At 37.2% G+C, this 140,000-nt stretch overlaps 1 long non-coding RNA gene across 2 annotated transcripts; it reads left to right on the top strand.

Moving 5' to 3' along the window:
- The first annotated feature begins 18,581 nt into the window (after positions 1-18,581).
- LOC148001288 (uncharacterized) lies at positions 18,582-133,897 on the top strand. 2 transcript variants are annotated; one of them, XR_015637707.1, is made up of 4 exons: positions 18,603-18,694; positions 23,698-23,799; positions 27,659-27,834; positions 133,774-133,897. It is a non-coding gene; the product is annotated as an uncharacterized LOC148001288 (long non-coding RNA). The 2 variants fall into 2 exon arrangements; XR_015637706.1 differs by lacking the exon at positions 133,774-133,897 and having other exon boundaries at positions 18,582-18,694; positions 27,659-29,318.
- The last annotated feature ends 6,103 nt before the right edge of the window (positions 133,898-140,000 follow it).

Genomic DNA, 140,000 nt, shown 5'->3' with positions numbered 1-140,000 from the left:
AGAAGAAAATATTTCTAGAATGTAACAACCTTCCCTTCATTACAATTACCTGCCAGTTAATACTGTAGCCATGCCAACAGAGTCCTTGTCCTTCTGCTTCCTAGAGAATATATATCCTCTTAATTTCTGACACATGATCAATGGTTTATACATTTAGATGCAAATGCTCTTATTGCTTTGTTTCATAACAGCATGCTTGTTCTTACAAAAGGCTAAAATGCCAAGGTAAGAGCTCCACCTAGTTTCCAGTCTCTACGCCAAAAGTCACAATTCATAAATCGTTTTCTCCTCTAAATCTTTCATCAACGGTGAGTATTCATCACTATTTATTGACTTTCTACCCCCCACTTCTGGAACAGTGAGGCAAAACAAATTTTATATCGGCTGTGAAGCTTATTACCTGGTTTGATGAGCAATAAACTGTTCAAATAACCACACTTTAGAATAAGCAACTTCAGAATGAAAACTGCAGCGGAAGAAAACCTTGTTTATGAGATAAATTAGCATAGAAACTTTGATCAACTCCCCTACAGAAGAAGTTCTTTCTATTATGACAAAGGAAACAGGCATTTTTAAAATATTGAAACAAATCAGATTTTCAACCAGGAAATACTTTGAGCATTCAAAGAAGTCCGACAAAGCCAAAATAAAATTAAGTAAATTAAAATATTTTGGTATGAATAGAAAGGTTTGTTGGTATTAGGTAATGTTCTCTTTATTTTTCATTTGTTTTGATAGGACATTCTGACCAAAAACTAAAAGGAGGAGGAGAGAGTTAACTTCATCTTAGAATTTGAGCCAAAGTTCATCATTTGGTAATTCTGATCAGAAACTCTTGCAGGAACTTGAAGCAGAAACTGTGCAGAATGCTACTTGCTGCCTCCTTCACAGTTTCTTCAACTGCTAAGTGACAGTGCCTTCCATGGTAGACCAAACTAATGAAGATTAAATAATAATTATGATAATTCTCAGTAGATATGTTGACTGGTTAATCAGATACAAGCTTTCCTCAATCAAGGCTTTCTTGATGACTCTAGGTTGTGCCACAATGACAAGTAAACATTACTAGGACTGAAAGACAGATCTAAACTATTTCCCAGGTTATCATTATCATATTTCATTGTTTAGGAAGATTAGTCCTGAATATATAAAAGATGACTAAGAGCAATTATGTGATTTCCATTGTCTTAGACTCAATATAGAAACATCAATTGGTTTATCTGTCATCTCGGTATTCGTTCTCCAATCACAACAACTTCATTCAGATGATTATCCCTATGTCAGATACCGGTGCTACTACTTCAAGTTAATTATATATCTAGAAACAAATGTCAACTCTTCATACAACACTCTCTTTCAGATTCTAAACTATTATCTTGCTTTGAAGTACTATATTGTAGAAGCTCATTATAATTTATATATAAGGATGCTAATGATTTTAGGATTATTCCTGCTATTTAGAACAATGCATCTTAACTGAAGTACACATGAGGAAATGGATTGGACTGTATTCAATATGACAATATGCAATGAACTATATGGTGGACAAAATATGCTGTTTTAATTTGGAAACCATGAAATGCAAGAGCTTATTTTGGAAGCTAATGCAATCTAGGTTGAGCACGTAAATAATAGTAATCAGTTGTCCAACAAAAATGGCGTAAAAAATGTTTTAACACTAGAAATAAAACTTAGAAATCTCCTAAGATTATGAATCACATTTTAAAATATACTTATAGAAAAATATCCTTTGGTGGTTGTGAGGAGCTGTCCGAGGAGCTGTCCTCACAGAGATGTGAGGAGCTGTCCGAGGAGCTGTCCTCACATATGTGAGGAGCTGTCCTCACAAACTCCATTACAAGATGGCACCGGCATCCGGCAGAACGCACCTAGTAAAAAGGGCAATACGCAGGCGCCTGGTAACGTCCCTACTCAAAGGGACACGTACGTTTTGGTACGTCATCTGGCATAATTGGCGGCGACCAGTCAGAGAGTGACACGTCCTAGGCGAGGATAGTTTCCTATATAAGGGACGGTTATTCCTCACTCTCAGTCTCCGCATTGTAAGCTTATGCTCTCCCTCTCAAGACGCATTAAAGCTTTTCTGTAGTAGGATCCTGTGTGTGCCGCGTAGTTCCTGCTGGCGAGACGTAGCGTGGGACATCTGGTGCCGAAAACCCGGGAAAGACCTCGCCATCGTCAGCACCTTCGGAGATCCCTTGGCGACAAGGAGGATTCAGAACTGCAGGTAGATACGTTCGGAGAGGCAGCCCTCTCTTGGACTTTGGTCTGGGGTTGTCACCGCCTTGGGAAGGATTTGTTGAGGCTATAGTATTTGTCCTGGGAGCCACCCTACTCTTTATGTTCTGTTTTCACCGTTTTCGCTGTTAGGAGGACGATCACAGCAGCTGAAGGCGCGTCTCAGTCTCTCGTATATAAGTGAGCTTCGCGCAGCTCCCTTTTACCTTCGATTTTGACTGTTGAGGAACAAGGACGCGATAAGGCCGACGTAGATAAGCGGCACCGTCCGGGGAGGCGCGTGTAAGACTCCCGTACATAAGAGAGCAGCGTGTCCGTCTCTACCCTTTCACCTCACGCCTTGTCAGACGGACGTAGATAAGCCGCCGGCGTTCCTGGCCCATCATGGGATCCTCACAGTCTGTGGTCACGGCCTTGGAAACAGTGTTAAAGCAGAGGAACATCAAAATTGGAGGAGGAACACTTAAAAACTTTGTGAAGGAGGTGGAGAGGGTGGCGCCTTGGTTTGCCTGTTCAGGCTCCTTTACGATTGCCTCATGGAATAAACTTGGAAAAGACCTTGACAGAAAATTGGCGGAAGAGGATCTGCGCCTAGGGACCAAAGCTATATGGAAGCTGGTTAAGAATTGTTTAAAGGATGAATCGTGTAAGGCAGCAGTAGTAGAAGGACAGGCCACTCTCGAGGTAGTCCGGGAAAGTCTGTCAGAAACCGAACGTAGTGAGAGGTTGGGCGCGCGCAAGAAAAAAGACGTCCTAAGAAAGAAAAAGTGCCCTCCCGGTAAGTCCGCAGACAAGGGAGCGTTGAAATTTTCAGATTCCAGCACTTCCTCCTATACACATAAACCAGGAGGGGGAGCCAGCCTATACCCTGTGAAAGAGCTAGAAGCACTGAACCTCGACAGTTCTGAAAGCTCTGAAAATAAAACCTTAGACTCAGAGGAGGAGGCCGAGCTAGTGCTGTTAGTATTCTTGAAACCGCCGGTATAATTAAAACCACTAGTAAGGTGGCAGATATTTTCCGAAAAATCCAAATTATCCTATTAAATAGAAGATTCCCTGTATACATTACTCATATACGGGCCCATTCTGGACTCCCTGGCCCAATGAGTTCACAGAATGATTTGGCTGACAAAGCCACAAAAATGATAGCTGTGGCCCTGGCCTCTCCTCTAGAGGCCACTAAAACTTTTCATGGCAATTTCCATGTTACCTCGGAAACTTTACACTGCTTCTCTATAACTAGAAAAGAGGCACGTGATATAGTCACCAAATGCCAACAGTGCTGCCAGTTCCTCCCAGTTCCTCACATCGGGGTCAACCCGAGAGGAATACAGCCATTGCAAATCTGGCAAATGGATGTTACTCATAATTCTACTTTTGGAAAATTACAGTATGTGCATGTATCTATAGACACATGTTCTGGCATTCTACATGCCACCCCACTTACAGGAGAAAAAACAACACATGTCATTCAGCACTGCCTTGAAGCATGGAGTGCTTGGGGAAAGCCAAAATGTGTAAAAACTGACAATGGCCCTGCCTATACATCTCAAAAATTCCGTCAGTTTTGTGCTCAGATGCAGGTTACCCATCTGACGGGCCTGCCCTACAACCCTCAAGGACAGGGAATCATAGAGCGTGCTCATCGGACGCTCAAATCATATTTAATAAAACAAAGAAGGGGAATTATGATAGAACTCCCCCCAACACCCCGAGTGGCCACTGCTCTGGCCCTTTTTACCTTAAATTTTTTTAAATCTTGATGAAGCTGGACAAACAGCGGCTGAGCGACATTGCTCAGAGCCCAAGAGGACAAAAGAATTAGTCAAATGGAAGGATGTATTAACAAATGAATGGAAAGGCCCGGATCCTGTTTTAATAAGATCCAGGGGAGCTGTCTGTGTTTTTCCACAGGACAATGAAAATCCCATATGGATCCCAGGACGACTTACTGGGAGCATCACAGCAAGTGATCAAGAAGGGACTGGGACTCCTGCACCTCCTCACTCTTCTTCCATGGATGCCAGCAACGGTGCAGGGCGAGCTACGATGGGGAATAATGTCAACCTTTCCACTCCTGATGCCGGTGATGTACCACTAACAGGGATTTAGGGTTGGCCTATTTACCTAAGGATCCACAGGTTGAACGACTAAAAGAAAATAGGACTATTCCCCTTAAGGGCAGCCTTTGTTTTGGCATATTCAACAAAACATCTTTTGATCTCCCTTGCATTATGTTATGTAATCAATCTTCTGCTTGGTTAAGGGAGGCCACTTGGGGAACTGGTGAGGAGGACATTGTGGCTAACGCCACAGTTCTCTATGGTGGTGGCCTTACATTGCGTTAATGGTAGGTGCACTGATCTTACGCCCATGGCGATGCTACTTGGAGGAAAGGGCGAAAAGGGACGGTTGTCATTTTCCTGGATGGGGAACATCAAACCTGCTGCCTCTGTCTGGACAGCTACTCATATAAAATATCACAGTAGTTACCCGCATGCCTCGCTTTATCCCGATCCCTGTTGATGCCCCGGGGACCATGACCTTATTTAGAGGAAAAAGAGATTTTGGTACTTCTGCAAATATTGCTGGCATTATTGCTACGACAGCAGTCGCTGCCTCGGTTACTGCCTCGGCATTGGCCTTGTCAAATTCAGTACAGACAACCCAAACTATCAATGATTTATCGGCCACCATCTCTGTGGCTCGGGACAGACAGGCCTCAGCCAATACTCAGATATAGGGAGGCCTTATGCTTGTCAACCAACGTATAGATCTGGTCCGAGAGCAATTAGACATTCTATGGCAACTGTCCCAGCTTGGCTGTGAGCAAAAACTCCCAGGCCTTTGTGTCACCTCCATATAATATGACAAATTTACCTGAGCTGCTAATCTGTCTAAGAGTCTTTCACAGCATCTGTTACAGAATTGGACCTCGGAGTTTGAACAGACACTTCAGGAGCTGAGAGCGACCATCATTCAAGTAAATTCTACCCGACTGGACCTGTCTTGACGGAGGGATTGTCGTCCTGGATCACCTCAGCAGTCTCTTATTTCAAGGAATGGGTGGGAGTGGGACCTTTTGGAGTGATCCTCTGCTGTGGATTAGTGTTACTCCTCTGGTTGCTTTGCAAATTGAGATCTCAAACAAGAAAGGACAAAGTAGTGATCGCCCAGGCGCTTGTAGCCCTTGAACAAGGAGCGTCAGCCGATAACTGGTTGACCATGCTCAAGCAACAGGTCACCGGCTGGACAGCTCTTGCACTCCTAGAACCTCGGTTCATTGCACAGGATTAGAGTGTCCGGCTTGAGCAGCCCATGAGGGGTGACGAGCTTAGCATCGCACAGGGAAGTTCTACCTAATACGCTCCCTGGAAGGCATGTCATATTACATGAGGGTTTCTGCCCCAGTTTTCCCTCCCTCGAAAAATGGCAGTGCGACGGGTCGGGAGTGCCCTGGGTCCCAACAACAGCCTAAGGGTATCTCTCTTGTACAGGTTCGCCAACTTTGTACGAGGATATGACCTCTGTCTTCACCCTCCTATATCTGGGTGTCCTGTTTGCTTAAAAAAAAAAAAACAGAAAAGGGGGAGATGTGAGGAGCTGTCCGAGGAGCTGTCCTCACAGAGATGTGAGGAGCTGTCCAAGGAGCTGTCCTCACATATGTGAGGAGCTGTCCTCACAAACTCCATTACAAGATGGCACCGGCATCCGGCAGAACGCACCTAGTAAAAAGGGCAATACGCAGGCGCCTGGTAACGTCCCTACTCAAAGGGACACGTACGTTTTGGTACGTCATCTGGCATAATTGGCGGCGACCAGTCAGAGAGTGACACGTCCTAGGCGAGGATAGTTTCCTATATAAGGGACAGTTATTCCTCACTCTCAGTCTCCGCATTGTAAGCTTATGCTCTCCCTCTCAAGACGCATTAAAGCTTTTCTGTAGTAGGATCCTGTGTGTGCCGCGTCGTTCCTGCTGGCGAGACGTAGCACGGGACAGGTGGTGACAGAAGTGATTAATTGTTACAAAATTGAAATACAAGATGATAACAGAAGACCCTCATAAGGGTCTCTTTTCCCCTGATATAACAAAAAGATTTTTCATTAAAACATTTTAGAAGTGATACTCTAAAGCCTATGTATCTTTGAGGGAAAGGCACTCTACAATTATAGATTCTGTTGTATTTCCAGCCTCCCCTATTTGTAAAGAGAATCTGTTAAAAGGTCATGTCAAAATCATAGCAATTGCCAATAGTAGAAGAGAGTTTGAACAAGCATTATATGTGTGGACATATAGACAGAGAAGCAATGTGTACTACAGTAGTGGCCTGCATATGGCTGCATTACAAGAGAGAAACAGCAAAGATAGTTTCAGGATTTATATAACTGAATAGAAAGAGCTTTATTTCAACACACACACACACACACACACACACACACACACACACACACACAGACACACACATGCACACCTGAAAATCATTTGTCAAGAGAAATTGAGAGCCAAGAATCGCAAATCATGTTTTTGAGGCTTTCTTGAGGAATCTTTACAAAGATATCAAATAAGTCTTGTGTAATAGTGACACATACCTTTAATTCCAGCCCTGGAAAGGCAGAAAGAAGGATGTGGATCTCTGTTAGTATAAGGCCAGCCTAATCCACATAGTTTCTGGTCATCCAGGGCTATAAAGTGAGGCCTTGTCCCTTAGTAAATAAATAGCTCTCAAGTGAATACCTGGAAAATGAGCACAGATGTCTAAAAGAGGCATGACCTGTGCATCAACCTTTTACAAATATTAAAATGGTATGCAATCCAGGATCATAACAGCCTACAGCCTAATCTTACTCAGAATTCCTTACCTAGCACTGCTTGCCTGTTTAATAGTCATTACAATTACTGGCATCTAAGCTCACAGCTGGGCTTCCTCTGCGATTGGCATCTATTGTCACACTGTGAATTAAAGCATTGGTGCAGTGCAACAAGACAATTTGCCAAGACCCTCTCCCCTCCCATCCTTTCAATAACACCAGAGGTAAACTTCAGTTGAAACAACCCTTCTGCCTAGGTCTTCCACAATTTCCTGGAACGATCCCCAACTCTTTCAGATTCAAAGACACATTGTCCATACATGTATCCATCTTAATAAAAGTCACAAGTAAGTGGCAAAAATAGCAAAAGGTCCCTTCGTTTCTCCTCTTACAGAAGCACCCACACTTCAAACTTCATGCTCACTTAATCATCTCCTGGAGAAATTTTTGGCTTGGTGAGATGAGGGATATTCCCAATGCCCTTCTTAGTAGGATTTTTGTTTTGTTTTTTTGTTTGTTCGTTTGTTTGCTTTTTGAGCAATCTCCATCCTCTGTAAATGAGAGTGATAGTCACTGTTTTGCTACATTAAACATTAAAATTACATAGGATATGAGAAGATAAACACATTATTTTGTTAAAATGATTGCTTCATATGTGTGGAGGTGATTATATTTAAGCTTTAAATGTATGAATGGCACAGGGAGTCTACGTCTCAATTTCTAAGTTAGACTAATATCTGTGCATCTTTACAGAGTAAGTAAAAGCAAATCTTTTCCTTGCACTGTTTCTCATGAAAGTAATATACGTTAAAAAACAAAACAAAACAAAAACACGTGTGTGACAAGAGGGAGATACCCATAATCCAAGGTCTCAGGAGTCCATAGCAGAACGACAAAAAGCTCAGTGTCATCATGGGCTTCATAACAGGTTTCAAGATAGACAATAAAATGAATAAAGAAAATAATCAAATGAAACAGATACAATTATGGTTATGAGGTAAGAATTAGTAAATTCCTTATTATTATCATTATTATTATATGTTATCACTTTAAATTTGGGATTTTAGAAGGATAATTTTTAAGATGGTACTTATTTCTGAAAAGCTTTATCAGAAAAAGGCTGTGTAGAAATAGGAGGTGACAACACGCGAGAAAGGCCACAAGTTTTATTTAAGAGCTGTTGCTCTTCCTCTCTCACTCTTCTTCCTCACTCTCATTCTTCCTTCCCATCTTCCACTCACTCTCTCTCTCTCTCTCTCTCTCTCTCTCTCTCTCTCTCTCTCTCTCTTCCTCTCTTCCTCTCTTCCTCTCTTCCTCTCTTCCTCTCCTGGCTTGACACGATAAAAAAAAAAAAAAAAAGAGCTGTTGCTCTTAATGGAGGGAAAGGGAAAAACTTTTTGTACAAAGTTTAAGCGGCAAAATGAGAAGATTATAATTCAGATTCCCATGTTGAACAGATCAGCTTCAGGTACAGTTCTCCCACCAGGCTTACCATTCACTGTGGCTTTCTCCTAATTGCTACAGTGGCCATCTATCAACTCGAGTATCCAGTGTAGAGAAAAGAACAAAGACACTGTTTTGTTGCCAGCAAAGGAGAACTGCAGTAGCATCAGCAACATGATGGATGGACAGACCTTCAGGGAGCCGACGAGGACAAGCAAAAGCAGCATGCTTTTCCCACAAGCTCCTTTATATCCGGACAATCACTGTAGGGTGAGGTCCACTCTGGACTGTGTCATCGCACTTTGGTTGTTTTTTTCATGAAATGTCTTCACAGGCCCACTCAAGGGCAACAAAACAACCACACAAAAGCATTATAAATGTTATAGTACCACCGTTTTACCAGTAATTATTGTGAGTAGACAGATGAAAGATATTTTAACTCTAACATCTGTATCAGAAACAGAAGTAAGATGAAAAGTTTATTCACTTAATAATTTTATTGTACAGCTATAGACAATTTAAAAGATAGGCACATTTTTAAACTATTCAGTTAAACAAATTGGATGACACTTTTATGAAAAGTTGTAGCTGTATATAAATGATTATTCATTATGAATTTTATCTGTTATATATTTTATTGTTGAATATGGAATGCGTATGAAGAAGTTTACAAAACATTGATGCAAATGTAATTGAATTTACTTTTGTAGCCATTAACCAAATCAGAAAAAGACAGTTCCTAGGACTCAAGATAAAACCGCATATACTATTTAATGTCCACTTTACCCTCCTTCCTCTGATTGGCCAGTCTTCATGGTCGCCAGCTCTTCCTGTTCATCTATACTTAAATATATTTCATATATTTTTAGAAAAAGAGTTTAACAAGAATTAAGAATTATAAATTATCTTCTGTCTGATGTCTCCATTCTCTACATGTGTGTACATACATATGTATATTCCATTCATCATCATTTCATACAGCTATAGTTCATTGCTATATATAGTGATTTGTGTGATATACAGAAAAATAATTGCCTCTGTTTTTCTAGTTTTCGTAGTTATAATTAGCAATACTTTAAACAGGTTTATTGACAGAAATAAGCCAATGAGTTGGTTCCAAAAGGTCCATATTTCCACTGAAAATGAATATTTTCCAAATGAGTATTTGGTACACCTTTCTATGAAAATCCTCTGCTAACATCATGGCCCGCGGTAAAATGATCCAGCAACAGGCAAGAAGGAAAAGTCAATTCAGCCCAACTTTTAAAGCCAGGGTAGATCAAACTTCTGGAGTCTGATGCCAGGTAGTTTATTGCATGCATATTTAAACACAGCTCAATTCTGAAGAAACAAACAAACAAACAAACAAATCTTTTCTGGTGTAATTCAATTCCTAGTGCACATGATTACATCAAAACTCTACTCAAACTGCAATGTCATTTCTTCCTAGAAGATAGGTTTTAGGGATACGCTACCTGAATTAGTTAAAGGGTCTGAGGAAGAAGGTGACATGGTTTCCAAGGTCATTTGGTCTATTAGCCATCTCCAATCCGGATTGGGAGAGCCTGGGAGAGACTCTGGCTATACAGAGAATGTAAGGGTCATTTGGACTATTTGGTATCTCTTGTTCTGTTTTGGGGAATCTGATATGCCTGACCTTTCAGATAACACAGATCACTAGGCTATTAATAATCTCCAATTCCCATAGTTCTTGGTGGACTAACAGGCTGTACATCATGTGCATTAAGAACACAGTCCCGTGTGCTTACATGCTTGTTTTCCGTGGTGATATGTGGACACCAAAGCTTTGTGTTCCCAACCCATGTGCATAACTGTAGGACATTTTGTTCTGCAAATACTCAGCTATTACTTGCTGACTGGTTATATTGTTCTTTCTCTTAAAATATTGGGAATCATCTTATATACTGTTTAAAATATTGATTTGAATGTTAGAACCAGTTTTATATTGCTCTTTTCTCCATGGCTGATTTTTGAATTCCATAGGTACTAGGTACCATGTGACTTGTGTGCTTACTTCAATAGTAGTATCCTGTGGTCATCAGCAGCTTTAATATTTTTTTTGGAAATTCTTTTTTAGCTATATTGATGAATGTTATGTTGAATGCTATTTTTGATACAATATCCCATTATATAACCCTGGCAGGCCTGAAAATTGCTATGTTGAAAATGTTGGGTTCTAACTCAAATCAAAACCTGCTCTGGCTCTTGAGAGCTGAGATTAAAGGTGTGCATCACCACATATGGCTCTATTATCATATCAAATATTTTATTCCTCTTGAATAAGCAATAGTGTGCCTGTACTGTTTTCTTAAAGAGTTTTGAAATCCTGTGACAAAATATTTTGTGATAAACGAAGTATAAGGGAAGTGAATTTTTAGGTTGTCATTTTGGAAACCGAAAAACCAAAGCTTTAGAAATATAGATCACAAAGGCTGCCTTATGTACACGTGGCAGCACTAGTCAGGAAAACATCACCATGGCCAGCTTCAGAAGACTTCAGAATACAGCAATGTGGCAAGAGAGTACATTCAGAAGAGATCAAACTCAACCATGACTTAACTTGTGGTCTGCTTCCCGGTTCTGTAAGATCTAACCGACTGGAACACAGGAGGATATATAAAATGCTTCACACTAAGTTCTCTTCAGTGACCTAAATAATTCCCATTGTGCTCCAAACTTTTTCGTTTTTCTTTTTTTTTAATTAATCACTCTATCCGTTTAAATTTCAAATGATATCCCACTTCCTGGTTACCCCTCCACAAACACCCATCACTCATTTATCCTCTTCCCCCTCCCCTTTGCCTCTATAAGAGTGCTTCCCTGCCCACCCTTCCTCTCCTGCCCCAGTACTCCTTCCTACTCTGGGGTATCAAACCTCCAGAGGACCAAGGGTCTCCCCTCACACTGCTGTCAGGCAAGGCCATGCTCTGCTACATATGTGTCTGGAGCCATGAATCCCTCCCTGTGTACTCTTTTATCACTGAAATTCTGGCACTTATGAGAAGTTACCCATTTGCAGAAAAATGGGATGCACTTAATTTATGTAACTGTCACTTTTTTTTCCTTCAAATGACATGATAAGAGCCATGGTTTAGGCTGAGCCTAGAGTTTTTAATCTGTTCTAACAAACCCTAGGTTTAGGTCTGGAAGTTTCTCCCCACTGTACAATCTAATCTTCCAAGCTGACAGTTTCAAGTTGGCTTTTCTTGGCTTCTGCCTGAATTGCTCTGCTTGGCTTCATACTAACTTTCTCAATATGTTCTACACTCCTGGTTCCTTACATTCTCTGGGTATCTGTCTTCACTGTGTCTACCTTTTTTCTCTCTGCAATTAGCCTATGTAAGACTGTTCTGGTAAAATTTCCATTCACACATACACCAACCACCGTCTACCACACCACCCTTTTTTCTCTTTAAAGTATCCTCTTTTCTGATGCTGTTCTCATGTGAGTTCATTGCATCCTCTCTCTGTCTCATTCTGTTGCATCTTTCTGGTTCATCACTTTATCTACACCTCAATTAGAAGTCACCTTCAACATTTCTTATTCCTTCTACAAACTAACCTTTACCTTTACTGTTTAGGATTAAAAGTGTGTATTAAGGATGTGTCTGTATTCCAGCCATATTGTAGTATAATCCTGGACATGTCTGCATTCCATCTGGATTATATTTTGAATGTTATCCATTGCTAGAGCACCCACAGTGCTGGATTAAAAAAATCCTCTACATTTTATCAGGAAGCAATGAGAGGAGAATTATAAGTTTAAGGCCAGCTTCAGTCCAACTGCTATATTTTCCATGCTATCCCAAGCATAATTTATATTACTTTGTAATTGTGTGTTTGGGTGTATATGATTTTATATATGCAAATGCTTTTTTGTGCATTTGTGTATAGATTAGCATTTCACAAACAAAATAATTGTAGCAACCATATTCTATATTTATATATATAGGAACTGAATTTTAACCTTAAGTATATTTATACAATTATTGTAATTACCTGAAATTGTGAGATTTTTAACTTTCTAACTAAGGCACATCACTAATTATTTACTATTATGTGTGCCTGTGTGTGTGTGCATGTGTGTGTGTGTGTTTGTGCCTATATGTGTGGGTGTGTGTATGAATTCTGTGATATGGTGTATGTGCAAATGCCAAGAAATAATTTTAGCAATAGGTTTTCCTCATCCACTGTGTGAGAAGCTGAGATAAAACTCAGGTTCCAAGGCATTGTGGGTAGATTCTTTGCCTGCTGAGCCACCAGAATGGCCCCAAAGTAATTATTTTTGTTGATAGCATATCCTGCATTGATTATTTTTGGATTCGCATCGACTAGGAACTTAGCTCACACTTTCACTTCCGGCTAGTTTGAGTTCTTCACTCTGAAAAAGCCCCACATACATAGTCACTCCAAGTACCGTTTGATGAACACTCTAAAGCTACAAAGCAGTATTTACAAGCATTGAGAAATTTCCTGCAAATAAAAAGTTCATACACATTTGGCTTTGCCTACCTGAAGATATCCCCATGTTGATTCAGTGCATAACACAAGAAAAATAGACATGAATTTGGGAAAGAAGTTCATGGTGGAGAGTGCATATGTCATGACTGGGGAAAAAGGATGAATATTTAGGATGCATTTGTGAAAGTGTCTAAAACAAAACTAATTATTAAAAGATTGTAAATGTTATAAATATATAATGGGAAGGCATTAAAAAAGCACACTTCTAACTAATGATATTGGTGAGTTATCAAAGTTTGCCTAATTTTCCTTCCTGCTGAATATTCTTAGGGAATGCATCCATAAAGATGCAAAATCACTTGGCATCTTCAAAGTTTGTTTTATCTTTGTTTACGTGGTGCTATTTAATTGAATGCGACATTTAATTTTGAGTAGATTTGAAATTCTATTATGTTGTATATTAGTTCATTTGTCATAGTGTATGTTTTCCTCAGTGCATTACGCCTTGCAATCCAAGGGTATAGAGAGCTGATTTAATTTACTGAACCTGATGCACGGTGTGTGTTTAAGCAATTGGATTTGAAAGTGCCTGTGGTTGTTTATATGAGAATTTAAGTTATCAGTGTGCAGAAAACAAAATGGAATGCACACTTAATATATCAGGAAGCAAATAAGAACAAATATTTTATCACATATTTACTTCTTTATAATTTCCCCATTACATTTAATAAATATTTGTGTGCAAGCACCACTAATTGTCTATAAACGCAATTATACTAATTTTGAATTAAGGTAAAGACACTAATTACATATAAATAGTTTTGAGTAAAATATTATGATATTAAGTTACAAAATTCTTTTTCACTCCTTGCTCAAACATGTTCTGTGCTCTCTAGAGTTTACTGAAAGATAGTACAAGTGATGCTTATATAGTTTATTACATATTGACCAGATCTTATCTTCAAAGAGCCTTCGATATGCACATAAATGAATACAAATTGGTTGTGCATCATAAATATATGCAGTTGTACTCATCGATTTACATTACTTTTCAAATTAAACATCAATGAACCTGAAAGATAAGACAATGAACTGTCACATTAGATAAACGCACACTTATTTCTGTATTTTATTCAGAACTAAAATCAAATAATATTTTACTCTTAATTTGTAAGATTTTAATTACAGCACTTCCCCTTTCTCTTCCATTCCGCCAATACGTCCTATGAATTCCTCCTTTCTCTTTCAAATTCACAGCCTTTTTTTCATTAATTGTTATACAAACACACATACATGCATAATTTATGTATATACATATATATCTCTAAATATATAAATACAAAATGCTCAGCATGTATAATGTTACTTGCATACATATTTCTTTCAAGGCTGGCAATTTGGAATTGGATTGCCGGTTTGTGCACTCTTCCCTTGAGAAACATTTTTTCCTACTGTCAGCAGTGATTAGCTACCTGTAGACCTTGGTGTCTGATTAAGGCCTCCTGGGCCCGCCCCCAAATCCACATTAGCATGTCTATATTTGTCATTTTTCATTTTAGTCACCACTTTACTAAACCCGAATAATCCGTAACTACTCTTTACTTATGTGACCTTACACCCAGAAACAAGTGCAGTGAAATTATATTAATCACCAATTGTATTCTGATGGTTCAGTCTCTTGTGCACTTGGCCTCCTTCTGGATCCCAATGTTTCAGAGCGTTTAGCTATACAGTCTTCTTGCTCATTCTCGAACAGTCGATGTTAAATCCTTTAAGCTTGCAATTGCTTTTTGCCTAAATTTTCTTTTTACTTGTTATTTCAAACAGCAAAATTATTTTAAACAAACTCTCTTTCAAAAAATATCAGAATCCTCCCCACTCTCTCTAGGCACAAGGATGCCTGTCTTCCAGGTAGCTGAGGCAAAAGTATCAGGAGGATGATACCATGATCCTTGCCCAAAATACCTTCAATATGAACATAAATGAATACAAATTTGTTATACATCCTAAATATATGCAATATTACTCATCAATTTAAACTTTCTTGTCAAATTAAACTCGATAAACCTGGGAAAATTAGACAATGAACTGTCATGTTATGTGATCTCTTTCAGAACTCACATTTATGTCTTCATTTATTCAGAACTAAAGTCAAGTGTGTGTGTGTGTGTGTGCCTATACACATTTTTTACAATAATTACACCATTTTCCAGTCTTTTCCATTTGAAAATATGTCTTATCTATCTCTTTTTTCCTGTTCAAAATCACAGCTGATATGGCACACACACACACACACACACACACACAAACACACACACACACTAACACACATACACACACATACACACACTCATGCACATACATACACACACACACACACACACACACACACACACACACACACACACACACACCAAAACAATTAGGTTACTATAGAAAACCAAATATTGATGGAAAAGAAGAAAGAAGGAAACATGCTGATGAAAGGTAAAAGTTAATCCAAACATAATAACCAGATCCTATTAAAATTCCAAGTACTTTCTACTGCCACAGTAGCCACCTACCTATATCAGATCATTTCTATTTCCTTCAGCACTTAAAGAGTCCTCATGTACTTAAAGTTTGCTTTCAACATTATAATAACTCCCACAAGCCTTTCTTTATAAACACACTTATATGCCTTCTTCAAGTATGGGAATATTCAAAAATGAAGCCACAGAAGGGAGAGGCCAGTGTGTAGCTCTATAGTTAATGTGGAGGTGAATTAGGAAACGGTGAGTGTGCACCAACCCATCAAAGAATTCTTCCTGACCAGGAGGGAGTGATGTTTGCTTCAAAGCACATATGACACTGAATTCTGCAGTTACTACATTACAGATGTTTGTTATGTCCCGTATTTTTTATCTTACTGAAACTTTCTTTTCCTTGCAAATATCTTGTACTAGGCTCAGTTATTTTTTTTTATTAACTTGAGTGTTTCTTATTTACATTTTGAGTGTTATTCCCTTTCCCAGTTTCCAGGCAAACATCCCCCTAATCCATAGGCTCAGTTATTAACACTATATATTTCACTGCTAAAAACTCACTATAAATTATTAGATCTGAATCTATGCTTCTGCACTTAGAATTTAAAAAAATCTCAGCGTCACGTTAAGCACTATTGCAAAAGTAAGGAACCTGTAGATTTTCTATAGATCTTTCTCCACAGATTTATGTGTTCTTGCCTTAAAGCAACAGGGTTCTAGTTTTTCCATCTCAGAAGCAACTGCACTTTCAATGAGTAAAAGAGGGTTGACTAAATCTTGATTACTCGAGTGGTAGGTTATGTCATTAATTTAAAATTTAACTATTTCCATCTGAAAAGTGAGCTGATATTTTCTCATTGGATTTAAAAAGTGAATATGCTTACATAGGTCAAAGAGATATGAGCTGAATTGATGTATATCACTGCTGGGTAAAAGTTTAAAATACAATTACTAATATGTCTTCCCTTTCATTTGGTGATCACTGAAGCAGATATTAAAGTAATTCCATATTAAAGTGATGAACAGTGCGGCTGTGCCTCTTTGAATGTGCAACTAGGGCTAGTGATTAAATTCGTGTTGCCTTAAGCCACTGGCATTTGAAGGATGCTTTTGAACATTAATTAATATTGGTAGCTATTCCTGTCCTTGCTAATAAAATCTTGTATTTTTCACTATTTTGTCTCCAAGTCAAAATATCTACTTTACCAGGTACTAGAATTTTGTTCATAGGTCTGCATTAGGTTTACAGTATGAAAACACTTGACTATTATATATTCAATACATAGCTGCTAAATTTATGAATGAATAAATAAATCATTAGAAATTTTCTTCATCAAAATAGAAACAATGACAAAATAGAGAGTACTAAATTTCAGGGCCGCTCAGGGACTTAGGGAGATTATATATAATTCCTACTGGTCTCTCAATAAAGTAAAAATACATACCTATGGAACGAGAAAGTGAAAGAAAACTTGATTATTGTATTATGACAGAAATAAAAATGTACTCATTTCTTTATCATAATAAAATATCCACAGGATAATCATATACATATATATATTCCAAAATAATTTGATAATGATAAGACATATAAAAGTCAATGTAAATATATAGTTTATTCTGATTGAAATCATTTTTACCTTTTATTTTGCTTTAAAATATTATTTTATCTTTTTTTACAGACCAGATATAAAAGTCAATATAAATATATTCTTTTTATTTGAATCATTCGATGCCACTTTAGACATAATCTCTGAAAACTGAATACATTGAAGTTTGTATTTGTTAGAGTTCGCACTCAAAATATTAACGTATTGCATGTCTTTAGTAGCAATTCAGTCACTAGAGGCATTTACCTAAGCCATCATTAGAAACATCATTCATTCTCTCTGAAGGGAGAGAGTAGTTTCCTTAATAGAACAACATCTGTTCTTTCAGAAGAAAATGATTTCCCGGAGGGACAATTAATAAAAAATATTGCCACTAAACACAGCTGGTAAATTGTCAATAAAAATTCAACAAATGAAAGAGAAAATAACAGTGGACTTATAAATAATGAAGAGAATACAGAATGTAAACAAATTATTTTATTCCAAAAGTTACCTAACCTGGAATTTTCAATTCTTAACATACAGGTAAGTTATCTTTTGCTAACAGCACTTTGGTGACTGGAAATAAAACTTTGCTGCATAGTTCTGTAATTATAAGTTATAAATTGTTTAGTTCAATGGACTTTATAAAGACAATTGGAAAACACTGTGACGTGTGGTGTAAGCACAAAATTAAAACCACTATCTGTTTGCTTCTTTGTTATCTGCCAAGATGAGTACCATAAAAACCAGAGCAGAAAATAAACTTGACTAGATCCCATTTTAAATACTCACTCCTGGGCTAAATTCTTAGAACTAATTTAAGCCTGTAACTGTCACTGAAGATGGACTAATAATGTAGAAGTGGAAAATAATGGAAGAAAAATTTGCAGCACTCTGGTAGGACCTAAACAGAATAGGAAGAACAGCCAGGGAAGTGAGGTTAACTTTTTAAAGTTGAAATCTGACCTTTTCGATGTAATTAAATTAGCTATGGAACAGTGGTTCTTCTCCTTTTCTTCTTTGTGTATGTTACCACAGGTATACAGAGACTCCTGCTTGCTGGTGAATGGAGAAGAGGTCATATTGGAAACCCTCTTGTATTACTTACTGTACAGAATTTATCTACTTATTTATTTATCTATGTATTTATTTATTTGTCCATTTATTTATTTATTTATTTAAACACAGTTTAGTCACTGAACATACAGTTTACCAGGGTTGGTCAAAAAACTCAAAGGATCTACATAGGATCCATACAGGAATCCTTTTACCGGTCCAATGTTGTGAATTTACAAACTCAACATTTTATGTGGATGCTGGGAATCCCAACCCCAGTCTGCTGGCTTGTGTGGCTGGGAAGATAACAACCAAGCCATCTCATCATGCCCATAACAACGAACCCTTACTTCTGCTCTTTTCACACGGTAACCAAAGATTCCAAAGCGAGAATGTAGAGTACTCTTATGTTCTCTGAAGGTTTGGGCAGAAGCGGTCATGAAAGATGCCTCCTGGTTTGAACCTCTGTATTAAAACGGAGAATCGAACTTCAAACTTCCCGCTATCAGTGGCATCTTCTCATAGACGGTACAATACCTTTCAGCCCGTGTTTGTCATTTCAAGTGACTCTTAACTATCGCTGGTCTTTACAATCCTTATTACATCTCAGTTTCTTTTCTTAGATTCCCCTATGTCAGACTGCTTCCTACAGAACTTTACCTATCTAAATAACACTTTTATTAACTATTTTATTACATTCATCTGCTTCATAATATAAATATATTAATACTTATAATAGTGGTAGCAAATGTGAATTTGTGATTTGAATAATTACAGAAATTCAGGATAAGAAAGTTAGCATTTATCATTTCGATTTATCACAAAACTCCTTAATAATTGCTTATTCTGTCAGAGACTATCCAGAGACTATTGATAGTTTTATTTTTTATTTTTTAATTCATTCTTTTGTTCTGACTGTCCATGCGTGGTTTTCTAGACAATGGACAGGGTAATTTCTCTATTTGTATTCTCAAGACATAGTGTGATATGTAGTCCATTTTCTTTTAAAAATATTCCAATTTTTCTTGTGCATACATGTGTGCGTGAGAGCCTTGTAAGTCCCAGAGACTGCAGAAGTCAGAAAAGTCCTTAGATTCTCAGATTCACTGGAACTGAAGTTACAGATCGCTTAGAGTGGAATGTGGATGTTAGCAACCACTCCCATGACCTCTGCAAGAGCAGTAAACACTAATGCATCTCTGTAGACCTCTTCATCTGGTTATCATGATTCACTGAGGTTAAAGAAAAAGTAAAGTTTTTCTAAGTGTTCACAAAATGTTTCCATTTTTTTTCTTGATCTCCAATGATAGTTCTGTCATTCAGGGAATGGTTATTTCCTTGTCTCATTGTCAGGTGATTGTAGATAGATCCTGGTGAGAATTCTTGCCTCTGATCCCTCCTTGCTACTCCTTAATCCGAGCGTCAGAGGCATTTATGCTTCCAGCTATTTCTTAGGCTTCCACCGACGTTTGAATAACGCTCTGTGAGTTAATATGTACTCATTTTCTAGAATCTAAGATGAACATATGTTATGCTACAGTTTATGCACATGTACAGTTTTGTCTCTAATTTGTCTGTGTATTCATTTATGTCTAACAAAACTTCAGCCTGAGCTTCCACGATGTCTTGAAACACTACATCTTCTAGGTGATATTTCCTTTCCTCCCCTAAAACATCGCTGTCTAGCACAAGCTTCCCTCAATTGTTTTTCCAGGCTGGCTGAATCTGGTTTCATGTTATTTTTTTCTAAAGAGTTGATACGCTCATTTAATTTGTTAGCCATTGTTCTTTTATTAGAATTTTAGAGAGGGAAGTGTGTTTTCTTTACTTTTTTACTTTACCTTCTCTTTCTGACACTGTTCAGCCATATTTGATTGGGAAATTAATAATGTTTGCTGAATGCAATTAACAACTGTAAACATACCATGTGCTGTACAATGTACTAAGGTTTTTCATTCTTGTTTATTTAACAAGTTAATGTTTTAAAAAAATTTTTCCTCCCCAAAAGTATAAAGTGGTAATGGGCAAAACCAAAGCATAAAATTACAGGTAGTTTCCATTTTGTTTTTAATAAATGATAGCAATTCTGAAGGAAACCTAAGTATTTTTCATGTTACCTACACCTTTTTTTTTTTAAAAAAATAGAACTTTATTATTTGAAAACTTCATGTTCATATTACATACAATGTATTTTTAGTGTTTGCCTTAGATCCTGGACAGAGATTTTCAAAATATAATTATTTTTATTTGTGTGTGTGTGTGTGTGTGCACGCACGTGTGTGTGCTTCTTCTGCCCAGCTTTCCGTGCCATGACTTCATTCCTGTTAAGTACTGTGATTGCTTACTCTGTATTTATATTGAAAGTATGAAAATTGTCATTTTTCTTTTTTTAATTTCAATTTATTCTTTTTATTGGTTATTTTATTCATTTACATTTCAAATGTTATCTCCCTTCCCAGGTTCCCCTCCACAAACCCACTCACCTACTTCCCCCCACCTCCATGCCCTGCTATTCACCTACACTGGGGCATCAAGCCTTCACATGACCAAGGGCCTTTCCTCCCATTAAAGCTCAACATGGCCATCCTCTGCTACATATGTGGCTTGAGCCATGGGTTTCTCCATGTGTACTCTTTGGTTGGTAGTTTAGTTCCTGGGAGCTCTAGGGGTTTTATTTTTATAACAGATTCAAGTAAGAGATTCCCTTGAGATTCTGAACTATGGGCGTGAACTTTTGATCAGTGCAAGGGATTTCAGAGACACGAGGACCCCTGGAAGTGGATTGAATACATTATGACATAACAGACTTTGCAGATCAAAGAGAATGTTAGGACTTAAATATGAAGGGTTCCCAACAACATCATGAGTTGAGTGCTTGGTTATCAGCTGATGCAAGTTGTTGAAAATTCTTTAAACTTTGGGGAGTAGAAATGAGTTAGGGAATGCCTGAGAGAATAACGTTGACACTTCCTGCCTCACTTTCTGTTTTCAGTACAGAGAAGAATGAGCAATATTTGCCATACATTCTTTTGTCATTGGATTCTTCCCAAGAATATAAAACCAAGAAACCATGGATTGAAAGCTGAAAGCTATGAGCAGAGGAAGTGCTTTCTCACCTATATAGGTTCTGTTAGATATCCAGTTACAGCAATGAAGAAATTGAATAATATACAAAGCAAACATCATGAATTTTATATACAAATATGTTCTAAAAATACTTATATAGAAGTAATTGAATTATTATTACACTATAAAATAATTAAAATATAAAAATTAAAATATTGTATTTAAGAAAATTACATTATTCATTTATTATGTAATACTTATTTTGATTAAAACTTTGGCAGTAGCTTATGGAGAAGTAAAACATTTAAATATTTAAGACAATAGTAAATAAAGCTAGGTGTCCCAACATGAATCCATAACTATATTTCTTTTAAAGGTAAGGCATGGAACTTTTGGGACTAGTCTTTCAGTATCCTGAGATTCTATTTTAAGAGAAAACGATAAAGGGGAGGGAAATGGAGAAGAAGAAAGGAGAGAAAGAAAGAAATGAGAGAGAGAGAGAGAATTTCCTTCTGAGATTGAATGAGTGTGGTAATTTCTGCATAAATTAGTTGTAAAATAGAGTCCCCTAAAAAGAGAGTCTCAGAGGGAAAATATTCAGAGTGTATTGGCCTGTGGACATGTCTGTAGGAGATAGCTGATAGCTTTAGCTGATATGGGTATCCTCAGCTAGAAGGTAAGCTGCCTTATTTCCTGGACTGTGTGAGAGGTGAGAAAGCTCACTAGCCTTAAACTTGCATGCATTTTCTCTGTCTTCTTTACTGTAGACATGAATAGATCCTTATAATTCATGTCTTGGTTTTCCCACAATGATGGACTTTAACATGGGGTTGTGAGCTAAATTAAACTCTTTCTTACCTAAGTTTCTTTTGAATAGGATAGTTTATAAAAGAAAAGAGAGTAGACTAGAATAATGACTAAGTATGTTGCTACCCCATTGCTTTCCACACCAGTGTACGAATACCAGCTAAACGCAATTTATGCTGAGCAGATTGATAGAGAATTAAAAGTTGTAAATACCTTTTAAGTGAGAATAGAAAGCTGATATAAAGAAGAAAATATGTTACACTTTTAAAAAATCTGAACAAAGGTTATAATATAACGAGAAGTATGTGGTCAGAGTCCTCTCAAATTGTCCTACTTAGTTTTGATGTTTAAAACATTCAGGGAACCTAAGGGTACTAAAGATATCCTTTGAAATGTACTGGGCCCTTGCCACTTTAAATATACTTTTGTAGAATTTGGTAAATATGCATATGTTTGGAAAATGGCAGTATAGCAAGGCGGGCATCCCAGGGATAATTTTTATAAGTTGCAACTTAAGCAACATACGTGAGTTACAAGAAGACTAGGTATAAACCTCCATATCAAAGGTGGACAATGCCACTCAGGAGGAACAGGGTCCGAGGAGCAGGCAAAGAGACAGAGACACTAGAACCAGAAGTCATGGAGAGAGGAGAAACCTCAGTTGAGATGTAATGTATGAGAGAAGAATAAACTATACAGATACAGATGATACAGATATAGGTATAGATATAGATGTGGATGTAAATGTGCATATAGATGATGATGCAGGTAGATGATATATATAGGTGTAGATGTAGAGGTAGGTCTATGGGTATAGCAAAATGCCATTAGTCACTTTGTTACTATGTTCATTTATCTTCGTTAGATGATGATGCAGATGATGATGCAGATAGATGACATAGAGATAGACATTAGTAAATGTATATGAGATGCTTTGAGAAAAGAAGAAATAGTCAACTACCTCTTGCTAGCTTTAGTCTATGCGAGGCTTCTGCCTGATTGTTATTTCATCTGGTTCATCCTACATCAAGCTAAACTTATTAAACAAAGATCCTCTCAAATTTCAATAAAGCAAGACCCCCCACGCATTTATGGTATTCTTTTATTTTTTTCATTGAATTTTATGTGTGATTGTATTTTGCCTGCATATTTCTCTATCACCACATGTGTGCAGTGCCTACAGAGGATAAAAGGGGTTGTCAGATCCCGGCAGGTATTATAAATAGTTGTGAGCCATCCTGTGAGTGCTGGGAATCAAACCCAGGACTTCTAGAAGGCAGAGAAGCCAGTGCTCTTAAATATTAAGTAAGCTGTACAGGCATTTCTGGGATTCTTTAGACTCTAAGAGGCAAGAATAGAATTTAAGATCAAGTTGGAATCCATGAGATATCCCATCATTGCCTTCTTGTGTCATTATAAATTATTCCTATATAGGTAATGCTTCCTGATTCCCATAATATTCATATACTCAAATATAATTTAAATATTATTATGATATTCTGTCACATGATATCCAGTATTTATTATCATTTTAAATGGGGCAGTCATAGATTCTAAGGTTTAAAACTTACAGTTAATGTTACTTGCAATCATTATGTTTAGTAATTATACAGGTAAAGAAATGAGAAGAAAACTTTTTTTTCTTTTCTTTTTTTCAGAGCTGGGGACCGAACCCAGGGCCTTGTGCTTGCTAGGCAAGCGCTCTCCCACTGAGCTAAATCCCCAAGCGAGAAGAAAACTTTTTAAATTTGCTGTGACAGGTAGTTCTTACCTTTTCTCTTCTTGATTCGAAGACTTCTAGAGAAAGATCTCTAATACTCCAGATAAACTCTGTGTGTGTGTGTGTGTGTGTGTGTGTGTGTGTATGTGAAGAGTTAGGAATTAACATGATAAATGATCGGTATCTGGACAGTCCTAAAAATGCTTACACAAACCCTGCCAAAGCAAGAGTCACACAGCAGAAGCAAGAGATACTCTACCCCAGTCTAAGAAGCTGGATGCTTGCTATGTCACACCTTTAAAATGAAGGACTATGGCTTCTAATGAGGTCAGTATGGTTCAGACTGTTGAAGTCCACAGAGCTTGGGGTTCAATACTTATGAATGTAAGTGGCAATCATAATATTTCAAAATTTGAATCTATGCTCAAGTTAGCTTTTTATTTTTATCTGGCTCCAGCCTATAAGATTATGCTAAAGAAACTGAGAATCTCATGACTGAGTTCTCTTTAGAACAGATTTATCAATGCACCAAAGTCTGTATTTTCTCAACCCTAAGCACTTCATATTCAGTAAACTTGATAACAAGTACCAAAAAAAAAATAAAAGCCACCAAAATAACTAAAACAAAACCAAAAACCAAACAAACAACAAAGCAAAAAGTGATCCATTAATCTACTAAACATTTGGAAATAATTTTCTTTCAAATCGAATCAAAAGAGTAGTCTCTACTCAGAAGTAAATATATTCAATTGAGTTCCGTAGGCACATCTTGAGCTTCATTAAAATGTTGATATCTCCTGACCTGGGAATCCTGTAAGCCAGAAAACCCCAATTTAGAGTATGAGGGGAGTCAACATTTTTATAATTCTAGTTGAGTCAGTCTCCAGAAAATCTCTTTTTCTTTCTTGAAGTGACTTTCCTACTTACTAGATGTCATCAGATTTGTACAATATGACGAGCAGAGAAAACAAGAAAAAGGTAAAAATTATTTCTCTGATAGCACAGTCCTTAAGTTCCATTTTGTCCTGTAAATCTTTAATAGATAGCAGTGTAATTTATTTTTTTATTAATGATCTCTTTCAAACTATACTCCTCTTGCATATTATCATAATGGATAAAATTAATATAATAAAATGCATTTTGTAAGCTATAAATAGATATACAATTATAAGTTATAAATCTGCAAGTGATAACTATGTTTATTATTTCATATATAAATAAATAAAGGTTAGAAAAGAATGCCACTGTATACAAAATACTGGATAGATATCCATTGGTATGGTGATATAAGTTGAACTAATATGTATTTATGCTGTGTTCTGAGGAACAGTAAAATGTAATTTCACTAATTTTAACATTGATTCATAACCCTTTGAACATACGGATGCAATTTCCTTCTTTTTTTTTATTACAGTTTTGTTTTAATAGGTCAACCTCAAATTAACACCAAGCAATTCTGCATTCCGTTTCCATGGATACAGACAGTCTATGTTGAATAGTTAATGTTTATTTCAAGGTCTTGTGAAATCAGAGTAAAGGTGTTTGTTGGAACTTCATTATGGATAAGTGTAGTCTTTCCAATACACCTTCCACTTTGATCCCTGAGATTTGAGTGGAGGGGTTTGGTAAAGATGTTTGATTGAAGGCTGAAGGATTAAAAAGCTTTCCTTGCTCCTCACTGCATAGTTGGTGCCTGTGTTAATCATCATCTATTTCTAGAAGAAGCTTTGCTGATGAGAGCTGAGTGAGGTACTGGTCTTGCACTGATCTATGGGTATAGAAAAATGCCATCAGTTGCTTTGTTACTATGTTCATTTAACATAGTAATAACAGTAGGTTTCCCCTGAGGTTCCGTGACCTATCTACTCTCAAGTTCTTGGCCAATTTAGCAGTGTCAGGTGGGGTTCTTTCTCATAGAATGGAATAGAATCCAATTTTTTAAAAGTGATAGGTTATTGCAAGAACATTTGTGCCAACATTACACCAATATACCTTGCAAATGAGTTACTATTGTAGGTCACAGGTCTCGACCTGGGTGATATTGATGATGTCTTTTCTCCTCCTGTATGATGGTATACAAAATATCATTCAGTTCCAAGTAAGCTGCACAGTAGGAGTGACTGTATGTGTAGTGACATAAGTGGTGTCTTTGCTTATAGTCAGATATGAAGTAACCAATAACATTGGAAATAGCCAATAGTGTTGGAAATAGTGTTGATGGGGGAAGGGTCTACCTATGGTATCTTCTTAATCACGGAAGATTCTTCAGCATCAGCAGAAAAGCACCCCAATTTATGGATAAATCTGAGGGAATCAGACGGATCTCAAATTTCCCTCTGAAACTACACAAGCCAAGCCAGCATTTGTAGCACTCTTAGCATGATCCTCTCTGCTCTCTCATTAATAGTCAGATATCTGAATGCTCAATGGCTTTTTCATCCCTATGTTTAAATGCTACCACAGGTTTCCCAAAAATTACAGTCATGTCTGTCACAGAAATACTTTATTCCTGACATTAATTTCTACCAGAGTATTGGTTCTTCTTCTTCCCCCTCCTCCTCTTCCTCCTCCTCTCCTCTTCCTCCTCTTCCTCCTCCTCTTCCAACTCCTCCTCATCCTCCTCGTCCTCCTTGTCCTCCTCGTCCTCCTCCTTCTCCTCTTCTTCTTCCTCCTTCTCCTCCACTTCCTCCTCCTCCCCCTCCTCCCTCTCCTCCTCCCTCTCCTCCTCCTCCTCCTCCTTCTCCTCTTCCTCCTCCTCCTCCTCCTCCTCCTCCTCCTCCTCCTCCTCCTCCTCCTCCTCCTCCTCCTCCTCCTCCTCCTCCTTCTTCTTCTTCTTCTTCTTCTTCTTCTTCTTCTTCTTCTAAATCATTGTTAACATTCTATCACTGAGTTTATTCATTGAAGCAACTTGTTCTGGCTGGTTGCATGTATCAACTTGACACAAGCTGTAGATATCACATTGAAAGAGCCTCCCCTGCACAAATGCCTCCATGAGATCCAGATGTAAGGCATTTTTTTCAATTAATTCAATTAATGAGTAGGCCTCATTGTGAGAGGTGCCATCCCTGGACCAGTGGTCCTGGGTTCTATAAGAAGGCATGTTGAGCAATGCAGAGCAAGAATCCAGTGAGCAGCATTCTGCTATGGCCTCTGCATCTGCCCCTGCCTCCAGGTTTGTACCCTATGTGAGTTCCAGTTCTGACTTCCTTTGGTGATGAACAATGCAGAAGTGTAAGTTGAATAAACCCTTTGCTCCCAACTTACTTCTTAGTTATGATGTTGTACGGCAATACAAACCCTAAGACAGTAGGACAATAACCTAAAGGCAGGAATCAAAGCAGAAGTCACTGAAGACAACTGCCTAGCCTGTGTGATCTCCATGACTTTTTCACCTGTCTTCCTATGCAGGACCACCAGCCTGGGCTGTTTTCCTCCACAGAGTTCTTTTTATTTATATTAATCATTAATCATAAAATGCTTGCAATCAATCTGGCTGGACAATTTTTCTTAATTGAAATTGTTCTTCCCAGATATGTCTAAGTTGTTTTAGAGTTGACAAAAAAAATAACTATCCCATTGTATCAAAAAAAAATAAGCTTTAAAAATCATTCAAGGGTTAGGGGGATGTTGGCATGGAAACTGGGAAAGGGAATAACATTTGAAATGTAAATAAGAAAGACCCAATTTAATAAAGATGGAAAAAAAATCATTCAAAGTCCCTAATTCTTAAATACTCAGATGGAGGGCATTTATCATTGCAGTAAAATATAAAGGCCCCTGAAGAGTTTTCAAAACGTCTACCAAATTGTGCATTTATCTATTCTCTACAGGACTATGGGCCTTTTCCCTTTCTTATTGGATTACCTCCATCCCTAAAACTGTGCTATCATTTCTCACAGGCCAAAGTACTTCTTTCACTGTGAAGTGTTTCCTGACAACATCCTCATTCAATTCATCTTGGCTGCCTATAGGGGAGAATCCTTCACACGTGCACACTTTGCCCTGATTCTTTGCATTTCTCAAGCTCAAATAATGGATATGGTTAATCTTGAAGTGAAAGCCCTGAAGGAGTGAGGTAAACATAAATCTTTCTCATTTCAAATGGTTTCCTCTGTCTATTTTTCAAGCTGACAAAAATCTGATGACTTCAATTATATACCCAATATTTGATTAATTTTAGTTAGAATGTGTCTGAATATTTCTAGGAAAAATTAAGCTTTGAAGCAGAGACTGGTGTCGACACTTGCAGATTGTTTAACTTAAAGCCAGAGTTAATGAAGGACTGATTTGGTGCTCCTAGAGAAGCTCAGAAGAAGATGACCCCTGAACGGCAGTGTCAATTTGGTGAACTCAGAAATGGAAACACTGCATTATAGCTCTGATCTAAAGTAAGGCTCTGATTTCAGTCCCATGATTGTGCATAATATGATGTAATATTTGTTCTTGCAGTACTTGGCTTCTCATGCACATTTGGGGTACTAACAAGAAAGATGGACGCATACACAATCCATGGGAATTTATTTATATCTTTGCCCATTTTTAGATGATTATTGAACATCTCATTTTTCCTTGTAATTGCCATTTCACATTAAAGTCGGCATCATCACACAAATCTTTAAACGAATAAATAAGTTTAAGAAAAGATCCAAGCAATTTAAAAAATGAAATTAACCAGAAAATTATGCAGTGAGCTTCTCTTAGGGTGAAGTTTATTCTTCATGCTGTGGCAGAAGTTCATAATTTGAGATTTATGCCACTAATTCTGGAAGTAGGTGCTGAATATAAAAAAATATTATGCAGCGAAAGTGCTGAATGAATAAATTTGAAATAAATAACAATTTTAAGCTAAATAATAGTGTAGTAGGTAATTTCAAATGTAAAAGTTTCAAAGTCTTAGTAATAAGTGACAATTACACTTTAGAATGATTTCAGTATAAGAGAAAATTACATTATCTTTTAAATATTTATGTAAAGCTATATGAATATTTACAGATAATAAAGTCTATCACACCCAAGTAGTTGAAGGTTTATATTTAATATCTGGTTCATATTTTGTTATACTGACCTGATAATTTTGTCATATTTAAGTATATAGTAGAGAAATGTCTTTTTATATGAAATTAAATGTTTTACTGTTTAAAGTATTTACAGTAGCATTGTACTAAAATATTTCAACTATTTTATGTTTTTTGTATGTAAAGCTTGCATAACACTGGAAGATTCTCTATTTTAAAAGATGCCTAAATTAACATTTGTTTCATCAATTTCATCACGCTCCCAAAGGGATTATCTTACCCACAGTAATTGCTAAACCTTCCTATATTGACTCACTTTATTACACCTTAGAATTTCAAAATATTTTGTCCTACCTCCTGGTAAGTAAAATTTTAAGAAAAAATGACATACACTTAAGTTTCAAAAGTTTTAACTGGAAAATTTTATTTCTATAATTTGTACATAAATTTTTTATTTTGTACTGACTTACATAAATGTTTTGTGAAAGAATCATGTTTCAAATCTGTGTGAAAATGTTCTTCAATAAACATTACTTGAACTAGCTTTAATTAGAACTGTCTTGTCTTTTCACACATTTCAGTATTTTTAACTGGATAACATCTATAACTCTATATATCTCATGGAAAACAAAAGGTTCATGCTGGTCTTGAACTTTAAGAGAAAACTGATGTTTATTATAATAGTAAAAGGTTTGTGTCTTGAAAGGCAAATAAGTATTATATTTCATCTGTACGGGAATGTGTTCAGGAGCTACAACTGATTACTAAGAGTGATGAGACAAATCCTTGCACATATTGTAGTTTACTAACATATGCATATATGATAAATGATTATCCTATAAAGACATCAAGGAGAACTAATGACAAAACAACTCTAAAAACCATATTTCAAACTTGTAATTTGTTTATGGGATTTTTGTACTTTACCACTTTTGAATAGTAACTGACCATGAGTGTTGACAAAAAAAAAAAAAAATGACACGTTAGCCTGTGACATCTGCTATTGGACCTTCTACAATTCTTCACACAAATATTACATTGTTTTTTGTGTCAATATATAAAAGCAAAGAGATAAAGAAGGAGCCATCTTGAGTTGAATGAATAAAGCCATTGACAGAATTTTAACATTTTACTTGGCACTCTTGGTCTTTATTTCCTGTTATATTTGATTTTTTTTCAGGCTTAAGCACATTTGTTATGAATTGCTCTTGTGTCCCAAAACAATTCAGCAGTAATGTCAATTAGTTTTTACAAAACTTGTTTTAATGTTATATCTACCCTTTATTCCTCTTTAAGATGTTTACAAATCTCTAACCTTACCTCATTCAAAATCATCCTGAGGTTCCTCATCTCAAAGATCCTTCATTTTGTGAATTGCAAATTAAGTCAAGGTAGTTCAATACGACGAATAACATTTCAACATTATAAAATAGAATACCAAACCGTTGACAAATACAACAGCCCTGATCATGAGGGCACAGTGGATAAAAACCAAAAGCTTATATAAAGCTACGAAGTATATGGGGACATTTTTTTTAAAGCAATAGAACATTAGAAACATGAACTGTCTTAGCATTTCTCTGGTGACTAAGGACTTTGAACGTTTATTTAAGTGCTTCTTAGTCATTCAAGATTTCTCAGTTGAGAATTCCTATTTAGCTTTGCACGCAATTTTTTAAATGGGGTTATTTGGTTCCCTGGAGTCTAATGTCTTGAGTTACTTGTATAATTTGGATATTAGTCCTCTATGGGATTTAGGGTTGGTAAAGATCTTTTCCCAATCTGTTGGTTGCTGTTTTGTCCTAATGACAGTGTCCTTTGCTTTACAAAAGCTTTACAATTTTATGAGGTCACATTTGCTAATACTTCATCTTGACCTTAGCGCATAAGCCATTTGTATTCTATTCAGGCTATATTCATCTGTGTCAATGTATTTGAGGTTCTTTCCCAATTTCTCTTTAATTAGATTCATCGCATCTGGTTTTATGTGGAGGTTCTTGATCCACTTGGATTTAAGCTTTGTATAAGGAGATAAGAATGGGTCAACTTGCATTGCACCACCAGTTGAACCAGCACCATTTGTTGAAAATGCTGTCTTTTTTCCCACTGGATGGTTTTGGCTCCTTTATCAAAGATCAAGGGACCAAAGGTGTGTGGGTTCATTTCTGGGTCTTAAATTCTCTTCCTTTGATCAACCTGTCTGTCACTGAACCAATAGCATGGTTTATCACTATGGCTCTGTAGTAAAGTCTGAGGTCAATGATGGTGATTTCCCCAGAAGTTCATATATTGTTGAGTATGGTTTTGATATCCTGGGTTTTTGTTATTCCAGATAAATTCAAGAATTGCTTTTTTATATCTCTGTGAAGAATTTGGTTGGAATTTTGAGTGGAATTGCATTAAATCTATAGAGTCTTTTAGGTCAAATGGCCTTTTTTACTATGTCAATCCTGCTGATCCATGAGTATGGGAGATCTCTCCATCTTCTGAGGTCTTCTTCAATTTATGAGATTTTACCTTACGCCAGCCAGAATGACTAAGATCAACAACTTAGGTAACAAGAGATGCTGGCAAGGATGTGGAGAAAGGGGAACACTCCTCCATTGTTGGTGGGATTGCAAGTTGGAACCACTCTGGAAATCAGTCTGGAGGTTCCTCAGAAAATTGGATATAGGTATACCTGAAGATGCAGCTATATCTCTCCTGGGTATATGTCCAAAAGATGCTCCAACATACAACAAGGACATATGCTCCACTATGGTCATAGCAGCCTTATTTATAATAGCCAGAAGCTGGAAAAAACTCAGATGCCCTTCAACAGAGGAATGGATACAGAAAATGTAGTACATTTACACAATGGAGTACTACTAAGCTACTAAAAAAATGACTACATGAAATTCTCAGACAAATTAATGAAACTAGAAAATATCATCCTGAGTGAGGTAACCAAATCACAGAAGAACAAACATAGTATGTCCCCACTATTGGATATTAGCCAAAGAGAAGCTTGAATTATCTATCATACAACTCACAGACCATATGAAACCCAAGAAGAGAGAAGATCACACCAAAATGTGGATACTACAGTCCTACTCAGAAGAAGGAAGAAAAGAATCTCTGGGAAGAGAGGGAGAGAGGAAGGGGAGGGAAAAGAGGAGCCAGTTCAGATATTGTAGGAGATGGGGGAGAATTACAAAGTGTCAGGAATGTGAAAGTAGGTGTGTAAGAGTGGGGGAGGGAGAACTGGGGGTAGTCACTAGAAAGTCCCAGAAGCCAGGGACCCAAGAGTTTCCTTCGACCACACATGGAGGACATTAGCCAAAATACCCAACAAATGGGAAAGAGAAGGCGTAGAGACCATATCCAGTGGATAGGCATGGCTCCTGGTTGAGGGATGGGACCACCCACACACCTCAACAATATTAACCCAGAATTCCTCCTGTCAAAAGGAAATGCAGGAACAAAAAGTGAAGCAGAGATTGCGGGAAAGGCCATCTAGAGACTGCCCCACCTCGGGGGACCCATGGCCTTAGCTGGATAACGAGCAGACGATTGCTTTAGAGGGCATCACTAGGAGAAGCTCCTTGGTCCTGTGGAGGCTTGATGACCCAAGATATGGGAAAGCTAGGGTGCTGATGCAGGTATGGGTGTGTAGGTAGGGGTGCACCCTCATAGAGGCAGGGGGAAAGGAGGGGAAAGGGGAGACTAGAAAGGGGGATAACATTTGAAATGTTAATGAAAAAAACTAATAATAATAAAAAACTGTCTTAGGATTTCCGTTGTGACAAAGAGACGCCATGACTAAAGGAGCTATTATTAAGAGCAACATTTAATTGATGCTGGCTTACAGTTTCAGAGGTTTAGGTGATTGTCATCATAGTAGTAAGCATGGCAGGATGCAGGTACTCATGCTGCTGGAGGAGCTGAGTTCTATATCTTGATTCAAAGTCAAAAGCCAGCTGGAGACTAGCTTCCTTAAGCAGGCTGCAAACAGGTGAGTCTCTCCACAAAGGTCTGAGCTTGAGTACTAGGAGCTATCAAAGCTCACCTACCCAGTGACACACTTCCTCCAACAAGGTAACCTATTTAAACAAGGCCACACCTAATAGTTCCTTGTCCCATGGGCCAAGCATTTTCAAACCACTATAGAAAGCAAATTAGGGAGCACACGTGTGTAAGAACAAAATGAATATGGCTGTCAGAAGAATAGAACCTTAAAGAACTACATCCTTGCACAATAGTTGCTTCTTCTACTAATGCATTTCCATAACTCTTGATTCTGACAAAGTTTATAAGAGCTAAATTTGAAAAATATTTTTCATTTATGATGAATTATAGCATAATTGCATCCAAAAATATCTTGGATTGTAAGAAAATTTAAAATTTATTTGTAATTAAATAGCATTTATGAACAGATATACTTAAAGCTTGTGATGGATTCAAATATTAAAACTGAACTAAATTAATAATTTAAAAATGAAGTTAAAATTCATGCTATGCTTTTGCTTGTGTTTCAAGGTATGATGAAATAGGTGGTTTTCCCTTTTGAGTGACTTATATGTTAAATTTACCATGCTCTTGATTCATTACTGGCATGCAAATAGTGTCTCTCATAGACAGAAACTACACAGAAATTGATCTTAATGGATCAATTTAATGCATCATCAATCTAATATTCTCTTATAAATATACATTGAAACAGTTCACAAGTAAGCCCTTAAATCAAAGGTAACTGTATTCTTGTTGAATGTTAAAGGCATTTGATAAATATTAAAACCTATTTACAATTAAGAAAACTTAAGATGAAAACTAGAAATGCTTTTAAGAATTAAATGGAGGAAAACATGATATTGCAGTTTAATTGAGGCCTGCTATATCAAAAAGTATTCTGTCCTTTTTGTAGATCTAAGAGAATATATTAGTCAGGGGTTCTCCAGAGTCACAGAACTTATGGATACTCTCTATATAGTAAGGGAATTTGTTATGATGCCATACAGTTTGTAGTCCAACTCCCAACAATGGTCAGCTGTGAATGGGACTGCCAAGGATCTAGTAGTTGCTCTGTCCCACAAGGCTAGAAGATTTCAACAGATATGTTGGAAAGTAAATACAAGCAGGTCTTCATTAGAATAGACTTTTCCTTCTTTCAATGATCTTACGTAGGTCTCCAGTAGAAGGTGTGGCCTAGATTAAAGGTGTGGACCACAACCGAATCAAACATGTTTTGTCCCAGGCTAACCTTGAACTCAGAGATCTTCTTGCCTTAGTCTCCTGGGATTCATAGCCACTATGTGTTGTAAAAATATAAAAAATAAAAACAGTAAGGTTGTCTTTTATCCCCCTAGGTCTGGCACTGCAGTGCCCCAAGATGTCTGCAGGACATCTTACCAGAAGCACACATTCCAATTCCATGGTGGTCCAGACCAGCCGCCCCACACTACATTATACTTAAATCTACTCATAAAAGAACACACAACACAATAACTTTAGATCCAGTTGATAAGATATAATTACCCACGTAAACATACAAAGCCCAGTACCATTCATCCCTTAAAAATATTAATAACCTGTAAATACACAGAGCAGAATCTTAATGTCACCTGCCATGGCTTCTTGTCCTCTCCTCCTGTCTCTTCCTCCTTTCTGTTCCAGTCTCCTCCTCCTCCTTCAAACTTCTCTCCTGCCCATCCTTCCTTCTCCTCCAATGACAGGCCTCCTTCTATCCTGTACCTGCCCCCTCACCTGTATTTTACAAATTCAATGGGGAGAAGGTTCTGCTGAAGTCACCTGAGTCCTGAGTATGGGACTAGGCCCCTGTCCTTGGGGTAGTGGAATTAGCATTAAAATACAGATAACTCTAAGGCAAACTACAACAACTATGCCTCAAGATCTCCATGCCAAGATGCCAGACAGAAACTGGTATCTCCCAGCCTCAAGATCTGGATCACAGTGTGCACTCCAATTCTGGATTGTAGCTCCATCCAGATATAGTAAAGTTGATAACCAGAAATTCAGCAAGGTGGCAAGATACAAAACACACACAATACCATTAAAAGTGATCAACAACTTGAATTATCAAGGAAATGCAGATCAAAACTACTGTAGAATTCTATCTTACCCAAGTCAGAATATAAATGTTGCCATTGACATAGTAAATGGGGAACTCTCAAACACTATGGTGGTTGTGTAAACAAGTACAGCCACTTTGAAAAGCACTCTGAAGTTTTCTCAAAAAAGTAGAAAATAGAAACATATAACCTAGATGTATCCCTCTGTGACATTTACACCCCAGATTTTATATTTGGGGATAAAGATGCTTACACATCCATGCTCACTGAATCTCTTTTCACAAAGGCTAGGAAATGGATTTAGCCTTGATGTCCATCATCAGACAAATAGATAGGAGACTGAAGGTCTTACTGAGTACTGGAATTTTATGCAGTTGGAAAAGAAGATTAAATCATGAAATGTACAAGGAAATGAATCGAAATGAGTCTCTCTCTCTCTCTCTCTCTCTCTCTCTCTTTCTCTCACTCTGTGTGTGTGTGTGTGTGTGTGTACGAATTCAGACCCTCAAAAATTTTTCATGCTTTTTTCTAATATGAGTGTATTAGCTTCAAACATTTTGTTTCTGTTGTTAATTGTAAGTATAACTAGAACCCTTGAAATTATAAAGGGGTCATTATGGAAGGGAATATTAAAAGAGAAGACAGAGTAGATTTTAGGTAAATTTAAAATAAAGAAGTGGAATGCTGTGGGTACAAAGGCTTAAGCAGTAAGGGTATAGGAATGTGGTGGAAATCAGTGGGACAGGGTTAAGACTAATCTAAAGGACAGGTATATAAAAGAAGCCATATGGGCATCTATTACCTTGCAGTACAACTAAAACTATAATCGGAGGTTTAATAGAATACTTGTCCTTCTTCCTCCACTTCATCTTCCTTTTCTTTCTCTTCCTCCTCTCCCTCCTCCCTCTTCTTCCTCTTCTATTAATTTGTTTTAAATGTTGCCCTCATTCATGATCATCATTCAATTAACTGTTTCATTTTATATCTCAAAGAGACAAACTTTTAAAATGATAACATTTTTTTCAACACCAGATATTTCAATCACTTTAGAACTCAGCAGCTTAATTCCACAGTGGCATTCTAGAAGGTAATTTTTAGCCATACTACGATTATTCTGAAAACATGAGTCTTTTGATGAAATGATAAAAAGAAATACGCAGCAACTCAAGCTGATAAATGAGTTCAGGTTTATTTTCAGATAGCTGTACCATGCTGTGATTTACTACAGATTGGCTCCAAGGCACAGTATAGTTTTATATAATATGCTTATTCAAATGCAGGTATTATAGGAATTAAAAATAGATGGCCATTGCTATAGCCTATGTGTCTGTTCTCTTGTAATCCATTTCGAAATTAACTTCCTGAGAAGATTAATAACTCATATAATCCCCTTATTTGATATTTATGAGTCATGATATGAGTCTTATAGGAGTTTTAACAATGATGTTAAAAGTAGGCTTATGTGATGCAATGTGAGCATTACATGCGGTCAATAGAGGTTAAGCCAGTTTTGTATGTCTCTGCCTCTGTCTGTCTGTCTGTCTGTCTGTCTGTCATTCTGCCTATCTCTATTCTGTATTCTTCAATGGCCTTCTCTCCTGCTAATTTACCACTTGTTTCTCAATTTTTCAGTTAGCTGCATCATACAGTGATTTATTATGGATTAGTATCAAGACACTATACTTTTATATTTGGTGCTTATTCAAAGGGAGTATCATAGGAATTAAAAATAGATGGCCATAATTTTAGCCTACACATCTCTTCTCTGAATCCATTTTAAAATTAACTTCCTGAAAAGATTTATAACTCTTTGTGGATCCCTCCTTTAGCTTATAGGGCTTTATTTGATGGCTTCTGAGGGGTATGGAAGGCCTATATAATTGTACACTCATGGTCTGTCACTGAGTTCAAACATTGACATGAAGACACCATGCTTAGAAGCATTGTCTCTATCTCTTTAGTTTAGATGTTCTTTCTTGGCTGCTTTGGTTTGATCTAAAAATAATAAAATAAAATAATAAGCTATCTTTACTTTTAAAATTTTAAATGTCATAATTGGTACAAAACGCTTATAAATTGAAAAATAATTTTATTATCTAATAAATGAAAATGTTAAGAACCAAGCCATTTTTGTTATTAGCTTAAAACTTTATGGCTAATAAGTCATGTAGTATCTCGCATAAAACAGCAAAAGTGATATGGCAAGCCTTATGTGAGTTTGGAGAGTTTTATTTTATGTCTGCCTTTGCAGTGAAATAGAAATATCTCTTTGGTAAAATGATCTTCAAGTTTCAATTTCTTTGAAGCAATTATAACAAAGGAGAATCTGGTGTTGCTTGATATAATGTATGGAGGTCAAGCTCTCCTAAGTTTGAAAGAATGAGTTTTAAAATGTAATAGGTTATGTTGAACCTTACACTAAATTAAAACTTGTCATATCAATGAAGAAAAGGAACACGGTGACAATGATGAAAATCGTCCTTACAGGTTGTGTCACTCTTCTGTACAAATATTTAACCATTTTAGAGAAGTGTATGCAATCTCCTCGTATGTCATTTATTGCAATTAAAAATGTGATATGTAAAACTCTATTATGGACACACTGACCCATAATGTGCATCTATCTACTGATGTCACTGTAGGTCTAGTTAGATGTGGAATGAACAGAATTCTTCCATCAGAAATCACCCTGAACATGAGTGCGCAGAAGCTGCTGAGGATCATGGTAAGGTGATAAAACATGGGTTTTCCAGAAAAGTAAAGAGAAGACAAGGGAAACAAATATCAAAAGAGTGGTTCAGAAGATGCTATAGAACAATATACTTAGATATTCAAAAAGGTCTTGAGGGTCACAGAGTGTAGGTGGGCACAGGTAACAGATAATATTCATCCACAAGAAAACTCATACTCTTTCTGTTTCTCTTTCTCTCTCTCTCTGATTCTTTGACATACAAACATATATGTGTACATTCATACACATGTACACACCATTGTATATCTGAGTATACATTCCCTCCTACATTTTCACTAATAAATAACTTAGTAAAATAGAATAATATTAAAATTTAAACCTATCTCCTTGGAGAGGGTTTGCAGAAGATATTAAGCAATGCACAACAGAATTTATCAGATTTTAAAAGAAAATGAGTGGGTTTTTATCAAAAATATGATAATATATAACTTGCTCTTGTTTTTATTCAAAATAAAAATCTCAGCCTTGGAAACACTGAGTAATTGGCTAAAAATAACTGAAAAAGATAATATTTGATTAAATGTAGGTAATTCTTAGGGAAATTCACCAACTACTTTTAATACACGATTTCCATAGCCTCAGTTGTGTATTCACTACTGTAAACGGTGTTGAAATTTAATAATACACATTGAGGAATATGGTAATTACAATATTTTATAGTCTTCTGGAAGACATCTAAAATAAATGGAAGTTTGTATAGTATATATTAAGGTAATATAAGATGAAAACCTAAGATCCAGGAGCTATTATTAATCACAACACAATCAATAAAGACTTGATTGAAACCTGTACCTAAACCAATTCTGGCTTCAGGAATAAAATGATGATCATTATAAATCATTGCTTTAGTACTTTAGTGGGAAAATCATATTGCGATTTTTTGTGCTGAAAAAAAAAAACCCACAAAGTCTACTGTATAAAGTTAAATACTTTTAACAAAAGAAATACATAAAGTATTATAAATAAAAATTAAAATTTACCATATTAGAAAACTTTTGCCATGTAAAAGTACACAATAATTAATATCCATAGTATTATAACTAACACTGCATAGGTTATATTTAACATACATGCATAAAAGTATTCATAATGTTTGCAATAACTTAAAAATTAGTAAAAAAAAATAGAGATGCCATAAATTTGAAGGTAAATTGGGAGGGCAAGAATATGAGAGTGTTTAAAGGGAGGATAGGGAGATATATTTTAATCAAATTATAATCTCAAATATTAAAAATATATTTAAAATAAGACTATATATAATACATAAAATAGCAGTGCAGCATCCATAGTAGAGAAATGGTAATCGTTTCTTGAATATATAGAAATATTCTCGAAGTTATTATTAATTAAATTAGCTGGAGAATGATTAATGTGAGAAAGCAGCAACATCTGGTCAGAAGCGTTAGCAAGCTCAGCTTTAATAAAGACAACTGATTTATAGATTCCCTAAACCACATTCATTCGAAGCTGCCTCTAAATGGCTACAAAAGGGAATTTTCTCTAGGACTGACACTCTTCTGAAGTTGTTCTAATGTAACCATGGGCAAGTCCCTTGTCCCATGTCAGAGCTTCTGTACTCAATAGCTTCATCCCAACAGGGACATTCTGAGTCTGGATTCTAGGATCTGTTGTGGGATATATGTAGACAACCTGAAGGACATATAGTCTGTCCTTTTAACCTGCAGTGGTTTAAAAATGTCTGCACTTATACGTTCCTGTATGGGAATGCTTAGTCACGAGGGTATACCACCGTCTATAGGATTAGGAAGAACGCTCTTAGAGTAGGCTATGCTTTGTTGGTGGAAGAATGCCACAGGATATGGGCTTTGAGGTTTCAAAAACCAATTGCCAGGTCCTAGCTCTCTATCTGCTTGTGGATCAGAATGTAGCTCCCAGCTCCAGTTCCTTCCAGTGCCTGGTTGCATCCATCCATGTTACCCTCAATGATGATATGGACTAAACCTGTGAAAGTGTAAGACCCCATTCGAAGCTTTTCTTTCATAAGAGTTCCCTTCATCATGGTTCCCTTCACAGCAATAGAACAGTGATTAAGACATTACCCTTTCATTGTTTTCATTTTAATTCACTGTTCAACTGAACTTTTTGTTTCATATCTCAGAGCCAATACTGACACCAACCTCTTTGATACTTCTTTTCTTGAAATTCTTTAGGTATTTGTTTTGCTAAATAAAAGAGAAGAAATTTATCAAAATTCTTTGACTATTTTGACATTCCAATTGTAAATTTTAATTTTTGGCATCAAAGTTGTTATATAGACATAAACCACTAAAAATCTTACATTGTGTAAGAACACGATATAAGTAAAGAACAGTAAAGAAAAATTATAATATATTCCATAAAATAGCTACAAACTCATATCAATCACCTATGTTTCCTAACAAAGATTTCACTTTGGTTTGGTTTTGATTGTTCTTCATCTATGAGCAAGTTTATTCAAATTTGGAGTTCATCTTGAGTTGTATTCTCTTGAGAAGATCAGTTCTTCCTCAGGTGATGTCAAAACTTCTTTGAACATTTGTTTAGTTGGTATGTAATAGTTAGTGAACTAAGAGGAATACCTACTTTTATGTGCTATCCACTACTTTTGATTTTCTTGATTTTTTTTTACTTGTCTAATCCAGGCATCTACCACAGATATTGTTTTTACTTATTGTTGTGGTTTGACCTGAAGTTTTCTGTATTTTGATGCTAATTCCACTGCCCCAAGGACAGCTGCCTAGTCAAGTACTCAGAACTCAGGTGATTTCACCAGAACCACCCCCCCCCCCATTAAATTTGTAAAGTACAGGTGAGGGGCAGGTACAGGATAGAAGGAGGCCTGTCATTGGACGAGAAGGAAGGATGGGCGGGAGGGAAGTTTGAAGGAAGATGAGGAGACTGGAACGGAAAGGAGGAAGAGACAAGAGGAGAGGGTGAGAAGCCATAGCAGGTGATGTTAAGATTCTGCTCTATGTATTTACAGGTTGTTATTAATGTTCCTAAGGGATGGATGGTACCGGACTTTGTATGTTTAAGTGGGCAATTATATCTTATCAATTGGATCTAAGACTATTGTGTTGTGTGTTCTTTTAAGTGACGGTTTGAGCGTAGGAAATTGTGCGGTGGCAGGAGACTCTGGGCCGCCGAGGAGTTGGGATGTGTTTCAGCCAAGATATCTAGCAGATATCTTGGGGCACTGTGTTGCTGGACCTAGCAAGGTAAAAGACAACAATACGTATATTATTTTTATATTTTTACAACAACTTATTTATATATGATGTCTGTAAGTTACAGAGCCTATTCATTTTTATAACATTTTCTAGCATTTCCTGAGTTGTTTGTTTTGTGGTTGTTTTAATTGTTTTTAAATGAACTTGACAGAATTGGGAGACACTGGCCAAACATTCTGTAGAATGTCCTTATATTGAGATTGTCTCCTTTCAGCTGGATGTATGGATTTCAAAAGCTTGCTGGAAAACTGCCAGACCACAGCCTTCACAGTAGGTTAAGATCTCTACTTAACTCTGAACTCTCATTGTGCTTCTTTGATTCAGAACTAGGATTAGTCTTTCGTTTAATATTGCCATTTGTGTCCTGCCTAAAATTCTACTGTCAGATTTATAAGTTACTATAATTTTCCAATCGTTTCAACAGACTAACTTCATTTATTTAATTTCTGTTTGTAATTTTAGGGCTGTCTACTTCTGCCATTAGATACTTTAACATGGAAATAGTACTTAGAAATGGAATGTTTTCACTTTAGTTTTATAAGGTTATAGTTAGTTACACTGTTGAGTAACAGAGGTATTAATTCTATGTATGTGCACATAAATATTCCTTTTGCTGCACATCATATTGTTTTATAAGTTCGATTTCAGCTTTAGTACATTGAAATATGTTCAAGGGCTGGAGAGATGGCTCAGTGGTTAAGAGCACCTGACTGCTCTTCCAGAGGTGCTGAGTTCAACTCCCAGCAACCACATGTTGCCTCACAACCATCTGTAAAGAGTTCTGATGCCCTCTTCTGGTGTATCTGAAGACAGCTACAGTGTACTTATATATAATAAATAAATAAATCTTTAAAAAAAAGAAATATGTTCAAATGTCTCCTATATATGTTTGGAACTACTACTTATTTCATTTAGAAGTCAGTTGCATTTTTCCACATATTTAGGAAATGTCCAATTTCCTTTCTTTGAAGTATAAAACATGTTTTGCATAATTTTCATTTTAAACAATATCTCTATGTCTCTATAGATATATAAGATGATATAAATATAAATATAGATACAGATATAGATATGGCTGTTTAGTTTGAATGTGTCCATTCCTCATGTGTGTACAGTTGCCAAGGACTCCAGTAGAGCATAGAAGATTATCTGGATAATCTTAACTGTGCTCTGTAGAACCAAACATGGATGCTCTGAAAAACCAACAAGTTCTTTTAAACACAGAGCCTTCCCTCTGGCCTTCAATTTCCTTTCTAAACTTCACAATGTGCATGCTAGTGTTGGGGAATATATTCTAAAGTTATATTTGGTATATGTGGGAACCATGCACATTTTCCATTTTAAAAGAATGTTCTATGTGTGTTAACTTATTGAAAATATTTATTAAATAAACTATATCTTCCTATATATTCTACCAGTTTAACTTACTGCCATCAATGGCTGAAGACTTTGTTGAATTTCACCGATACATCTGTAAATTTATATATGTCTAATTTCCTTTTAAGATTGTGACACATGCATTTCAATGCTGTGCTGTGATCTATAAGGATGTTAATTCTGAATTTTTTTAATTCTCTATGACAATTGTTTTCATGTTGTTCTTGGCATATTTCCCTTCTTCATCCATGTTAACTTTTCTTGCTTCGACTTCTACATTTTCTGAAAATAACTCTGATTTTCAAATTTCTTTTGGTACCTGTTGGTATAGTGTAGATTATAGTGTTGCCCACTTTTATCTTAGCTATGTCTTCAAACATAAAATGTATCTCATCTAAATCAAATATGAGAGAATTGTGTATTACACCTGCTACTTTGTTAATGCTATTTTACTTTTCCTCTGAGAATTTTATAAATGTTCTTTGATCACAATTAGCCTACTCTACTACTTCAAGATCCAACCCATGCCCATCCTACTCAACTCTAATAATCATATAATTTGTGGATTCCATGTAACGAATCAAGACTTAAGTCACAGGGATTGGTCACTTCTATAATGTCTGTATCCCTATTGCATTAGTGGGAATAGCTTTCCAGGACACTCATTATTATTTTAATTAATTAATTTTTTAAATTATTTTTTGAATTTGTTTATTTACTTTTCAAATGTTATTCCCTTTCCCAGTTTCTTGTCCATAAGCCCCCTATTCCATCCCTCCTCCCCCTTCTTCTATTCCTCCTCCCCAACAACCACCCCTTTCTGCCCTGACATTCCCCTACATTGGGGGGTCCACCCTTGGCAGGACTAAGGGCTTCTCCTCCCATTGGTGCCCAACAAGGCCATCCTCTGCTACATATGTAGCTGGAGCCATGTGTCTATCCATGTATACTCTTTGGGTAGTGGTTTAATCCATGGAAGCTCTGGTTGGTTGGTATTCTTGTTCTTATGAGGTTGCAAGCCCCTTCAGCTCCTCATATCCTACTAACTGCCCTACTCCCATTCATCCTCTCCCACAATCCTTCCCCAATTCCCCCTCCACTTCAACTCTGAGCAAGTGGGGCTTTCTCGGAGTATACCTCCTCTCCATCCTGGCAGTTCACATCTTTGCAAGGCTAGCTTCTTCTTCTCCCACTGAGGCCAGACAAAGCAGCCCAGCTAGGAGAATATATCATGCACAAGCAACAGATTTTGGGATAACCCTTGTTCCAGTTGTTTGGAACTCACATGAAGACCTAGCTGCACATCTGCTACATATGTGTGGAGAGTCCATATATGTTCCTTGGTTGTGGGTTCAGTCTCTGAGAGCCCCAAGGCAGGACATGCATTATTGTAGTTCATAATCTTACAAAGCTGTGTGTGAGTTAGATAGAAAAATCTCTTTTAATTTATGAATTGAGAGTATTCATATAAAAGTTATTTATCAGGAATTTAGCTGGACTCATAATTACTAACTTGAGAAATATTTTCACTTTTGCTACATCAGCTCCTAATTAAGTACTTTATGTGGTATCCATCTCACTGTCATGTAAATGACACCCTTCTTAATTATTTCTAGTCTTTCTAATGTTTGAAGTATGCATGTGGGACTGGAGGGAAGGCTAAACAATTAGAGTTCTTAATGATCCTTTGAAGAATCAGGTTCTAATTCCCAACACCCACATTAAACAGCTGAAAAATGCTCACAAACGCTCACAAATGGTGACCATGTGAGAGAGGCCTGGGAGTCAGAATGGAAATTGGCTGGTGGGAGGAGCAACCCTGGTGACAACCGGGAGGCCTGGGGTGAGATAGGATATGGAGTGTCTATGTGGGTGACCTTAGATTCCTACCAGAGGGGAATATGGAGACTGAAATGGCCACCTCCTGAAATCAGGCAGAACTTTCAGATGAGGACAGGGGTACACCAATCAACTCATAAAATCTTCAACCCAAAATTTGTCCTGCCTACAAGATATGGAGGGATAAAGACAGAGCAGATACTGAGGGAATGACCAACCAATGACTGCCGCAACTTTAGACCCATCCCATGTTAGGGAGCCAACACCTGTCACTATTAATGATACTCTGCTATGCTTGCAGACAGGGATCTAACATAACTGTGTCCTCAGAGACTTCATCCAGCAGCTGATGGATGCAGATGCAGAGACCCACAGTCAAATATCAGATGGACCCCTGAGAGTCTTGTGAAAGAGTGGAGGATACAAGTGAGCAAGTCAGAGGGGTCAAGGACATCACAATAAGACTCACAGTGTCAACTAACTTGGAACCATGAGAGCTCACTGAGCCTGGGACACCAACCTGTGTGCATGCAGGAGTTAAACCTTGATGCCCTACATATCTATAGTATATATGCACCTTGGTCGTCGTGTGAGCCCCCTAGCAAGTTAATTATGGGGTCCTTTCAAGTCTGTTCCCCACCATTAGAACCCTTTCTCTCATATTTGGACTACCTGGATGGTACTCAGTTGAAAGGATATGCCTAGACCCGATGGAACTAGATGCCCAGGGCGGGGTGGTACCCAAGGGAGGTTCCACTTCTCTGAGGAGAAGAAACGAGGGCAATCAGAGGAGGGATTTGTAAGGGTGGGTCAGGAAAGAGAGGAAGGGTGGGCCAGGAATCCGTATGTAAAGTGAATTTTTTTAAAAAAAGGAAAAAATATTGCTATACAAAAACCAGAGGAAATCAAATTAAAAAGAACTCATTATAAAAAAGTTCTGTCTGTCCTACTGTCCTATAAGTCCTTGCAAGTTAAGGTTTCTGCTTGTAGTTAGCCAAAAAGTTTCTGTTTTTACTGAGTTAAATCCTAATTAAGGAATAACCCTGTATGTCCTTGCAAGTTGTTTTCTATTTGTGATTAAGAAGAAGTTTCTGTTTCTTAGCTTTGATATAAATTGTTTATGACTCCATTCATATGAAGTATAACCTCACCCATTTCTTTTTCATCGTGTCTTTCTAACACTGTATAATAGACAATACTCTCACCTCTGTGGACACTTTATCCCTTGTATAAAAGGGACTTCAGGAGGACAGCAGGGGCTAATATGTAAAATCCCAATTGAGAGTAAAAAGACCAGCTGGCCAGTTCCAGGTGTACTGCAAAATACAGCTTGCTTTAATTGGCAATCGTGATTTTATCCTCATGATTCTCAGGTTTAACAATCATCGCCGTGCTGTTCTATCTCACACTGCTATATTTGAAAGCATGAAGCAAAATAACTAACATATCCAAAATTAGAGGACATAAGAAAGGAGATTAAAAAAAAAAAGACACTACAAAGTAAAGATGAACATACATTGCTGTGGAGTAAATTCATGTGTTAGCCACAACTCACCTTTTTATAGGACTGACCCCTAGTGTGCCATGTTCATACCAAGTGAATAAGTCATACTAAATCATTACCACAGAACAATGGACATCAGAGATTTAGCTTTCTGTCTCCCTCATCTGATTCCTACAAGCTTGGTGGTGAGCTCTTACCAGAAATCAAACCCGCTAGAACTTTGACCATTCCAGACTTCAGAACAATGGGGGGAAACCTGAAGCACTGATTGTACGATCTAGCCAATGATGCTTTGTTGTTGCTGCCCAAACCAAGACAGGTATATGTAACAATTCCATTTGAATATTATTCAGGAGAGAAAATAAGGTGATATGACAAAACGTACAAATAAAAACTGATGCATGGCACCTCATCTCAGCTAATATCTCTGCTTCTGTAACTTCAGGAAGGAACTTGTGGTGGTTGGTTTCTAAGGACTTGTCATGACTGTTTACTTCCTAGAACTTGGGTACGCTCCTTCTCCCTCTAGAAATGTTTCCCGGAGAAGGAAGACTATAGCATTTCAGACAGGGTGTGTTTAAGATTCTAGAAGTCTAATTTTATGTAGTGAGGACTTTATTAGAGAAGCTTAGAGGAATATTATGGAGAGGTTACTTACCAGAAAAGGGATAACTCAAAAACAGCTATAATACCACAAAGGTCATTCCAGCCTGAGCATGATTCAGACAGATTATATCTTCTCAACTCTCTACATTACATATGGGCGACTTGGTCACCAGGCTTCTTCTCTCTGCTGCCTCTGCTTCTGTAACCTTGGGGGAAGGCTCTGTGAAGGTCAGTTTCTTAGGACCTGTAAGGATTGTTTAATTCCTTAGACTTGTGAGCTTTCGTTCTCCCTCTAAGAGGAAATGTTTCCATTTAGAGGAAATTGCTATATAATAGATAAACATGGTATTAATGTATTTTCTGATTTTCTATAAGTATATATGATTAAGTATCATATCCACAAACCTATAAACTATTAAATTATTTAAAGTATTAATTTTGCTGTATATTTCCAAATACCCTAACATAGCAGTATACAAGATTATCACTCCAAATCACAAACATTAAATTCAGCCACCTGTCTTCATAACTATAGAGAACATTTTAATTGACTGAAGGAAAAAAGTAAGATATTTTGAGCCTTATTTAAGGGGATCAGTAAGGACGATTTCATAATTAGCTTTAGTTATCATTGACACACCTGCCAAGAACAAAACTCAATTGCGAATTTTCTTTAGGAAATTAGCCTGGGGGCTGTCTGTGGAATGTTTTCTTAATTGCCAATTGATGTAGAATAGAATAGAATAGGTTCCTTTCTCAAGTAGTTCATCTTTGGGCAAATGGTCATGGGGTATACAGGAAAGTAAGCTAAGTGTATCACGAGGAGCAAGCCTGTTCTGTAAGCAGGCTCTTTCTTGAGCTCTTGTCCTGACTCCCCTGTATAATGTGAACCATAAGCTGAAATAAACTCTTCCCTTCTAAGATGTTCTTGATCATAGTGTTAATCACAGTTGTACAAGCCAAAGTAAAAAAGGTATATTCAGACAAAAAAAATCAAAAAATTAAAGTACCCTGAAAGCCACAGTGGAGATTTGAACTTTTCTTCTACAGCACATGTGTTATCTGGGTTAACAGGGAGGGGATGGAGGGGCACTGCTGAGGGATGCCAGGAGACAGTGATGACAGCAACTAGGTATTCTCTGTCACCAAGGAAAGGAAAAGAAAAAGACCATCCTGCACACACTTAAGCATCCTCCCTCTCCCCACCAAGAGAATCATTAGAATTTACATCACACAATCTAAGGAAAGTCACATGACAATATGATTTGCAGAAACTGAGGGAAGAGTAAATCTTGTCATATGACAAACAACAACAACAACAACAACAACAACAGTGACAACAACAAAAATAATAATAGCAGCCAACAGCCAAGCATATCTAGCCCTGCGAATGTTGTCTGCTGGACACTGCATACATTTAGATTGAGCTTTGAACAACTTTAAAATGCTAAGTCCTGTACTTTCTCCTTTAAATTATACTTGAAAAGATGTATTAAGACATTTCACTAAGCAAACAGATATTGACTGGTAAGAAATTACATGTGTATTATTCTTTTAAAAACCCATCTTATTTTAATCTGCCACTGTTAATAGCACAAAACAATTATTTGACAAAAGTTATAATATAGCAATTTCTCATCCTGTTTAAAATTCATGAAGCCATATCCACCTAGAAAAATACTTATTAATTTCCAAATTGCTTTATTGACTAATGATAAAACAGAGGCTGTGCAGGGTGCAACACAATTATGATTAAAATGAATTTTGTACTGCTTATTTAGTTGGATAGATAATTCTGAATAGTTTTACACCTTCTAGATTTGTCTAATATTTCTTTGGATTATAGGATAATATTTTTCCCAAACGACTTTTTAATTCAAAATTCTTTCAGTTGATTAAAATACCATAATACGTCAGATATAAGGGCAACTTTACAGAGACTAGAAGTTGATAATCAGACTAACTTGAAAAATAAAAGAGTAGACTAGCACATTCACTCTGAATTTTAACTTTGTTCTGAATAAATATGTTTTGCTAGGCGACTTTCACCTCTTTAACGTTTATCTGGTATGTAGCTGTGATTATGGGGTCATTTAAATGGCACACAGATGCAACTGTGCTACTTTACAACCTGAGAAGCTCATGAAGCACATTGGTCCATTTCAGTCTTTTTGATGTAAACTTGTTTATACTAACCATAAAGCAGGGGAAAAACAGGGAGAAAAGCAGGGAAAAAAGCAGGAATCATTCATATGAGTAAACTGTTTCAAACTGGTGGGAAAATGGATACTATCCAAACAAGAGGCATTTTGTTTTTGTTTGTTTACATAATACATTTTAAATTATTAGAAAATTTCATATAATGTGCCCTGACCACTTTCACTCCCCTGTCCTCCCATGTCCATCCCCACCTTGTGATCTCCCACAAATCAAAAGAATAAGAAAAAATTGGGGGTGGGAGAAGGTGAGTATAGGACAAATGAGAGTCCTCACACGACTGCAGTTCCAAGGGGAAGTTTATAAATTTCAGTATTCTGAGAATTCAAAGAAAAACATGCAACCTTTTATTCATAGTGTATTGTTTTATAAAAGTACTACTCATCTAGTGATTTTAGATGCTTTTTAACTCTTCCTTCAATTTACCTATTGGACTACATATCTCTACAGTATATTAACACAGCACTGAAATTATTGCATTCCATATATTTTCAATCATTACAGCACAGTTATAATTCATTGAAACAATATGTATAATTAGCAGATAACATTATCAATAGGATTATTATTAGTTTATATTTATATATATTTTCATTACTCTTACATATTAATGTTTATACAGCTTTTGTTATTTTACTTTGTTTATGACTTTCCTTATATCATAATTTATTCTTTAAGCTGTGTGACATATTTTTGATGTGTTAAGAAAATTTATAAAAGATGACAGTTATAAAAAGTCAAAATAGATATGTTCAAACACATAAACAGTGATTTTAATTCAGTTGACAGTTATATACGGAAATAGTTTTTGAAATACTTGAGTGGGGAACACCCTCATAGAGGCAGGGGGAGAGTGAGAAGATAGGGGGATGTGGATGGGAAGCTGGGAAGGGGGATAACATTTGAAATATAAATAAATAAAATAAGCAATAGAAAATGAAAAAAGAAATACTCAAATTAAGAATTTACTCTCCTGGATAAATTTTCAAATAGAACTGGTTTTTTTATGCTTTCTTTTTTTTTTTTTTTTTTTTTCCGGAGCTGGGGACCGAACCCAGGGCCTTGTGCTTCCTAGGCAAGCGCTCTACCACTGAGCTAAGTCCCCAGCCCCTTTTTATGCTTTCTATTGCTGTGAAGAGACATAATGAACAGATCTACTATTATAAAAGAAAACAGTTTCTTTCTTTTTTTTTTTTTTTTTTGGAGCTGGCTTTCAGTTCAGAGGTTTAACCATTGTCATTATGGTGGTAAGAATGACATGAAGTCACACATGGTGGTATCACATAGTTCAGGTTAGCTGACTGCAGAGAGTGTCTCCCTGGGCACTGGACTTGGCTTGAGCATCTGAGACCTCAAAGCAAATCATCAGTGACATACTTTTTCCAAGTAATGGAACACCTACTCCAACAATGCTATACCTCGTAATAGCCCCAGTTCCTTTCAGTCTACGGAGGTGTTTTTCTTTAAAACCACCTCAAGGACTAAGAGGAAAATGGATAAATATGTCATTTCCCTCCTTTCTTACTGTACCAGTCTATGAATATTGATTATGCTGCTGAAAGCATACTGTATTTTCTCTTTCCCTCAGCATTAAAATTTAGAGTCCAGTGAATTCCTTGTCTTTCTTGGCTTATGACCATGTTGTAACATCAAAGAATTCATTTCAACTTTATAAGACCCCATGATCTTTCAATTCTAATATTGTAAACATTCAAAATATTTTAACAGTAAAGTCCTATAAAATAGTAAAATTAGAAAAGTTGCATACTTCTGACACACAATAGCACAGAAAAAGGAAAGAATGGGTCATAGAAAACAATGATCAGATCAAACTGGAACCAAAATCCAACATAGAAAACACAAAAGCCAAATTCTTCAGTTCCATGTCTAGCATCTAGAACTCAAAATGAGTTATCTTAGCTCTGCAGCATGTGGGTCTCTACACAGATTCCCTACATGGTAGGTACCATTTCATATCCACATTACCTTACCACATGTCTAACGGTTCTTGTACTTATATCTTGGGCTCTCACGGCAACCAAGAATTCATCTTAATAGCTTCACCCAGTAATATTTTTTGTATTTTTTTTTTTGCCTTTTTGTAGGCATACTAACACATTGTCTGGCTTGAGCTGCTCTCTGAAATCTTGAGGCAAGAGTCCATAATCTTCAATCTTGTATATTCCAAGCCTATAAATTATCACCACATGAATACCAGTGTAAATTTCTTCTGCCTACTAGTCTTGGAGCCACTGATGACTGGGGTTTTGCCCTAAACACACCTTTGCTATGCTTCTAGTGTAGTACAGAATATTTGTCTTCAGTGATGCTGATAAATTTCAATTTTAGATGCATTCTTAGCATCAGCCTACATAGATGCTTTCTCAGCACCAGCTCAGTGCTTTTTTCTTTTACTTTTAAATGTTCGTTTTTTTCCCAAAGGATATATTATGATCACACTTTTCTTCTTTCCTGTCTTCTCCCAGATCTTTTTTATCTCGATAACGAAAACAAAAACAGAAAACAAGGATCACACACACACACAGACACACACAGAGATACACAGACACACAGACACACACACACACACACAAAGAGACAGACAGAGAGAGAGAGAGAGAGAGAGAGAGAGAGAGAGAGAGCAGAAAAACATAGAATTGGAAACTAATCTTTGAAAGCAAAAGCTGGTACAGCTACTCTGGAAATCAGTCTGGTGTTTCCTCACAATATTGGATATAGTACTACCTGAGGACCCAGCTATACCATTCCATGGCATATACCTAAATGACGCTCCAACACATAAAAATGACCCACGCTCCATGTAGCTGTCTTATTTATAGTAGCCAGAAGTTGGAAGGAATCCAGATGTCCTTCAACAGAGGAATGGATACAGAAAACGTGGCACATTTACACAGAAGAATACTACTCAGCTACTAAAAACAATGACATTGGGAAATTCTTAGGCAACAGGATGGAAATAGAAAATATCATACTGAGTTAGGTAACCAAATCACAAAAAACATACATGGTATGCATTTACTGATTGTAGTGTGCAGTGCGGTGAAGTAAAGATGGCGCTGTCAGCCAGCCCCGTTCGAATGTGAATAACTTAACGCGCATGCGCAGACTTGTCCCCTCGTCAGGGCAGCTGTATGATAATGAGGTGATCCGGCGCCCTCCTGTGGTGAACAACAGTACTGTGCATGCGCAGGGTTTTACACCTGACCTCAGTCTGGCTGGGGCGGTACTATGCTAATAGAGGTTCATGCCGCACCAATCTCTGGAGGACAAGTAGCTGGGATGACAGTGGGGTGACTCGTGCCCCGCCAATCCCTGAGAGAATATTAGCATACTGTTGTGTATATAAGGCGAGCGCTTTTGCTGCTTTCGTCTCCGTGTCAACAATGAAGGTGTCCTGCAGTAAAGGCTGTTGAGAAGAATCCAACCATGTTGCGTCTTCCTTGCCAGCCGTGGTGGGCGTGACAACTGATAAGTGCTTATTAGCCCAAAAGCTCAAGAATACCCAAGTTACAATTAACATATGACATGAAGCTCAAGAAGAAGGAAGAACAAAGTGTGGATGCTTCAGTCTTTCTTAAAATGGGGAACAAAAATATTCATAGGAGGAGATATGGAAACAAAGTTTTAGCAGAGACTGAAGTAATGGCCATTCAGATCCTGCCCAACCTGGGGATCCAGCCCATATACATACAGCCACCAAACATTGCTGATGCCAAGAAGTGAATGCTGACAGGAGCCTGATATAGCTGTTTCCCGAGAGGTTCTGACATAGCCTGACAAATACAGAAGGGGATTCTCACAGTTAACCATTGAACTGAGAATGGGGTTCCCAATGACGGAGTTAGAGAAAGGACTGAGGGAGCTGAAGGGTTTTGCAACCCCATAAGAAGATCAGCAACATCAACCAACTAGACCCCTAGAACTCACAGGGACTAAACTACCATCCAAAGAGTACACAGGGATGGACCTATGGCTCCAGCATATGTAGCAGAATATGGTCTTGTTTGGCATCAATGAGAGGAGAGGCCTTTGGTCCTGTGAAGGCTGGATACCTCATTGTAGGGGATTGTCAGGGTGGGGAGGTAGGAGGGAGTGGGTAAGTTGATGGGGGAGCACCCTTATGGGAAAAGGGCCTTCTGGAGGGAAAACCAGGAAAGGGGATAACATTTGAAATGTAAATAAAAACAATATCCAATAAAAGAAAAAAGGAGGGAAAAAAGGCAGTATATGCTTTGAATCAGCATGTGATATATGCTACAGATATATCCCATAGCCAGGATCCATGAGTTCAGGAAACAAGGGGTGGAAAAGGGAAGAGTTCCACTCACTACCGTGCCTAGTGACCCTCTAGGAAATTTGTTGCTGCTTGTCCTCACAGCTCTAGGTTCTGCTGTCCTAAAAAAATTGGTTCCAGAGGGAGGAGTGCTTCTACCAGGAACCACAACAAACACATTGAACTGGAAGCTCAGCCTACCCCCTGGTCACTTGGGCTCCTAATGCCCTTATACCAACAGGCTAAGAAATGAGTAACAGTGATAGGAGGGGTGATAGATCAGATTACCATGGAAAAATTGAATAGCCTCTCCATAATGGAGGTAGGAAGGATTATGTCTGGAGTCTAGGAAATCTGTTAGGGCATCTCTTAGTACTACCATGTCCTATGATTAAAGTCAATGGGAAACTACAACAGCCTAATCCAAGTAGGATGACAAAGGACACAGATTGATCAGGAATGATGGTATGGGTCACTCCTCCAGGAAAAGAGCCAAGACTTGCTGAGGTGCTTGGAGAAGGTGGAGGAAATATAGAATGCATAGTAGAGGAAGGTAGTTATAAATACCAGTTAAGGCCACATAACCAACCAGTTGCAGAAATGAGGATTATAAAGAAATATGAATGCTTCTGTTTTATTTTGTTAAGAACACATTTGTCTTTCCTCCAATTTCATTAAGATCAATTGGTATTTAAGTTGAGATACTAAAAGAATGTTCCTGAGGGACATTGCTCCATTGTAAATTAACAAATGTGTTTGAGATTGTACTAGGAATAGTTATATCATGTTAGGTGTATTCATGATCGATTGTTTCATGTGGGCATGAAATTTTATTTGTGTCAAGTTGACAAGGAGTAGATTTTAGTGGCTGTTCCTGGTTGTCAACTTGACTACATCTGTAATGAACTACAATCCAGAATTGGAAGGCTCACCTGTGATCCTAATCTTGAGGCTGGGAGATATAAGTTTCTGACTTGGATCTTGGCATGGAGATCTTGAGGCATAGTGGTTATGAATCTCAGGAGAGTAAGGCAAGGAGATCTCTGAGTTCAAGATCATGTGGGACAAAGCAAGTCCCAGATCCAGGCCTGGTGGTCCACACCTTTAGTCTGGGCCACACCTTCTGCTGGAAACACTGGGAGAGGGGAGACTCTCGCTTTATCTGCTTGCCTTGTGAGACCAAGCAACTGCTAGATCCTTGACTTCCAATCACAGCTGCTGCTGACCATTTTGGGGAAGTTGGACTGCAGACTGTAAGTCACCAACAAATTCCCTTACTATATAATAACTATCCATAAGTTCTGTGACTCTAGACAACCCTAACTAATACAATCCCCATGGCATAAGTATTTTGGAGAGTTTGGGTTTGTTTGCAGAGATGGGTCATATTTACAGGTCTCTTTTGATCAGTTACTAGGAGGTCACTTGACATTTTGAGAATTTGAAAGAGAGTGAGTGGAATTTGAGAGATATTGCAGGTAGGGGAGGATGGAAGAGAAATTATGCAAATGCAGTTTTAATGTAAAACATTATAGAGCTGGACCCTCAGAACTCTTAAGAGCAGATACTCCTGAGAAAAAAGAGGAGATAAATATTTTCTGCCCACATTTCTGACCCAAGAGGAAATTGGCTAGTGCCATCTGTGCCCCCTGGACACAGGGACCTAAGGACAGTCAGGGACAGGACCCTTCAGTTTCTGCCTGTACCTAGAGTTGAAAACCAGCCACCAGGAGCTCCTACAGACCTGAGAACAGAGGTAAGACCAACTGTTCTGCACCAATCAACCTGTCTGGTGTACTCAGAACACATAAAGGCTGAAGACTGTGTGACAGGACACTTCCAGTTTCTGGCTGCATACAGAACTGAACTGAAACTGTACCCAACAGCTCCCTGCACCGAAATCCCATGGGGGAGAGAGTTGGACCCTCAGTAGTATGGACATTCCAGAGAACTCAGAGGAGACAACTACTTTCTGCCCACATTCCTGACCTAAGAAGGATCTCTTAGCGCCATCTGTGCCCTCTGAGAACAGGAATCTAGGAGCAGTCAGTGGAAGGACCCTTCATGTTTCTGCCTGCAACTAGAGTTGAAAGTCAGTCTCCAGAAGTGCCTACACACCGGAGAGCAGAGCTGTCTGTTCCAAGATCCAGCTGAAATAAAATGGGTAAACAGGAGTTCTGACACACAGACCTACAGTAGGGCCAAGCCACTATCAGAGACAGCAAAACAAGCTAACAGCAGAGACAACCTAATGGCAAGAGGCAAGCGCAGGAACCTAAGCAACAGAAACCAAGACTACTTGGCATCTTGGAGCCCAGTTTTCCCACCAAAGCAAATACTGGATATCCAAACACGCCAGAGAAGCAAGATTTGAATTTAAAAATCACATTGTATGATAATGATGGAGGACATATATAACATATATGTAACATATAAAAGGACATATATAACTCTCTTAAATAAACACTAGGCAACACAAGTAAACAAACAGAAGCCTTTAAGGAGGAAACACAAAAATCCCTTAGAAAATTACTTAAGGAATTATAGGAAAACACAACCAAACAGGTGAATGAACTGGACAAAACCATCCAGGATTTAAAAATGGAAATTAAAACAATAAACAATAAAGAAAGCACAAAGGGAGTCAACCCAGGAGATAGAAAACCTAGGGAAGAAGAGATCAGGAGTCATAGATCACCAACAGAATAAAAGAGATAGAAGAGAGAATCTCATGGGCAGAAGATACCATAGAAAACATTGACACAACCATCAAAGATAATGTAAAATAAAAAGGTCCTAGTACAAAACATTCAGGAAATTGAGGACAGAATTAGAAGATCAAAACTAAGGATAATATTTATAGAAGAGAGTGAAGACTCCCAACTAAAAGGGTCAGTAAATACTTTCAGCAGAAATAAAGAAGAAAACTTCACTAACCTAAAGAAAGAGATATCCATAAATATACTAGAAGCCTAAAGAATTCCAAATAGATTGGACCAGAAAAGAAGTTCCTCTCATCACATACTAGTCAAAACACCAAATGCAAAAAACAAAGAAAGAATTTTAATAGTAAGGGGAAAAGGTCAAGTAACATATAAAGGCAGACCTATAAGAATTACGCCAGACTTCTCACCAGAGACTATGAAAGCCGGAAAATCCTGGGCAGATGTCAAGCAGACCCTAAGAAAACACAAATGCCAGCCAAGGCTACTATCTCCAGCAAAACTCTCAATTAACATAGACGGAGAAACCAAGATATTCCATGACCAAACCAAATTTACACAGTATCTGTCTACAAGTCCAGCCCTAAAAAGGATAACAGAAGGAAAATTACAACATGAGGAGGGAAACTACACCCTAGAAAAAGCACAAAAGTAATCTTCTTGAAAGGACAACAAAAGAAGACAGACACACAAACATAATTCCACCTCTAACAACAAAAATAACAGGAAGCAACAATCACTATCCCATAATATCTCTCAACATCAATGAACTCAATTCCCCATAAAAAGACATAGACTAACAGACTGGATATGTAAAGAGGACCCAGCATTTTGCTGCATACAGGAAACACACCCCAGAGACAAAGAACAACACTACCTCAGAGAAAAAGGCTGGAAAACAACTTTCCAAGCAAATGGTCCATTTCCAAACAAACTGGAGTAGCCATTCTAATATCAAATAAAATCAACTTTCAAACAAAAGTTATCAAAAAATATAAGGAAGGACACTTCATAGTCATCAAAGGAAAATCCACCAAGATGCAAATATCTGTGCTCCAAATACAAGAGCAACTACATACGTAAAAGAAACCTTACTAAAGTTCAAAGCACACATTGTACCTCACACATTAATATTAGGAGCTTCCAACACCCACTCTCATCAATGGACAGATCATGGTAAAAGAAATTAAACAGAGACATAGAGAGACTAACAGAAGTTATGAAGCAAATGGACTTAACAGGTATTTATAGAACATTTCATCCTAAAACAAAAGAATATACCTTCTCTGCACCTTAGGATACCTTTTCCAAAATTGAGCATATAGCACATACAAGAAGATTGAAATAATCCGATGCATCCTATCAGATCACCCTGAACTAAGGCTGGTCTTCAATAACAACAAAAATGACAGAAAGCCCACATATACATGGAAGTTGTAAAAAGCTCTACTCAATGATAACTTAGTCAAGGAACAAATAAAGAAGAAATTAAAGACTTTTTAGTATTTAACGAAAATGAATACCCAAACATAGGGAATACAATGAAAGCAGTGCTAAGAGCTAATAATCATAGCTCTGAGTGCCTCCAAAATGAAACAGGAAACAGCATACATGAGCAGCTTGAGAGTACACCTAAAAGCTCTAGAACAAAAAGAAGCAAATATACCCAAGAAGAGTAGAAGGCAAGAAATAATCAAATTCAGGGCTGAAATCGACCAAGTAGAAACAAAAAGGACTATACAAAGAATCAACAAAACTAGGAACTGGCTCTTTGAGAAAATCAACAAGATAGGTAAACCCTTAGCCAGACACCAGAGGGCACAGAGACAGTATTCAAATTAACAATATCAGAAATGAAAAGGAAGCATAATACTGAATAAATCATCAAATCCTACTACAATAGCCTATATTCAACAAAACTGGAAAACCAGGAGGAAATGGACCATTTTCTAGACAAATACCAGGTGCCAAAGTTAATCAGGATCATATAAACCATCTAAACAATCGACAACTCCTAAAGAAATAGAAGCAGTTATTAAAAGTCTCCCAACCAAAAAGAGTCCAGGACCAGAGGAGTTTAGTGCAGAATTCTATCAGACCTTCATAGAATACTTCGTACCAAAACTGTCTAAAGTATTACACAAAATCGAAACAGACAGAGAACTACCCAATTCTCTCTATGAATCCACAATTATGCTATATCTACACCACACAAAGACCCAACAAAAAAAAAGAACTTCAGACCAATTTCCCTTATGAATATCATTGCAAAAATATTTTAAAAAATTCTGGCAAACCGAATTCAAGAGCACATCACAACAATCATCCATCATGATCAAGTAGGCTTCATCCCAGGGATGCAGAGATGGTTTAATATCTGGAAATCCATCAATGTCACCCACTATATAAAAAATACTTTTAAAGAAACAGAAACAAAAAAACAAAAAAAAAAACACATGATCATTTAATTGGATGCTGAGAATACAATTGACAAAATTCAACAATTTCTGGAAAATCAGGAATTCAAAGCCCATACCGAAGCATACTAAAAGAAATATACAGCAAACCGGTAGCTAACATTAAACTATATGGAGAGAATCTTTAAGCAATTCCACTAAAATCAGGGACTAGACAAGGCTGCCAACTCTCTCCCTACCTATATACTTCTCAAAGATCTAGCCAGAGTAATCAGATGATCAAAGGAGGTACAAATTGGAAAGGAGGAAGGAAAAATATCACTATTTGCAGATGGTGTGATAGAATACTTAAGTAACCGCAAAAGTTCCACTAGAGAACTAGTAAGACTGATAGACAACTTCAGCAAATTGGCTGGGTATAACATTAACTCAAAAAAAAAAATCAGTAGACTTCGTCTACTCAAAGGATAAACAAGCTGAGAAAGAAATTAGGGAAATGACACACTTCACAATATTCCCAAATAATATAAAGTATCTTGGTGTGACTTTAACCAAGCAAGTGAAAGATCTGTATGACGAGAACTTCAAGTCTCTGAAGACAGAAATTGAGGAAGATCTCAGAAAATTGGAAGATCTTCAATGCTCGTGGATTGTCAAGATTAATATAGTAAAGATGGCCATTTTGTCAAAGCAATCTACAGATTAAGTGCAATCCCCATCAAAATTCCTACTCAATTCGTTACAGAGAAAGAAAAAGCAATTTGCAAATTCTTTTGGAATAACAAAAAACCCAGGATAATGAAAACTATACTCAACCATAAAAGAACTTCTGGGGGAATCATCATCCCTGACTTCAAGCAGTATTACAGAGCAATAGGTATAAAAACTGCATGGTTTTGGTACAGAGACAGGCAGATAGATCAGTGGAACAGAATTGAAGACCCATAAATGGACCCACACATTTATGGTCACTTGATCTTTGACAAAGGAGTTAAAAAGATCCAATGGAAGAAAGATAGCATTTTCAACAAATGGTGCTGGTTTAACTGGAGGTCAGCATGTAGAAGAATGCAAATCTATCTGTTCTTATCACCATTTACAAAGCTTAATTACAAGTGGATCGAGGACCTCCACATCAAACTAATATATACTCAAACTAATATAAGAAAAAGTGGGGAAGAGTCTCGAACACATGGGCACTGGAGAAAATTTCCTGAACAAAACACCAATAGCTTATGCTCTAAGATCAAGAATTGACACATGATACCTCATTAATTTATGAAGCTCCTGAAAGGCAAAGGACACTGTTATTAGGAAAAAATGAGTAACAAACAGATTGGGAAAAGATCTTTAGTTACTGATAAGTACCTAAAGATATCCTCAACATCCTTAGTCATCAGGGAAATGCAAATCAAAACAACCCTGGGATACCACCTCACATGAGTCACAATGGCTAAAAACTCAGGTGACAACAGATGCTGGCTAGGATGTGGAGAAAGAGGAACACTCCATTGTTGGTAGGATTGCAAACTGGTCCAACCACTCTGGAAATCAGTCTGGTGGTTCCTCAGAAAATTGGACATTGCACTACCTGAGGACTGAGCTATACCTCTCCTGGGCATATACCCAAAAGATGCTCTAACATACAACAAGGACACATGTTCCACTATGTTCATAGCAGCCTTATTTATAATAGCCAGTAGCTGGAAAGAACCTGGATTCCCTTCAACAGAGGAATGGATACAGAAAATTTGGTACATCTACATAGTGGTGTATTACTCAGGTATCAAAAACAATGACTTTATGAAATTCATAGAGGATAATGGATTGAACTAGAAAATATCATCCTGAGTGAGGTAACTCTATTGCAGAAAAATACAAATGATATACTCTTGCTGATAATTGGATATTAGCTCAAAATCTTAAGTTACCCAAGATACAATTCACAGACAACATGGATCTCAAGAAGGATGATGGAAATGCAGATGCTTCACTCCTTCCTAAAAGGGGGGAACAAAAAATATTCATAGGAGGGGATATGGAGGCAAAATTTGTAGCTGAGGCTGAAGGTACTGCCATTCAGAGCCTGCCTCATATGTGGCCCATATAGATACAGTCACCAAAACTAGATAAGACTGATGAAACTAAGAAGTGCATGCTGACAGAAACCAGATAGAGATATCTCCTGAGAGACACAGCCAGAGCATGACATACAGAGGCGAATGCTAGCAGAAAACCATTGAACTTAGAACGGGACCCCTGTTGGTATAATTAGAGAAAGGATTGAAGGAGCTGAGGGGACTTACAATCCCATAAGAACAACAATTCCAACAACCAGAACTCCCAGGGTCTAAACCACTACCCAAGTCTATACTTAGACTGACTCATGGCTCCAGCTGCATATGTAGTAGAGGATGGCCTTGTTGGACACCAAAGGAAGAAGAAGAACTTGGTCCTGCCAAAGTTGGATCCCCGGTGTAAGGGAATTTTGGGGGTGGTAAGAGGAGGTGGATGGGGAGAGAAACACCCTTACAGAGGAAGGGGTGTGGGTAAGGGGGTTTATGTTTGGGAAACCTGGAAAGGAAATAACGTTTGAAATGTAAACAAAAATATCAAAAAAAACTTAAAAAATTAAATAAAATGAAAAAAATTAATTATAGGTAAACTATTTATAGTTGCATGTGAGCAATCTCATCTAAATCTTCTCCAAAAATAAATGAAAATAAATGGACATAAGACAGAAAAAAGATGTCAGAGGTGAACTCTTCCTAAAGTTTGGTCAAAGGAGTTGCATTTCAATATTCTTTAACATAGGCTGAGTCTTGTGTGCCTCCAGCATCTTGAGCATTATATGACACTTCACATTCAGATGGCAATGCTATATTTTATGAAAATCAGCTTGGCATTGTGACAGTGTTCATGAAAGAAAAGAGCACAAGAATTTGATTAGCATCCCTGGAGCCCTGTGGTTCTATTAATATACTATTAAAAATGTTCCATTGCATTCTTACTAGGCATCATTAAGGATTATTTTGTTTCTTTTATTGTTTCAGTAAGAAAAATAGTGAAACCTCTTTCTTCCTCCACAGGACCAACCTCATCACAATCCTAATTGACTAAGTAACTTACTTTTGGTAACTTTCTTATCATATCAATTTCCTTAGGGATTATTATCTGTTTCTGTACATATTTCAAAATAAGGAATATGTACCTTAATTTCTAATCACAATATACTTTCAGGAAAATGAAGACTTATTTTATGGTTTTTTTGAAAATATTCAAAGAAATAAACATTTAAGACAATGTACCTGGATTGAATCACTTTCCCACAGGGTGATAAGAATATGTTCTCCTTGTAAGTGGATGGTTTTATTGCTGACATGTGCTTGCAGAACAGTCATTAAAATATCTACTTCTTAAAAGTTGGATGGAATTCAAGAGGAAAACATAGTGCTGGCATAAGCTAACTTTTTTACATTTAAAAATAGCAGAAATGATAGATAATGTGTTGTGAAGGTTGAAAGTTTTTAAAATGTCATTGATAAATTCAAGGAAAAAAAATGGACCAAGTCAATTAGAAACAAACTCAACAAATTCTGTGAAATCTGGTTTTATGAAAACCAAAATTTTCCCATGAGAGGATTTAAAGACACTTATATTTTACCCACTGAGATTCTCATATGGGGGATGATTTTCAGAATGTATCTGAAGGAAAAGTATAAAGAATTTTCTAATAGGTTTTCACTAAAGTCTCAGTTCTGCTATAACCTGTTAAACTGTGACTCCTAGTAGAGGAAGAACATGTTGGGTGTTTGAGAGTATTGACTGTAACACTCTTATATTAGTATAGAGGACTCTGAATATTTCTGTAAGGTGCCAGTTTCTTAACTGATAGATATGTCAGATAGTGATAGTTGCACTGGGCAAAATCTGCCCTCACACTTCTAAATTGATCTGGATTCAACACGAGAATCAAATTTCATCATTTCTACCAGATAATCTGGAAGGAAAGGACTAGCAACTTGAAAAACCTTAAAACCCAGAATGATAGAGTAACTTAAGGGATATGTATGAATAACTGGGCATAAACGTTGGATGAAAAGAATGCAGGTATGACACATATATAAATGAAGTAAGATGAATTATGTGCATCAGAGTTTTGTGAATAAAATTTAATATCCTTAATACCTTAAAAGGTGTTCGTTAGTTGTCTCCTAAAATCTCAATTGTAGTGAGAAACAGAATAAATGAATAAGCAAACAAAATTGGGTCCCAACAGGAATGGATTGAAAAATATGTCATGTCACGCTAATAGAATTTATTACATATGCTATGAGAGTTTCAGATTTACTTTTCTTCATTTGAGTGACCAAATGATATTTTTACACAGCAATTAACAGAGAAGAGCTACTAGTAACCTTTAAAGAAGGTATGACTATTTTTTGCATAACAAAATTGCTGATAGGAAGATTCAGAACTGAATGGCAAAGGATGGATATAGGCAGTACTATCCTGTAACATAGTATTCACAGATGATGACAATAGAAGAGTTGTATCTTCCCTCTCTCTATGCCTCCTTCACTCCCTCCTACTTTTCTTCCCGCCTCCCTTCTTTGTCTGGATCTATTCTCTATAGCCAGTCATCCAAATATACTTATGACAACCAGAATCATTTTTGGACAGATAGAGAAAGCAGGAAAACATAAATAATACCAACTTCAGCTTAATTGAGGACATACAGAAGCCAGATGGTAAATAGGCTGACCCAAATCCGTCTCTTAGTACCTAGATCATGGCTCCACAGTGCAGTCCTTCAGTAGGATGAGGCTGGGAGCATGATGGGGCAGTTAGCAGTAGAAGAGACATTACCATAGGTGCATTTACTACAGAATTCTCTCAGTTCTTGTCCATTTAATGGAAACATTTTCTTTTAAACCTTGTAATCATATTTTTACTTATTAAAGAAAATAAAAGCAAACACACAAGTCAGGTTTTAAAGTGAGCCCACCCTACCTCCAGCCCAAACAGAGTAGAAGCATAGTACAGTATAGCTAGTAGATTTTAAATATTTTTATGAATATTTATAAGGTAGGTGAAATATTTAAGGAATAATGTAATGACCCTTTACTCCCAATCATGGCATACAGAATCTCTTTTAGAGCTATCATCATTTTAAAGATTGTCTTTATTTTTGATTCATGTGTATAACCATTTTGCCTGGAGTAAACACAAAAGTTTGTAGTGCCTTGGGGAGCTAGAAGGGGATGTTGGATCTTTTGGAACTAGAGTTACAGATGGTGGTTTAAAGTCATTGTTTTGATGCTGTGAGCTGAAACCACATCCTTTCTGAAGAGCAGTGAATGATTTTCATGGCTGAGTCCTATATCTAGACCCATTTGGACACTATTTTCCTATCTTCCTCTAGAGTAGTACACAAAGCAGAGATCAAAATCACAGTGCAAATGGCATTGTTATACAGCCAGGATCATTTGAAGATGCAGACTATTTGCTAATGCGTAAGTATGGGAAAATGGCCGTGTGCCTTAACAGCTGATGTAAGAGGGAAAGCAGATCTGTTTACAGCAAGAAGGAAATTAAATCACAAATGGACATTCTGACAGTCAGAAGTCACAGTGACCAGAATAGAGCTGCTGTTTTCCTGCTTACCACATATGCAACTCAGTTTTCAAGCTCTTGTGATTTATGTCTTGAATATACTTGAGTTAAATATTTTATTGAAAATTTGAAAAAGCCAACTTATATATAAAGTAAAAAAGAAGCCTGTGTCTGGGAGAAATAAATCATAAACCTGTAAGGATGGGGTATTGGGGCTGAACAGAGATAAGACAAGTGAGGGAAAACTGTGATCAGAATTTAATATATGGAAGCAACTTTATTTTCAATAAAAAATAGATTTTTTAATTTAATTTTTACTTTGAAAGTTGGTGTCAGGGATATGCAATAACCTGTCAGGTTTAACATATGGAATTCAGCTTGAGATGTCTTTCATGAGTCCCTTCTTTCACTGGACAAATTATGTATGTTACACAGCCTAATACATTGGCAAGAGGAAAAGAACAAAGATGGCAGGGAACATCCAATGTAAGTTGTCATAACGTCCACACTCTTGATTTAGATAGGGAATTTGAAAGAGTAATGTATGTTAGGTGAAATGATTAAGGTGATGGCCACTCTTAAATAACAGAGCCTTGACATCTGGTGCAGCCAAGACTATCTAAAAATAGCAAGAGCCATGAAGACAGCACAGCTCTCTGATGCAGTTCAGCAAACCTCAGTCAGATGCTGTTTTCACAGTTGTGCTCACTTTCTTCTTGGGTTTCCAAGTTCTAAGTGTTACATTTGTGGGAGACTTTATATCATGATTCATTTATGTCTTTTCCCAGAAAATTATTTCTGTTCTCAAAGACAGAATCTTATCTACCCCTATTCAGGAGTCTCTTCCGTGGGTGCCACCCTACCCTGGAGGATCTAGTCCCAGCGAGTCTAGGCATATCCTCTCCCACTCTGGCAGTCCAAGTAGAGATGAAGGGGATCCAATGACAGGGAGCAGAGACCAAGACAACTTCTGTTCAACTTATTAGGGCACCCATATGAAAACCAAGATGGACATTTGCTACAAACATATAAGTACTCTAGGTTCAGCTCCTGTATGCGCCCAGGCTTTTCATGCTCCCATTATCCCAGTTGACTCTGGGATAATGACTCTTGTGGTGTGCTTGACCCATCTGACTTGCTCACTTTTACCCTTTACTCTTCTGCAAGACTACTAGAATTCTGCCTAATATTTGGCTGTAGGTCCCTACTGCCTCCTCTGTGTGTTGCTGGATGAAACCCCTCAGGAGACAGTTATGCTAGGTTCATGTCTGAAAACATAGCAACATATCATTAGTAGTGTCAGGGATTGACTCTCACATGGGATGTATGGTGGTTTGAATGTGCTTGACTCAAGGAATGGGTCTATTAAGAGGTGTGGCCTTGTTGGAGGAAGTGTCACTGTGTGGAGGGCCTTTGAGACCATCTCCTCGCTGCCCTTGAGACATTTTCTCCATGCTGTAGTCAGATTACAACATAGAATGCTGAGCTCCCTCCACAGTTATCCTTCCTGCCATAATAATAGTAGACTGGATCTTTAAACTGTAAGCCAGTCCCAATTAAATGTTGTTCCTTAAAAGATTTGCCTTGGTCATTGTGTCTGTTCACTAGAGTAAAACCCTAAGACAGGATGGGTCTCAGGTTGGGATAGCCATTTGTTGGCTTTTCCATCAGTTAGCATCATCATTATCCCTGTACATCTTGTAGGCAAGACAAATTTTGGGTTGAAAGTTTTGTGGGTGGAATTGAGATATCCATCTCTTTGACTGCTCTCACCTTACAACAATCTTAGGCTGATACTCTATTTCAAGACTATTCTGACATTACCTAAGTGTGATAAAAAATTATGATTATTTGTGGCAAGACTAAAATGCAGTGTTGTGTAAAATATCTCTGTGTTTAAGTAATTTAGGAGGGGAAAAATGCACATGTCACTAGGTATATACCTGTAATAAATAGCCTGTATACAGCCTGCTCCCAGGAGAAACAGGATTGACCTTGGGCTGTTAAAGCAATCGTGGGGTTCAAGAATGCAACTATTTATGCTTACTACTTTACTAAAATATATATCTCACGAAGTATCATGATATATCACACAAAGTATTATGATGGAATTCGTAAGGTGAAACGTGCATCAGAAGCAGAAATTCCTATTGTGTCTATACATACCCATCTCTAGGAAGTCCCACATTTGGAACTCTAAAATCTCTCAACTCAAACTTTGGTGGTTTGAGTACACAAGAAATTATATTGCTAGGTTTGATTGATTAAGCCATTAGTGATCACATTAATACTGACTGTTCTTCCTTCCCTGGAGTTTGGACAATTCCATGGAGCAGCCCCATATGTAATAATCTATGTCCCACCAGCCACCAATCTACTCAATAGTATGCAAGAGGACACATCACTAATGATTTAAAGAATGTTTTTCCAGTTGTTGGAGAAAAATAAATGGGAAGAAAAATATACTTACATTTATAATATTGCAAGGTCATATTTAATATTTTAAGGAACCTAATTAGCTAGAGATAACATGGTAATTGATTTTTGTTTGCATTTGCGAAGCAGTTTTACATGTATTTTATTTCAAAACTATACAGGATATTTCTGTGCAAAATACTTGGATACAACCTGTTCTCATTTCTAGATTGTTCAATATAAATAACTATGTTTCCCAGAAGAGCCCAGGCATATAAATGGACTAATAAATTTCTCTGACGCCAAAAACTAATAATTTCCCAACATATGTCTGGAATCTTGTTTGAATATAGTCTCCCTTGAAGGTCCATGGAAAATATAAATAGTTACTAGTAAAATATACCACTCTTAAATATTTAGAGAACTAATTAGATATCAACCTCTTGAATGAATTATTGAACAAAATTTCAATGACTGTGTTAGTATTTTCAAAAATCATTAAAATAATTCTTACTTTTAAAAATAAGTACATCAGATTGCTATATTTTGATCATTTTATTTCAGAATCTTGATGCTAAAGGAATATAGAATATTTATCTAGTTACAGGAGTTATTCCCTTTCTATTTTGATAGCAATTTTATGTCTTATACTCCTCACATTTCTGAGTTCATTACTCCAAAGGCAGGGCAAATAACAATATATTTCAGAGAAATAAATAGCATATGATAAGTAGAGTGCCAGCGCCATACTACATATTATGATTTTAGTAAATCTTTGTTGCAGCACTATTCTCCTTCTTGAAAGCAAGTTGACGTTATTTTAGCCCAATATGTACTTTTGAGTATTTAGTTAAAATTTAAAGATTTGGAGTATGGGTTGTACAATTGATTTATTATAATGAGTAAAATAATCCTAATTTTTCATATAGGGACCATGAGAATTACAGTTCAAATTTATATCTATTCTTAACAAATATCAAAAGAATTGTATTATCTGTTTTAGAATGAATATATTTGCATGCTTTATTTATTATTTATCTATTAATAATGCCTGAAAAATAATGTCTGTAAGAAATCATTTACCACTGCATAGTATTTTCTTGAAAAATGGATTATAGTTATTTTACTGTTTACATTTTTAAAACTCATTAAAATCTCATGTTGATTTCACCTGATGGATTGCTTAATAAATATAGTTTCCAGAATATGAGTTATTGAGGACCCTGGTGCTGCATTCAAACTATCCAGATAAATCAATAGAATCTCTATACATTAATCTCTTCATCACAGTTATTAATACACTTTAACATGTTAAATATCCCATCCACCAGTTCAGAAGAAGAGTAAATAAAGGAGTTTAAGAATATTGAGAGGCTGTTTTTGTCAACAACCATCATTCCTATTCATAAAACCTTCCTTTTCCATTTTAGCTCTGACAGTTACTGTAAAGTCTCCACCTGGTAGAATCTAGAGACTCCTAGAAGATGGGCCTCCAGGAATACCTATGCAAATACTTATGTTAATTGAGGTGGAAGATGGATCTTAATTGTAGGTGGTACCATTTCCTAGAGAAATTGAAGGAAGTATTAATATTCAAGCCCTTCCTCATTTCAATTGTAGATCCGATGTGACTAGTTGCTTCAACCTTCTGCTCTCTCAGCTTTCCAAATTAAATCTTACAGATAAAATAAGCCTCTTCTCCTTCAAGTTGTTTTGGTCAGGGTGTTTTATTGCAGCCGCAGAAAGAGAAACGGATACAAAATATGGGCCTGAAAAACAGGGATCTTGCTTAATTGTTCTTTTTTCATTGGAGGTGTTGTTTTAGTTAAAAGCAAAATAATTGGATACTTTGGGCTAGAGAAGCCTGAGGATAGTTGCATTAAAGCTTAGTGAGAGACATGTTGGTGGGAGCTTAGATGACAAGAACCCTTTGAGGGATGTGGAGAGTGGAGGCCTGATTTGTTACATTTCAAACTGAAATTAGGACTATGTCAAGAGATGGGCTAGGAGCCATTTATATGATATTTGCCCCCAAATTAACATCCCCCTATTCATGTTCTAAGAACTTGAATGAGATTAAATTAAAGGACGTGGGACTAACTAGCTTAACAGAGAAATATGTTCCTACCCCTAACCAAGAGGCTGTCTGCAATATGTACACACTTACAAAGAAAAAAAAAGTTTTCTCCAATGGAATCTTCCTAAACTATTAACCACACAGTTCAGAGAAAGCCCCAGGCACAGATATACATGAACAACATAAAACAACCCAGTGGTATTTTTGAAGATGCTTACTTCATAATGCTTTGTTTGGGAATTTCTCTAGCTTACTATTGACCTGTTGCTTTTCTCCAGAAATATGATACTGTTTTCTTTGGCAGAGGCAACTCTAAAGGCTTCCAACCATAATAGCTCTCACTCCACAGGTCAGGGAACCAATGTGAGAATTCTGCCAATTTTCCAAGTATATCTATCCTAATTATACACTTTAGAACTGGGGATATGACCACAGGATGTGTTTGGGAACCTACTAGATCTATTGTGGCACGTACATCAGTCAAATCTGCATTAATCACCTGTCTTTCATAAGCCCCTTTTTTAACTGGAGGGCCACAGTGTTTCTTGGGATCCCCTGGGATCAGCATCAATTCAGAACCAATATCTAATAGACCCTGGAAAGTCTAGTTATTTACTTTTCCCTAGTGTACAGTTAACCTTGTAAAAGGCCATAGAGTAGGTTCCTCTAGAGGAAGAACTGGAGAAAGGCTAACAGAAAACCCTGCTCCTGGTACCAACATCAGTCTTAGTTAGGGTTTTACTGCTGTGACCAGACACCATGACAAGGCAATTCTTATAAAGGGCAACATTTAACTGGGGGTAGCTTACAGGTTCACAGGTTCAATCCAGTGTCATCAAGGCTGTGGGAGCATGGCAGCATCCAGGCAGGCATAGTACAAGAGGAGCTGAGAGTTCTACATCTTCATCTGAAGGCTGCTAGTGGAAGAATGACTTGCAGACAGCTAGGGTGAGGGTCTTAAGCCCACACCCACAGTGACACACCTACACCAACAAGGCCACGCCTCCAAATAGTGCAACTTTCTGGGCCAAGCATATTCAAATCATGACAGGGACCAAGTGTTCAAACATAGGAACCTTTGAAGAATATCTTACTCAAGAACTCAACAATTAATTTTCCCTGGTACAAAGAGTTGCTTCTATTCTGAGATCACAGAAATAAGTGAGGTATTTATTGGGAGTCCTACACACACCTTTAAGAGCCACATTTTCTGGTACTCTCACAATCACTGTAACAAAGATGACCACACAGTAGATATCCAAGAGTATTTATGAAGAAGAAAATGCTACGGTAACATGTGTATTTCTCAAAATATTTTAGATAAAACTCTGCCACATATTATTTAATGCATGAGTATGAAGTAAATATATTTACTGAACAACGTTTTAATAAAATATTTTATTAATTCTTTGAAAATTTAATACATCTGTACATAATAGTTTGATAATATTTTCAATATTTCAGTCATGCAGTTATATATTTGGGAAATGATTGACATATTCTATATCCTTAGATATGACTCATATCTTGATAACTTTCAAATAATACATTGAAAAGTCAATACTCTAGATTGTATGCTGCTTTTATTTACTATTTTTATTTAGATATCAAATAAAAAAATAAACCTCTGATTTGACTCTGTGACTTTGCATTTCTGAAAATTAAAGACACCTAGTGTTAGAAGTATATACCTATTGTTTCTGAGTTTTTTTTAAAGATTTATTCATTTATTATATATAAGTACACTCTCACTGTCTTCAGACACACCAGAAGAGGGCAGCAGATCTCATTACAGATGGTTGTGAGCCACCATGTGGTTGCTGGAAATTGAACTCAGGACCTTTGGAAGAGCAGTCGGGGCTCTTAACCACTGAGCCATCTCTCCAGCCCTGTTTCTGAGTTTTAAGACTATGCATGTTTTACATAAATGTTGCATGTACCTTCTTAATATATCATATTAGGTAGGATACCTTTATGTTAAACCCCCTGATCATGATGTTGACATTGAGTATTTAATTGAATTTAGACTGTTAGGTTTGTTTATATTTTCAAATTCATTTTTGGATCATAATTTAATTACATCATTTATCCCCCTCCAACCCTCCCTATATACTCCTTTGCTTATCTACAAATTCATGACCTCCTTTTTCACAAATTATGATTACATTCACACACACACACATGCACACACACACATACACACACACATACACACACGCACACATACACACACACATGCTTCTTAGTCTGTATAATGTTACTTATATGTATGTTTTCATGGAAGATTGTTTGTCCTCAGACAATAATTTGGTTTATCATCCTTAAGGAGGGCCGTGTCTCCCACTCCTCGGGTGTCTATAGTCCTTTGTGTAAGACTGAGGACTCCTAGATTTTTCCCAGTCCCAGTTCTGGATGTCCACTACTGTCATCTGTGTTCAGTTCACTTTCACTTTTTTTTGCCACAAGAATAAGAACAACAACAACAAACACTATAGTAAACCATAACCAACCAAAATGCAGTTTTGACCCTAGTAAATGGATACTAATAGAAACTACTCCTGTAAGTAAGCTTCAATAAACACTGCTAGTTTTCTTTATTACGAAATTGCTCCTTTTCCCACCTCTATTTTAGACAACTCTGAAACTATGTATCAATGTCCTAAATTGCTTTCTATTTCTGTAATAAACACTATGATCAAAAGTAACTTGGGCAGGAAAGGGCCTATTTGATTTAAATGTTCTTATCATGGTTACCATAGAGTGAAGTCACAGCAGCATCTTGAGACTAGAATAGAGATAGGAACCATTGAGAAATCTATATATTGAATATATAACTACATATATAATATACAGTTATTGCATATATATTGAGAATAACCATAAATATATTGAATATATTAATATATAAGCATATATCTTGAATTATAATTATTATAATTCAAATGAGTTGAATTATATTAAATATATAGAAAATGTAACCATTATGTATATTGAACATATAAACAAGTGTATTAATATATAACCATTGAAAAGTATATTTTGCATATATATTTGAAATACAATCTATTCAATATACACATCTCTTCAATGTATATCTGTCTACTTATCATTCTCATTTAATTTTGAAATCATTTACTACTTTGAGTTAATATCTGTATATTCTCAGTTTTGGTCAACTTGATGCAAACATAAGGATTTCCTCTATCAGACTGGCTTAAGAGGAACTTATGGGAGAATTGTCTTAATTGACAGTTATTGTTAGAGTGCACAGCCTACTGTTGGTGGTACCACGCTTTGGCTGGTGGTACTGAAATGTTTAAGAAAGCAGACTTGGTTATCCATGAGGAACAAGACAGTAAGTAGCATCCCTACATGGCCTCTGTTTCAGTTCCTGTCAATAGGTTTTGTTTGCTGCTGACTTCACTTAGTAATTAATGGACTATACTGTGTTATAGGAAATTACCCCTTTCCTCCAAAAGTTGGGTTTTGCTCAGTGTAATTCCACAGCAATAGATACTTAATTAGAACACAATCCTGATAACAAAATAATATCTAAAATTAATATAATACTCTTGACTATGAATTATAAATTATATTGTTGTATTTGTTTCTTATTGTTTGCATTTCTTGTTCTAGTAGCCTGCCACAGTAAATGGTGGTTTAACTTTCACCATGATTTTATGATCATATTTTTTTATTAAAATGTTTATTTCTAATTCTGAGGGTAAAATAATATTCAAAATCTATTATTTAAGGAGACTAATTTAGTGGAAATTTTAACCTACCAACTCATTCTGAAAAATGATTTTTAATATGTGATATAACATATATTTTTTTTATTAACTTGAGTATTTCTTATATACATTTCGAGTGTTATTCCCTTTCCCGGTTTCCGGGCAAACATCCCCCTCCACCCTCCCCTTCCTTATGGGTGTTCCCCTCCCAACCCTCCCCCCATTGCCGCCCTCCCCCCATAGACTAGTTCACTGGGGGTTCAGTCTTAGCAGGACCCAGGGCTTCCCCTTCCACTGGTGCTCTTACTAGGATATTCATTGCTACCTATGGGGTCAGAGTCCAGTGTCAGTCCATGTATAGTCTTTAGGTAGTGGCTTAGTCCCTGGAAGCTCTGGTTGCTTGGCATTGTTGTACTTTTGGGGTCTCGAGCCCCTTCAAGCTCTTCCAGTTCTTTCTCTGATTCCTTCAATAGGGGACCTATTCTCAGTTCAGTGGTTTGCTGCTGGCATTCGCCTCTGTATTTGCTGTATTCTGGCTGTGTCTCTCAGGAGCGATCTACATCCAGCTCCTGTCGGTCTGCACTTCTTTGCTTCATCCATCTTGTCTAATTGGGTGGCTGTATATGTATGGGCCAAATGTGGGGCAGGCTCTGAATGGGTGTTCCTTCAGTCTCTGTTTTAATCTTTGCCTCTCCCTTCCCTGCCAAGGGTATTCTTTTTCCTCATTTAAAGAAGGAGCGAAGCATTCACATTTTGATCATCTGTCTTGAGTTTCGTTTGTTCTAGGGATCTAGGGTAATTCAAGCATTTGGGCTAATAGCCACTTATCAATGAGTGCATACCATGTATGTCTTTCTGTGATTGGGTTAGCTCACTCAGGATGATATTTTCCAGTTCCAACCATTTGCCTACGAATTTCATAAACTCGTTGTTTTTGATAGCTGAGTAATATTCCATTGTGTAGATGTACCACATTTTCTGTATCCATTCCTCTGTTGAAGGGCATCTGGGTTCTTTCCAGTTTCTGGCTATTATAAATAAGGCTGCGATGAACATAGTGGAGCACGTGTCTCTTTTATATGTTGAGGCATCTTTTGGGTATATGCCCAAGAGAGGTATAGCTGGATCCTCAGGCAGTTCAATGTCCAATTTTCTGAGGAACCTCCAGACTGATTTCCAGAATGGTTTTACCAGTCTGCAATCCCACCAACAATGGAGGAGTGTTCCTCTTTCTCCACATCCTCGCCAGCATCTGCTGTCACCTGAGTTTTTGATCTTAGCCAATCGCACTGGTGTGAGGTGAAATCTCAGGGTTGTTTTGATTTGCATTTCCCTTATGACTAAAGATGTTGAACATTTCTTTAGGTGTTTCTCAGCCATTCGGCATTCCTCAGCTGTGAATTCTTTGTTTAGCTCTGAACCCCATTTTTTAATAGGGTTATTTGTTTCCCTGCGGTCTAACTTCTTGAGTTCTTTGTATATTTTGGATATAAGGCCTCTATCTGTTGTAGGATTGGTAAAGATCTTTTCCCAATCTGTTGGTTGCCGTTTTGTCCTAACCACAGTGTCCTTTGCCTTACAGAAGCTTTGCAGTTTTATGAGATCCCATTTGTCGATTCTTGATCTTAGAGCATGAGCCATTGGTGTTTTTTTCAGGAAATTTTTTCCAGTGCCCATGTGTTCCAGATGCTTCCCTAGTTTTTCTTCTATTAGTTTGAGTGTGTCTGGTTTGATGTGGAGGTCCTTGATCCACTTGGACTTAAGCTTTGTACAGGGTGATAAGCATGGATAGATCTGCATTCTTCTACATGTTGCCCTCCAGTTGAACCAGCACCATTTGCTGAAAATGCTATCTTTTTTCCATTGGATGGTTTTGGCTCCTTTGTCAAAAATCAAGTCCCCATAGGTGTGTGGGTTCATTTCTGGGTCTTCAATTCTGTTCCATTGGTCTATCTGTCTGTCTCTGTACCAATACCATGCAGTTTTTATCACTATTGCTCTGTAATACTGCTTGAGTTCAGGGATAGTGATTCCCCCTGAAGTCCTTTTATTGTTGAGGATAGCTTTAGCTATCCTGGGTTTTTTTGTTATTCCAGATGAATTTGCAAATTGTTCTGTCTAACTCTTTGAAGAATTGGATTGGTATTTTGATGGGGATTGCATTGAATCTGTAGATTGCTTTTGGTAAAATGGCCATTTTTACTATATTAATCCTGCCAATCCATGAGCATGGGAGATCTTTCCATCTTCTGAGGTCTTCTTCAGTTTCTTTCCTCAGTGTCTTGAAGTTCTTATTGTACAGATCTTTTACTTGCTTGGTTAAAGTCACACCGAGGTACTTTATATTATTTGGGTCTATTATGAAGGGTGTCGTTTCCCTAATTTCTTTCTCGGCTTGTTTCTCTTTTGTATAGAGGAAGGCAACTGATTTATTTGAGTTAATTTTATACCCAGCCACTTTGCTGAAGTTGTTTATCAGCTTTAGTAGTTCTCTGGTGGAACTTTCGGGATCACTTAAATATACTATCATGTCATCTGCAAATAGTGATATTTTGACCTCTTCTTTTCCGATCTGTATCCCTTTGATCTCCTTTTGTTGTCTGATTGCTCTGGCTAGAACTTCAAGAACTATATTGAATAAGTAGGGAGAGAGTGGGCAGCCTTGTCTAGTCCCTGATTTTAGTGGGATTGCTTCAAGTTTCTCTCCATTTAGTTTAATGTTAGCAACTGGTTTGCTGTATATGGCTTTTACTATGTTTAGGTATGGGCCTTGAATTCCTATTCTTTCCAGGACTTTTATCATGAAGGGGTGTTGAATTTTGTCAAATGCTTTCTCAGCATCTAATGAAATGATCATGTGGTTCTGTTCTTTCAGTTTGTTTATATAATGGATCACGTTGATGGTTTTCCGTATATTAAACCATCCCTGCATGCCTGGGATGAAGCCTACTTGATCATGGTGGATGATTGTTTTGATGTGCTCTTGAATTCGGTTTGCCAGAATTTTATTGAGTATTTTTGCGTCGATATTCATAAGGGAAATTGGTCTGAAGTTCTCTTTCTTTGTTGTGTCTTTGTGTGGTTTAGGTATAAGAGTAATTGTGGCTTCGTAGAAGGAATTCGGTAGGGCTCCATCTGTTCAATTTTGTGGAATAGTTTGGATAATATTGGTATGAGGTCTTCTATGAAGGTTTGATAGAATTCTGCACTAAACCCGTCTGGACCTGGGCTCTTTTTGGTTGGGAGACCTTTAATGACTGCTTCTATTTCCTTAGGAGTTATGGGGTTGTTTAACTGGTTTATCTGTTCCTGATTTAACTTCGATACCTGGTATCTGTCTAGGAAATTGTCCATTTCCTGAAGATTTTCAAATTTTGTTGAATATAGGTTTTTATAGTAAGATCTGATGATTTTTTGAATTTCCTCCGAATCTGTAGTTATGTCTCCCTTTTCATTTCTGATTTTGTTAATTTGGACACACTCTCTGTGTCCTCTCGTTAGTCTGGCTAAGGGTTTATATCTTGTTGATTTTCTCAAAGAACCAACTTTTGGTTCTGTTGATTCTTTCTATGGTCCTTTTTGTTTCTACTTCGTTGATTTCAGCTCTGAGTTTGATTATTTCCTGCCTTCTACTCCTCCTGGGTGTATTTGCTTCTTTTTGTTCTAGAGCTTTTAGGTGTGCTGTCAAGCTGCTGACATATGCTCTTTCCTGTTTCTTTCTGCAGGCACTCAGCGCTATGAGTTTTCCTCTTAGCACAGCTTTCATTGTGTTCCATAAGTTTCAGTATGTTGTATCTTCATTTTCATTAAATTCTAAAAGGTTTTTAATTTCTTTCTTTATTTCTTCCTTGACCAGGTTATCATTGAGTAGAGCATTGTTCAATTTCCACGTATATGTGGGCATTCTTCCCTTATTGTTATTGAAGACCAGTTTTAGGCCGTGGTGGTCCGATAGCACGCATGGGATTATTTCTATCTTTCTGTACCTGTTGAGGCCCGCTTTTTGACCAATTATATGGTCAATTTTGGAGAAAGTACCATGAGGAGCTGAGAAGAAGGTATATCCTTTTGCTTTAGGATAGAATGTTCTATAAATATCCGTTAAGTCCATTTGGCTCATGACTTCTCTTAGTCTGTCGACATCACTGTTTAATTTCTGTTTCCATGATCTGTCCATTGATGAGAATGGGGTGTTGAAATCTCCCACTATTATTGTGTGAGGTGCAATGTGTGTTTTGAGCTTTAGTAAGGTTTCTTTTACGTATGTAGGTGCCCTTGTATTTGGGGCATAGATATTTAGGATTGAGAGTTCATCTTGGTTGATTTTCCCTTTGATGAATATGAAGTGTCCTTCCTTATCTTTTTTGATGACTTTTAGTTGGAAATTGATTTTATTTGATATTAGAATGGCTACTCCAGCTTGCTTCTTCTGACCATTTGCTTGGAAAGTTGTTTTCCAGCCTTTCACTCTGAGGTAGTGTCTGTCTTTGTCTCTGAGGTGTGTTTCCTGTAGGCAGCAGAATGCAGGGTCCTCGTTGCGTATCCAGTTTGTTAATCTATGTCTTTTTATTGGGGAGTTGAGGCCATTGATATTGAGAGATATTAAGGAATAGTGATTATTGCTTCCCGTTATATTCATATTTAGATGTGAGGTTATGTTTGTGTGCTTTCATTCTCTTTGTTTTGTTGCCAAGACGATTAGTTTCTTGCTTCTTCTAGGGTATAGCTTGCCTCCTTATGTTGGGCTTTACCATTTATTATCCTTTGTAGTGCTGGATTTGTAGAAAGATATTGTGTAAATTTGGTTTTGTCATGGAATATCTTGGTTTCTCCATCTATGTTAATTGAGAGTTTTGCTGGATACAGTAACCTGGGCTGGCATTTGTGTTCTCTTAGGGTCTGTATAACATCAGTCCAGGATCTTCTGGCCTTCATAGTTTCTGGCGAGAAGTCTGGTGTGATTCTGATAGGTCTCCCTTTATATGTTACTTGACCTTTTTCCCTTACTGCTTTTAATATTCTTTCTTTATTTTGTGCGTTTGGTGTTTTGACAATTATGTGACGGGAGGTGTTTCTTTTCTGGTCCAATCTGTTTGGAGTTCTCTAGGCTTCTTGTATGTCTATGGGTATCTCTTTTTTTAGGTTAGGGAAGTTTTCTTCTATGATTTTGTTGAAGATATTTACTGGTCCTTTGAGCTGGTAGTCTTCACTCTCTTCTATACCTATTATCCTTAGGTTTGATCTTCTCATTGAGTCCTGGATTTCCTGTATGTTTTGGACCAGTAGCTTTTTCCGCTTTACATTATCTTTGACAGTTGAGTCAATGATTTCTATGGAATCTTCTGCTCCTGAGATTCTCTCTTCCATCTCTTGTATTCTGTTGGTGAAGCTTGTATCTACAGCTCCTTGTCTCTTCTTTTGGTTTTCTATATCCAGGGTTGTTTCCATGTGTTCTTTCTTGATTGCTTCTATTTCCATTTTTAATTCCTTCAACTGTTTGATTGTGTTTTCCTGGAATTCTTTCAGGGATTTTTGCGATTCCTCTCTGTAGGCTTTTGCTTGTTTATTAATGTTTTCCTGTGCTTCCCTAAGTGTGTTCATGTCTTTCTTGAAGTCCTCCAGCATCATGATCAAATATGATTTTGAAACTAGATCTTGCTTTTCTGGTGTGTTTGGATATTCCATGTTTGTTTTGGTGGGAGAATTGGGCTCCGATGATGGCATGTAGTCTTGGTTTCTGTTGCTTGGGTTCCTGCGCTTGCCTCTCGCCATCAGATTATCTCTAGCGTTACTTTGTTCTGCTATTTCTGACAGTGGCTAGACTGTCCTATAAGCCTGTGGGTCAGGAGTGCTGTAGACCTGTTTTCCTCTCTTTCAGTCAGTTATGGGGACAGAGTGTTCTGCTTTCGGGTGTGTAGTTTTTCCTCTCTACAGGTCTTCAGCTGTTCCTGTGGGCCTGTGTCTTGAGTTCACCAGGCAGCTTTCTTGTAGCAGAAAATTTGGTCTTACCTGTGGTCCCGAGGCTCAGGTTCGCTCGTGGGGTGCTGCCCAGGGGCTCTCTGCAGCGGCAGCAACCAGGAAGACCAGTGCCGCCCCTTCCGGGAGCTTCAGTGCACCAGGGTTCCAGATGGTCTTTGGCTTTTTCCTCTGGCGTCCGAGATGTGTGTGCAGGGAGCAGTCTCTTCTGGTTTCCCAGGCTTGTCTGCCTCTCTGAAGGTTTAGCTCTCCCTCCCAAGGGATTTGGGTGCAGAGAACTGTTTATCCGGTCTGTATCCTTCAGGGTCCAGCGGTGTCTCTGGCAGGTGTCCTGCTGCTCCTGGGCCCTCCCCCACGGGAGCCCAGAGGCCTTATACAGTTTCCTCTTGGGCCAGGGATGTGGGCAGGGGTGAGCAGTGTTGGTGGTCTCTTCCGCTCTGCAGCCTCAGGAGTGCCCACCTGACCAGGCGGTTGGGTCTCTCTCTCACCGGGTCTGGGAGCAGAGAGCTGCTGCGGGCCGGGATCCTCGGGTGTGGGACTTCCGGTAAACACAGAACGTGCCTGGTCCTAGAGAAATTCTGCTTCCGTGTGTCCCAAGCTCACAAGGCAGCTTTCTTGCAGCAGAAAATTTGGTCTTACCTGTGGTCCCGAGGCTCAGGTTCGCTCGTGGGGTGCTGCCCAGGGGCTCTCTGCAGCGGCAGCAACCAGGAAGACCTGTGCCGCCCCTTCCGGGAGCTTCAGTGCACCAGGGTTCCAGATGGTCTTTGGCTTTTTCCTCTGGCGTCCGAGATGTGTGTGCAGGGAGCAGTCTCTTCTGGTTTCCCAGGCTTGTCTGCCTCTCTGAAGGTTTAGCTCTCCCTCCCATGGGATTTGGGTGCAGAGAACTGTTTATCCGGTCTGTATCCTTCAGGGTCCGGCGGTGTCCTGAATATAGGTTTTTATAGTAAGATCTGATGATTTTTTGAATTTCCTCTGAATCTGTAGTTATGTCTCCCTTTTCATTTCTGATTTTGTTAATTTGGACGCACTCTCTGTGTCCTCTCGTTAGTCTGGCTAAGGGTTTATCTATCTTGTTGATTTTCTCAAAGAACCAACTTTTGGTTCTGTTGATTCTTTCTATGGTCCTTTTTGTTTCTACTTGGTTGATTTCAGCTCTGAGTTTGATTATTTCCTGCCTTCTACTCCTCCTGGGTGTATTTGCTTCTCTTTGTTCTAGAGCTTTTAGGTGTGCTGTCAAGCTGCTGACATATGCTCTTTCCTGTTTCTTTCTGCAGGCACTCAGCGCTATGAGTTTTCCTCTTAGCACAGCTTTCATTGTGTCCCATAAGTTTGAGTATGTTGTATCTTCATTTTCATTAAATTCTAAAAGGTTTTTAATTTCTTTCTTTATTTCTTCCTTGACCAGGTTATCATTGAGTAGAGCATTGTTCAATTTCCATGTATATGTGGGCATTCTTCCCTTATTGTTATTGAAGTCCAGTTTTAGGCCGTGGTGGTCCGATAGCACGCATGGGATTATTTCTATCTTTCTGTACCTGTTGAGGCCCGTTTTTTGACCAATTATATGGTCAATTTTGGAGAAAGTACCATGAGGAGCTGAGAAGAAGGTATATCCTTTTGCTTTAGGATAGAATGTTCTATAAATATCCGTTAAGTTCATTTGGCTCATGACTTCTCTTAGTCTGTCGACATCACTGTTTAATTTCTGTTTCCATGATCTGTCCATTGATGAGAGTGGGGTGTTGAAATCTCCCACTATTATTGTGTGAGGTGCAATGTGTGTTTTGAGCTTTAGTAAGGTTTCTTTTACGTATGTAGGTGCCCTTGAATTTGGGGCATAGATATTTAGGATTGAGAGTTCATCTTGGTGGATTTTTGCTTTGATGAATAAGAAGTGTCCTTCCTTATCTTTTTTGATGACTTTTAGTTGGAAATTGATTTTATTTGATATTAGAATGGCTACTCCAGCTTGCTTCTTCTGAACATTTGCTTGGAAAGTTGTTTTCCAGCCTTTCACTCTGAGGTAGTGTCTGTCTTTGTCTCTGAGGTGTGTTTCCTGTAGGCAGCAGAATGCAGGGTCCTCGTTGCGTATCCAGTTTGTTAATCTATGTCTTTTTATTGGGGAGTTGAGGCCATTGATATTGAGAGATATTAAGGAATAGTGATTATTGCTTCCCTTTATATTCATATTTGGATGTGAGGTTATGTTTGTGTGCTTTCATTCTCTTTGTTTTGTTGCCAAGAGGATTAGTTTCTTGCTTCTTCTAGGGTATAGCTTGCCTCCTTATGTTGGGCTTTACTATTTATTATCCTTTGTAGTGCTGGATTTGTAGAAAGATATTGTGTAAATTTGGTTTTGTCATGGAATATCTTGGTTTCTCCATCTATGTTAATTGAGAGTTTTGCCGGAGACAGTAACCTGGGCTGGCATTTGTGTTCTCTTAGGGTCTGTATGACATCAGTCCAGGATCTTCTGGCCTTCATAGTTTCTGGCGAGAAGTCTGGTGTGATTCTGATAGGTCTCCCTTTATATGTTACTTGACCTTTTTCCCTTACTGCTTTTAATATTCTTTCTTTATTTTGTGCGTTTGGTGTTTTGACAATTATGTGACGGGAGGTGTTTCTTTTCTGGTCCAATCTGTTTGGAGTTCTCTAGGCTTCTTGTATGTCTATGGGTATCTCTTTTTTTAGGTTAGGGAAGTTTTCTTCTATGATTTTGTTGAAGATATTTACTGGTCCTTTGAGCTGGTAGTCTTCACTCTCTTCTATACCTATTATCCTTAGGTTTGATCTTCTCATTGAGTCCTGGATTTCCTGTATGTTTTGGACCAGTAGCTTTTTCCGCTTTACATTATCTTTGACAGTTGAGTCAATGATTTCTATGGAATCTTCTGCTCCTGAGATTCTCTCTTCCATCTCTTGTATTCTGTTGGTGAAGCTTGTATCTACAGCTCCTTGTCTCTTCTTTTGGTTTTCTATATCCAGGGTTGTTTCCATGTGTTCTTTCTTGATTGCTTCTATTTCCATTTTTAATTCCTTCAACTGTTTGATTGTGTTTTCCTGGAATTCTTTCAGGGATTTTTGCGATTCCTCTCTGTAGGCTTTTGCTTGTTTATTAATGTTTTCCTGTGCTTCCCTAAGTGTGTTCATGTCTTTCTTGAAGTCCTCCAGCATCATGATCAAATATGATTTTGAAACTAGATCTTGCTTTTCTGGTGTGTTTGGATATTCCATGTTTGTTTTGGTGGGAGAATTGGGCTCCGATGATGGCATGTAGTCTTGGTTTCTGTTGCTTGGGTTCCTGCGCTTGCCTCTCGCCATCAGATTATCTCTAGCGTTACTTTGTTCTGCTATTTCTGACAGTGGCTAGACTGTCCTATAAGCCTGTGGGTCAGGAGTGCTGTAGACCTGTTTTCCTCTCTTTCAGTCAGTTATGGGGACAGAGTGTTCTGCTTTCGGGTGTGTAGTTTTTCCTCTCTACAGGTCTTCAGCTGTTCCTGTGGGCCTGTGTCTTGAGTTCACCAGGCAGCTTTCTTGTAGCAGAAAATTTGGTCTTACCTGTGGTCCCGAGGCTCAGGTTCGCTCGTGGGGTGCTGCCCAGGGGCTCTCTGCAGCGGCAGCAACCAGGAAGACCAGTGCCGCCCCTTCCGGGAGCTTCAGTGCACCAGGGTTCCAGATGGTCTTTGGCTTTTTCCTCTGGCGTCCGAGATGTGTGTGCAGGGAGCAGTCTCTTCTGGTTTCCCAGGCTTGTCTGCCTCTCTGAAGGTTTAGCTCTCCCTCCCAAGGGATTTGGGTGCAGAGAACTGTTTATCCGGTCTGTATCCTTCAGGGTCCAGCGGTGTCTCTGGCAGGTGTCCTGCTGCTCCTGGGCCCTCCCCCACGGGAGCCCAGAGGCCTTATACAGTTTCCTCTTGGGCCAGGGATGTGGGCAGGGGTGAGCAGTGTTGGTGGTCTCTTCCGCTCTGCAGCCTCAGGAGTGCCCACCTGACCAGGCGGTTGGGTCTCTCTCTCACCGGGTCTGGGAGCAGAGAGCTGCTGCGGGCCGGGATCCTCGGGTGTGGGACTTCCGGTAAACACAGAACGTGCCTGGTCCTAGAGAAATTCTGCTTCCGTGTGTCCCAAGCTCACCAGGCAGCTTTCTTGCAGCAGAAAATTTGGTCTTACCTGTGGTCCCGAGGCTCAGGTTCGCTCGTGGGGTGCTGCCCAGGGGCTCTCTGCAGCGGCAGCAACCAGGAAGACCTGTGCCGCCCCTTCCGGGAGCTTCAGTGCACCAGGGTTCCAGATGGTCTTTGGCTTTTTCCTCTGGCGTCCGAGATGTGTGTGCAGGGAGCAGTCTCTTCTGGTTTCCCAGGCTTGTCTGCCTCTCTGAAGGTTTAGCTCTCCCTCCCATGGGATTTGGGTGCAGAGAACTGTTTATCCGGTCTGTATCCTTCAGGGTCCGGCGGTGTCCTGAATATAGGTTTTTATAGTAAGATCTGATGATTTTTTGAATTTCCTCTGAATCTGTAGTTATGTCTCCCTTTTCATTTCTGATTTTGTTAATTTGGACGCACTCTCTGTGTCCTCTCGTTAGTCTGGCTAAGGGTTTATCTATCTTGTTGATTTTCTCAAAGAACCAACTTTTGGTTCTGTTGATTCTTTCTATGGTCCTTTTTGTTTCTACTTGGTTGATTTCAGCTCTGAGTTTGATTATTTCCTGCCTTCTACTCCTCCTGGGTGTATTTGCTTCTCTTTGTTCTAGAGCTTTTAGGTGTGCTGTCAAGCTGCTGACATATGCTCTTTCCTGTTTCTTTCTGCAGGCACTCAGCGCTATGAGTTTTCCTCTTAGCACAGCTTTCATTGTGTCCCATAAGTTTGAGTATGTTGTATCTTCATTTTCATTAAATTCTAAAAGGTTTTTAATTTCTTTCTTTATTTCTTCCTTGACCAGGTTATCATTGAGTAGAGCATTGTTCAATTTCCATGTATATGTGGGCATTCTTCCCTTATTGTTATTGAAGTCCAGTTTTAGGCCGTGGTGGTCCGATAGCACGCATGGGATTATTTCTATCTTTCTGTACCTGTTGAGGCCCGTTTTTTGACCAATTATATGGTCAATTTTGGAGAAAGTACCATGAGGAGCTGAGAAGAAGGTATATCCTTTTGCTTTAGGATAGAATGTTCTATAAATATCCGTTAAGTTCATTTGGCTCATGACTTCTCTTAGTCTGTCGACATCACTGTTTAATTTCTGTTTCCATGATCTGTCCATTGATGAGAGTGGGGTGTTGAAATCTCCCACTATTATTGTGTGAGGTGCAATGTGTGTTTTGAGCTTTAGTAAGGTTTCTTTTACGTATGTAGGTGCCCTTGTATTTGGGGCATAGATATTTAGGATTGAGAGTTCATCTTGGTGGATTTTTGCTTTGATGAATAAGAAGTGTCCTTCCTTATCTTTTTTGATGACTTTTAGTTGGAAATTGATTTTATTTGATATTAGAATGGCTACTCCAGCTTGCTTCTTCTGAACATTTGCTTGGAAAGTTGTTTTCCAGCCTTTCACTCTGAGGTAGTGTCTGTCTTTGTCTCTGAGGTGTGTTTCCTGTAGGCAGCAGAATGCAGGGTCCTCGTTGCGTATCCAGTTTGTTAATCTATGTCTTTTTATTGGGGAGTTGAGGCCATTGATATTGAGAGATATTAAGGAATAGTGATTATTGCTTCCCTTTATATTCATATTTGGATGTGAGGTTATGTTTGTGTGCTTTCATTCTCTTTGTTTTGTTGCCAAGAGGATTAGTTTCTTGCTTCTTCTAGGGTATAGCTTGCCTCCTTATGTTGGGCTTTACTATTTATTATCCTTTGTAGTGCTGGATTTGTAGAAAGATATTGTGTAAATTTGGTTTTGTCATGGAATATCTTGGTTTCTCCATCTATGTTAATTGAGAGTTTTGCCGGAGACAGTAACCTGGGCTGGCATTTGTGTTCTCTTAGGGTCTGTATGACATCAGTCCAGGATCTTCTGGCCTTCATAGTTTCTGGCGAGAAGTCTGGTGTGATTCTGATAGGTCTCCCTTTATATGTTACTTGACCTTTTTCCCTTACTGCTTTTAATATTCTTTCTTTATTTTGTGCGTTTGGTGTTTTGACAATTATGTGACGGGAGGTGTTTCTTTTCTGGTCCAATCTGTTTGGAGTTCTGTAGGCTTCTTGTATGTCTATGGGTATCTCTTTTTTTAGGTTAGGGAAGTTTTCTTCTATGATTTTGTTGAAGATATTTACTGGTCCTTTGAGCTGGTAGTCTTCACTCTCTTCTATACCTATTATCCTTAGGTTTGATCTTCTCATTGAGTCCTGGATTTCTTGTATGTTTTGGACCAGTAGCTTTTTCCGCTTTACATTATCTTTGACAGTTGAGTCAATGATTTCTATGGAATCTTCTGCTCCTGAGATTCTCTCTTCCATCTCTTGTATTCTGTTGGTGAAGCTTGTATCTACAGCTCCTTGTCTCTTCTTTTGGTTTTCTATATCCAGGGTTGTTTCCATGTGTTCTTTCTTGATTGCTTCTATTTCCATTTTTAATTCCTTCAACTGTTTGATTGTGTTTTCCTGGAATTCTTTCAGGGATTTTTGCGATTCCTCTCTGTAGGCTTTTGCTTGTTTATTAATGTTTTCCTGTGCTTCCCTAAGTGTGTTCATGTCTTTCTTGAAGTCCTCCAGCATCATGATCAAATATGATTTTGAAACTAGATCTTGCTTTTCTGGTGTGTTTGGATATTCCATGTTTGTTTTGGTGGGAGAATTGGGCTCCGATGATGGCATGTAGTCTTGGTTTCTGTTGCTTGGGTTCCTGCGCTTGCCTCTCGCCATCAGATTATCTCTAGCGTTACTTTGTTCTGCTATTTCTGACAGTGGCTAGACTGTCCTATAAGCCTGTGGGTCAGGAGTGCTGTAGACCTGTTTTCCTCTCTTTCAGTCAGTTATGGGGACAGAGTGTTCTGCTTTCGGGTGTGTAGTTTTTCCTCTCTACAGGTCTTCAGCTGTTCCTGTGGGCCTGTGTCTTGAGTTCACCAGGCAGCTTTCTTGTAGCAGAAAATTTGGTCTTACCTGTGGTCCCGAGGCTCAGGTTCGCTCGTGGGGTGCTGCCCAGGGGCTCTCTGCAGCGGCAGCAACCAGGAAGACCAGTGCCGCCCCTTCCGGGAGCTTCAGTGCACCAGGGTTCCAGATGGTCTTTGGCTTTTTCCTCTGGCGTCTGAGATGTGTGTGCAGGGAGCAGTCTCTTCTGGTTTCCCAGGCTTGTCTGCCTCTCTGAAGGTTTAGCTCTCCCTCCCAAGGGATTTGGGTGCAGAGAACTGTTTATCCGGTCTGTATCCTTCAGGGTCCAGCGGTGTCTCTGGCAGGTGTCCTGCTGCTCCTGGGCCCTCCCCCACGGGAGCCCAGAGGCCTTATACAGTTTCCTCTTGGGCCAGGGATGTGGGCAGGGGTGAGCAGTGTTGGTGGTCTCTTCCGCTCTGCAGCCTCAGGAGTGCCCACCTGACCAGGCGGTTGGGTCTCTCTCTCACCGGGTCTGGGAGCAGAGAGCTGCTGCGGGCCGGGATCCTCGGGTGTGGGACTTCCGGTAAACACAGAACGTGCCTGGTCCTAGAGAAATTCTGCTTCCGTGTGTCCCAAGCTCACCAGGCAGCTTTCTTGCAGCAGAAAATTTGGTCTTACCTGTGGTCCCGAGGCTCAGGTTCGCTCGTGGGGTGCTGCCCAGGGGCTCTCTGCAGCGGCAGCAACCAGGAAGACCTGTGCCACCCCTTCCGGGAGCTTCAGTGCACCAGGGTTCCAGATGGTCTTTGGCTTTTTCCTCTTGCGTCCGAGATGTGTGTGCAGGGAGCAGTCTCTTCTGGTTTCCCAGGCTTGTCTGCCTCTCTGAAGGTTTAGCTCTCCCTCCCACGGGATTTGGGTGCAGAGAACTGTTTATCCGGTCAGTTTCTTTCAGGTTCTGGCGGTGTCTCAGGCAGGTGTCCTACCGCTCCTGGGCCCTCCCCCACTGGAGCCCAGAGGCCTTATACAGTTTCCTCTTGGGCCAGGGATGTGGGCAGGGGTGAGCAGTGTTGGTGGTCTCTTCTGCTCTGCAGCCTCAGGAGTGCCCACCTGACCAGGCGGTTGGGTCTCTCTCTCACCGGGTCTGGGAGCAGAGAGCTGCTGCGGGCCGGGATCTGCGGGTGTGGGACTTCCGGTAAACACCAACATATATTTTAATATCACAAATTTATCTCATGAATTTTACAGATTTTATTGTACATAGCTATACTCCAGTAAATAATTTATTTATATGTTCGTTTATTCACCATTTTAATTTTGAACAGTGACTGTAATTTCTTTCTTTCAGTAGTAAGAAAGAATTATGGTCTTGGCCCTAAGACCATAATTTTAGCAATATTAAATTATTTCATAGGGATAATTATAAAAAACAGTAATAATCAGTGTCAGCACTTTCTGTGAAAACACAATATGTAAAGCAAAGAAATTTATTAGCAAATTTTATTTAGGCATAGTTTTGGAACCTGTAATCACTTTTTAAGTATTTAGTAAGTTCAATTATATTTATTTAAGTGTTTGTGTAGTTGTGTTTCGTGTGTGAATGTGTGTGTGTGTGTGTGTGTGTATGTAACAGAGTTTGTCCATACATCAGAATCTTGTAGAAATCAGTTCTCTCTTTTCAATATTTGTTTTATTGAACCAAATGCACACCATTAGACTTGTCTAAAAGTTTCTTTACCTATTGAGGCATGTTAACACTCCAAATGTTGGTTCTTCAGTAGAAATAACTATATTGTTATTAAACATTGAGGAAAACAAGGTTAATATTTCTAAGGACTTTTACCACGTAGTTTCAACCTATCTATGGAAAATGTATAGTTTCCAAGTTTTTCTTCTCTTCTACTTCTTTAACTAGCTGCGTCTGTCACCCTCTTATTCAATCATCTTCATTCCAGTCTTGAAATAGATGATGAATCAAAGTGGACTTTCACCCACTCTACAATTTTAGGAAGATAATGGATAGAAATGGCTTCTGCTTTTCTGGTCGGTGAAAAAACGCAAACAGAGGAAAGAAAAGCTGACAGAATTTCAAGTGTCAATCAAGCCACAATTGCAGAGTTGATAAGCAAGAAGCAGTGTCATTCCTGGCAAGCTGACAGTGCTTCCAGATCTTGATGGAAATTGCTTTGAGTCCAAGCAAGTTGCAGTAGTTGATGTCTGACAGCTGATTTGTACAAGTAAGAAGAGCAGTCATTTGCAGGAATGTGAACATATTAAAGACTGAGGAACAAGCAGCCCATGTGGAAAGGTGATGGACATCTAATTTTCCCTGCAAAACTGTATTTACACCCCTCTGCATTTACGATTCTCTCTTATACTTCAAAATAAGTAAATTGGATAATAGTTCAGTTATTTATTATTTCGGAAAATCAAAATTTTTTATCTCAGTCACTGACCACTATGGAAACAAAGACTCGAGTAAGAACTTATATATGATAGGTAGTAAGACTTTTAAATATGATATATATTTATATCATATATATGATAAATATATATATTTATATAAATATGTTATATTTATATATATATAAATGTTATGATATTTGATTCTTAATTCAGTGAATAAAGAACTTTGTCATGATTTCACCCTGACGTAGTGCATAATGAAAGTAATGAATGAAATGCTAGATTTTTGTCCACGGTGTCGAAACATATAGCCAGTGTGATATACACTTTTCATTTACAGATGTAGTCTCTGCATTGTGGAAGTGATCATTGTTGTAAATTACATTTAACATATTAATATTCCATACTAAATTTGTGAAGAAGATACACTCAAATATGTATGTATGCATAAAACTGCAAGACCTTTCTTTAAAAGGTGGTGACAGCAGGGAACTAAGACAAACATGGACTCCTTTCAGGACTTGATATCCTGAAGGCTTTCCCTGGAAGTCACATGGAGAGTTAAGAGGAAGAAAGTGGAATCAGGGATGAGTGGCAGGTTCCAGGGATAGACAAATCTCCAGATGCTTATGGTGTCTAAGCAGAAGTGTTATCAGAACTGGAAGAGAGGACAGAAGGAAGATGAAGGAAAGAAGGTACAGATTCAAGATGCTGTTGTTCATTGGTCAGGCAAGTCTCACCAGTGTTGGGAGCGATGCCCTTAAAGCCCTCCATTATTGATGTTAATATTATAGTTAGAGTTAAATGTGACTAGGTTCATGGAAAATTCCCAGCCAACTGCAGAAGACCAATACAAATCTGGTGGTCAGAATTCCTAATGATATGACAAACTTGTGACCTTGCTGACATTCTATTGACATCAGCTGATTGCCTGACCACAAGAGCAGTGTTCTTGGACTGTGTAAATGTTTCCCACTTCCCCCCTCTCTCTATTACCCCTGCTATGGTATAAATTCAGCCTTTGGCAAAAATAAAATTTGTTGCCTTGATCAGAAAAAAATTATGTATGTATGCATCAGGGCTTATTTCTAGGTCACAGGAAGGAGCAAAATTACCTGTATGTTAAGCCAAGAAAAGAAAGGTTCACAGGACTAGAATATTGATTTATTCAGGATAATAGGCAACAACCAGATGTTACTGCTATGATTAAATGACCAGAATAAACCTTATGTATCATGGCTTTAAGAGAAATAATTGCTAGTCATTTTGAAGTTATTTCATGGACATTATTCCTACTGGGAATTGTTATTTCCCCCTTATAGTATGAACTACTGATTTGCCTTTTTCAACAGAAAATAATTATTTGAAGAACAGATGCTTGAGTTTTTCAAAACGTTGTTGGAACCATAAAAAGTATAAGTGGTCTAGACATAAATATATTGTTATTACGGTAGTGGACACTGGTGCATATGTAGCTGCATTTATCCATAAGGAAGAAAGCACCAGGAAGTGAATCAGACAGGGAGAGAGGGGGGGAAGAAGAGGGGGAAAGGTAGTAGAAGATTCATTGTTAAGAAAATAATGATGAGTCTTCACTCAATAAGTGAAATGCATAAAAAATATAATTCACCATGATAGAGTAGGCTTCATCCCAGGGATGCAGGGATGGTTCAATATATGAAAATCCATCAATGTAATGCACTATATAAACAACCTCAAGAAAAAAAGACATATGATGATTCGCCTTATAGATTGTTTTCAATCCTTTTATTTACTCTGTGTGTGTGTGTGTGTGTGTGTGTGTGTGTGTGTGTGTGTGTGTGTGTTGAATAGTTTAAATATAGTTTTCTCTTTTTCTTGGAGACAAACATAGTTATATCAAGTCCTTCAACACAGTAAGTCAACCTGGGTGTTTTCATTGGTAATTTTTAAAAGTAAGTTGTTTGTTTTTCTTTTTTTCTTCTACTTTTGGTACTATTTCAGGGCAGCTAGCTCTTACACAGCTTCCTGCAATGTTTTGAGATAACTCATGTGATTTAAGCATTGAAGATTGTAACTGAATGTGAAGATGCGTTCAATTATTTTAATAACTTTTGAGGAATACAGCTGTTTTCACTTACATTTTTGCAGGTGTTTCTCAAGTCAGTACAGCATTTTTGAAGGTCTTCTGGTAAACTTCATTTTATTTATGTTTTCTTCTTTTGATCTGGAACACAGTCATGGGTATGACAATTTTATGTGATGGTTTTATTTGAAATTGTCTTTAATTAATCTCTTGCCTTCACTGTGCATCCTAATAAGAAACACAAGACAGTATAAAATAACATAAGTTTAATTCCTCTAGAGTTTTGACGTTGATCTGTAATGAATTTAGCTAATCTAAAGCATGTGAGAAAGAGTACACAAATATTTTACAATTAAATTCCAAGTCTTAACCAGAAAACAAATTTCTGCTTAATAGCATTGAGTCTTCAGTATATATATATACATATATATATATATATATATATATACACTTTTTTGATTTCTGTTTCAATTACTATGAATATTTTATTTCATAGATTATTACATATTTAAAACATTTATATTTTAATAAATTGTTTGTTTTTGTTGTCATTCTTGTTGCTTGTGACAGAATCTCATGGGAATCAGGCTGACCTTGACCATTGATCATGTATATTATACCAAAACCTTACAGACAAAGTCAAACCTTAAACCTCTGAATGCTGCAACATTTTACAAAATAAGACAAGAAGACCACTCTGCTAGGTGAAAAAATGTAGTCTGGAGTTCTATATTCAGAATTTTTCAGTTCCCTGTGGTGGCCACAGTTAAGGAAAGTCTTATGAAATATAATTTTAGTCCCTGGTGGCATGCACTGTAGAAAAGTTGGATTACAGGGACTTTACCTGAATGTCACTTTCAAAGGGATTTTATAAAAAGGATATACTCAGAGAACATCTATTAATCATTTGCTTCATAATTAGCTAAAACTGTCATACTATCTATAAAATTAAAGTCACATATGTCAAATTAATAAACAACTAATTAACAATAGCAATATTGTTCGGTGGCAGGTTGCAAAGTAAATTGTCTGCAAAAGCAAAATATGCTTTAAGTCACTGAGCTATTTATGATGGCTCATTATTTGAAATAAAACCTATTTATATTCACAAGTTACTAGTAACTGAAAACAATATTTCTATAAATCAGACTAATGACATTAATAATAATAGCAGAATGCTTGTCCCTTAAAATAAATAGCACATGAGAAATCTTGGCATTGTGGCATATGCTGTTCATTTAAGCACTTGGAAAACTGAAACAGAAGGGTGGTAAGCTTAAGGTTAGTTGGGTCTTCATAGTGAAAAATTTATTCAAAAAATAAGTTTACATCATATGCTTCAATTTTACACTGTCCTGGATTTCTTATTAGGATATACAGTGAAGAAAAAATATAAATTAAATAACAATTTTAAATAATTAAAGGACATTTACATGAACATAGCAAAAATGGCAATAGGAAAACATTCCCAAGATCCTTTAAAACAGTCAATAAAAGTTTTTCACTTACGTGCATGCTTACAGGAGCCTGATATAGCTGTCCCCTGAGAGACTCTGCCAGAGCATGACAGATACAGAGGTGAATGCTAGCAGCCAACCATTGAACTGAGAATGGGGTCCTCATTGGAGAAGTTAAAGGATTGATGGAGCTGAAGGGGTTTGAAATCCCATAAGAACAACAATACCAACCAACCAGAGCACCTAGGAAATAAACTACCATGCAGAGAGTACACATGGACAGACCCATATCTCTAGCTGCATATGTAGCAGAGGATGGCCTTGTAGGGCATCAAGGGGAGGAGAGCCCCTTGGTCCTGCCAAGGCTGGATCCACCAGTGTAGGGGAATGTTAGGGCAAGGAGACAGGAAGGATGGGTGGGGAGTGCCCTCATAGAAGAGGGGGAGGGGGATAGGGTTGGGGGTTTATGAATGGGAAACCAGGAAAGGGGATAATATTTGAAATGTAAATAAAAATATCGAATAAAAAGACAGAATTTAATTCTAAAATATTTATATACACATTTATTTGTATGATGGAAATACACAGTGATGAGTTTTCAAGGAACATGCCTTGGTGGGCACTTTGGTGACCAAATCCCTTGGACTATGTAAAGAATTATATCAACAATGCTAAGGAAGACAAGATCTGAGTGCTTCTTAGCTGCTGGGCATGGGTACATGAAAAACATATGATGAAAACAGAATTCATGCAGCTACTCATTAATGAGATTTGGCTGGTGAACTATAAAATTTCCATGCTTATGAACAAGTCATTGAACCATGAAAAAGTGGGAGGTATGCTGTGTTTGCCCGAGGACAATGTTTTCCTTTGTAGAACTTAAGAGGTGAGTAAAATTAGAGGGGAATATCAAGCCAAAAATCTAGGAGTTAAAAAAAGCTGGGAGGTCAAAGAATCCTGTACATTGAACATACTCGTGGGGGCTCCTAGAATGTCATTCTTGGGAACAAGATACCAAGGTACCAGAAACCTAAAACTATATATAGATGTTGCTGGGGGTATGGGTTATCTTAGGTATGTATCTTTGATAATATATGTAAGACTAAATTTTGAAAAGAAAATAATTGGAGATATGCCACAGGAGTTATTATTAATACTTAATTCTATGCATTGAAAGCTCAGCACACACTTCACAACTCACCTAAGCAAATGTTTTGAAACAAAAGAAGAGCAGGTGAAAGAATATATAGGCAGACCAACATCTTCTAATATACCTGTAGCACCAGAATCTTACTCTTAATTGTTTGATGTTTACTTACAGATTTTCGTTCAGACTGCTTGACAATATCCTGTAGGGTAGCCCTGAACTAAATCAGTTGTCCTCTTTTCTCATTTGCATTTCTCAAAACTACCAGTAGAATGTAGTCGAAAAACAATATCTCTACACTCTGAGAATTGCATAGTTTTTCTATCTCCTGGAAGCAGAATTTAAAAGTCTTCTGATAAATTAAATTTCTATAGAAGGATATACTGCCTTTAAAGTTCCCGAATTGTTCTGCTGTTGTAATGTGCTTATTGCTAGGACACTAACACAAACTGCTTTCTGTAGGGGTGCAGTTGGAGTAGGATGAGACCCTCAAGGCATCTTAGGCTTACATTTTTCCCTTACTACCTTTCTGACAGCAGTAAGAGTGTCTTAAGCTACTTGTTGCATTTGACTATATTCTTATGTGACTCAGGTAAGTTTATAATAGGTTCAATGAATATATTTCACTGAAAAAAATGTCGCTTTCCATGTATATATGGACATATGAACAGCATGTACATATATGAATGTATACATTAGTATATGTTAGGAAATATATTTTATTTATTTATTTATTTATTTATTTATACATACATAGAGTGGAAGGAGGTGTGGTGTGAGAGGGATTGTAAATTTGTATGTGTGAGTGTGTGAGCATGTATAATATATAAAGAAAGGGTCTGAAAGAAAGTGAGAACATCTCAAACTATTTTGGTTCTTTCTTCTTTTTTCACATTATCAAATGCTATTCTATAGAATACATGTTCTAAAGGAGGTCTTGCACATTTCCCCAGGAGTTCTCAATTACTGCATTATTCTAGAACAGAGGATACAACTCGTTTCCCTAGCAAACCTTTCCAGAAACATGTGCTCTCATTTTGAAATCACAGTGATTATAGATACTGTGTCACAGTTTGCTCTTATATTATATTTCAACCAAATTCAATTACACAGCACGCTCTTTGCTGGCATGAAATGAAAGGCAGGACGAAGACAAATGAGCACAAATGCTGCGATTGATTGATCCCAACATGCCAGTGGCTTGATTAAAGTGTCTAGGAGCAAAATGAAGAATAGCATTCATCTGTAACTACTGGTCAATTTTTAAATTAACTGCAAATTTCTTCAAATGCCATCTACTGAAGTGAATGTTTCTGATATGGTGAGAATGTGAAATAAACCTACTATACTACATATGGAGAAAAAAATTCACATTTAGTTTAAGTATGTTATAATTAGCATTTATGATATATACTCAATTTTGTAATATTGGTAGGAACCATTTTTATAAAATGATGAGACAGTTTTACGGTAAAATGGATAAAAGTATTTGCAAAATTGAAAAGAAAACTATAAATTTGCCATGTATGAATGGCTACTGCAAACTGTTCTCATAGCAAAAAGCATATATATACTATTTCTGTAGGATCCTGGCTGAGCAATGCATACTTTTAATAATAGTACAAGGGATCATGGAAAGAAAGATTATGAATTTGACCACAAACAGTCAAGAATATAAACTTTCTCAAAAGAAAAAGAAAACCAATGTCGAGTCAATATGTGTACTTTAAGTCATAGCTCAGCAGACATTGAGTTAACTGGTCTACCTACCATTAGCCTATGAATTTGAACCCCTGTTACTGAAGCAACTGCAACTCCCAGGGTCTGATATTCAGTTTTTCAGGAATAAATCAAAATAACCTTAATTACCTTCAGTCAAACTTTTATTACTTGAGCAGATAAACACTCCCAAGTTCCTCATCTAGGTTCAGGATTTTTCTTTATGACTAAAGTCAGTATCAATTGATTTGCTACCTATGTAGAGATTAGTTACAATTAGATCACATGTATTACCTTATTTGTAAGAGAGCTAGGTGTTTGGTTTAGTTTTTTCTTTTTTCTTTTTTGGGGAAAGTTTAATTTTTCTTTCGAAAATTCATTAGATAACCAACATATTTGTGTGTGAAAAAAATGTCAAGTAAATGACCTGACTTGTATGATTTAAAATACCTTTTATCTCTATGAATATAATGTAATTAATAATATCTATAGGAATCATAAGACTCCTCATTTATAATAGCAGGGCACAAGAGTAAGACTGCATCATGAATTCATTCTTTCACATACGCATGTCTAAATAAAAACATGATAATTATACCATACACATATGTATTTATATATTATTCATCAACCACCAGCCATACTGATTTAAAAAAACAACTAATTGAAAGTACAATTTAAACAAGTACTTTGAAAATAATTAGGGAACACTATGGAAGACTGGCAAAGACTAAAGCCAGAGGACCAAGGACTCCATTGTAATGTGTATCATATGACAGGCACCTGAACCCATGAAATCTCAATAATGTCATTGCCTAAACAAATGGTGTACAATATCCATAACAGAGGACCGGTCAGTGTGGATGAGCCATGCTATTGTTTGCTTCTGAGAGAGTGAGAATCAGTCTTCTCAAGAGTCAGCTTCTTAATCGTTTAGCTAGTTCCAAGTGTTCAACACCAATCCATTCATGCATGAGCTGCTTTCTCTATCTATTTTCCTTTCTCCATCTGTCTTTCTCTTTTTCCCTGACTCTGACTTTCAGTGTTTATCTTTCTGGGTGTTACTCTCCGTCTCTGTCTAAATCTCTCTCTTTCTACCTTTCAGTATCCCTTGCTCCTTCCACTCTCCTCTTCTCTCTCACACACACATACATATTTATTTTGCTTTCTTTCTGTCTGTGTATCTATATGTATATACTTGCAATAAAAATGAACAGGTTATAAATTTGAGAAGAAATGATGGAAACAAAGAAAAGTTGGAGGGAAATAAAGGGAAAAACTATACAAATACAATACCTGTCCCAGGAAGTTTTCTTCAATAAACAGTAGAGGGGACTTGACATGGAACCATCCTAGGATCAGACCAGAAAATACTACTGTAGCCTATAGTCATCGGAGATAATAATATTAATTAGTTTTCTTTCATAACAAATTTTCCAACATTTTGGCCAAACAAAAATGGAAGGAGATAAAATGTTTTAAGTATTATTCATTATATTCATGAAACATTTTAAATAGATTATAAAATAAGTATGATTCTATTAAGGACAGATTTTGAATGAGATTTTTTTTTAAAGTATAGCAAAAAGAGACAAATTTTGATTGGTTTTTGGTCAAGCTCCATGACGATTATTCTAAGACCAAGAAGAATACTTAAACACTATCATTTGAACAGGGGAAAAATGGCAGCAGAAGTGGACCTTCTATGTTGCAAAAGGAATGCAGCAATTTGGAATGCAAATTAGATCCAGTTACAATGGAATTCCATGATACAGGTATATCAGTTTTCCAGGAGAAGTCTCAATCTACTCTATTTTTTATTGATATTTTTTCTTCCCAGACATCACCATAAAGTTGTGAGACTGTGGAAACTGTGCAATACTTCTAAAACTATAAGATGAAGAATAGATATTTTTCAGAATAGAATAGAAATGTAACTAAATTAGCAAATTATATTTTACAGCTCTATTTTCTTTTTATGTATTTTTTAAGTGGATATATTTCTTTATTTACATTTCAAATGTTTTTCTCTTTCCAGATTTTCTGTCCATAAGCCCCTTATCCCCTCCCACCCCCCATAAGGGTGTTCCCCCTATCCACCCCCCCTTACTAACCCCCCTCCTGACATTTCCCTGCACTGGGGGTCCAACCTTAGCAGGACCAAGAGCTTCCCCTTCCACTGATGCCCAACAAGGTTATTCTTTGCTACATAGGTAATTGGAGTCCTGGGTCAGTCTTTGGGTAGAGGCTTAGTCCCTGGAAGCTCTGGTTGTTTGACATTGTTGTTCATATGGGGTCTCGAGCCCCTTCAAGCTCTTCCAGTTCTTTCTCTGATTCCTTCAACGGGGTCCTATTCTCAATTCAGTAGTTTGCTGCTGGCATACACCTCTGTGTTTGCTGTATTCTGGCGTTGTTCTTGTGGGAATGCAAGCACCTTCAGCTCTTTTAATCCTTTCTCTAATTCCACCAAAGGGGGTCTCGTTCTCAGTTCAGTGGTTTGCTGCTAGCGTTCGCCTCTGTATTTGACATGTTCTGGATGTGTCTGTCAGGAGAGATATATATCCGGTTCCAGTCATCATGCACTTCTTAGCTTCTTCAATCTTATCTATGGTGGCTGTACATTTTGAGATAATTATGCCATTATTCTCTTCTCTTTGTTTTCTCCAAACCCCACAATTTTTTTTGCTTCCTTTATTTTTTCACCTTCATGCCTGCTATTTAAAGTTTAAATAGAAGTAACTGTGTGTGTGTGTGTGTGTGTGTGTGTGTGTGTGTGTGTGTGTGTGTGTGTGTGTGTCTGTGTGCTTTCTCATTCCCTGCTCGGTCTGTATAATGTTTCTCTATGTATATAAATTCAGGACCAACCATTTAGCATTGGATAACCAATTAGTACACTCTTCCCTGGGAAGTCTATTTCTCCAACTCTCAGAATTCTTAGTTGTCTGTAGTTCTTGGTATAGAGTGGTTGCCCCCTGGGATTTTCCCCATTTATAGCAATTTGGCATGTCTATTCTTCTTTAACCATTTGTTGACATAATACATTATATCTTTGGAATTGACTTATTAAAACAATCTGTGTCACCAACAAAATCCAATTGCCACATCTATCAATAAATATTGGACCTTATTTAAATTCATTTGACATCAAATCATTGATTGTATTATTCTATTGCTATCCCAAATGTATATTCAGGAGAAAGCATGGAGAGATGACTCAGCTGTTATGAGCACTTGACTGCTTTTCCAGAGTTTCTGAGTACAATTCCCAGCAACCACATGGTGGCTCACAACTAACCGTAATGGAATCTGATGCCCTTTTCTGGTGAAGAGAGCGATAGTGTATTCACATGAATAAATTAAAAAAATAAAATAAATCTAAAAAAACATAGATAATTAAGTTGTATATTACCATGCAGCATCGTTTTCTCATAAGAAATTTCTTGTCAGGAAACTTAGAACCATTCATGATTCATTCTTCAAATCTTATCACTGGGACCTGACCTCATATAGGTAAAAATTCATTGCTATATCTCTTAAAATTTTTTATCTACTTGTTACATTTACTATAATAATTTCACAAATTGGATCAAAATTATATTAAGGAACAGTTGATTGGATGAAAATGATGACATTAATATTTCCTGTGTTTCCCACAAATGATCTTGGTTTTTAAAATGCCTGTTAGGAAATCATTTCCATTCTACTGCTTCTATTACAGAAGTCACTACAACCTAACTTACAGGCAGCGCGCTAAGGAAGCTTATCATTTCCCTGTAGCTCTACTAATAGAAGTAGGGCCCTTGAAGACTTGTGCTTAAGGCTATTCAGTATAGCAATCAGTTGGAACTTTGATAAAATAGACATTTAAGCTTTTTTTTTCCAAAATATATGTGGCACATGACCATATATAATTTGTAGATAAGATATTATAATAGAAACAGGCACTTCGTGAGAAAGGAGCATCAGCTTTTGACCTGATGTATATGTATTCTATTCACTCATGTTCTAATACTTCGAGGCATATTGGTTGCACATGAATATTTTCCTTGTCTCTCATTAACTCATTAAGGTTTTACATCATCATCAAAGAGTAGGTATCAATACTCTGTTGTCTAAATCTTTCAGAATGCCTCCAAGGATCAGAAAGTGATTCAAAAATATGTATAAAATTATTAATATGTCATCATCAGTTCTAGAAATGAGCTCACCCACATGCCTAAACGTGTTGTATAGCACAGACTTTCCACAGGTTCCAGATTTTGCAGTGTGGATTTCAAAGTTTCAATACAAAAAATACTAAAAACAAGTAAGAAAGTAATTACCGTTGTTCATTCTAAATTTGTCTTGCATTTGCTCTCCCATTCTTCCTCTTCCTTTCCCCTATTACATTGCGCTCTTTCCCTCCTCTGTTATTTCCATGTTTTCTTCTTATTCTCAGCCTTCTTTTCTCAATTGTTCTGCCTTCTTTGCCTTGCTCTGTTTTGTTTCTTTGTGGCATATTAGTGGTTAATAACAGTGGTTTTGCAGTGATATTTATTTGTTGTTAACAACTCAGTTATCTGTATGATATTTGGACTTATTCTTGTTCTGATTAAAAATCTCTGGGATTCAATGATATTTTTAATGGACAGTTAAATTCATTTATGAGAAGTATTTTGAAATTTCTATATTGTGATTTCAAATTTCAATATATGTATTGAAGTAGAAATATTTGCATATATTGCATATATATATATATATATGGAAGTAGAAAGAGTAGATGTAAAGGATTTGTGTAATTCTTATCTTAAAAGTTGTGTGTTTATGATGTTATTAGAAATCATTAAGAAAATAGGTGCAATGTCATGTTAGTATTAAATTAAATTAAGTTTTGTGGTTCAAAGTTTAATTGTTAATATAAATAAAGATTGTCTTCCATTGATTTATAATGTCTGAGAATAGGAAATAAACATTGAGAGCAAGATAAATGAATAGCAGATAGTATGTTGTAGTTTCTCTTTCTGGGAGGCTAATAAAATTGAAGGACCCCATGACCTACAATGACTGGATGGTCAGAACTAGAGCCTGGATAGCCCAGAAACCTAGTGTAGAACCAAACACAAGAGGAAAAAAGGTCAATGAAATGTTTCCTATTGATATTTTGCTATACCTTCCATAGACAAGAGTGGATTTTGAGACTCACCACAGGACATTGTGCAGAGAGGGAGTCTGGTCAGAGGGTATGGAAGAAGGCAAAGAACATTGCAGGGCTCACATGGGCTCACAGACACTGAAGCAACAAGCACAGAGTGTGCATTGGTCTCAATCTGGTCCTTCAGGTATATGTTACTAATGGCCGCTAGTTTGTTGTTTTTGTGGGACTCTGAACAGTGGGACTGGGTCTATTTCTAACTCTCTTGCCTGCTCTTGGGACTCTTTTCCTCCTGTTGGATTGCCCTTTTCAACCTTGATATGAGAACTTTTGCCTTGTCTTGTTTTGTCATGTTTGATTGTTGTCTCTTGTAGGCCTGCTCTTTTCTGAGGAGAAAACTGAGAAATGCATCTAGTGAAGAGGGGAAGTGTTGTGTAGCTAGGAGGAGCAGAGGAATGGAAAACTGTGGTTGGAATATATTCAATGTAAGGAAAATCCGTTTTCAAAAAAAAAAGAAACAAGAGAAAAGATTATAATTATAACTGGATATGGAGATGGAGGGGATATAAGGAAGAAGAAATGAAAAAATATAATTTATGAAATAATTTTTGAATAAACAATAGAATAAAGGTAAAAATTAAAATGCTTAATAAGATGTTATTTTGAATTTATAATCATATCACAGCTTGGGAAAATATTCTACTAATTTTTAAAATTTTAGAAACATAAATTGTTACTGTTAAAATTCATTTTTATCTTAAAATAAATAAGATAAGGAATAAAGTTAAAACCTAATCATAAATTTTAACCTTAAGTAAAGAAAGGAAAATCACATTGTAATACCAATAAAGTATTTATGAAATGTTACTTAAAAAACATATTTTAAGAAGACCTCTCTCATGAACTCTTACGTTATTGTTGAGAACTTTATGAATAATTTCTTAAGAGATATTTTTAAGTTCAAAATATGGGTTAGTTGTAAATGAAATGGGAAAATAAAGCACTGACCATCTGCTTTCTCTGGAAAGGATTGTCCTTCTGGCTTAGGAACAACTTTCTTGTTTATGCTATTACCTTTTCTCTTACAGAACAAATTCCATGATGTCTATTCAAGTAATAGTTTTATACTTAATATGAGTGCTGCACCCTCATGGTCTCTTTTAACTGTAATGATTCTTTCATTGGTCTTTTCTCAAAAATCTTGGTCTCTCTGCTTAGTGATTTAGCATATGTAAAGGAAAGCATAATTCCTTTGCCAACAAAGCACGTGAAATCCATGTTAAATTTCTTAGATTTATTGTAAATATCTTTGGAGATTTCTGATTAGATAATATACAGAGATTGTACACACACACACACACACACACACACACACACAACACACACACACATTTATATAAATGTCTGAATAACTTTTTCCAAACATGAAAAAGATATTATGTTCAGGTTCTGAAACTGTTATAAAATGAAGCAAACCTAAAGGGAAAACACTTAAAAAAACTGATAGACTCTAAGAATAAAGAAAAGCTAAAGTAGTTGCAAGCATAAGAATAATGTCAATAATTTATAGTTTGGACATCACCTCAATAATGATAGAGTTTGTCCAGTTTCATATGCTACTGTGCCAAAGGATTGGTTTTATTCAGCTTGATAAAAAATAGTTACCTGAAAAGAGAGCAGCACCTGGAATTGTTTACATTAGATTATTACAGAGGCATGTATAGGGGGCATTTTTAAACCATGACTGACATGGGAGGTCAGCACACTATATGACCCCCTAGACAGACGGGCCTCATTTTCATAAAATATAGAACCGAACAAGCCAAAGAGTGCAAGCCAGCAAGTAGCGTTTCTGCATGGACTCCCTTTCAGTTTCCACACCAATGTCTTTAGTTCTTGCTCCCAATACCCTCAGTGATTGCTATTATCTTGAAGTATAAGCTGATCTCAAATCCTCATCACAGGAGCTAGAGAACCAAAGTCAAATACTAAAATAAGGAAGTAACTTTCAGAAAATATTCACAAAATTCATTACTTAAAAAAAAGTGTGTAGATGATGCCAATGATATTCCAACACTATGAGCAGTAAAGACACTATAAACATGAAGAGTGGACAAGTAAAATATTTTCCACAATCAAATTAAGTGCAAAGGAGAGTTACTAATAAGCAGAGAACTATAATTTTAAAGTAATGTGAGATTGTTCTTCCTATAGGGTTGCAATCCCCATCACCTCCTTCAGCCCTTCCCTTGGCTCTTCCATTAGGGTTCCCAGGCTCAGTATGAACCTTTGATGCAATATGAAAAATTCTCTAAAGCGTGCTGCATAAGAAAAAACCATCTGTAGAGCAATGACTCAGTGACGTCATTTCTGTCATGAGCATCTATGAAAGAAGCTATTCTATTATCAGAAAATTTTACTAAAAATTCAGATTATGATTGAGGACTAGATTAGATTAAATATGTTGGTGAAATAATATATACAAATAAATAAATAAATTTTTTGTATTTTAATTTTTCAGGTCCAAGTTTTATGTAGTTAATTAACACGTAGAACAATATATTTTATAAATTATACTAGAATATTATTTTCATATAGACAAATGCCTTTTATGAATCAAGATACATATTCATCAACATATCCATAGTAAAGAATTGTAACTGTCTCATACATTATCATGGATGCAAATAGAGTGATGTAATAAGGGTAAAATATAAGTGAGACACTATGAATAAATATGAAGTAATGATAAATACGAAATATGGCAAAATATACTATGAATTTTAAAAAGGAAATTTTAAAATACAAATCCTTATACTATGAAATTTAAAAATGAAACAAATCATATTCTTCAAATTACAGGAGTATATGCCAAAGGATTTGCTATACTTGCTACAGTGCTCTAATACTTAGATATTTTCTGGAAAATGTGATTTGATTCTTCATAAATATAAAGTTATTATTTTTATATCAAACACTCCTATGAATTACAAAAAAGACATGAGTGCATACAATTGATAAGACTAGAGTAAATTTTACAAAAATTCAAAGTACAAACCAATTATGCATAAAATAAGATCAATTGCTAAACAAAAGTAGTATGAGCTTTAGTACTAGTATATTTATTTGAATGTAATTAATTTGAACTCTAAATATATACATATATATACATATGTATGTATATATATGTTTTATATATGAAAGCAGATGTTCATAGTTGCTTTATAATACAAAACTATAGTATCATCACAAAAGGTATATCACTTTTAATAATATTTGACACTTATAAGAATGAAAATTAAATGCAACTTTTCAAGAAAGCATTCTTTTCTGTATATGATGAGACCATTCTCTAATTTCTTCTCCCCAATCCTTGAAGATATGATGTTAAGATTTTGAAGGATAAATTATTTATCCAAAAATACTATCTAAACAAATTATTTCCATCCCTTTCAAAACAAATGACAAAATAAAGAAATTTTTGTCATCTTAGAACAACAAAAATTTTCTTTCTCTCTAATATTGTGATGGATTTAGGGGAAAAACAAATAAAAACGCTTACCTAATTCCATATTGAAGATTTAACAGTACAAGCCCTTTATTATTTTTGTGAAAAGAGATAAACACCATAAAATTGAAAAAGAAAAATCCTTCGCACTCAGGAGCCAAAGGCAGAGGATCTTTGAGTTCCAAGACAGTCTGGTCTACAGAATGAGTTCCAGGACAGCCAGGGATTTGCAGAGAAACCTTGTCTTAAAAAAAAAACAAAAACAAACAAAAAAAAACAGCTAATCAACTAACCAAACAAACAAACAACAAAAAAGAAAATAAAAATGAAAACAAACAAAACTACTTAGGAAATTAAACTATGTAAAGTGGACATATTTTATGGACTATATGCACAGGCAAATTACACTTAATATTTTATCTCTGTTCTTTTCTTCTTAAAAATTAGTTTGATCCCTGAAATGAGAATATAGAGGTGAAACAGAAGAAAAAGAAACCCTTAATGAGATTTCCATTGAAACATTACCGATGCTAAATAAAAGATTCCCACTTATAAATAATTGTCATAGAAAATTTGTTACATATAAAGTACATGAAAAGTTACATATATCTTAAATCAGGTATCATTAAAGGGTAGCTGAGTGATCAGTAGGACAAGAGGTTAAGAGATAAAATGTGTATGTTATAACAAAAGAACTTATTTGTTTAAATTCTCGCTGGGTCTTAGACGAGCATGTAACAAGAATTTTGATTAAGTGTTTTTAATTGGCACAGAATTTAACGAGAACTTTTTTTTTAACCTTCATAAAATTTCATATTTCTGAAATACTTATCCATATAGAAATAATAATCAATGGAATAGAATCGAGGAGCCAGAAAAACCCACACCCTTATAACCTCCTTATTCTGACAATGAAACAAACCAACTATAAAAGAACACAAAACCAAACAAAAAATAAAAGTATCTTCAAAAAGGGTGCTGAAAAAAAAAAACCAACCAACCAAACAAACAAATAAAACTAGATTTTTATCTTTAAATGTGTGCAATACACAACTTCAAATGGATCTCATCATATTGAATTTTTAGACTACAGAAACATCTTAAACACACACACACACACACACGCACACTTAGATATATAGACATACATATTGATCTATCTATATCTATATATCTATATATACACACAAAAATATTTACTTATACATACCCTTACATGGTTGGAATAGTGTATGTCATCTTTCCCACTAACACAGGTCATCAGTTACAAAATTAGTTTATATCTTATTTCAGTGAAAACTACAACTCTCCTATAAATCTTTCTAGTATCAGGCATTTAATGTGTATGGCATCATTTTAAATATTTTTACAAAAAGCAATGTTTCTGTTCACCAAGAGATAAATGTCAGGATTGAAAAGTGAAAATGAAAAATAACAGGCAATCAAGCGGCTTTTAAGGATTAAGTTGAAAATATCTATCAGTAAATAAAAATCAATATTTTGTTGGACTACTTATATGACGTACATGTTGTTGAATTTCCTTCCTTATATATGCATAATAATAAAATATTATAGTTTGAAAATCACGTCTTTAAGTCAATCTGTTTAGTTCTCATTCAAAAATAACATAAGAACTCTTTATCATCATATACAATCATGATTAAAAAAAAACACAACCCTAATTTGCCAGGTATAGTGTACTTCAATCAACTAGGATACTAACTACAATCATCTGGAAGGATCAATAGAGAAAAGTCAACATAAGATAGAGAAAGTGTACAGGCCACTTTCTTAATTAGTGTATGATGTAGTAGGGTCCAGCGCATTGTGTATTGTGCCACTAGTGGGGTAAAGATCTTGGGACTCAGTAAGAAAGCAGGTCAAGTAAGCAATGGGTAGCATTTCCAGTAAGCAGGATTTCTTAATGGCTTCTCCTGTTTGAATTACTTCCCTGATTTCCCTTCATGATAGTTTGTAATGAGAACATTTGAGATGCAATAAATCCTTACCTTCTTGAGATTCTTTGGTCATGATATTTATTGTAGCAACCTTACAGCAAAACTTGGTATCAGAAGTGATACATTGCTATGACAGAACTGATCTTGCATTCGGGGAGAGATTGTACTGGCATTTGAACTTTGAGTATTCAGAGCTCAGTTTTGTGGAGACTTGAGAGAAACTTGTTGAGACAAATTTATGAAATGGAGACCAAGCTTGTGGTTCTTAAAAGGAATATTTTGATCGTCAGTTAACGATTCCTATTAGTGGACATCTAGATTCTATCCTGCTTCTGGCTATTACAAATAAGGCTGCTCTGAATATCGCTGTGCAAGTGTCTTTGTGGGATGGTGAAGCATCCTGTAGGCATATGCCCAAGAGTAAATCTTGAAGTAGAAGTATGCAGTGTTTTCTGAGAAACTGCCAAATTGATTTGCAAAGTGGTTGTACAAGTTTGCACTACCACCAGCAGTGGAAAAGTGTTTAGTCTTCATCTTCACCAACATGTGCTATTACTTGACTTTTTGATCATGGGTATTCTGACGGGTGCAAGACGGAATCTCAGAGTTGTTTTGATTTGTATTCCCCTGATCACTAAGGACTTTGAACTTTTCTGTAAGTGTGTCTTGGCCATTCGAGATTGCTGTGTTGAAAATTCTCTATTTAATTCTCTGCCCTATATTTATTGGTTTATTTGGATTGTTTGTGTCTAACTTCTAAAGTTCTTTATAAATTCTGAAAAAGAACCCTCTATCAGATGTAGGAATGGAGACTGAGGGTGTGGCATAATGGGATGAAAAGTGTACAAATAAAAGAAAGGAAGGAGTTCAATGAACAAGAAGTAAAGATGTAAAGTGAATAAATAAAAAATAAATGACAAAAAGACTCCTAATTATAAAAGTATGATATATTAAATCAATTCTGAATAATGTGAAACCTGTGATTTGCTGGAACATCAGATACTAGTCAGCTATGGCTATGAAGAATCAGCTATGAATTCGTAGAGAGGAACATCTCTGAAACCAAATCATCTACAAGTATTTCTACAACATCTGCAGAGAGAATTTGTGATGCAGAGGGGCTCAAAGCTGCAACTGTGTACAGGTAATGCTAGATTTGAAGAAATGAAGAGATTAACAAGAGTAAGTGGCAGTGCTGGAGTCCCTGAAGAGAAGGCAGGCAAAGTCTTGATTAAAGGTGGGACCTCAGTTTCAGTTAAATCCCCAGAATTTAGGGAGTCATAGAACATGAGGTTTGGTCAGACGTGGCATGCTGTGAGTACTAGAAGAGCTACTAGAAGATACTACTGTTGAAGTGAAGCCCTGTGTGGAAACACCAGCATTGTATCAGTAACAACTGAGTAACAAAGGGCAGAGCAGCTGTGGATGGTACTGACCTAAGCCTGGTTGAGGAACTACATGCAATGGAGAGGATGGAACTGAAGAAGTTGTCTAAGACCTTGGCAAGAGCCCAGAAGATTGTACATGAGTCACTGATGTCTGACATTGAGATTTTTATTATTTTATTGGACTTTACCTTTGCTTTTATTTGGTTGTGACTATGCTTTTATCTCATGAAATAAAAAGGTATTTAACTTATTTGAGTTTCACACAAAAACACAATTAAGAAGACTTTGTAGTTTCATTAAAAAATTGGAGTTACAGAAAGAATTTTGAGTTGTTTCATTTTTCTTTTCACAAGTATGTCAATATGTATATTGATTATGGGGAGACTACAAGATTTATCCCTCCTTTCTTTTCTACCAGCAATTGCTCTGTTGTACCTCTTCCTACTGTTCTTAAAATGCATGGAATAATATATGTATACACACACACACACACTATTTTAACTATAACTCAGTCAGTTTGTATACATTTACTTGTATGTATGTCTTCAGAGCTGATCACTTGGTATGACCAGGTGGTATATTCTTACCCTCTGTCTGTCTTTCTCTCTGTCAGCCTTCCTCATTTGCCTCTACAATTTTTGTCAAAGTTTGAGGCCTCATTGGATTTTCCTTATCGAGTATGGCAATGTTTTGGTGTCATCTACTTTTACAGCCTATTCTTAGGCAGTCATGCTACTGAGACTTCATGTGTCTAGCTCCTGACATTACTGGGAGACACAATCGCACAGCAAACTCCCTTACCCTCTGGCTCTGTCAATCTTTTTATACCTTGTTCTAAAATATTCTCTGAACCTGAAATGTAGGATTGTTTTGTAGGTGTATCCATTGGCACCGTACTCCAGAATTTTGGAATTTTAAAAATATTTCAGTGTTTTAAAATGACTAAAATTTTTAAATATTTAAATTTCTAAAAAGACTTTGGGGCTTTTGACATTATTTCTGTTTTATATTGTGATTTTTATAGTAGCATAATTTCTTCAGGATAAATGATTAAGAAAAAGTTCTATTTGAATAGGGACGTGTTTGTGTGTCAAGTAAATGACAGGTCAATTGTGCTGGCAAATTTTCTCTTTACTTGAAACAAGTTAGTCATTTGAGAAAAGAAACACTTAATTAAAAAAAATCCATATGATTGGCCTGTTGGCCAATCTGCCATAAATTTTCCTGATGAATGTTTGATATGAGTAGCTTTAGTCTATGTTGGGTGGTGCTACCAGGGAAATGTTGTCCTAGATGCAATAAGAAATGGACTGAGCAACCCAGGAAAGCATGCCAACATCAGCGCTCCTCCCATGCCTTCTGCTTCATTTCTTGCATCAAGGTTCCTACCCTTGACTCAAGGACCCTGCCTTGAGTTCCTACCCTGACTTTCCTTTATGAAATACTATGATTGCAACATATAGAAATAAAATTTTCCTGTGTCATCAGGTTTTATCACAGCACTAGAAGTCCCATGACATTTGTTGTTGTATTCTCACCTGGAATCTCATCTTTTGTGAGTGTGAGGCAAGAGGGTTATGTAAATTCTAGCACAATGTTGGCTATTGTATAACAACAGAAAGAATAAAGGGGAGTGAGGAGGAAGGACTGAAAGATGAAAGGAAAGGAAAGAAAGAACAATTCTTTGAAAATTTCACGACAGGCATTTGAAATTGATCATTTACTTTTGTATTCCTGTTTCAAATTTTCAGGCAAATATTATATATAATGAACTATCTTATGGGTAATGTAAGTATAACTAGATGTTACCTGAATTTACCATTTATTTTATAACTACCATATAACCAAGAAATCATAGTTTTCCAAATATTTGATGGATAACTACACATGACTTTGCATCTATCTATCTATCTATCTATCTATCTATCTATCTATCTATCTATCTATCTATTATTATTATTATCTATCTATCTATCATCTATCTATCTATCATCTACCTATCTATCTACCTATCATCTTTTTATCTACCTATTCATTTACATTTTCAGTCTCTAGCATTATTATGGTTGTTTTTCCAGTACTAATTACTGAGGTAAGCATTTCAGCAGCAGTGACAAACAATCCATCAATGATCTACATTTGATAATGATGCTTAACAGACCAGGTTGTTTACTGTACAGATTTTGTCTATGTGTCAAAGCAAACATCCAAATTATAACTTTTAACATCTGGTTCCTCCAGGGGGCTATTTGTATGGACTATGACAGATGTGAGAACTGCAAAGAACGGCTTTAACAAATGAGACAACTAATAGTCCGCTCTTTTTAAACAATCCAACTAATCCAAGTTTACTGAAATGAAGTCCACATAGACTCAGATGACATGCACCTGTTCTTCTAAACTATTGTTCTGGAAAGAGATAATGACTTTAGAATTATTATCTTCTATCAGGTGAAATGTAAAAGAAACTGAAACAGTATACCATGGGAAATTATATCATAACAGTGCTTTCCAAAAAATCTCTCAATTTGTATAAAATTACTGTGCATTTTTGTGTCTGTCGAGCGAGTAGTACAGCAATGATTATGGCAGAAGAGGATTGTGCATATCATCTTCTTGTAAATGAGCATGATTGCATTGTAATTTTGTAGACTCAAGATCCATAATTACACATCAAATTCAAGTGGGTATTCTTGATACAATTTTATTATCGTAGGTATTTAAACTTGTTGAAAAATCCTCTAAAACAAATGATTAAGTATACCAAAGACTTGAAGAGCCAAAAATTCCTTGTGGTAAAATTTATGAGAAAGTTATAATTATGGAGCTTGGTATCATTATTATGAATGATTATTTTTTTATAAATTTAGAGTTTAAATAAAAACATTGCCCAATTTCTAAACTTCTTTTTAATGTGTATGAGTATTTGCCTTCATGTATGTCTATTATAATTTGTGGACCTGGGTTTGTGGAGGCCTGAAAACAGTATCAGATCACATGTGAATTGAGTTACCGTAGGTTAGGAAGAGCCATGTGGATTCTAGGAATCAAATCTTTGTCCCCTGGAAGAGTGGTTACTACTCTTTTCTGCTGAACCATAACTCCATTACCTCTATTATATTTATAAAAACAAATTTCCAAATTACACAATTCCCTTTTATTAAGAGTTTCAGTCAACCTGGCCTTCCTGGGAATCCATGTTGATATTTTTTACTTAAATAGAAAGAAGGATATTGAATGATTTCTGAGTTTATATAAAAAGACCATGCACAGCATTTCTACTGTTCATTCTTGGGATTAAACTCTTGGAATCTCTAGCTTCTATGTTTAACGATTAGTGATACTTAGTCAGGCAAGCTGTGAAGTTCACATCCAATAAGCCGTTCCTAGATCTCCAGTTATTACCAAGTCTACTACCGCAGTGAGGTAAAGAATGTGAACGAGGAATTTTGAGAGGACACTGAATCATGACAATTTCTAAAGAAGAAACTGGCCAATGTCTCATCAATTAAGTCCAGTAAGTTCCCTGATGCTGATTAAATAACAATAACATGAATAATATAAAGAATTTTAAAAGTTGTTTGATATTTTATGTCTCTAAACACCTATAGTATTCATTATAATAAAATGAAAATTAATATGATTTTTATTTTAAATAAATATTGGACTTGATAAAAACATTCTTGTTTTAAATAGTCAAAATTCTCTATTAAATAGCAAAAATTGTCTAGGAAATAGCAAGCATTGCATAGAATTATAGGAGGGGATTGAATAAGCGGGTTATATTAATTGTCCTTGATGCTCTAAAAATGATGAAGCCCCACTATGAGACTGAATGCATGGGCTCTGCTTGCTAGTCATAAAGCAAAAGAATGCAAACATCTACTGGTTAGGGCAAATGCAACAGGCACATAGCTCAAGGACACTAAAGGCAGACATGATTACAAGCTTCTTCTTTCTCTACTTTCATTCCATTGAATGCCTCCATTCAGGGCATGTTAACTACCCATTTTTCCCCCTGTAATTCATCTCCACAACTCTCTAAAAGACAAACCCAAGAGTGAGTTTTATTAATCTTCTATTCATATTTCAAAAGAATCAAATTGACAATTAAGAATATCTATGACAACTGCGTTAGTTGAGTCCCTTTTATTCTAATAAAATTGAATTTTGATTCATTTAACTCTAAAATGCTAATTACTATTAATTCAATAGCTGATATATTAAGTCATAATGCATAGAACATTTATTTCTACATTCTCCTTTTTTGATTGCAGATATATTAGAAATCAAAACACTGTGTTATTTTAGTAAGGGTATATTATAGTAAAAGAGCCCTGATTTTCTTTGAGCTTGTTAGAAGCTTGTTAACATCATTAATACAAAAGGACATATTTCTACCACTGTTGCAAACTTCAAGTATCTTTAACTGTTCTTATTTCTTTCCTCATGCCTTAGCCAAAAGGTATTCTGAATGAATCTGTGGTTCTTCATTAGAGAATCTCAAAGGAGTTGGTTGTTTTGATTAATGAGTCTCAGGTCATAAAACTTTTGGTTAATATTCAGTAGAAGATGAAGGAAAGAGAGAATTAAATGGAAATTTGAGTTTCAAAAATCAGTATGTTTTCTACAGTTATACAGAAAAAAATTTGCAGAGATAAATTATTTTCAAGTATATATATATATATATATATATACATATATATATAGAGAGAGAGAAATATGAAATACAGAAAACAAGATTATTTAAATGTTAATTTCTCTAGTAGTACAAAAATGATTACTGATGTAGGGAACAAAAGACATATAATAAAGAAAAAAATGTTATATAAAAGGGCTCAATCAGAATAACCTTTCAGAGAAGAAACAGAGAGAGAAGAAACAGGGACACAGAGTGAGACAAAGAGAGACATAGAGAAAGAGAGAACAAAGAGAAGACATACCTTTCAATAAGGGTTGGTGAGGCAAAGCTATAGAAAATGATCAAGAAGAATACTGCTCGCCATTTTACAGAGAGTTTAGATTAAATGAATAAAATCTAGAGAAATAGGAATTAAGAAAGTATACTCTATCCCAAATCACAGAAATGTTACAGAAAGATAATAGTTAATATTAGACTAACTGCACAAATACTTCTCTAGATTTGTAAAATATAGTATGGTAAGAAGCTTGAACTTTGAGGTTTTCATTTTATGATGCTATAATCAAAATTTACTAAATATTTGACATTCTATGGAGAACCAATCTTTATTATAAATGCTTAAATAATTGACACATTAGGAAAGAATTGGTGCACACGTTTTATTTTTTACTTCATGGTTGTTTATACATAAATGATGAATATACTTCCTTATACAGGTATCAAAAGAAGAAAATGGTAATAATTCTGGGTTTTACACAAGGCATATCCTTTGGAGGCACTTCCACTATTAGAATTTTTGTCAGCACACAATATTGTATTGCTTTTACTTTTTTAAAAAATGTATTATTCTCTCATATGTTATATCCAGTCACATTTCCCCTCCCTCCACTCCTTACAGGCCCTTCCCCAACTCTTGTCCCTGTCCTCTTCCCCAGTTCCACCATTTTCCATTTCACTTCAGGAAAGAGCAGTCTTCACAGGGAAATAGTAGGAGTGGAAATTATATCTGAATATTTTAACTTGTTTTTAAAATTTAAGTGACATAATTATAAGTCATTTCTATTTTATTAAATAACCTGAAATATGTGTAGACAACTTTGTATGCTGAATATATATATACATATATTTACACATACATATATATGTGTGTATGTAAATATATGTATATATATATATATATATATTTGATGGCCTTCAAAGAATATCTGAATTTGTGGAGAAATTTGAGCTCCATTAAAATATAAGAAAATACTACTTGTAATAATCCTTGTTTTTATATTAAATATCCATGAAAAGATACTTAAGTTGACTATAGAAAGTATAGCACTTGAAATAATAATTTTGTAATGAGAAGTCAATACAAAGAATAAAAAGAACTAAGTGATCACATTGATGGTTTTCCGTATATTAAACCATCCCTGCATGCCTGGGATGAAGCCTACTTGATCATGGTGGATGATTGTTTTGATGTGCTCTTGGATTCGGTTTGCCAGAATTTTATTGAGTATTTTTGCGTCGATATTCATAAGGGAAATTGGTCTGAAGTTCTCTTTCTTTGTTGGGTCTTTGTGTGGTTTAGGTATAAGAGTAATTGTGGCTTCATAGAAGGAATTCGGTAGTGCTCCATCTGTTTCAATTTTGTGAAATAGTTTGGATAATATTGGTATGAGGTCTTCTATGAAGGTCTGATAGAATTCTGCACTAAACCCGCCTGGACCTGGGCTCTTTTTGGTTGGGAGACCTTTAATGACTGCTTCTATTTCCTTAGGAGTTATGGGGTTCTTTAACTGGTTTATCTGTTCCTGATTTAACTTCGATACCTGGTATCTGTCTAGGAAATTGTCCATTTCCTGCAGATTTTCAATAGCCTTTTATAGTAAGATCTGATGATTTTTTGAATTTCCTCTGAATCTGTAGTTATGTCTCCCTTTTCATTTCTGATTTTGTTAATTTGGATACACTCTCTGTGTCCTCTCGTTAGTCTGGCTAAGGGTTTATCCATCAACGTGATCCATTATATAAACAAACTGAAAGAACAAAATCACATGATCATTTCATTAGATGCTGAGAAAGCATTTGACAAAATTCAACACCCCTTCATGATAAAAGTCCTGGAAAGAATAGGAATTCAAGGCCCATACCTAAACATAGTAAAAGCCATATACAGCAAACCAGTTGCTAACATTAAACTAAATGGAGAGAAACTTGAAGCCATCCCACTAAAATCAGGGACTAGACAAGGCTGCCCACTCTCTCCCTACTTATTCAATATAGTTCTTGAAGTTCTATCCAGAGCAATCAGACAACAAAAGGAGGTCAAGGGGATACATATCAGAAAAGAAGAAGTCAAAATATCACTATTTGCAGATGACATGATAGTATATTTAAGTGATCCCAAAAGTTCCACCAGAGAACTACTAAAGCTGATAAACAACTTCAGCAAAGTGGCTGGGTATAAAATTAATTCAAATAAATCAGTAGCCTTCCTCTACACAAAAGAGAAACAAGCCGAGAAAGAAATTAGAGAAACGACACCCTTCATGATAGACCCAAAGAATATAAAGTACCTCGGTGTGACTTTAACCAAGCAAGTAAAAGATTTATACAATAAGAACTTCAAGACTCTGAAGAAAGAAATTGAAGAAGTCCTCAGAAGATGGAAAGATCTCCCATGCTCATGGATTGGCAGGATTAATATAGTAAAAATGGCCATTTTACCAAAAGCGATCTAGAGATTCAATGCAATCCCCATCAAAATACCAATCCAATTCTTCAAAGAGTTAGACAGAACAATTTGCAAATTCATCTGGAATAACAAAAAACCCAGGAGAGCTAAAACTATCCTCAACAATAAAAGGACGTCAGGGGGAATCACTATCCCTGAACTCAAGCAGTATTACAGAGCAATAGTGATAAAAACTGCATGGTATTGGTACAGAGACAGACAGATAGACCAATGGAACAGAATTGAAGACCCAGAAATGAACCCACACACCTATGGGCACTTGATTTTTGACAAAGGAGCCAAAACCATCCAATGGAAAAAAGATAGCATTTTCAGCAAATGGTGCTGGTTCAACTGGAGGTCAACATGTAGAAGAATGCAGATCGACCCATGCTTATCACCGTGTACAAAGCTTTAGTCCAAGTGGAACAAGGACTTCCACATCAAACCACATACACTCAAACTAATAGAAGAAAAACTAGGGAAGCGTCTGGAACACATGGGCACTGGAAAAAATTTCCTGAACAAAACACCAATGGCTTATGCTCTAAGATCAAGAATCGACAAATGGGATCTCATAAAACTGCAAAGCTTCTGTAAGGCAAAGGACACTGTGGTTAGGACAAAACGGCAACCAACAGATTGGGAAAAGACCTTTACCAATCCTACAACAGATAGAGGCCTTATATCCAAAATATACAAAGAACTCAAGAAGTTATACCGCACGGAGACAAATAACCCTATTAAAAATGGGGTTCAGAGCTAAACAAAGAATCCACAGCTGAGGAATGCCGAATGGCTGAGAAACACCTAAAGAAATGTTCAACATCTATAGTCATAAGGGAAATGCAAATCAAAACAACCCTGAGATCTCACCTCACACCAGTGAGAATGGCTAAGATCAAAAACTCAGGGGACAGCAGATGCTGGCTAGGATGCGGAGAAAGAGGAACACTCCTCCATTATTGATGGGATTGCAGACTGGTACAACCATTCTGGAAATCAGTCTGGAGGTTCCTCAGAAAATTGGACATTGAACTGCCTGAGGATCCAGCTATACCTCTCTTGGGCATATAGCTACAAGATGCCCCAAAATATAAAAAAGAAACGTGCTCCACTATGTTCATCACAGCCTTATTTATAATAGCCAGAAGCTGGAAAGAACCCAGATGCCCTTCAACAGAGGAATGGATACAGAAAATGTGGTACATCTACACAATGGAATATTACTCAGCTATCAAAAACAACGACTTTATGAAATTCGTAGGCAAATGGTCGGAACTGGAAAATATCATCCTGAGTGAGCTAACCCAATCACAGAAAAACACACATGGTATGCACTCATTGATTAGTGGCTATTAGCCCAAATGCTTGAATTACCCTAGATGCCTAGAAAAAATGAAACTCAAGACGGATGATCAAATGTGAATGCTTCACTCCTTTTTTAAAAGGGGAACAAGAATACCCTTAGCAGGGAATAGAGAGGCAAATATTAAAACAGACACAGAAGGAACACCCATTAAGAGCCTGCCCCACATGTGGCCCATGCATATACAGCCATCCAATTAGACAAGATGGATGAAGCAAAGAAGTGCAGGCCGACAGGAGCCAGATGTAGATCTCTCCTGAGAGACACAGCCAGAATACAGCAAACACAGAGGCGTATGCCAGCAGCAAACCACTGAATTGAGAATAGGACCCCAGTTGAAGGAATCAGAGAAAGAACTGGAAGAGCTTGAAGGGGCTCGAGACCCCATATGTACAACAATGCCAATCAACCAGAGTTTCCAGGGACTAAACCACTACCCAAAGACTATACATGGACTGACCCTGGACTCTGACCTCATAGGTAGCAATGAATATCCTAGTAAGAGCACCAGTGGAAGGGGAAGCCCTAGGTCCTGCTGAGACTGAACCTCCAGTGAACTAGATTGTTGGTGAGAGGGCGGCAGGGGGGCACGATGGGGATGGGAACACCCTTAAAGAAGGGGAGGGTGGAGGGGGATGTTTGCCCGGAAACCCGGAAAGGGAATAACACTCAAAATGTATATAAGAAATACTCAAGTTAATTAAAAAAAAAAAGAACAAAGTGAGATTTAGATGATCAAAATTGACATAAAATTTTATCATATGAATGGGCTGATGAAATGTAAAATAGACAATAGTTTTCATTGAAAAATCTTTGAGAAAAACATTAATCTTTTATATTATTTTCTGTGTCTCATAAGTATGTCTCTGGGGATGTGTCCACTTTCCAAATATAGCTATTATTGGTAGTTGTTCCAGAGCTCTGGTATCTCCCACATGGATTCTCTACTATATCACAGGCTTCGTCTTCATAAATTCAAGTACTTACTGCTTATAGCCCCTTGCACTCTCAGGGCCTTCATGAATAGATTTTCTGATACATCCTGTCTGGACTCAATGACTCTCTAAAATTGTGGGGGAAATAACATATATCTCCCTTACATTCAGGCTGTAAGGCTAGCAAAATGGGGATGAGTCTGTCAAGGTCTGCTCCCAAATTGGGAAAATCATGTTTTACTATCTGTCCTTTGCTGCAAAGAGACACTATGGATAAGATAAAGCAACTTTTTTATGAATGAAAGCATGAAGTTGTGTGTTCATTTGCAATTTTAGAGAATCAGCCCACTGTCATGACATCAAACATGTCAGCAGGCAGACAAGCAGACATAATGCTGGATAAGTAGATGAGGGCATGTCCCATGCGTGACCTCTCGCCGGCAAGAAACACGCGGGTACATAGAAATCCTTGCTGTGACCAAACTTTTATTTTAATATTAAGGAGAAGCCTTGGCGCACCAACATGGTGCGCTTATATACACCCTAGCGTGGCACATCCACACCTGATTGGTTGTTTAACCATGATCTCATAAGGCACGCCCCGGAGTGGGGAAAGACCTGGCATGAAGGCACTTTTGCACATGCGCACACAGATAACTTCCTGAAAGGGAGTCGGCTGGCGCAGCGAAGGCTAGTGCCATCTTGTAATGGCAGAGGCTATCCTGGCCTTCCACGTGGGGCGCAGTGGAAGCCAGCGCCATCTAGTGGTGGCGAATGTTATTGTGGCCCTCTACATCTCACCCTTATAATTTATATTATTTTATAACAGTCATGATCACCCTATCGCGTGCAATGAGGAAACCTCAGCGATGTGGAAGGGCTGATCAAAGGATCAATGAGTCTCTCTCATCCCAGTGCAATGGATCCACAGATCCATGGGGTGCAAGAGCAGAGAACTCAGATACCGACTAATTCCTGAGCATAGATAACCAAATTCCAGGGGAGGCCCCTTGTTCAATGGCCACAAGTGCTTGAGTGATAACGGCCTTGTCACGTTTCTATTGAGATCTGAGTTTGCAAACCAACCATAGTATGAACACTAATCCACAGCATAGGGCTGCAGCAAACAGAGCCACTCCCGATAAGTAGTGGGCACCTCATTTGGTCCTCCTCAGCTGTTACCACCAAGGGCCGTAGTCAAGCCACTCCTAATAATAAAATTTAGAATTCCCAATTGTTAGCAACTACTCCAGAAAGTTTACCCACTGTACTTGTCTAACAATAGATTGGGGGAGGATAATTCCAGACACTGTAGACACAATGTTTGCAGCAGTAATGGCTGCTACAATAGCAGCGAAAGTGTCAAGGTCTTTTCCAGGACAGTTTAGGATCAGTCATTTTTCTCTGGAACAACCAGCAGACAATGGAACCATTTCTGAGATCTGTATAACCAGGACAGAGTTCCCCAGTCCACTGTAGCTTTACGCAGGTGGCTTTCTTGTGAAGCTATAGTCTGTAAAATGACAACACCAGTTACCAGTTAAGGCAGCAAGAATCACTAGGGAAATGAAGGGGGGCAGGGGTAACAGCTGGAGTCCAATCTTCTCTAGCAAACAGCAGTGCTCAGAGGGTTGAAGTGCAGGCCGCAGTGGGACGGGACACAATGATTGCAGCACCCTCAAAATCTCTGTGATGACAAAAGATGTGGGGGAATCTTCTATCTTCCTCTCAGGGCAGAGGAATGACTCCAGGGACCCGAACCAGGAGAGCTGAATCTTTATGCAACCAGGATCAGCAAGTCTCAGCAACCACTCAGGCAGCTGGCACACTCTTGTAGCATCCTGTAGAAAAAACACAAACATTCCCTCTTCCCCATATAAAATATCTGGACAGGATCATGTCAATACGTGGATCTCTCTATTTCACCTAGGCAGAAGTATGCCTAGTTGTAGGGTGCCATAAACTTTGGCATCCAAAATTTTAAAATTGAAATAAAAGGAGCATTACTTAGCATGCAGGGATAACTCCCCCTTTTTATTTATTGAGATATAGTAAAGATATTATTTATTAAGGTAAGTCCTCGAGGATTAAATTGAGGACACTGAGCACTTGCATTTATAAATTGACTTGTATACCAAATTATTGTCTCCAGCATTATTGTTTTGGATATATAAAGAATGAGATTTTTTGACTAATTGTTCCTATGTAAGGCCTACAATCTGTCTGGTATCATTGTCCTCCCTTGTTAAGGAGCCAAGGCAATCCAGTTTGAGTTCTTAAAGGTCCTATAAAGGAACAGTACTTAGTGTTCTTAACCACTAAGCCATTTTTCTAGCACCTCACAAACTTTATTTACCTAAACATAAGCATTAATTAAAAATGTCAAATCCTGTAAATATTGTCTAATTTCAGTCTTACTAGAAATCCCTGAACTGGCAGGGTGAGGCTGGGAATTGAAAACAAGCAAATGGAGTCTTCTTCTTTTCATATCAACTCTATTACCATTTTCAAAGTTAGGTATGATCCTAAGGTTTAAATTAGTTGTGTGAGCCAGAGCACTGAAAGGACAGTGAGATGTCAGACATTCACACTGAAATCACTTATTGATTTTAAGTAGAAAACCTGTCTCTAATAAAGCATTAAGTAACTGAAATCAATTGTAAACCATAAGCCACACATTGGCTATCAGTATATGAATTGAAAGTTTGATTTAAAAACAGTGGCTAAACTACGGAATTTAATAATCTGTGTTGAAGCAATAGAAACTCAAGATAATAAACAAGTGATGTAATCATACATGTAGCCTTTTCATTAGATGAACCACCTATAAATACAGTAAGCACATTTCCTATGGGTTGTATTCACAAATATACAGGAAGTACAAAAGCATGTAAAGAGTAAAATTATCAATTTTGTCTGAAAAATTTGTATATGTAATAGGCCAAATATCAGTATTTTGTAATAACCAATTAACTGTTGTTTGGAATAAGATATGTTTTACCAGGTTTCTTTTTAAAATACTTCCATGACTCTAGTCCACGACTCTGTATTAACACAGCTGAAGCTTTATCTCCAATGTGCATAACAAACACCTAAGTCCTCAGGTAGGATGAGGTACTTAGCCAATTAATATATCCTTAGTAGCTTAAAATTAGTTTCAAATATTCTTTTCTGGAGTAGTGCAACAGCTACTCCCCAAATATTAAAGCTCATTTTGAGAGCAAAGGTTTGTAGTAAAAATTTTCATATACACTGAAAGATTTAAGTTCTAACCTTTTACATTGAAGAAGCAACAAAATTACCTAATACAAGGCTGTTAGCAATCCTCTTAAATCTATCCTGAAATGGCAGTTGGAGTAAGTAAACTGGCTGTAATGTTCTCACAAGTTCCAAAACCTCATCAATCCTTCGTTAATCTTGTAACAATCTCTACCTGTTTGATTTTTCCTTAATTAAAAATAAGTTTGAGTTAGTCAAAGTAACACTGGCAATCCTTAATCACAATCTTTAAGTTCTCTTTGTAACACCAGAGCACAACCACAAGGTCACCTGAGTTCTGAGTATGTGACTAGGCAGCTGTCCTTAGGGCAGTGGAAATTAGCATCAAAATACAGATAGCTTCAGGGCAAACCACAACTTTGGAAAGCAAAACTCGACCTCCAACAAACTAGTATAAAGTTTGACTGTCAATTCCTATATATGAACGCATGATGGCATAGTCTCTAGTACCTCAACAAAGAGACATTGTCCTAAATTCTTTTAGAAGCCTGGTTTCTAAGATAAGAATTCCATAAAAATATTATCTCAATCTAGACCTGTTTCCCTGGGTTGGCTCATGCCACATGTTGTCTAGAAATGACTCCATCCAAATTACCAGTTATGTCAACCTTTTGTTACCAATGTTATATCTTTTTAACCATATCCAATAACTTGAAAGCCAATAGTCCATAACCAAGGCAAGTAGAGCATATTTACACATTTAAAACCAATGAGAAACAAAATTGAAGTGGCTACACATATCTTAATATTTACACCAAACACCATTTTTACCTTTTAGCTATGATTTTAAGAGAAGCACCCTGTCACCTGTTGAGTCAAATAATAAGTCAGGGATTTTTCTAAGAGAAACAGCTATCAACTCCTGTATCAAGGAAGCTGAGAGGCTGTTGTCGCCTTTAAGATCAGCTCGTGTAGACGCTTAGCCTCTGGGCAGCTTCTCCAGTTAACCTAGACACCTGGCTATAGGCACAGAGCTCCAAAGGCCTGATTGAAACTGTTTTTTATTCATTTGTTCCTTTTTGAAACGAGTTAAAACCAAGTCAAGCTGTGAACGACTGGCAGACAAAGTTTTTACCATTTTTTCTTTTGAAATGAAACATAAAACATTTAAACAATGAGAAACAAAAACCACAGACATACACTGACAGACATGGGGACATCCTGGTGCACCAGGGACAAAAAATAGACAAAGAGGGAAAAAACCAGATGGTGTTCACGGTGACTATCCACTCGAGTGGAGTTGATATGGACGATGGATTGTCTCAATTCCTGGACTAGTCCATCAACGTGTTGAAACCCAATTCCTGTAAGATACTGAGATATATTATCTGAGCATCACGACTGACATTCGCCAATGGTATGGAAGTGAAACACAGTCCTGAGTATTTTCACTCACGACCCAATTACATTAACTCCATCAAGCTGTGCATGGGCTTTGAGATGTCCTTTTGTTTGATTCTCCTGAATAAATTTTCAGGCGGTCTGCTTCTATCAAATCTGATCAGTATGACTCTGTAAAGCTGTCGAGTCAGCGCACGGACGCCGAGGCGTCCCAAGAGCCAGCGCCAGAGCTTAAGCACACCTTTTACAGGCCCAAAGACAAATTTTTTCTCCCAAAATGTTGTGTTCCTTTTATCTCCTCCCTTCTCACCCGGGGCGTTCTTTCCCCAACCTTTCGCCTCTGGCGGTGGTAAGACCACAGAGGGGCCTGGTGCTTGAGATCGATCAGTTCGTTGCAACCTTTCACTACACTCTGTTTCTGACACGCCTTGCCCTTCCCCCAACACTGTCCGCTTTGCCGTTACAGCTGGGCAATTCCCACGCGACCTCTGACGCCATTTGGTGGTAACTAGAAACCCAAAGGCTAATAGAAACAACCCTTGAGGCTCCTGCCGCATCCCGAAGAGGAGTGAGTTGGAACAGATCAAGGCTAAACATAGTCTCTCAGAGTCTTACCCGCATCCCAGCTTCTGGATTTCTTCTGTGAAACAGAGGCTCCCCTTGGCGCCGGCGATGATGAGGCTTTTGTCCCGGGTTCTCGGCACCAAATGTCCCAAGTGTGACCTCTCGCCGGCAAGAAACACGTGGGTACATAGAAATCCTTGCTGTGACCAAAGTTTTATTTTAATCTTAAGGAGAAGCCTCGGCGCGCCAACATGGTGCGCTTATATACACCCTAGCGCAGCGTATCCACACCTGATTGGTTGTTTACCCATGATCTCATAAGGCACGCCCCGGAGTGGGCAAAGACCTGGCACGAAGGCACTCTTGCACATGTGCACACAGATAACTTCCTGAAAGGGAGTCGGCTGGCACAGCGAAGGCTAGCGCCATCTTGTAATGGCGGAGGCTATCCTGGCCTTCCACGTGGGGCGCAGTGGAAGCCAGCGCCATCTAGTGGTGGCGAATGTTATTGTGGCCCTCTACATCAGCACAATCCTGATTTGAAACCAGGAGACAAAGAGACAGCAACTGGTTTTTTGTGAGCTTTTGAACCTTCAAAGTCCAGTAGCCTCCAACAAGAGCATATCTTCTTCAAACAAGACACACAGCCCAATCCTTCCCAGGCTGTTTAATCCTGTTGTATCTCATTTGTTCTTTTTCATTGTAAACCAGTATAAGAGTCATTAATACTTACCATGCACACATTCAACATTATACTGCTTTGAATTTGATTCTAACAAAGAAAGTAGTCCATTCTCTTTTAATGTAGCCTTCAAATGAGGAAAGGGGAGGACAACAAGGAGAAAAATAGAGGATACAATTTGGGCTCATTCCCATGAAAATGCTCTAAGGGGAAGTTTCCATTTTCATTGTTTCATTCTGTATTGCAGCACTGAAATATTTTTCTACCAGTTTTGATGTTTCTTTAATCCATGCAAAGCTTCACAGCTTCAGTAGAAACTGAAATGAGACCACTTACTGTGGATGGACTTTGTAGTTTACCTCTCTGTTCCCAGCTTCATTCTGTTACAATTAACATTACAGAATGTCTGGTATATATGGTATAGTAACATGGCTATCTATGGAAGCTTCTTAACATTGTGTATACCCTCTGCTTTTACATCTCCTACATATCTTGTAATTCTTCCTAAAAAGAAAGATGAACCAGGCTTCCAAATTGCCGGCTGACTACAGAGTCCCATTAAAAAATGAAGCATATCCCCTCTTATTGGACTCAGGGCACAAACATGTATTAACAAAGATGATACTAGAACAAGGTGACAAGGCAATTCATTGTGGGTTTCCACATTTTGAAAGCACATGGTTTGGAAACACAGGCTCTTATAAATGAATTAGTAAGTAGATCTTTAATGGTTTGTATATAACCTTTGGCGTCTATGTTCTAAAACAACTGGGATAGAGTATAGTAACTCCTAATAAAAGCTGTGTCTACAGAGGCTGATTAGCTGGCTAGGATTTTAGTAATGCGGAAAGACTGGGCTAGTTTGAACCTACTGTAAAAGCCATTCCTTGCACACTTCTGTGTTGGGCCTAGTGTCTGATAACTACCGGACAGAAATCTTTCAGATTTTTTTTTGAGATTTTATAGTTAATCAGACTGCTAGCTGCCAGTAGTCCAAAAGCTATGAATGACATTAGATAGGATCTTGGACATATAATTTTTTCCCTCCTCTTCTCAATGTACAAGTCTCTCTAACTTACCCATCAATGTAATTGAAACATACCTCATTACATGATTTTCTTTGTTTTATAAGGCTAAAAATACTTCATGGGACTACATCCATATTGGAGCATGGAATTTTGGATAACATAAATCTTTGCTCCTATGCCATGGTCACTCAAAAGAGTTCCAGAATAAAATATTATTTATTGCCTCTATAAAGAAAGCTGTAGCTTTTGTTTTGACATTACAGATATGAAAAAAAAAGTAAAACAAAGTAAAATCTCACATATTGGAATGTAGTGTTTATGGTAAACAGAAACTATGATAATGGAGTATAATCATTTGTCTCTAGAAAACTAATTCACATTCTCTTTATTTTAAACATTGAGGAGATATATATACATATATATATAGATAGATATAGATATATTATATGTGTATATATACATATATGCATATATACATACATATACATATATACATATATATATTCTGAAGAGTGATAGAGCTACTGATAAGAATGGAATGATGAAGTCACCCATTCTTTATCTTTCTGTGTATGGTGTTGAATATCTTAAGCACTAATAGCTTGGTAATTATGAATTGTTTTAAATTATGCTTCCTTGAAATGCCATTGTTTCTTCATCAATTAAAACATAATTTTGCAAGATACAATAATCCATGTTGACAGCTGTTTGTGTTAAGGGCTTGTAATATATCATTTTGTGCTTTTCGGGCTTCCAAGTGTTCCCTGAAGTGATCTGATATTACTCTGATGAATCTGTCCTTGTAAGTTAACAATTTTATCTTTCAGCTTTTAATGTTCTTTTTGATTTCTTTATGGTTGGAACATTTTGAATATCGTTCTGTCATGCTAAGATTCTCCAGTTAGTATCTATTTGGTTTTAAAAATGCCTCCTTGGTATTCATTTCTTCCTATAGCCTTGACACATTTCTGACTATAATGTCACTGAGCAGTGTTTTTATGCCTTCAGATTTAATTCTGTTTCTTCTTCTGTCTCACGGACTCCTTCTGAATGTTAAGACCATGTTTTGTTTCAGGCTTTCTACATTGTATATTTATACCCTGAATTGATTTTCTCAGTTCATTAACTTGCTTATCTGTTTTTCCTTTAAAATCTTTGAAAAGTTTTAGAAGTACAGACAAAGGAATTATTCGGGCAATTTTGTATTAGCCATTTAATTATCACTGATTTCATTAATTTGTAAGTTCCAATTTGGAAGCATCATATGAGCTTACATCTTCCCATTTCTTATGTTCCTTTGCTGTACTTTGTATACCTGCTCGTTTCTATATCAACTTTAGTTTTATTTAAAGATCTTACTAAGCACCTTATTGTTGAAGACTCAATTGCCAGTACCATCCATGAGGGAGAAAATAAACTACTAAAGAGTAAATGTTCTAAAATGTTAGAGTTAAAAAAATTTCAAATTATATTAAATCCCTTAACATCAAAGACTGTAGAAGAGAAAGTGGCAAAATTAATGAAGTCTATCATGTGTGGGATAGACTTAAAATGAGTACATGAAGAAAAAGACAGAAGAAATAAGGATTACAGAATAACAGAATGTTTAAAATGAAAATAAAGATTGATGAAGAATATTGTAAAAAAGTATAGGGAAATAGCAAGATTATAAAACTGATAACCCAGTAGTCTTCCTCTACTCAAAGGATAAACAGGCTGAGAAAGAAATTAAGGAAATGACATCCCTCACAATAGTCCCAAATAATATAAAATATCTTGGTGTGACGTTAACCAAGCAAGTGAAAGACCTGTATGACAAGAACTTCAAGTCTCTGAAGAAAGAAGTTGAGAAAAACCTCAGAAAATGGAAAGATCTTCCATGCTCATGGATTGACAGGATTAATATAGTAAAGATTGCCATTTTGCCAAAAACAATCTACAGATTCAATGAAATCCTCATCAAGATTCCTACTCAATTCTTTATAGAGATAGAAAGAGCAATCTGCAAATTCATTTGGAATAACAAAAAACCCAGGATAGCGAAAACTATATTCAACAATAAAAGAACTTCTGGGGGAATCACCATCCCCGACTTCAAGCAATATTACTGAGCAATACTCATAAAAACTGCATGGTATTGCTACAGAGACAGGAAGATAGATCAGTGGAACAGAATTGAAGACCCAGAAATGAACCCACACACCTATAGTCACTTGATCATTGACAAAGGAGCTAAAACCATCCAAAAGAATGCAAATCTATCCATTCTTATCTCCATGACAAAGCTTAAGCCAAGTCGATCAAGGACCTCCACATCAAACCAGATACAATCAAACTAATAGAAGAAAAAGTGGGGAAGAACCTTGAACACATGGGCACTGGAGAAAATTTCCGGAACAAAACAACAATGGCTTATGCTCTAAGATCAAGAATCGACAATTAGGACCTCATAAAACTGCAACGCTTTTGTAAAGCAAAAGATACTGTCATTAGGACAAAATGGCAACCAACAGATTGGGAAAAGATCTTTACAAATCCTACATCTGAGAGAGGGCTAATATCCAAAATATACAAAGAACTCAAGAAGTTAGACTCCAGAGAGCCAAAAATACCCTATTAAAAATGGGGTACAGAGCTAAACAAAACATTCTCAGCTGAGAATTTTCGAATGGCCAAAAAACACCTAAACAAATGTTCAACATCCTTAGTCATCAGGGAAATGCAAATCAAAACAACCCTGAGATTCTACCTCACACCAGTCAGAATGGCTAAGATAAAAAAACTCAGATGACAGCAGATGCTGGCGAGGATGTGGAGAAAGAGGAACACTCCTCCATTGTTGGTGGGATTGCAAACTGATACAGCCACTCTGGAAATTAGTCTGGAGGTTCCTCAAAAAAATGGACATTGCACTACCTGAGGACCCAGCTATACCTCTCTTGGACACATACCCAAAAGATGTTCCAACATACAACAAAGACACATGCTCCACTATGTTCATAGCAGCCTTATTTATAATAGCTGAAAGCTAGAAAGAACTCAGATGCCCTTCAGCAGAGGAATGGGTTCAAAAAATGTGGTACATCTACACAATGGAGTACTAATCAGCTATCAAAAACAGTGACTTCATGAAATTCATAGGCAAATGGAATGAACTAGAAAATATCATCCTGAGTGAGCCTACTCAATCGCAGAAAAGCACACTTGGTATGCACTCATTGATAAGTGGCTATTAGCCAAAAATCTCGAATTACCAAGTTGCAATCCACAGACCACAGGAAGCTCAAGTAGAAGGATGACCAAATATGGATGCTCCCACTCCTTCTGAAAAGGAAAAAAAATATCCATAGGAGGAGATATGAAGGACAAATTTATAGCCGCAACTCAATGAATGGCCATACAGAGCCTGACCCACATGTAGTCTATATATATACATATATATATATCCAACTGCATATGTAGCAGAGAATAGGCTTCTTGGGCACCAGGAGAAGGGGAAGCCCTTGGTCCTGCCACGGTTGGATCCCCAGTGCAGGGGAATATGGGGGGGCATAAAGGGACTATATAGGGGGAATACCCGTATGGGGGAGGAGGAGGGGAGGAAGTAGGGAGTATGGACAGGAAACCGGGATGGGGAATAACATTTGAAATGTAAGTAAAGAAATATATCTATTAAACTATTTTTAAAAAATCTAAAAAATAAAACTGATAACTCGATGAAAATGAATAAATTATTAATGAATAAAAGAGTAAGAATCAACACTTAAAAGCCTACAGAAACAAAATAAAAAAATATAAACAGTGAAATAAGAAAACAAAATATCAAGAGACCTCACCGCCTGGTCAGGTGGGCACTCCTGAGGCTGCAGAGCGGAAGAGACCACCAACACTGCCCACCCCCGCCCACATCCCTGGCCCAAGAGGCAACTGTATAAGGCCTCTGGGCTCCCGTGGGGGAGGGCCCAGGAGCAGCAGGACCCCTGCCTGAGACACCGCCTGAACCTGAAGGAAACAGACCGGATAAACAGTTCTCTGCACCCAAATCCCGTGGGAGGGAGAGCTAAACCTTCAGAGAGGCAGACAAGCCTGGGAAACCAGAAGAGACTGCTCTCTGTACATACATCTCAGACGCCAGAGGAAAACACCAAAGGCCATCTGGAACCCTGGTGCACTGAAGCTCCCAGAAGGGGCGGCACAGGTCTTCCTGGTTGCTGCCGCTGCAGAGAGCCTGTGGGCAGCACCCCACAAGCGAACTTGAGCCTCGGGACCACAGGTAAGACCAACTTTTCTGCTGCAAGAAAGCTGCCTGGTGAACTCAAGACACAGGCCCACAGGAACAGCTGAAGACCTGTAGAGAGGAAAAACTACACACCCGAAAGCAGAACACTCTGTCCCCATAACTGACTGAAAGAGAGGAAAACAGGTCTACAGCACTCCTGACACACAGGCTTATAGGACAGTCTAGCCACTGTCAGAAATAGCAGAACAAAGTAACACTAGAGATAATCTGATGGCGAGAGGCAAGTGCAGGAACCCAAGCAATAGAAACCAATACTACATGGCACCATCAGAGCCCAATTATCCCACCAAAACAAACATGGAATATCCAAACACACCAGAAAAGCAAGATCTAGTTTCAAAATCATATTTGATCATGATGCTGGAGGACTTCAAGAAAGACGTGAAGAACTCCCTTAGGGAAACACAGGAAAACATTAATAAACAAGTAGAAGCTTACAGAGAGGAATTGCAAAAAATCCCTGAAAGAATTCCAGGAAAACACAATCAAACAGTTGAAGGAATGAAAAATGGAAATAGAAGCAATCAAGAAAGAACACATAGAAACAACCCTGGATATAGAAAACCAAAAGAAGAGACAAGGAGCTGTAGATACAAGCTTCACCAACAGAATACAAGAGATGGAAGAGAGAATCTCAGGAGCAGAAGATTCCATAGAAATCATTGACTCAACTGTCAAAGATAATGTAAAGCAGAAAAAGCTACTGGTCCAAAACATACAGGAAATCCAGGACTCAATGAGAAGATCAAACCTAAGGATAATAGGTATAGAAGAGAGTGAAGACCCCCAGCTCAAAGGACCAGTAAATATCTTCAACAAAATCATAGAAGAAAACTTCCCTAATCTAACAAAGAGATACCCATAGGCATACAAGAAGCCTACAGAACTCCAAATAGATTGGACCAGAAAAGAAACACCTCGCATCACATAATAGTCAAAACACCAAACGCACAAAATAAAGAAAGAATATTAAAAGCAGTAAGGGAAAAAGGTCAAGTAACATATAAAGGCAGACCTATCAGAATCACACCAGACTTCTCGCCAGAAACTATGAAGGCCAGAAGATCCTGGACTGATATCATACAGACCCTAAGAGAACACAAATGCCAGCCCAGGTTACTGTATCCTGCAAAACTCTCAATTAACATAGATGGAGAAACCAAGATATTCCATGACAAAACCAAATTTACACAATATCTTTCTACAAATCCAGCACTACAAAGGATAATAAATGGTAAAGCCCAACATAAGGAGGCAAGCTATACCCTAGAAGAAGCAAGAAACTAATCTTCTTGGCAACAAAACAAAGAAAAGAAAAGCACACAAACATAACCTCACATCCAAATATGAATATAACGGGAAGCAATAATCACTATTCCTTAATATCACTCAACATCAATGGCCTCAACTCCCCAATAAAAAGACATAGATTAACAAACTGGATACGCAACGAGGACCCTGCATTCTGCTGCCTACAGGAAACAAACCTGAGAGACAAAGACAGAAATTACCTCAGAGTGAAAGGCTGGAAAACAATTTTCCAAGCAAATGGTCAGAAGAAGCAAGCTGGAGTAGACATTCTAATATCAAATAAAATAAATTTTCAATTAAAAGTCATCAAAAAAGAGAAGGAAGGACACTTCCTATTCATCAAAGGAAAAATCCACCAAGATGAACTCTCAATCCTAAATATTTTTGCCCCAAATACAAGGGCACCTACATATGTAAAAGAAACCTTACTAAAGCTCAAAACACACATTGCACCTCACACAATAATAGTGGGAGATTTCAACACCCCACTCTCATCAATGGACAGATCATGGAAACAGAAATTAAACAGTGATGTCGACAGACTAAGAGAAGTCATGAGCCAAATGTACTTAACGGATATTTATAGAACATTCTATCCTAAAGGAAAAGGATATACCTTCTTCTCAGCTCCTCATGGTACTTTCTCCAAAATTGACCATATAATTGGTCAAAAAAATGGGCCTCAACAGGTACAGAAAGATAGAAATAATCCAATGCGTGCTATCGGACCACCACGGCCTAAAACTGGTCTTCAATAACAATCAAGGAAGAATGCCCACATATACTTGGAAATTGAACAATGCTCTACTCAATGATAACCTGGTCAAGGAAGAAATAAAGAAAGAAATTAAAAACTTTTTAGAATTTAATGAAAATGAAGGTACAACATACCCAAACTTATGGGACACAATGAAAGCTGTGCTGAGAGGAAAATTCATAGCGATGAGTGCCTGCAGAAAGAAACAGGAAAGAGCATATGTCAGCAGCTTGACAGCACACCTAAAAGCTCTAGAACAAAAAGAAGCAAATACACCCAGGAGGAGTAGAAGGCAGGAAATAATCAAACTCAGAGCAGAAATCAACCAAGTAGAAACAAAAAGGACCATAGAAAGAATCAACAGAACCAAAAGTTGGTTCTTTGAGAAAATCAACAAGATAGATTTACCCTTAGCCAGACTAACGAGAGGACACAGAGAGTGCGTCCAAACTAACAAAATCAGAAATGAAAAGGGAGACATAACAACAGATTCAGAGGAAATTCAAAAAATCATCAGATCTTACTATAAAAACCTATATTCAACAAAACTTGAAAATCTTCAGGAAATGGACAATTTCCTAGACAGATACCAGGTACCGAAGTTTAATCAGGAACAGATAAACCAGTTAAACAACCCCATAACTCGTAAGGAAATAGAAGCAGTCATTAAAGGTCTCCCAACCAAAAAGAGCCCAGGTCCAGACGGGTTTAGTGCAGAATTCTATCAAACTTTCATAGAGGACCTCATACCAATATTATCCAAACTATTCCACAAAATTGAAACAGATGGATCACTACTGAATACCTTCTACGGAGCCACAATTACTCTTATACCTAAACTACACAAAGACCCAACAAAGAAAGAGAACTTCAGACCAAGTTCACTTATGAATATCGACGCAAAAATACTCAACAAAATTCTGGCAAACCGAATCCAAGAGCACATCAAAACAATCATCCACCATGACCAAGTAGGCTTCATCCCAGCCATGCAGGGATGGTTTAATATACGGAAAACCATCAACGTGATCCCTTATATAAACAAACTGAAAGAACAAAATCACATGATCATTTCATTAGACGCTGAGAAAGCATTTGACAAAATTCAACACCCCTTCATGATAAAAGTCCTGGAAAGAATAGGAATTCAAGGCCCATACCTGAACATAGTAAAAGCCATATACAGCAAACCAGTTGCTAACATTAAACTAAATGGAGAGAAACTTGAAGCAATCCCACTAAAATCAGGGACTAGACAAGGCTGCCCACTCTCTCCCTACTTATTCAATATAGTTCTTGAAGTTCTATCCAGAGCAATCAGACAACAAAAGGAGGTCAAGTGGATACAGATTGGAAAAGAAGAAGTCAAAATATCACTATTTGCAGATGATATGATAGTATATTTAAGTGATCCCAAAAGTTCCACCAGAGAACTACTAAAGCTGATAAACAACTTCAGCAAACTGGCTGGGTATAAAATTAACTCAAATAAATCAGTAGCCTTCCTCTACGCAAAAGATAAACAAGCCGAGAAAGAAATTAGGGAAACAACACTCTTCATAATAGACCCAAATAATATAAAGTACCTCGGTGTGACTTTAACCAAGGAAGTAATAGATCTGTACAATAAGAACTTCAAGACACTGAAGAAGGAAATTGAAGAAGACCTCAGAAGATGGAAAGATCTCCCATGCTCATGGATTGGCAGGATTAATATAGTAAAAATGGCCATTTTACCAAAAGCGATCTAGAGATTCAATGCAATCCCCATCAAAATACCAATCCAATTCTTCAAAGAGTTAGACAGAACAATTTGCAAATTCATCTGGAATAACGAAACACCCAGGATAGCTAAAGCTATCCTCAACAATAAAAGGACTTCAGGGGGAATCACTATCCCTGAACTAAAGCAGTATTACAGAGCAATAGTGATAAAAACTGCATGGTATTGGTACAGAGACAGACAGATAGACCAATGGAATAGAATTGAAGACCCAGAAATGAACCCACACACCTATGGTCACTTGATTTTTGACAAAGGAGCCAAAACCATCCAATGGAAAAAAGATAGCATTTTCAGCAAATGGTGCTGGTTCAACTGGAGGTCAACATGTAGTAGATTGCAGATCGAACCATGCTTATCACCCTGTACAAAGCTTAAGTCCAAGTGGATCAAGGACCTCCACATCAAAGCAGACACACTCAAACTAATAGAAGAAAAACTAGGGAAGCATCTGGAACACATGGACACTGGAAAAAATTTCCTGAAAAAAACACCAATGGCTTACACTCTAAGATCAAGAATCGACAAATGGGATCTCATAAAACTGCAAAGCTTCTGTAAGGCAAAGGACACTGTGGTTAGGACAAAACGGCAACCAACAGATTGGGAAAAGATCTTTACCAATCCTACAACAGATAGAGGCCTTATATCCAAAATATACAAAGAACTCAAGAACTTATACCGCAGGGAGACAAATAACCCTATTAAAAAATGGGGTTCAGAGCTAAACAAAGAATTCACAGCTGAGGAATGCCGAATGGGTGAGAAACACCTAAAGAAATGTTCAACATCTTTAGTCATAAGGGAAATGCAAATCAAAACAACCCTGAGATTTCACCTCACACCAGTGAGAATGGCTAAGATCAAAAACTCAGGGGAAAATAGATGCTGGTGAGGATGTGGAGGAAGAGGAACACTCCTCCATTGTTGGTGGGATTGCAAACTGGTACAACCATTCTGGAAATCAGTCTGGAGGATCCTCAGAAAATTGGACATTGAACTGCCTGAGGATCCAGCTATACCTCTCTTGGGCATATACCCAAAAGATGCCCCAACATATAAAAAAGACACGTGCTCCACTATGTTCATTGCAGCCTTATTTATAATAGCCAGAAGCTGGAAAGAACCCAGTTGCCCTTCAACAGAGGAATGGATACAGAAAATGTGGTACATCTACACAATGGAATATTACTCAGCTATCAAAAACAACTAGTTTATGAAATTCGTAGGCAAATGGTTGGAACTGGAAAACATCATCCTGAGTGAGCTAACCCAATCACAGAAAGACATACATGGTATGCACTCATTGATAAGTGGCTATTAGCCCAAATGCTTGAATTACCCTAGATGCCTAGAAAAAATGAAACTCAAGACGGATGATCAAAATGTGAATGCTTCACTCCTTCTTTAAAAGGGGAACAAGAATACCCTTGGCAGGGAAGAGAGAGGCAAAGATTAAAACAGAGACTGAAGGAACACCCATTCAGAGACTGCCCCACATGTGGCCCATACATATACAGCCACCCAATTAGACAAGATGGATGAAGCAAAGAAGTGCAGACCGACAGGAGCCGGATGTAGATCGCTCCTGAGAGACACAGCCAGAATACAGCAAATACAGAGGTGAATGACAGCAGCAAACCACTGAATTGAGAATAGGACCACCGTTGAAGGAATCAGAGAAAGAACTGGAAGAGCTTGAAGGTGCTCGAGACCCCATATGTACAACAATGCCAAGCAACCAGAGCTTCCAGGGACTAAGCCACTACCCAAAGACTATACATGGACTGACCCTGGACTCTGACCTCATAGGTAGCAATGAATATCCTAGTAAGAGCACCAGTGGAAGGGGAAGCCCTGGGTCCTGCTAAGACTGAACCCCCAGTGAACTAGACTGGTGGGGGGAGGGCGGCAATGGGGGGAGGTTTGGGAGGGGAACACCCATATGGAAGGGGAGGGGGGAGGGGGATGTTAGCCCGGATACCGGGAAAGGGAATAACACTCGAAATGTATATAAGAAATACTCAAGTTAATAAAAAAAAAAGAAAACAAAATATTAAACACAATGAATAAATGCAATCTCAAACAGCAAAGTATCTTTATTCTTGGGGTGTCTAAATGGGGTTCTGCCTTGTTGAGGGACAATTTGAATTTTGACTCACTTGTCTTTCACAATATTACAATGTGCAGCAAACTCCCATTAGTCAGGCACCAGATATTCAGAAGAGCATTTTAGTACAGTTATTTAGTTTAATACAGTTCTTTGTATATTAAGTGCTCTGCTTTTTGGGGGACTGGAGAGATGGCTCAGTGGTTAAGATCACTGTCTGCTCTTCCAGAGGTCCTGAGTTCAATTCCCAGCAACCACATGGTGGCTCACAACCATCTGTAATGGGATCCGATGCCCTCTTCTGGTGTGTCTGAAGACAGCTACAGTGTACTCATATACATAAAATAAATAAATCTTTATAAAGAAAAAGAGCTCTGCTTTTAGCATTCAAATTTAAAATATGTAGTCAGAATGGTTCTTGGTAATGAGACTTCCCATTTTGTGTGTGTGTGTGTGTATGTGTGTGGTGTGTGTGTGTGTGTGTGTGTGTGTGTGTGTGTGTGTGTGTTCTGGTCTGGTATCTAGGTGTAGATTTTTCACAAGCTTGTTTAAGTGGAGAAATCAAAGACATCAGTGAGATTCGTATTGGAAAACATTCTAAATGAACCAGCCCAGAGGGGCAAACACCTTTTGCATTCTGTTTCACACATAGATTTTAACCTACTTTCTACTAATCCACTGCAGGGACTCATCGCTCTAAATATAATAGTTGCAAAGGTGAGATAAGAGGATTTCAGGTTGGACAACATGGTGACATATCAAGGAAATATATGTGAGACAGATATCTAAATCCCGCCTGTGTTAGTTAGGGTTTCCATTGCTCTGAAGAGAAAAGATTACCAAAGCAATTCTTATGAAGGACATTTAATTGGGACTGTCTTGGAGGTTCAGAGGTTCATTCCAATATCATCAATGCTAGAGCATGGAAGCCCAGGCAGACATGGGGCTAGAAGTTCTACATTTTCATCCAAAGACAGAGAGAAGGCAGGCTTCCAGACTGTAGAAGAGTTTCTAATCTTACCCCCACAATGACACACTTCCTCCAAGGGCACACCTCCGAAGAGTGCTACTCCCTGGGCCAAGCATATTCAAACCACCACACCCCTACCCCCAAAAGTGTTACCATATCGTATAATTAACTTGATGAAGAGATGAAAAGGGAGAAATAAGTACCAACTAGTGATTCAATAATTGCAACCAGCAGGCAACAATATTTTTGGCAGACACATGGCTCCAGAACACTGGTCACTCACTAATATCAGGCTCGTGGCTATGACTCTGCGTGCTTTCTCCAGATGTGACTATACGTCTAGGTGCTGAAATTGCAGACATTATCCATTCACTGCTGCATATTAAACTCCTGCAAATAATTTTCAGCATTGGCCCCCAGTTTTTTTTCTATCATATTTACTACTTCTGTTTACTGTCTGACATCATGGGGCTGTAGAAGGTGACATTGAGAATCTCTGACTTTTGTATGCTCTGTTCTCAGGCCTAAGCGCAAGTCCCTTTAAATAGCAGGTTTATTTCACCATGTTTTCCAGCTGTAATCCTCAGAGACATGAGGAATCTCTAGCCAGTCGAGTTATAGGAGTCACCGTTTTGCCGAGATCCCTGAATGGATTCCAGTCTTCTTCCTGCTCGAGAATTTCATTGATTCTATACAACGTAAGTCTATAAACAATATTTTGTGTCTTGGAGAACTGTGTTAATATTTAGAATCTTAATTTATGCCATTACAGCCAAATCTTGAGATTTGGTTTACATGGAAATGATCAGAGATTTAACTGACATTTGCCAGTGTTATGAACTAAATCCAAGTTCTCAATGAAAAGCCATGATTGGAGAAAATAAAATGTGAGGCTTACATCTAAAATCTTTTAATATTATATCATCAGATGTTACATATTTATTAGATGACCGACTTTGGTGAAAAGTGTGACTTTTATACAACTTTTTATATTGCAAACATTCTTTTCAAACATTAACATTTAACACTTTGACAAAATATTTCATTTCTTCATTTGCTCAAGAGTAATTTACTTGCAATTCCATTTCAGTGTACCTAGCAAGGGAAGCGTCCTACATTTTGAACATTGATCAGATCTGTTTGACTATTTCCATACATCCTCAAGGTGGTAAACAAGTTTCAAATATAAAAAGTAATATTCTGGTACTTGTTTATCATTTTTTCATGGTATCTATGAAAAAGATTTCATGGTATCTATTTTATCATGGTATCCATGCAACAATTTCTAGAGTGCTAATTGTGCCTGAATATCTCAGCTCATTTGGCAGCCTTTTAAAAGTAATAATAATAATCTGCCATAATTTGTCAAGATTTCTATCACTTTAAATTTTTTAACTATATAGTAAATTTTTAGTTTTAGTTTCAGGAAGAAATAGTTTACTTCATGAAGTATATCTTATGTCTATAATTTCATGGATGATTACATTTTGTTGTTGTTTGTTTAAGCATTTTAATAGATCAAAGATTTCTGAGAATAAGTTGAATGATAATCTAATAAGGACACAAAAGGTGTTTCCTTAATAAATATTTTTTATTATTAGAATGAAAATTGATACAGACATCAGTTGATGTGGAGTAATGTGGTGAACCAAGTGCTAATTATGTCTATGCTATAGGTCTCAAACAAACCTGTCAATAAGAAAATAAAATAGTAGAAATAAATATGAAATGCTCGATTTGAAATGGGAAGTTCTCAACAAATCCCACCACTTGGCATTGAGAGAATGTCACAGACAAGGTGGCAGAAAGAGTTTAAGAACCAGAGAACAGGAGGACATCAAGATGGGGACTCATGAACTCAAAGAGACTGAAGCAACACCCACAAGGCTTGCCTCGGTCTGTACCAGATCTTCTGTGTATGTTATGGCTTCCAGGTTAGTGTTTTATAGGATTCCTGAGTGAGCAGATGAGCTGGTCTATGATTCTCACACCTTCTCTTGCACTCTATTTCTTCTGTTGATTTTTTTTTGTCCAGTTCTGAAGTGACACTGTTCTATCTTATATTTTATTCTCTTAGTGTTTAAGAAATGATTGAATAAATATATGAAAGAGTGAATGAATGAAAACCTGATCACTAGGATAATGGTTAACAAGTGAACTGTCACTTATAGTTGTTGGGAGAGAAAAAAATCAAGTTTCTCCAAATGAGTGACAGTTGGTATATCAATCATTCCAGTGCTTGCTTCATGTTCAGGAGCAGTTTTCAAACATATAACAGATCAGACTCCAAAGTGTGTGTGTCTGTGTGTGCTTTTATTTAGTTACAATAAGCAGTTTGGTGCTTCTTGCTAGAAGGTGGTTGTTATTTGTCATTTGTTTTCTTAGTTTGGAAGTGTTTTGTTGTTAGATTGAGTTTTTGTTTACTTTTGGGACCAGACTAAAAGCTGGAAGGGAGAAAGAATGAAGACGGAAAATATGATCAGAATTTATTATAGTTTAATTATTTTAAACAATAAAAAATAAAATGATAGATGGTCTATACCTTGATATGCTATTGGAGAACCCAGTATTCCATGTTGGGTTTCTCACTTATAAATTTTAAGATTCCAAGTAATAACATACATCATATTTTCTGCACATTTTCTGGAAGCTAAGAAAAAAAGTCATGGGCTACAGAGAAGGCTCAGCAGTTAAGAGCACTGACTGCTCTTCCAGAAGTCCTGAGTTCAATTCCCAGCAGCCACATGGTGACTCACAACCATCTGTCATGGGATCTGATGCCCTTTTCTGGTGTGTCTGAAGACAGCTACTATAAATGTATATATAAAATTTTTAGAAAAGAAATGAAGTCATTGTTCCCTTTCTTAATTTTTGTTTGATAAAGTGACAAAAAGAAACAATGCCTGTAGTTTCAAATTCTAGACTCAAATACTGCATAAAGGATCCTAAAGAATCCTAAAACTTACACATGTTCCACAAATGAGAGCCCTATACTTTGTAGCAAGAGGTGGCTTGAAATCGTTGTAAGTCAAAGAAGAACGTCACCATGAGATTGGACAGACTATACTCCAAGTTATATAATGCACGTTCTGATGCAAAGTTATTTCCCTCGAGAGGAAGGGAGTACTAGGGACATGGACTTGTATTTAGGTAGCATCACTTGTGAAACAATAGTTTCCAGTACAGAAAGAGGAACTATTAGATGGCTAATGATTATGAGACAAGACATTGAGCTACAAAATTCTGATAAATTTCATTGTCTAGTAGATGAGTTTGCCCCAATCCTCAGTTAAGAAACATACCGTACAAGTCTGAGTAGCCTGTCACTACCAGCAAAGGGCTCCTCACTTTCATTGAAATATTTTCACCTTTACCAGAATGGAATAACACTGAAGAAAAGTAAATTGGTTTGGCTCATTATTTCAGAGGCCCATTTTCTTTCATTTGTATTCCTTTGAGCCTGCAGTACACCACCCAGAATTTCATGGAAAGAGCACTGGGGGGAGAGAGGAAGGAAAAACATTTTTTTTACTTGACTTCCTATAAGTTGTTACAATGTCCAATATTAGATGCTTTGGACACATGCATTACAAATATCAAACATTCTTGGCATATTATTACAACATTTGTATCATGAAGAATGGAAAATTCATATGACTAAAGTTCAGAGGACTTTATTTTTTTTTGTTTCAAAGAAATTGTAAGGGGTCTAGTATTATAGGTTTTGTCAAGATATTATCATTACTTGGGAGGATGTGTTTTGGCATATGGCCTTAGGCCCTCTCTTCCAACTCTGAAAAGGACATATCTAATAAGTATATTTGAATTAGGAAATTAATCTATTTCTCAACTTGGTAGATTGATCTGACCTATTTATCCAGTGACTTGGAAATGATCTAAGAGATTATGCTGTTTACATTGTAAGTAAAGATAAGACTACAATTCCAGTTCATGGCAAGACACTGCAGCTAAGTTTCAGTGCAGGGCTTTTAAGTTTTTGTATAAGAAGATTTTATCATTATTTGCAAATAATTAGTTTTTTTTTTGTTTTTTGTTTCTTAGTTCTTTGTTTTTACTACTCCCGAGTAAAAGCTAAAGAGTTGATCATGGATGATCAAATCATCATGCTCCCTCACTTGGAAGCTTGTGGACAGGACTTGGAAACTGAATTCAGTAAAATGAAGTGAGCGAAATGGTCATTTCTTCCTGCTATGTTACCTTAGCATTTTCAGTTTATACCATTGATTGCAGTCAGAGCACATTGCAATTAGTTTAAGGAGGAATAAAAAGATTTCAATCCTTATTCTTTCAAATTCCTATAAAGAAAGTACATCCTGAAAGCAGGCAGCTGAAGTTCTACATCAGCTCTCCAAGACATCCTTTGGGGAGAGTGATGAAATGAATTCACGGTAGTTTGTTCGGTGTGATTGGGAAGAAATTGCCAATCATGCCATTATATACCAATTTATAACCTGTGACCAAGAGCCTGAGTTTATGACAGTCAAGGACTTGAAATGAGCACAATTGAGAAATAGATGAAAAAGAAATGTGGAAGAGAAGCCATGTGGATGGAATTAATGGAAAAAATGTGTACTGTGGCTCACATCGAAGTAGAGGAGTCGGATGTCTTCGCTAGCCTTCAAGGTAAAGGAGGACGAGCATGATTCAAGTTCAGATGATGGCTGTTAGAAGCTGGAAAAACAAAAGTGACAAATTACAATATGGAATCTTAGTGTGAGGAATACCTGATCTTAGTTCAGTGACACAGAGACCTTTAGCCTATGAATTCCTAAGGTAATAAGTGCACAGTGACTTGGTCCACTAATCCACGATAATTCATGTAGTATCGGTAAAAATAAAGATCACTGTGAAGAACTCATATTTGAAAGGATAATGTCAATTGCATGTACATCTTTTGACAGATTAACTGAGACATTGTATTAGTAAATATTCCTTTGTGTGAAAAATTAACTAAATTGTCATTATACAAAAATCTTAGAGAATTGTTTTATAAAAGACAAAAACCTGGTCAAATTACCTGATTATAAGAAAAGGAATTTAAACTTGAATACAAATTTATTATTACTTCTTAACAGTCTATATAGTCTCTGAAACTCAGATAAACTGTACAGGCTGATGAAATCCAAAGGTTTTGAAAAGTAGAAAGTATTTCCATTGGCAATACAAATAATAAAGAAAAGGAAGACAAAACCTATATCATACCAATTTTACTGTGCATGGTTTCATTCAATATGCTATACACTTGAGAATTGGTAAATGGGTCATGTACTATAAAGACAATTTTGAATGAAATGGTCATTATTAATCTTAATTTCTAAACTTTAATTGAAACCTTATATATTAAATGTGTAATTATTAAAAGGACAATCTGCAAACCAGAGGAAATAGAAGAGTACACACCTTGTTTACTCTTGAACTTGTGCTTGAAAGTAAATGTCAAGTAATTTACCAATACATAACTTCTTCTATCTAACCTCAAGCTTTGGTGTTATGATGTTACAACTAGACCCAAAGCATTAGACTTGTTTTAGACACAGGAGCATCTTGACTCAATGGGTCTCTGAACACACACACACACACACACACACACACACACACACACACACACACACACACACCACACACACCAGCTAATTTTGATATGCCTTGACAGCTTTTCTCGTTTCTTTGGCCCATAATCTCTATCAGGTTGCTCCTGTCTTAGAAAAAATTCACCCTGCAACAGATAGAAAAACAATGCCACATCTGGCACTGCATACTAACAATGTTTAACATTAGGCGGCTGTAGTCTGTGCATGTGAAATACAGACTTAAGGTATATAAAATTATACTTTAGCACAAATTTGTTGTCATACTTTGAAATTTTTAAAGTATTTTGTACATTTATGGAATAAATATTACTATTTTATAGTATTCTGTAATTAGCTATAAAAAGAAAATTACAAATGGTTATCCCCATCAATATATAGCAATGATTTCAGTATATCATAAGTCCTTCATTTTAAGGTAATTGTTTGCAAGAAAAGCCTAAGGTGAATACATATATATTCAGTGATAGAGAGAAAGATGTCATGCTCATAAAAAGACAGATGAGTCTCTAGTAAATATACAACTGATAGGTAGGTTAAATTCTTTTATTTGGTTAGGAAGAAGGACTACATATATTTTTCCATTGACCGTCGTATATGATTTTGCACTTAGTTCTACCTTGAAGACACGGAGAGGAACTGCACATAGTATGACTACACTAATGAATTAATGAGTCTGATATTTTGATTTTATGATAGATTCGGGAGGTCACAAAATGCCAGATCAATTTGGTAGTCAGAAAAATTAACATTTCTTTATTTTTAAGAGTGGGATTGAGCAATAGAGAGGGAGGTAGCAATGTAAGTTGCTTTCCAGTTGAATAGGGAAAAAGCATAGCTACAAGATATGTGAATTTTATCTTATTAATGTCACAAATGTCTACCCTTCACCAAATATGAAAGGAAGATTTTAGTGATTATCTGAAAGTTTATATGACATCGAATATATCAGCAATGTGATGAACACTGAAAGGTGAAAATAGAATAAAGCGAGTCTTGTAAGTAACTATCAGATAATCTACAATCACACCAAATTCCATGCAGAGAGGGAGGTGTGAAACAAACATTCAGTCCTGAAGAAACCACATATCAGTGGAAGAAGTAGGCTTCTATTAGTATCTGAATAAAAATACTGTGTTTACATACCTTCTTATTTTAAAGATATCCCTTGCTCAAAATTGCTAGTTGCTTC

The sequence above is a fragment of the Rattus norvegicus genome, chromosome 14, assembly GCF_021556685.1.
Source record: "Rattus norvegicus strain SHRSP/BbbUtx chromosome 14, alternate assembly SHRSP_T2T, whole genome shotgun sequence".
NCBI classification, from domain to species: Eukaryota; Metazoa; Chordata; class Mammalia; order Rodentia; family Muridae; genus Rattus; species Rattus norvegicus.
This window is presented reverse-complemented; position numbering and strand designations above follow the sequence as displayed.